This window comes from Magnolia sinica, chromosome 6, assembly GCF_029962835.1.
Source record: "Magnolia sinica isolate HGM2019 chromosome 6, MsV1, whole genome shotgun sequence".
Taxonomy (NCBI): domain Eukaryota; kingdom Viridiplantae; phylum Streptophyta; class Magnoliopsida; order Magnoliales; family Magnoliaceae; genus Magnolia; species Magnolia sinica.
In genome coordinates this window covers 98,216,560-98,342,279 of record NC_080578.1, presented here as the reverse complement: position 1 = coordinate 98,342,279, position 125,720 = coordinate 98,216,560, and the positions used below count along the sequence as shown (strand labels likewise).

The 125,720-nt window shown below is 39.1% G+C and overlaps 5 protein-coding genes across 7 annotated transcripts; 3 read left to right on the top strand and 2 right to left on the bottom strand.

The window, feature by feature from the left end:
• Positions 1–24,090: 24,090 nt before the first annotated feature.
• LOC131249210 (probable zinc metalloprotease EGY1, chloroplastic) lies at positions 24,091–39,774 on the top strand. Of its 2 annotated transcripts, XM_058249835.1 has the most exons (10): positions 24,092–24,615; positions 28,316–28,780; positions 29,184–29,324; positions 30,789–30,890; positions 32,981–33,192; positions 33,786–33,836; positions 33,912–33,981; positions 37,252–37,320; positions 38,263–38,313; positions 39,497–39,774. In XM_058249835.1, the coding sequence occupies exons 1-10, from the start codon at positions 24,277–24,279 to the stop codon at positions 39,653–39,655; spliced, it is 1,659 nt and encodes a 552-aa protein (XP_058105818.1). In that variant the 5' UTR covers positions 24,092–24,276; the 3' UTR covers positions 39,656–39,774. The 2 variants fall into 2 exon arrangements, with proteins under 2 accessions (XP_058105819.1, XP_058105818.1); XM_058249836.1 differs by lacking the exon at positions 37,252–37,320 and having other exon boundaries at positions 24,091–24,615.
• Positions 39,775–43,342: 3,568 nt separating this feature from the next.
• Positions 43,343–48,503, top strand: LOC131249209 (histone-lysine N-methyltransferase SUVR3). Its single transcript, XM_058249834.1, has 2 exons — positions 43,343–44,044; positions 48,066–48,503. The coding sequence occupies exons 1-2, from the start codon at positions 43,393–43,395 to the stop codon at positions 48,452–48,454; spliced, it is 1,041 nt and encodes a 346-aa protein (XP_058105817.1). The 5' UTR covers positions 43,343–43,392; the 3' UTR covers positions 48,455–48,503.
• Positions 48,504–65,805: 17,302 nt separating this feature from the next.
• LOC131249208 (ubiquitin-conjugating enzyme E2 2-like) lies at positions 65,806–80,308 on the top strand. The gene is made up of 5 exons (XM_058249833.1): positions 65,806–66,158; positions 66,254–66,279; positions 73,618–73,707; positions 74,036–74,124; positions 79,916–80,308. The coding sequence occupies exons 1-5, from the start codon at positions 66,034–66,036 to the stop codon at positions 80,042–80,044; spliced, it is 459 nt and encodes a 152-aa protein (XP_058105816.1). The 5' UTR covers positions 65,806–66,033; the 3' UTR covers positions 80,045–80,308.
• A 1,886-nt stretch (positions 80,309–82,194) lies between these two features.
• Positions 82,195–100,797, bottom strand: LOC131249207 (chlorophyll(ide) b reductase NOL, chloroplastic). Its single transcript, XM_058249832.1, has 13 exons — positions 100,444–100,797; positions 95,600–95,668; positions 94,089–94,150; positions 93,903–93,989; positions 92,585–92,652; positions 92,442–92,490; positions 91,852–91,937; positions 89,489–89,546; positions 86,256–86,306; positions 85,324–85,374; positions 85,202–85,243; positions 83,492–83,602; positions 82,195–82,461 (listed from the first exon to the last, which is right to left on the bottom strand). Exons 1-13 carry the CDS (start codon positions 100,736–100,738, stop codon positions 82,414–82,416), a joined length of 1,077 nt encoding a protein of 358 aa, XP_058105815.1. The 5' UTR covers positions 100,739–100,797; the 3' UTR covers positions 82,195–82,413.
• Positions 100,798–106,289: 5,492 nt separating this feature from the next.
• Positions 106,290–116,003, bottom strand: LOC131249206 (plant cysteine oxidase 2-like). Of its 2 annotated transcripts, XM_058249831.1 has the most exons (6): positions 115,499–116,003; positions 114,762–115,330; positions 110,634–110,755; positions 109,393–109,549; positions 107,583–107,786; positions 106,290–106,548 (listed from the first exon to the last, which is right to left on the bottom strand). In XM_058249831.1, exons 2-6 carry the CDS (start codon positions 114,994–114,996, stop codon positions 106,427–106,429), a joined length of 840 nt encoding a protein of 279 aa, XP_058105814.1. In that variant the 5' UTR covers positions 114,997–115,330; positions 115,499–116,003; the 3' UTR covers positions 106,290–106,426. The 2 variants fall into 2 exon arrangements, with proteins under 2 accessions (XP_058105814.1, XP_058105813.1); XM_058249830.1 differs by having other exon boundaries at positions 114,762–116,003.
• Positions 116,004–125,720: the final 9,717 nt, after the last annotated feature.

Below are 125,720 nucleotides of genomic sequence, written 5' to 3'. Positions count from 1 at the left end.
TACAATAACAACCTGTGCTATGTATTAGTTTTTTTCCTGTCTTCCTGTAATATATCCTTTAATAGCTCTGATAGAAAACAATGGGAATTAGATACCAATCATATATTTGTGTGTGGACACACTTTGATGTATATCTTTCATCAAAATTGTTAGTTAATTGTAAATCACCCAGACTAATTACCTCAGTAGAGTCTTCCACTCATTAAATGAGCTGGTGAAAACCAGGGTTCAGAAACAACCTAATCAACTCAATCCAAAACCTAGGTACAACACATAGCTTGAAGTTAAGAAGTTTCCCAAGTATTTTTACACTGTTTACATTGGTGAGGCTTATGGGAGTTCTCTATTCAATTTTGTACATATAGTTCTGCTTGTATATGTGTTCCGTGTATTTGCTAACAATAATTAATTATGAACTTAGTAAGAAATGGAGAAATGAGGATAGTCAATAATTTTTTTATAAAAAAAAGGTGCATGGACACTTACTATTTGTATGAATAAATGTTGTCACGTGAGTACTGAACTTCCACCATTAAAAACTTCTTGGGAGATGGAGAAAAGTTTCGAATGAAGCTGATATTTGTGCTTTCACTTCATCCATATCTACACGACCTTATGAATAGGTTGGATGTAAAAAAAACATCACGGTGGCCCTTAGAAAGGTTTCAACGATGGGTGTCATTATCACTCTGGCTTCCTTTGGTGTGGACTACTAGAGATCTGGACCTACTTCATTTTTAGGTTCAAACCTTAAAATGATTTTAGAAAAGCGATGAACGGCTTGGATAAAACACATACATCACGGTGTGTCTCAAAGAGACCTGCCCAGATGGATTACCATCTGGACATGGGTAAGACGCAATCCGATACGTATATTAGAGGAGCCACTCATCAAAGTAGTCACTATCTTTTTAGATGCTTAGCCTTATAAGTCGTGTAAATTACGGGAGTCACTCATAGTAGTTACCATTTTTCCATATGTCTTGTATCACAAGTCAAGTTAACATAGTAACCACCATGTTGTAGATGCCTTGCCTCACAAGCAATAAGTCCCGTCTAACCAATTATTCACATGAAAATGAAAGACTGATAAAATTAATTGCGAGATGGGCCCGATTCTATAAGGCAGGGTATCTACACAGTCAAGATTACCTGATTAGTGACTTAATCTCACCAAATAGATGTTATCATAATGGTGTCTATATTCTACCATGACCTGAGGGCTTTAAATCACGACATCCACTTGCTTCAAATCCTATTGTAAATAAGTTGATTGAACCAGATCCAAAGCTCAAGTGGACCATACCACATAAGTAGTGAGGACAATGATGTTTATTCACCATCCAACTTGTTCATAAGGTCACACAGACCTAGATGAAGTAAACTAAAAAATTAGCTTGATCTAAAACTTGTGGCCTCAGTAAGTTTTTAAGGGCAAGCGTTCAATTCTAACTGTTTTTAGTGGTGTGGTCCATTGGAGCTTTGAATCACCCTCATGTTTTGGCCCATGACCTAAATTGATCTCGTAAAATGTATTGATGGTATAGATATAACATATAAATCATACTAGGACTCATAGAACTTGGTGACGTCAACATTGCACTCAGGTTGGCTGTGCATGCACACCAGGCAATCCTCTTTGAATCAACGTAGAATTATTTAATTTGGACCGCCTATCTCACTTAGAAATCTCCATCATTATTGTATCCTAACCATCCATTGAGACAACCAACATTGTTAGATCCAGGTTATCTATCTAGGCACCATAACCACGTGACCCAAGCAAATAATTTAGACTTCACAATGACCACAAAGGATATTTGAGCTGCTGGATGTAATCTATCTATTTGAATGACATAAACACTAGTTCGTTGCCTTTGGGTGATCACATTGGATTAAGTCATTAGTCATAGTTGTTTTGTACAGGACCCTCGAGACCCCAATCCATTTACATGACTAAAAGGGCAATCTCTTTCAGTCAAGGCATCTTTTTTAAAAAAATAAATAAATAATAAAAAATAAAAAACCATCTTATAATATATATATGAAACTTTACAAAAAGAACGTTTTAAGGCGTCTTCACCATGAAGATTACATAGCAAGTGGCTCCGATCTCACATGTGTAACTTTTTTTGTGCGTATGTAGAGTGTAGAAAGAAAGTGCACTGAACAAATGCATGCGTGCATGCACAAAGATAATCTTATGTCATACATCTGATTTATGCACCTATCTTACCTAAGAAGTTTACTGCATAATCTTTCTTCTTCTTTTTTTCTAGCCAAGGTATTTATGCAGTGGGGCACATTGATCTACCGTTCGTAAATTCCCCATTATGATCATGTGGAGGCATGTACATGCACGATAGAGTGGGGCCCACTCACCTTGTATCCATGATGTAATGCGGAAGTTCGGCTTAGGCCTTTTAGATTGACGGGATGAACTTTGCTCTTTTTCCAAACACCCTCAATCAACTAACTACATGAATAAGTATCATTGGTGGCGTTCAAAGAATCTGCTTTCCGAAGTGTACCCCTTGTCTCCTTTCGGGTTGAGGCACTCACGGCATCCGTGATCATTCAAGAGAGGTGGCATCAAGTGTCTCACTTCCCATCTCTATCTTATAAATACCATCAATCCATTTTTCTTTAAATGGAACACTTCCACATGTAACACATATACATGCAACGAATTTGACATTGGCCACTAGATGCGGGGCTCAACGTGCTTTAATTTCCAGCTGCTCTTGGAATTCCTAACCCAACAATCTCACCGGGTTAAGCAAGCCGTGATCATAAGCAGGTCAATCACGTGACACCATTTATTCATACAAATAGCAAAAGTGTTTGTGCACCTTTTAAAAAAAAAAAACTATAGACTATCCTCATTTCTCCATTTCTTACTAAGTTTATAATTAATTATAGTTAGTAAACATACGCAACACATATATAAGCAGAGTTGTATATACAAAACTGGATGAAGACCTCCCATAAGCCTCGCTAATATAAACAATGTAAAAATGCTTGGGAAACTTCTTGAGTTCAAACCATGTGTTGTGCCTAGGTTTTGGATTAGGTTGTTTCTGAACCCTGGTTTTCACCGGCTCATTTAATGAGCAGAAGACTCTAGTGGGGTAATTGGTTTGGGTGATTTACAATTGACTAACAACTTTGATAAAAGATATACATCAAAGTGTCTCCACACACAAACCTATGGTTGGTATATAATTCCCCTTGTTTCCTGTGATATGGTCCACTTAAGTTATGAATATAGTTGGTTTTTACTTTGGGGGACCTAAATCCAACACATTAATTGATTGATAGAGTGGATGTTACATATATAATATTATGGCCCACATAACTCTAGGAGTCACACGTGTAAATTACAGACACGGATTGCGTCCTACCCCGCCCGAACGTTAATTCGTCTAGGCAGAGCTCTATGGGCCCAAACGGATTACAGGAAGACAGTAGAAAATATCCATTGTGTAGAATGTAGGAATCGGTATCTGCTAAAATAAACTCATAATATTTTTTATTTTACTTTCTATAGTTGCTGGCCAATGCCAATTTGAAGAAAAATATTGCTGGATGATGAGAGGAATAAGCTTATTTTTGAATTCTGATTCTATGAGTATTATTAGATGGACTTCAGTCTTGTAGACATACTGTAGTTTTAAATTAAAGATGTTTGTGAGAAATGAAGGAGAGTGAGGAATAAGTTGGAAAGAATGATTATCTTACAGTTCTGAATTGGTATCAATTAATCTACTTGTAAATGTTTGAGGGGTACAAGAGGAAGAAGAGGCTAAAGAAACTAATAAACTAAAATGATTTGGAAAAAAATGAAATATTAGGTCTTAATCTTGTTCCTATTGTAGATCGTAATTGTCCTCCAAAAAGACTCCCTAATTTTGTTCTTGCTGGAGAAGGTGTTGTTGGAGAAGGAGAAACTGGTTTTGAATTTATTGGTGATGGCATAATATAATCTTATTTACTTGTAGGCTTTGATTTTTCAGCCATTGTTGCCTTTTAAATATTCACTAGATAAGAAATCTGGTAAAGATTTGGAATCTTCTTTAATAAATTTAATTTGATAAAATATTTTGTCATCTACCAAAAAACTTGATAAAATATTTTGTCATCTACCAAAAATCTGTTCATAGGCTAAATTTTTAACATTTTTTTTTTAAATATATTTTGCGCTTTTACAATATATTCAAAGAAGAAAATACTAATTTAAAAGATCACTTTGAAATTTTGAAATAGATAATACAATAGGTATTTTTTTAATAGTATTATAATTCTTTTGAGTTTCATTCCATAATATAGAAGTGAATCTTATTAATTGTTCTAAGTAATTTTTCTTTTGTTTTATAATTTTTTTCGTATCCTAAATCTGATACATTTGTTTTTACAATTTTAGGGGCCAATGGGTCACTTATATGTAATAGTGGTAATTGTTTGATTTTGAGTTTTACTAATTTTAATACATCCGTGTATTGTTGAGTCCATGAGGGTGGATTCTTCTTTAATCTATTATATAATGGTTTACATATTTTATGTAAGTCTTGATAAAAATCTCCTATATAGTTTAATCTTCCTAAGAATTTTTATAATTGTGTTTTATTTTTAATTTTATTAAAAAATTTATCAGCAAATTTTGAACTTCTTTTTATAGATATAATTGTACCTTGTGATATATGATGCCCTAAAAATCTAATTTTGGTTTGAAATAATTTGATTTTTGTTGTTGAAACAATTAGTCCGTTTGTTTTTATTATATTTAAAAATATTCTTAAATGTTTCTAATGTTGTTTTAAAAATTCTTAAAATATTAGGACGTCATCTATATATATTATTGTGAAATTAATATAGGAACTAAAAATATCATTAATAATGTTTTGAAATTTTGATGGTGTATTTTTTAATCATAATGGCATAACATTCTAGTTATATTGTTCAAAAGGTACATTAAAAGTGATTTTATATCTATTTTCTTCTACTATCTGTATTTGCGAAAATTCTGATTTCATATTAAATTTTGAGAATATCTTTGCTGAATGTAGTCTTCCTAATAAGTTATTTTTATTTAGTATTAGAGATCTTATCCATTGTAATACTTTATTTAATGGTTTGTTTTTTATTACTAATCTTAAGACTCCTCGTTCTATTTCTGCTGATTTGTTAACATAAAATGTTGAACAGCTCTAAGGTGATTTACTATGTCTAATTAAACTCTTTTGTAATTGTTCTTCCATCTCTTTTTTTTATAATTTTTAGTAATGCTTTTAGCATTTGGATTGATCTGGCTTTTGTGGGTATTTCTTATTCATGAAAATCTATTTCATATAGTAATCTAATAATGTGTCTTTTTCTATAAAAAAATGATATGCGTAGATCGGAAGATATTTATTTCTTTAGTAATTCTTCAAAATTTTTAATTCAATTTTCTGTATCTATTAATTCTAAGTTTTGGCTGATTTTAATATATTGAATTTATTTTTTAACTTACTTGATGTATTCTTTTTTATATGTAATTAGATTTATTGATTTTGTTATTAAGACTGATTTTAATTGATTTATATTTCTAATTTTGGGAGGACTGATAAATTCAAAAGTTAGATTCTAATCTATTAAATTAGTTTTAATTCTAAGGTTGTTTACGCTAAATGATTTGATTAATTTTAAAAATAGCGTGCCTAATATGATAGATTGTATTAAATATTTGATTAATAAAAAAAAGTTATTTTTAAACATATACTTTGGTTGCATACTTCTTCTATTGATAATTTATAATTTATTATAAATTTCCATCCACTAGCAGTTGTTAATTTTTATAAAAAAATTTAAAATATTTACTTGATACTAGTCCTTATTGGATGCAGTTCATATCTGCTCCAGTATTTATTGGGGCAATTGTACGAATATGAAATTCTTTGTTTATAATAATATTTAGGTTTACATGCTATTTTTGATAGTCCATATTTGTAATTATATTTAATGCATTTAGTTGATTATCAATTTTTTAGATATTATTTTTTATATGGTATTTTTTATTGGATTTTAAGAAATATACTAGTTCTTTTAAACTATTATGATTTTCTAATAAGTATTTAACTTGTCTTTTTAAATTCTGTATTTTTTTTTATTTTTTAACTTATAAATATAAATTATTAAAATTTAATATTTTCTCTTGGGTTGGTTGGAATTTATTTAAAATCTCTATTATACTATATTGATTTAATTGGTTATTTATTTTTAGTAGTTTGGATATTGATTTTTATATATTTTGTAAATATATTTGTTTTAAATCTGGATCTACCATATGTTCTGCAAAGTCTAATAAAATTATTTGTTCTTTTGTTAATGTACATATATATTTTGTTGAACATTTTAAACATGTGTCAATTTTTTCTTATTGGTCTATTTTATCTAATGCTTCTGAATTAGAATCCGCTTCTTGTTATGAGTCTGTTATTTTTATGTTACTAGTATTTTTATTAATATTTTGTATGTTATTTTTTATTTTTTATGAGTCCGTTTGGCTAGATTCTATCAAGTTAGAGGATGGATGTTCTTTTAAAATGTTGTATAATACTTATTTTAGTTTTTCATTTATTTATAATTTTTTGATTTTATTTTTTAAGCTGTAATTTTTTTCAAAATAGTTTATCTTACCGCATTTATCATGTTGATTTTTTCTGTAAATAAGGTTGAAATTGTTTTTTCTTATTAAAGTTAGGATAATAGACTTCTTAATTTTTATATATTTTTCTTTTAGGACTTTGATATTTTTATTTCCAATGGTATAATTTATTTTTTTTTAATTTTTTCTTTCTAAAATAATTTTTTTAGTCCTCTTCTTCTATCAGAAGAAGTTACAATTTTTTGGTATCCGAACTGTTCACACAAATTTTCTAATTAATGTCTAATTAGTTTTCTATCTTTTTTTATTTTAGCTTTAAGCCTAATATTTATACATAAGGCTAGTCCTTCATTTGTAATAAAAGCTATTAAGTTTACATATGTTATCTTATCATAAAGTATGTTACCATTATAAAGTTGTCTTAATTTTCGTCGAATTGTTTCTATAAATAATTTTGGTAATCTTACAATAAAACATTCTTTCCAATAGGACATATTACAATTTTGTCGTATCATAACTTTACTAATAAAAATATCTTTATACCATCGAAAATCATCTAATTTTAGGCATCGAAGATTATTTAATATTTCACTGGTTCTTTATCTAATATTATTTGGATCTCTAACAAAATGTTTAATAATTGTATATAAGAGGGTATTAACTGCATTTTGAGGATTGTCCATGATATAAAATATGTTATCTAGTTGTTTTTAATTTAGTAGTAGATAATAAAGATTTTCTATCTTGTAATGACATATAGTTATCCCACCAGCCATCAAGTTGGTCAGTAAAACCTGAGACCATTAATTGAGCAGCGGTAAAATCATCGATGCTTCTATTTCGTTCGTAAACGGTAGCTAACATGGTCATTTCATGAATTAAGTTACTAATATTATATTTAAACATATCATCATTATTCCACTCATATATGGAGCCAATAGAATAAACAATTTGAATTATTTGGTTACATTCTTCAAATTGTATATCAATTGGAGTGGGTCTGAAATAATAATTTATAGTTGTAGGGAAATGAGTGATATATTTAATTTCATTAAATTTTATATAATAGTGATTTCTTTACAAATGAGATATATGTTTATCAGTATTGTTGATTGATTAAGAAATAGATATATTAGCTAATTTCTTTATGATATCCTATAGCATTTATTCTGTTGAGTTTTTAAGAGCAAATTGTGTGGTTTTAAGAAATTCATATGGTTTAAATAAAGCTGTTTGATTATTAATGTCAGATGAAAATTGCATGATAGTAGAGTCTAATGGAGCATTGAATAATTTTTCAGTTAAGTGTTCTATCTTATTTGTAACATTTTCGATTCTATTTGTTTGGTCTACTATTATTTACAAGTATTTATTGATTTAATTATTTTGGTCTATTATAATTTTTATTCATTTTATAATAGTAAAGTTAGTTAGACTAATTAATTCACTATTTGTATATTTTTAAAGGGTGTAGCTTGAATTTTAGTATTTTTTATATTTAATTGAATTGCATTTGGAGGCGGATGTGTGGAAGTAGTCGTTTTTTTCTGTCTTCCATTCTTGAGTTGTTTTTGTATTTACATTTATTTGTTTCTTTAATTGTATAGAATATGAGTTATTGTGCAAATTATTAAACCATTGGAAGAATGAGATATTTTCTTTATATTATCTACAATATTTAAAATATAATTCTTTCATATAATCTTGTTTACATTATTGTGGGAATATTGTATAAAATTTTTCTCTATTTTGTTTATTATAGTCCTAGTTAAACTCATTACTTATCAATTGCTTATATAAAATAATTTTTTTCTATTATAAATATTCTTGGATCCATTTGTGATTATTTTAGTGATAAAGTATCTTGATCTTCTTGTTGTATTGTATAATATGGTTGAGCGATGTTATATTGTGTTCTAGTCTCTTGTATTTTAGGTCCTTTTATAATATTAGTTCTTGTTTCATCATCTAATTGTCTACTTCTTATTATGATTTCTAGTTAAATTCATGGTATTTCTATTCTAGAAAATGATGATTGTCTACTGTTGTCAATATCTTGTATGTTTAATATAACATATCTAATAGGGTTAAATCTGATTTCTTCTTATCTATATGAATGTTCGATTATTTGTTCTAAATTTTTATTTTATACTTATTGGGAATGTTGTAATTGTGTTAAATTCCAACTCTTTAGTAGTTGAATTTGATTACATGTTCTTGCTTTTAGGATTACTGTATTGGCTTTATTTATACCTATTTGTAATAATATAATCTGACCTTTATGACTTCCTTTAATACTTCTTGGTACCATATTGGTATTCATAACTTTATACTGAATTCGATATACCAATGCTAACGGTAGACTTCCATCTATTAATAGATATCTGCTTGTTTTAATATTAAGTGTTAGTGCATGTAATATATTGGGATTTCTTAAACTTAAAGAAAATTTTGGATAACAGTTGAAATAAATTGGTTCATTACATAAACTAGATTCTATAATTTATAATATAAAGTTATAAAAATTTAAATGTATACAGTCTCTTTAACATATTAAAGTACTAGCATTTAATCATTATTTAGTTAATAGTTTAACTGCTACTTATACTAATCAAAAATGGAAATAACTATATTTCTTTTTTATATCTTATATGATTACTTATTCAGAAAATAATCTTATTATTTTATATTTATTATTAAATTATATAGTTTGTTCTCTAGTTTTAATAGCATAATCGAACATAAATTCAAATGTTCTTATCATGTATATTTTTTGTTTGGTATTTTTGGTAGTTTCCAATTTGTCAAAATTTTATCTATATTTTTATAATTTATTTGATAACTATTTATTATATTATCATCTAATATAGAGGAAAAAATTATATGTCTTTTGTATCCTATATGTTTTATGATTTATTTGTTTTTATGTTAGAAGTGTTTTTCATGCTTTAAATATTTTATATTGTTAATTCAATTGATTTGCACCTAAAAGGAAAATGTGTGTAGTTTCTCAACAATGTAAACTATACAAAACAGTGAGAACAAGAACTTCCGTCATTGAAACCTTTTTAAAGCCGACCATAATATTTATATGATATCCAAACCATTTATAGGGTTATTACCATTTAGATAAATTGTAGACACAAATATCATCCCGATAGAAAACTTTTATGGCCCAACACAAAGCGTCTAGCGATGACCATTCGATCCCCACTCTTTTATGTGGTATGGTCCATATACGCTTTGTATTTGCTCAATTTTTAGATTATTATCCTATTATTGTCTTGTAAAATTGATCGACGGAGTGTATTTATGATATGAATCTTCGTGGATCTCATACAACTTTTGACTAAGGAACTTCCTATGCTCCTCTAGCACAGGCAATCCACATCCAACTGGGATAGGGTGTGTTATGGTCAATTCAATCAAACAAGGTCACATGTGTGAATAAGGGCCTGTATTTGTTTGTTTTTTTGGATATGATGTGCGGGCATGACATAGTTTACTCAACTCAAAGTTTGATTGAACTCATAGTATTCTCTCACATTGAGACAAACATATCAGAGAATAGACATATGATCTAGTTATCCTTTCAACCACCGGCTGTAGTCAACGTTCAAGCGATTTGTGAAAGGGCAGGGGTTAATCCATCCGAATGGATTTTTTACCATGTGACAATAGACGTAAGTATATGTACTTAAGAAATTTCTTTTAGCGTGATCTACTACCGTAGTTCAACAATAAAAATAGAAAAAAAAATATAAGCCAGAAGTGTTTTTCTGTTAATGATTTTATAATAAAGTCATTTATGATCGCGGGGAGGGGGGGACAATCCGTTCGTTGCCCAATCGGGGCTAAGCTTCGTAGTGTGATGGTCGTTGATTCATTGTTTGTCACTCTATTAGAAATCGGGCCTCGTGGCAAGACAACTAATAGCAGGTAGATCTTCGACAATATGTTTGTTGTTCGGTTAGAACTGGACTCCATGGCGAGATGGCTGGTGAGGTGACAACTTATTTGTGGACTTTAAGGAAACTAAGCACGTAGCGAAACAGTTGTGAATCAACTATCCATTCGTCGTTTGGCGTGAACCAAACTCCGTGGTGAGATGGTCGACGAAATTACCTAGCACGTAGCAAGAAAAGGCCGACAACTTTTTGTTTGGAACTAAGCGATCCTCCTTAGATCCAATGGAATATTGTTGATGAAAGATAGAAAGATAAACTAAGAATTGAAAACTAAGTCCCTATGGTATGAGCATTGGTGGGACTAAAACTAAAATTTTATATATATATATATATATATATATATATATATATATATATATATATATATATATATATATGTACATCGTGGGCAGATAAATAGAGATGTGTTTTGTTGTGTTGTCATGAGGCCTAAAGCTCTTTGTGGAGTATTGTTGTAACACCCCGTACTTTCAGTACTCGAGTGTTACGGTGTAACCAAATTTGGCATAAATACAAACCTAGCTTAAGTAAGCATTCATGTTCATTCTAGTCTAAATCCAACCATTGGAAGCAATCCCCACCCGTACATTAAACTATTCATCCGCCGATTTCCAAGATGGATCACCATATCACCAGAAAATACTTATTTTTAGGATAAGGATAATTTTTATTATAACTACGAACGATGACCCTTAAATGGCTAATCATTCGGTAGCTTACTTAAATACATACCGTATGAGCAATTTGATCGTTGGTTGGTCTTAGAAGTAATTAGACTATTTGGTTAGCTCTCTTAAACACATGCCTTAGAATTGATTATAATGCTCGATTAGTTGGAAGACTTGATTATTTATTTAAACAAACGTCTTAGAGTTATTGAGAATACTCGAATAGTTTACATAATAAATATCTTAGAATGGGTTGGAATATTTGATAGTTAACTTAAACCAACGCCTTATAAGCAATTAGAATACCTGATAGGCTGACTCAAATACATGTTTTAGATGGATTAAAATATTGGATTAGTTTGCTTAAGTACATGTTCTATGGCTAGTTACTCTAAACACATACCAGGTCATCTATTCCCTAACTCGGCCACTGATTCTTAGCTAAACGATTCCTAAGACCATCTTAACCATTGATATTCAAATTCAAGATGATCTGATCAACAGATCAACAACAAACCATAATTAAAACTGAGAATCAATTGGTAAGGCCTACCTGAGCTTTGGATCTGCCCCATCGTGGGCTGAATATCCTAATAGGACTCGTACGATTAGGTGAATGGGTTAGATCCACCAAAACCACTACAGTGGACCCCACACATGAGTGGTGTGCACACTAGAGGCGTGCACCGGCCATGCACAGGAGTTACAAGCTCGGTCAAACTGGGTATGATTGAGCATTCTCTAAAAAGGGAAAGCCTCTCCCTCTTTTCCTCCTTCCGTCAAATCCATTAAACTAACGGTTTGAGCATGAGTTGTGGCCCACCTACACTGACCCTGTAGACAATCCAAGCCATCCAACGTGTTTACGGCTTGAGCCCCACCAAAACCTAGCTCATCTCGCATGTTGGAGTGCACATGCATGAACACAACCTCTAGCGCAAACGAGTCCTATAAACACAACCTTTCAAAAATAGAAACCTGCTGCTGTTGCCAGCTAAACAATCCGTGTGAACGTGTTTTCGAATCTCGGTCGTCCATTCGGTGAGATCTCGACCGTCCGATCCCCGGTTTAGGGCTCCCTCAACACCAGAAGAGAGAAACCACGGCTAGTTTTTCCTAACCACCATATTTGATGGTGGTTTTGAGCAGGCTAAATCCCTAAAAAGGCCTAGCTATATGTCCTGAGGGGGGTGAATATGACTATGCCAAAATAAAACTTTAACAGTGGATTTTAAATGAATAAAGTAAAGATAGCACTATAAACCAATCACTGTATGAAAATGTAAAGCAACCTTCAAATGCTAGAACAGTGAGGTTGATACCACTGTTGCTCTAAGGACAACCTTGCACCATAAAACCAAGGGTTTATGGCAGGACAACCTTACTAGAATAATTTGAATATCAAAAACTCAAACTGAAAGGAAATAAAAGAAATACCAAGAAATAAATTCTAAACTATTACAACATTCCTCACAATGCTTGAAATGTAAATATTACAACATTCACATCCACACATACATCCTACAAACTTGAATGATAAAAGATATAGAAAATAAATTACACATTCATAAAACACAATGAGTTATAGTGGTTCGCCTCTGTGTACACCAATTGTAAAATAACAGCCACACAGCTTGCTACTCCACTCCTAATATCCTCATACAGGGGATATCAGCATTCACTATGAAAATAAGTTTCACAGGTTCACCTAAAACCTTCACAATTGTGTCTTTCAAATGGGCTTATACAATTAAAAAAAAAACCCCCACTTCTGAGTTTTCTGGCTCTCCTCAGATAACCAACAAATTGAGATTTTTCTGGCCTAATCTCAAATAAAATCAAAAGAAGGAAATTTACTATAAAGTAAAATACCTGAATTTCTCCTTATGTGTAGCCCAGAAGAACCAATCAGAGTAGAAGTTCGAATATAGAAGTTCAATGTCCAATACTCACTTTGAAATGGTTTTAAATTCTAATTGATTTTAAATTAAACCAGATGGGCTAGCTATATTTGATTTTGATTCTAAGAAGAAGGAATACAACAATTCCTCTTTTCAATTCAGATTGGAATATGAAAACAAAATCAAATCAATAAAGCTAACAAAAGAGAATTTTAAATATGCACTAAGTAGCTTAAAATGAATATAAACTTATCTCAGAGTGAAGCCTTGATTTTTCTTGAATTCGATATGAAACTCTAAAATTCATGTTCTATTTATAGTTGCAGAAATCGCATCTACGACTGGTCCTGAGGACACTACAACTGGTCGTAGAAAAAATAAAATTTTGAAATTTTAAGTGCGATCAGATGAAATCGTTGCACGACTGGTCGTAGGCTGTTCACGATTGGTTGTGAACCTTCCACGACTGGTCGTGACAAACCCACGACTGGTCGTGTGATACTAGGTTTAGTCGCTGTAGATTGAGTCGTAAGTGCATGACTGGTCCTGGATCGAGTCGTCACTGTTCCTACGACCGGTCGAGTAAACTCCAAGACTAGTCGTAGCTTAACTAAAAAATTCTGAAAAATTGCAACAAACCTATGACAGGTCTTGAAATTTCTTGGATTGGTCGAGCCAGTTCTAGGACTACTCGAACAAGGTCCAGGACTAGTCTTAGAACAAACCAAATACATATAAAAAGATTTAACTTGAATTATGTATACAAAATGACTTACCCTAAGGTCAATCTAACGTCATTCATATCTTAAATGTGAAGTATGAACATTGACACTTCATTTATTTAGATGATCGTTGACAATTGAAGATTGTGAAGCTTGAGATCTCTATACTTGATGTAGCATTGAACTTGAGATCTTCTAGAGCTTGAATTATACTTCATATTGAGTTGTACACTAACTTGAGTCTTTGAACAAGATCACTTCTTTCGTTGTAGCTTGTACTTGTATTTCTTGAAATGGTTTGAAGTAGTTCTTCGTTCTTGACTTGAAGCAAAGTATTTAGAGAGGTGATGCGATGTCTTGAACATATATACCAATGAGCTACATAAGACATAGATTGAGGTTTTGGCACCACAAAATTTGACAACCAAAGGAGCATAAAACCATAGCACTTACAATCCCCACCGTTGGCTCTCATCCAACGGTTCTGGGATGTCTGGGTAGACTGTAAAAAGGGGAATGGATAGAGCAAATGCTTCTCCTCTCCCAGTTTTAAGAAGAACAGCCGTTTCTCCCAACGCCGAACCCACCGCCAAATCCTCCGTGAAGCTTCAAAAAACCACCTCCTTGAGCTCCTATGGACCAGTCCGACCCTCCTGAAGACCACGTTTTGGAGGAACAAGCAATGAAGGTGGGTCTGCCATTAAAGCTTGGAGCATCTTCCTCGCATGCTCGTGCCGCATTGAACCACTATCAAGCCCCTATGTCGACTCAGCTCATCGTGCTGCTGAGCTTGTTTCTGTTCGAGTCATCCTAGGAAAAAGAGACAGGAGAAGAAACAAAGAGAGGAGGAGGAGAGTCAGTTCAAGCCGGGCCGCACTACAACCCTGCATCGAGCGGACCAAACCGAACTAAGTCGGGACCGAGTTAGGACTGAGTTGGGCTGGTTCTAGTCAGGTGGGGCCTAGTTCGAGTATTGTTGGGATTTTCTAGCAGCAAAAGAAAATAAATGAAGAAGGAAAGAGAGGGGAAAAGGAATAAAGAGAGGGTGCAGTTGGGCGTTGCACCAGCTCGACCCGAGCTAAGCCAGCTGGGTCAGGTTGTGAGTGTCGGACATGGTTTGGTCCGAGTTGGGCGTCAGTCTGGTCCAGTCCAGACGTTGTTGGATTTTCCAGCATATGGAAAACAGAGAGAAAGGAGAAGAAAGGAGAGAGGAAGGGGAGTGGGTGTTATCCATTGCACCAACTCAGCCCTACTGAGTCACTGGGCCCATTCATGGGCTGCTGTTGAGTCCAGATCGAGTTGGGCCTGCACTAAGTCAGCTGGATGTGTTGGCAAAATGAGAAAGATAGAAGAAGGGAGAAGGCAAGGACGGAGCTATGGGCCTTGACTAGCCGAATCAACTCGGTTTGAGACCGAGTTAGATCGCTGACCGATTGGCTGGTCGAGTCTAACAACTCCGCTAGATATGGGATCTTGAGTGAGGAGAAAAGAAGAAGAGAAGGAGATAGAGAAAGGTGGGCGGTTAGGTGGAGCCGAGTCAACATAAGTGAGGTTTTTCATCTCTTTTCATCAATCAAGTTACGTTGGTTATCAAGAACATTGTTATTATTCCTATCTGTGATGGCGATTAAGGTTATTTTAATGTCATTGACTATAAGCTATAATTAATATTATAATGAAATAATTAGTGTTGTTGTTGTTTAGCCATTGTTAGATTATTATTTTTAGTCAATAATATAATAAATATCATTGCTACATCAATTAGAAATTGAATCCAAGATCTAAACCATAGGCCAATACTCAAAATGTAGATAGTAAGTTAGGTTGGATCTAATGGTAAAATTTCACAAATTGTGGTAGGATCAAAGTCCACTATATAACCTAGTTATAGTAAACGAAATTGTAGTTATTAAATAATGGTATTTTATTTAATGGTAGGTCATAATATTTATTACCAAGACTAGATTCATTATTTACCGTTATGATTATTATCATTAGGAAATATTATCATTTTTTTAATGGAATTTGTGTATTTCCTGTAATATGATTATTATCATTAGTCATTTTATTATTAGTAAATATCCTATTTTTAGTACCTCTATTATTTAATGAATTATTAGTCATCATAAGAACACTTGATAATGTCGGTACATTTAAATAGGAACTTAAGAACCCTCATCATTAATATGAATGGATTAATACCCTTGTCATGAATATTATTTGACCATTGTACGATAATGATATCAATGATAACTTAATTCAAATCCTAGAATCTAGTATAACTAAACCCTAGGATGAAGCCCTAACTCAATACCAAAACCCTAAAAGTAATCCAAACCCTAGGTAGTGCGTAGAGCTTGGATCTAATTGTACAAGTTCCTAATTTATGATAGGGATTGATTCTAAGAAAACATGCACTCTTTGGCAACACTGGCAGGCGGTTCAAAGTATAAGGTGATGATTCTTCCCCTTGAGTTTTCCATCTTCTCATTAGCTTATATTTTAATTTATAATTGATATCTTCCTTTTATAATCACATGTGCTAGCTAGTGGAAATTGAATTACTGTATTACATGCTTAATGTTTACCCTGCATGTTTATTCATGTTTGTGGATTGCTTATGGAACTTAAACCGGTACATCATTGGGAAACCCCCACCTATATATATACACCTATACTTGGGATGTAACCCGATTGGTTGTAATTGTAATGGACCTTCGGCTTAGTGGTTATTGAATGGTTTTTTAAATTAACCATTAATGTGGGCCTACCATCAAGGGTTGTTGTATTCAATGATTTTCAAGGATGGTCTTTTATCGCATGGTTTTGATACTTGCTCTATGTGGCCTATTTTGATAATGACTTTATGTGGCTTGTTTGATATCGCCCTATGTGGCTTTGTTCTCGTATTTTCTCTATATGGGTTTGATGTCTTATATCGTGCAACTATGCGATGGTAAGCCCTATATACTGTAACATGATTGGCTATTAGTCAGCGGGTTTCCATTAAACATCCTAAGGTGGTAATTTCATGAGCCGGGGATGATGGTCATGGGACACTATGCCCGAGCTGTCGGCCTACGCTGGGCTCTGAGCTCCCCATAGTGACCTTTGTACTTATTAAACCTGCTGGTTGTAAACGGATTAATAATGGTTTGGCTAATCATGCATTCATGGCACAGACCAGCATCTATTTCTATTGTACGTGATGTACGTATTTGTCTGTCTGGATGTTTTACCCGAGGCACAGACTGTTTGGATGTTTTACCCGAGTCGATGATTGCATGGGTAAAGAGCCCACTGTCCGCATAGATGAGCATCCCCGGGGCGATAATTGCATATTTCACGTATCCATGCATATAACAAGACCTGCATCATATATTGTTTTTTCCCTCATCGAGGCTTGTTTGACCCTATCAACAAATTGGATGACAAAAAAAATATATCACCGTGAGCCTTAGGGCTTGTCTGATTTTTCAAAGCTTTTGTAAATATCCTGCAAATGGGTAATTATTACCATTTCACCCCGTTTGAAAATCGATCGGAATTTCTGCCTTGAATCCAATTCAAAAGAGCTAGTTTAAATTTGTAGATCCTAAGGTGATGTGTATTGTATATCCATTATGTTCATCCGTTTTGCCACAATATTTTGAGGTATGATTCAAAATATGAGGCGAATCCAACACTCAAGTGGCCCACGCCAAAAGATACAGTGGCCCTAAAAGGTTTTTAACGGTAAGTTCGTTTTTCTTCTTCCCATGGTGTGGTCCACTTGAGCTTTGGATATGCCTCATTTTTTGGATAATGCCATAAATTCAGTTGGCATAATGGATGAACGGTGTGGATAAGAAACATGCATCATGGTGGGAGCCACAAATATTTTGTAGCATTTTCAATTTTTATGTCTATAGAGCAATTTGTCAATGAAGCACAGAAAAGAATGATATAAATAACAAATGAAATAATTATTACCCATTTACGGAATATTTACTGTTAAATTGAAAAATCAAACAAGCCCTTAGAAAACTTTCAATGGTGGGAATTTAATCTCTATTTATTTTTGTAACGTGGTTCATTTGAGCTTTGGATCTGCATCATTTTAAAGCTAAAGCCCAAAAATGAGCCTAAAAATAAATAAATATATTAGCAGTGGATAAAACACATACATCGGGTGAGCCCCGCATAACTTGGGTGACGTTGTGCCTGAGGAATTTTCCAGTGACGGGTGCTGCAGGCAATCCGCTTCCCGCCGAATCTACCCCCTTTTCGGCGGGCCCTTACCACGGGCCTTAGCATGTAACATGCACGTTGGCGTCACGTGATCATTAGAGGAAGCTGCTTGTGTCGTAGAAAACCGGATGGGTGGTGGACTCGGTGTGGCTGTATGGTCATACAGGCCACGTGTCCTACAAGAGGACTCAAATCCAGCTGGTGGGACGCCCATTGCCTACTTACTACTGACAGTGCTCTGTGGCTCACACCATGATACACGTGTTTTATCCACGTCCGTCCATCAATTTTTCTGGATCATTGTATGGTATGAGCACAAAAATGAGACAGCCAAATTTCATATGGACCACATCAAACAGTGGTGATTGAATAACTTTTTTTGGGTCAGAAAAGTTTTGGATGAAATTGGTATTTGTATTTCCTCTCATTCAAGTCCACGCGATTTAATCAACATGTTGGATGGAAAATAAACATTAAATGGTGGGAAGGATGCTGGTGAGTCCACTTAAGTTGATTCTTTTTTTTTTTTGGTTAGCATGTTAGTACACCCCACTGTCAGTATTAGGGATAGCTACCAAAGACCTCTAAGTGTTGAAACGACGTATCTTTCGCTATGTCTACCACTTGAGCTATGGATCAGGGTGCAACTTAAGTCAGTCTTCCTTTTGCCATCCCTGCTTCTGTACCCGTGGAATGTCGTTCCGATCTCGATCAACAGGCTTTGGTTCAACTGTCTCCACCTCCGCTACGTAGATCCTAGGAAGTTTCTAATGGTGAGTGTTCGATTGCTACTGTTTTATTTAGATCCTAGGAAGTTTCTAATGGTGAGTGTTTGATTGCTACCGTTTTATTGTGGTGTGGTTCACTAGAGATTTGGATCTAACTCATTTTAGGGCTCATAGATTATAATGATTTAGAAAAATAGATAGACAGGGTGGATAGAATATATCATGGTGGGTCCACTGAACACTGTCAGTAGCCACAGGCAATCCGTGGACTAGTTGGTAGACCTTACTGGATTACTTCCCGGCTTCCTCAGTGGGGCCCACCCACCATGATGTACGTTGTTGTTTTTTTTTTTTTAAAAAATTATTTATCCACACCGTATATTCCTTTTGCAAGCTTATTTCAGAGCATGAGCCTGGATTCAAAGCTCATGTGACCACATTGCAAAGCATTGCAGGTGGTGATGCGTGTTGTTGAAACCTTTTTAGGACCCAACTTGCTGTTTATTTGCCATCTAACATGTTCATAAAGTCATGCGAACCTGTATGAAGGCAAAACAAAAAAAAGAAAAGAAAAAAGGATTGATTCAAAACTTTTGTGGCCCACAAAAGTTTTCAAGAATAGGCCCCATTGTTTTTTGTAGTGTAGTTTACTTGAGATTACGATCTGCCTCATTTTTGAGATAATACCCTAACATGCACTCAAAAAATAAACAAACAACTTAGATAAAACACATACATCATGGTGGGGCCTACAAAGCTTCAGCTAGTGCAGACCAAGACTTAGCTTGTTATTGAGGGGGTCACTACGAATTTCCGGATTCTTCTAACCCATTAGGTGCTTGTGAAATCCAATCCTCGTGGTAGGTTGATCCAATTATAAAGATTATCTAGTGCAAAAATCAGTCTCATCTATTCATCAGGTGAACTCTACCGTATAAAAAAAAAAAAAAAAAAAAAGAACAATTATTGATAAATAGCAAAATACAAGTGTGGTCCACTTAACGAGTGGATAGGGCTATTTTCGGATAAAGCATTCCTTATGGTGGGGCCAATCTATCTGAAGGGTTAGATATCCAATACACTTGGGAGGGGTGTTCGGATGGTAAGTTATTTAAGCTACTTATGCGATAAGTAGCTTATCTTGATTTCTACTTAATAAACTGAAGTGATTAACTTTAAATAAAAGCACTACTTATAATTAATCATAAACCAAGTTTATTTATTTCAAATAAGCTACTTATTTACTACTATAAGTAAAAAGAAAAGAAAGTAACTTATTTGGTAGTATTCAAATGGGCCTTAATAACTTGGAACTCAACTGCTGGTAGTCAAAACCTATGGTCCAACTGGCTGGACTTCCACCTTCTAAATTTGCCCCAACCCACTCACATCAGGCATGAATACATGCAGAAGGGGATTGGGAGGTGACCCAGCTATGTAGAGCCCACCATTGTATCTGTGCTTTATACACAATAGCCAACTATTTTCTGATTCATTTTAGGATATGATCCAAAAAACAAAGCAGTTCAAAAGCTCAAGTAAACCACACCATAAGAAACTATGATGATTAAACACCCATTCTTAAAATCTACTTCCAAGCATAAAAAATTTAGATCAAAATGATATTTGTGTTTCTCATTTGTCAATGTCTACTTATTGTTATTAACAAATTAGATGGCAAATAAACCTCACGATGTGTCTTAAGGTCTCAATGGCAACTCCACTATTTCTTATGGTGTGGTTTTATTTTTTCTATCACGCCCTAAACTAACTAAATGGATGGAATATATGCATCATTGTGGGCCCCACAATGCTGTACTCTACTTAGGTCGTTGGTGTTGGGGTCACCACCCAATCTGCGTTCACAATTGATGGCCTTCGTGTATTAACATACTCCAATCCTCTTGTTTTTAGCACTGAGGTCTTGGTACCAGTCCCTAGTAGCTGACAATGAAGTGTGAACTGACAGTGGGGTGTACTAACAAGCTAACAAATATATATATATAGGGAAAAGGTACTATGCACTCGACCTCACGAGTTCGTCCCATGAGGTCGAGCTGTTTGGGCCCCACTATGATGCGTTTCGAACATCTACCCCATCAGTCAGATGCACCATTCCATCGTGGGCCTAGGTCTCAAAAATCAAGTCAATCCGTGACTTGTGTGGGCCACACCACATACAGAAGTGGGGAGGGGCCGTGCACCATTAAAACATTCATAATCATTTTTTGGGCCCACCGAGATGTGGTTTGCAAATCCAGCCCGTCCATTATGTGTGTCCCACTTGGATGAGGGTTCAGACCAAGTTTCAGCAGCATTCAAAACTCAGGTGGGCCCCACCAAGTGCTTTTTTATGTTTTAACGGTGTCTTCACATGATTTTAGATGGTATGGCCTACCTGAGTTCCGTATATGGCTGATTTTTGGGATATCCTATAATTTAAAGGGGACCCATCAAATGCACGGTATTGATGGTCGACACGCATCACGGTGGGGCCCACACGGCTCAACCTCATGGGAGCTTATCGTGAGGTCGAGCACATAGTACCTTTTCCCATATATATATATATATGGTAAAAGGTACTATACGCTCGACCATATTATACCTTCCTTAAGGTCGCACATTATTGGTCAGATGGTATAAGTTTTAAACAACAGAAGATGTTATAGGAAACTGAAGAAACACTGCGTGGATTAGATACTAAAATAACTATAAATGTTACTGAAGTGATGTCACCAAGTTCCATGGGCCCCACCATGATATATGTTTTATATCCACACCTTCCATCCATCTGGCAAGATCATTTTAGGGCAATATGCAAAGAAGGAGTTAATCCAAAGCTCCGGTAGACCCAACATAGAAAATAGTGGGGATAGTGAGGCCCACCATTGAAAACTTCTAAAGGCCACGAAAGTTTTAGATCAAGCTGATATTTGTTTTTTTCTCTTATTTCATGTCTTTTTAAACTTTTGAACAGGTTAGATTTCAAATAAACATTATGGTGGGCCTTCGGATAGTTTCAATGGTGGGAATCACTCTCCCCTCCATTTTCTGTGGTCGGTCCACTACAGATTTTTATCTGCCTCATTCTTGGATTCATGCCCTAAAATGATATATTCAAAATAGATGGACGGTGTGGATACAACACATACATCATAGTAGGGCTCACAGAACTTGGTGACGTAGCTTCAGTAGTGGACTCGCTACTCAACTGTTCATACATCTACTTCCAGATTAAAAAAGGGAAACTGGATTGGCTGGTGTACCTCACCTTGTATTGACGTTAACAAGTTTTTTCAGTCTAATCATGAGGTATGTGTTATATATATCCAAACCGTCCATCCATTTGGTAAGCTTGTTTTAAGGCTTTGGACGAAAAATAAGACAGATCTAACTATCAATTGGACCACACTATAAAAAGCAGTGTGAGATTGAGCGTCTACCATTGAAACCCTTTTTGGGTCACAGCAGTTTTGGATCAGTATTAAGAAAAAAAAAAATTCCTCTTCATTCAGCTCCTTTTGACCTTATAAACAGATTGGATAGAAAATAAATGTTATGGTAGGCCCTTTTTTCAATGGTGAAAATCATTATCTCCGCTGCTATTTGTGGTGTGGTCCAAATGATCTTTGGATATGATTCATTTTTTGAATAATGCTCTAAAATGATCTTTAAAAATAAATGAACCGTATAAATATAATAAATACATCAGTGTGGGCTATGTAACTTTGATCTCCTTTAAACCGTTCGTACAACTCCGAGCGGAGGAGCGTCAGTGCTCGTCTTGCACGACACATACCTACATGCTACAACAGCTATATGGCTGGTGTGAAGTAAACTAGCGAATCCCAATCCGCTTCCATTAGAACACGGATTGTGTCCTACCATCTTTCGGACGGTAATCCGTCTGGGCAGGGCTTTGTGGGGCCCACGTGAGATAATGTTTTATATCCACGCCGTTCAACAATTTTCTTAGATCATTTTAATTTATGAACCAAAAAATGAGCCAGGTACAAGGCTTAAGTGGACCACAAGGTGGGGATTGAACGTCCACCATTAAAAACTTCTTACGAGCTAGAGAAGTTTGGGTTCAAGCTGATATTTGTGTTTTCACTTCATCCACATATGCATGACCTTATGAATAGGTTGGATGGTAAAAATTCAATAACAACTTATTTTTCCCTACATAACCATTGCAGTGCGCCTTGGGAGTTTGTAACGGTAGAAATTCAATAACAACTGTTTTCCCATGGTGTGGTCCATCTGAGATTCAGATATAACTTATTTTTGGTAAAAATCCCTTAAATTATATTTCAAAATGGATGGACGGCATGGATAGAAAATATACATCATGGTGGGGTCCACATAGCACTAGTTTTGTTTCTCCAGATTTCCTATTAAATCCACGCCTTCTCTGGTTTCGTCTCTTCAGTTTCCTATAAAATCTCCCCGTTGTTTAAAACTTTTACCGTTCGACCAATAATATGCTGCCAACACTCGACCTTGTGGAAAGTATAATATGGTCGAGCGTATAGTACTTTTTCCCTACACACACACGGATATCCCCGGGTATATATATACATACACACACATACACATACACGCCTATCCCCAGGGCTGGGCTGTAAGTTATAGCACTCTTAGATGATTAGATGCATGGTCAAGTCAATAGATCTAAAATATTCACTAGGTTCATAACATATTTCATGAGATACTCGTTCAAGCAACTTACTTATTTCGACACCCTTTAATCAATGGGCCAGGCTCGGGCCTAAAAAATCATAATTTCGATCAGACCAGCCCCATGGCTTGCTGAAAATAATTCCCCAAGACTTAGCCAAGCCCGGCCCGTTAACAGCCCTAATGATCCTTACTTTAATATTCACGGTCAGTACTGTTTACACAAAAATAAGTGGGATAAACCATTTCATCCCTCTATTTGTTTGTTAGGGTCGTCGTAGATTCCTTCTCACTCTGATGGATGGCAATCTTTAACCATCCCATCCATGGTTTCAGAAAAGAACAGCTACAAACAATCTTAGTTCAAACCATTGATGGATTGGATCATCCGATCAATGTGATTTTTGAAAGGTGGCCATGAAATGTATTTTGGACCGAAATTGACTGTCCAACGGTCTACAATAACTGAAAATAATATGAGATTCCTAGAGTGTGGCAAACTCACACCCTAGACATCGCCGAGGCTTATGAAAGAGGAGTAGATAATTTCTCCGCCACCAGGACAGCTCTCAGCATCCATTCTCCTTGCCTTCTTCTACTAATAGAGAAATTTCAGTTCCCATTTTGCCCTTGGACTTCAGCTTCAAAATGACATTAATACCCTCATCATCTCCTTCAATCTCCAACTAATCCAAATCCCACTCCATCCCTTGTACAAAAGAATCAAATTCTTATGCCGATGGGAACTCTTCCAAGCTCCTCTGTTATATTCAATCCCAACCTCAGATTCCGTCTCTTTCCCGCCTCCGCCGTGTCGAAGATCCGGGCGCCATCCGAGCGTCGGATTCCAAAGAATATCTGCTTTTTGTGCAGAGAGATTGAAATATCAAGACGGTGGCGCAGGTCAGATAGATTTAGGTGCTTCAGTGTCGATGGAAATGACGGAAGAGATGATAAGGTAGCGGAGCAATCGAAAGCGACGGCGATGGTAACGGAAGAGAAGGAGCGGATGAACGGTGATGATTCTACGAAGCCGGAGCAGACGCCACCACCAGCTTCCTTCTCTAACAGGGTAATGTAGTTTTATTCTCTTATTTGAGAGATGCTCCATTGCTCTCAGAGCACTGTAATTTATATTGCTTCTAGTTAATTGGGACATTTAGACGGTCCAATCCATTGATCAAGACCGTTCATTAGGTCAAACACATATTTCATGGGCGACCATGCAAACATAATACCATTCTGACAAATATCAACCATTTGATCAATGGCCTTCCACATGGATGGTCAAGATTGTTTACACAAAAATAGGCCTAATCGACAATTTGATATATCTATTTGTTTGGGTCAATCATCAATTGCTTGTGATTCCAAAAGTCGCTTTGGTTGCGCAGCCATAACCATCCCATTAATGAGTTGGAGAAAGGGTTGCTATAGATAATATGGTCAAATCAAGGATGTTTGAACCATCCAGTCAGTCTGGCTTTTTCCTGGCATCCCAAGAAATGTTTGTTGTGGACTTAATAGACCGTTCAGATTGATTAATTGGACTGTTGAAGTGAACTGACGCAGCTAGGAGCACTATAACTTGTACTGCTCTGAGAGCACTGGAGTTCTCTTCTTTTGCTACTACTAATTCTAGTTAGTGTGGAAAAGATTGTGTGCACACAGTGTGCACTGAGAATTGGCGTGCAATTATCTCTGACCATCTAATAATGGTAGGTGGGTGTCTTAATGTGCATTTCAAAATGGGCTTTTGAAAATTCAGATTTTGAAATGCTTGCTAGATTGACTTTGTTCTAATGGTGGGAGATAATTGTGTGTTCTAACTCTCGGTGCTCACTATGTGCATTGAATTCTTGCTGCAGCTACAGTACTACTGGGAGTTGTGTTATACAAAAGCCGGACTAAAACAGCCGTATGCATTTTTCATTTTTGTGGGCATTCTTTATAGGTGCTTTGTACCCATTTGTTAGGATTGTAGACTGTTCATCTCCTTCATCAAGTGGTGGGTTTCTGTCTGTTGGGTGTGGTTGGCGGTACCCATCTGTTAACATTCAACAGCATTCGGATGGCTAGTGCTGTCATTGGATGTCCATATTGCAGCCAGTGCACCACATGAATAATCTGGATTGCTAAAGTCGGGCCCCACATATGTACAATGCTGAACCAAGTTAACCAATGGGGCCCACCACATGATCAGTTTGGATTGCTAGAGTCAGCCTCGCATGCGTTCAATGTTTAAAGAAACGAACTAAAGAATACTAGTTCCTCTCTTATTATTGTTGAAGGTTCAAGTTGTTTGGATGTATCATAGTGCTATGCAAATTTATCGCAAAGAATTATTAGTACGATGTGATTGTTATCATTGTCATCATAGCCTTGCCCCAACTATTTGGGGTAGGTTGATTTACAAGATTGTTTAGAGTTTGACGATCGGCTACCCACTTGACTAGGGGTGTCAAGGGGCTGGGTGTAGGGGTACCCATACCCATACCTAACCTACCAATGGGTACTGCACCTATACCCCTACCCCTACCCTTGTCGCGCACCCATACCCTCTAGAGGTGTTGGTGTACCCATTAGGGTATTGGGTAGCCATTTATGATTTAAGATTTTTTATTTTTTATTTTAAAAAAGACCATTAAACTTTATAGCAAAAAAAAAAAAAGAAAAGGAAAAAAAAAGGAAGAGAAAATGCTATGATAGCATGCATTGTTTTTTTTTTTTTTTTTTGGTGAAGATTGAACTTTATTAAAAGGGAGCCAAAGGCAACCCCAGTGCAAAAGAAAACAAGGCATACCAACTCGAAGCAAAGGCACAAAACAGAAGAAACAAAGACCACACAAAACCTAACTAACTGTACAACTCAAGACAGAAGAAACACACAAGACGGCAACAAGCCAGAACATTTGAAGCCAAGGAGAGAAGAAATAATAGATTGATCAGAAAGTTGAAGACAATGCTCCCAGTCACCCACTTCGCGAAGGATCAAGTCCAGTACTCTGGAGGAAGGAGCGGAGATCTCGAAAGCGGTGACTGTTCCTTTCTCTCCAAATAGCCCAAAGAGTTGCTAAGACAGCCAGGCGCCAAAAGAACTTGAAATCTCTTTCAACACCACCCAGTGCCAAGCGAACAACAGGCCGACCACTGCACTAGGCATGACCCAGGGAGTGTGAAATTTAGCCAGGATGGATGACCACACACCTCTAGCGAAGGGGTAGTGGAGGAAGAGATGGTTGATAGATTCCGCATTGCCAAACATAGAAGACATACATTGGGCAGAATTATACCATTCTTATTATGTCACAAAATTAAAAGCTTAAACTATCACAGAGAAATTGCATACTAGGTGTAAGAGTAATTAAAATATAAACCTTCAAAACTGTGGGCCTCAGATCAAATGTAAAATGAACTGAAAGCCTGTCTGATTATCTGTTTATCAGATTGGTGAATGTTTTTTGGAAGGTTAAAATTGAAAAAATATCCGCTGGTCCTATTTCAACAATGTGTATGAAGCGATGGTTAGGATTGTTCAACCAATCTGATTTTGGGACTGTTACATAGTAACAGTGATTTCCACAATCTACTTGGTTTGATTTGAGATATTGTTTGCTACATGTACAATCTTTGTATGCCTTTATATCAAGTGTCATGCATTGCCCACATATCAAATAATTTTCAATTTATTACTACTTTTGATTTGGTATGTAAATTCTACACAGAGACTTTTCATTTGATATATAAATTTTACATGGATTTGACATGTTGGCACTTACCACAGGCTGTTTTACATGTTAGGTGGGCCACATGTCCATGCCAAAATTGATAATTGGTAGGTTTGATCTGGACAATCCACTATTTTAAATTTTAATACATGGAAGATATATTATTTATTATTATTATTTGTTTATATATGGGTGGGGTTTGCGTATTGGTTGGGGCAATACCCACACCCAGCGCCCATTTATTATTCGGGCTAAAAAATATACCCAAACCCACACCCGCACCCATTTATCTACACTCATACCCCGCCCACGTCGGGCCAGGTTTGGGTATCCATTGGGTGCACCCGGCCTGTTGACACCCCTACACTTGACCTCAATCCTTCACTTTTACCCAGTCTTGGAACTTGCATCTAGTCCGAGTTTTTAACCCTCTTTCTGATACAATGCAACTTCTTCTGATATTACCGGTACTGAGATGATGCTGAATTCTATCAAAGTTATCGAGGAGGAATGCATTGACAATATGCTCCAATATGATAAATTTGTATGAGAATGTATGACTATTGCAAACCGCCATCATCACCATCATTATCATTGTTGACATCATCTTGATCGGTGACGCTTCCTCAAAGGAAGTCTATTCCAATTCTGCATCAAGAAATACTGATGCAACCACATGCTGTTTGACTTGATAACACATGTGGGTCCCATATTACCCACATGTGGGTCTGCATGAGTACACAAGTGGGATCTCATGGTCACGCACAAAATATCTTAAGTACTGGTCTTTATCTTGTTTTGTTTCATTTCCTTCAAGGGGATGTTTTAGTCCTGTTCAAAAAAAAAAAAAAAAAAAAAAAACAGAAGAAGAAGAAAGAAAAGAAAAGAAAAGAAAAGAAAAAAGAAAGAAAGAAAGAAAGAAAGTAGAAGGAGAGGAAGAAGAAGATGAAAGATTCCTCAGATTCACATTTGATTTGCATATTGCATTTTTTAATCTAATCGTATGGGTCACCAATGACACATGCAAAACCTTTTCTTTTTCAGCCATCAGGCATTTCCCCAGAGGGACCAGTTTATAGCAGTTTTCAAGTTGATTCTTTTAAATTGATGGAACTCCTTGGACCTGAGAAGGTAGATCCTGCAGATGTGAAGTTAATTAAGGAAAAGCTTTTTGGCTACTCATCTTTCTGGGTTACCAGAGAAGAGCCATTTGGAGACCTCGGTGAAGGCATCCTTTTCCTTGGAAACTTAAGGGGTAAGAGAGAAGAGGTTTTTGCCAAACTTCAGCGTCAGCTTCGTGAAATCACTGGCGACAAGTACAATCTGTTTATGGTCGAGGAACCCAACTCAGAAGAACCAGATCCACGTGGTGGGCCGCGTTTAAGCTTCGGTTTGCTGCGGAAAGAAGTCTCTGAACCAGGACCAACTACACTTTGGCAATATGTGATTGCTCTCCTGCTATTTGTTTTCACCATAGGCTCCTGTGTAGAGCTAGGAATTGCATCTCAGGTATAAGTAGACTTTTGCAGTTCTTTGGTATATGTTATTGGTCCCTCACCATCTGTGCACATCTCTCTCCTGCTCATTGCTTCTGGCATCCTTGATTCTTTTAGGGAGCATTTAGATGTACCCCAAATCGCTGGCTAAATGGATGTTTAGCGGAATGGATAGCCATCCTCTCCCAGCATTTGATGCACTGTATAAAGCTTTCTCTGCCTTCTATGCCCCAAAACCATATCAGGATGCATTTAAGCTCTTACATGAACACATTAGATATTAATTAGGTTGGAAAGCATCACACCCAACTAGCTTTCTGGGGACATCTACCTATAATCTTTTGCTACATATGAATGCAAGATTTCTTTATCCTTTGTTGCATATTAGATACTAATTACTTATATTCTTCATACAGTTAAATAGGCTCCCGCCGGAGTTAGTGAAGTACTTCACAGATCCAGACGCTACTGAAGCACCTGACATGCAACTGTTACTCCCATTCGTGGAGTCTGCTTTGCCGCTGGCATATGGTGTCTTGGGAGTCCAATTATTTCATGTAACACCCCATTTCTTATCTTTAATATTTTAAATTGAATGTTATCTTAGATAAGAAAATGATGGTGACCCAGTCTTTGTGAAATGGAAAAGTGCTAACCAGAGTATTAGTGCGTTTCACTATGATCTGTTTATACGTCATTATTACCTTATTTATTTTATTTTATTTTTTTTATTTTTTATGTTGACATGAATGATTTTCCCCAACTTTTGAAAGGGCGGCATCATATGTGAGAGAGTGAAAAATGTGAGAAAAATGTTTGTTTTTTCCTTTTGCTTTTGATTTCAAGGACTGAATGTTAGCTAAGACTATCTCCATCATTGCCAATTGCTATGTCATCCTCCACCTTTTATTGTAATGTTTGTAAAGTCCTAAAATAAAATCCAATCTAAAACAGAATAATATATTCAGTTTTATTAGAGGTGTTCTCATTGCCTATCTGGGCACCTGGAAGGAAGGGCTGTCGCATGGTGTATTTTGGAGCTCCTACAACAAAACCTGCGTAGGAGCTATCGCTTTTCTCTCCTAGGAGTTTATAGTGTCCTAGTGTGCCTAGCCTGTAAACTTGGTTCCCATGATTCAGTGATCCAGACCATTAATTTGTTAAACCACAACACCCTACTATGGATGCACGATGCCCCTAAAGTATCCCAAATTGGAAGATCCTGACCACGCAACCTTTGGAGTTTTTTCAAATGATTTCTTTTCGTCTTCTACTTTTTCCTCTTAACCATCCATATGTAACCCACTTTAGGATCTCCTAAGTTGGAAGATAATGGGGTATACCCCTTCCACAGCAGGACATCCCCCTACTTGGCCTTGGAAGATTTTGCATTTCCAGATCTGAATCCGACCTGTTGAGAGGGAATATCCCCAGACTGAAGCTGAGGGAAAGAGAGAGCATATGTACCACGAACAAAAATCAAATATCATATCATGCGCTGTTTCTCTGATGTTATGCATATTCTATTACATGACTACACACCGGTGGTTGTTGCTGATCTCAACCCAATCACATCCTGGACATGGAGCTGGGTCCACTTGGATGGACCTCAAATGTTTGTCCAAACCTGCATCTGAATTGGATCAGAGCCACTGCTTTGTTGAATTGATTCATTGGGCCTCCAGTTGTACTTGTATCAAATGGATGTATTCATGTCCTGATGCATCAATACCCTATAATTCCTTGTTTAACAATGCTTTATGTCTCTAATATCATGTTTGGTACAGTTTAGTCTCTGTCAAAATATCATCAATGTTCTTGTTAGTTACTATACCACTGAGTCCTGAAAAAGAAGATAGTTACATGAGGCACGAAATGTTCTATTTTTCAAATGAATTTTTTGTGTTCTTTTTGTTTCTGTTCTCCACTGTCGAGTAATGCTTGTCATGTGTGTCCTTAATCATGTTCTAAATGTTTTAGTCACATTAATGTGTTTTGCTTTGATCTATTGTGAGATGCAGGAGGTTGGACATTTTCTGGCTGCGTTTCCCAAGAAAGTGAAATTAGGGATTCCGTACTTCATTCCCAACATTACACTTGGCAGCTTTGGTGCAATCACTCAGGTGAACAATTGAAAATATCTTTGTTCGTAGGAAGAAGTAAATTGTACTTAATATAGATTGTTCATAATGAATTTGGATGTGTGAATGTTTGTTGTGCAAATGTGGTGGATTTTCTTTTTGGTCAGAGGTAGATGCCTGTTGAGGAAAAATGTGGAAAGAAAGGACAAGTCGGTTGATTGAATGTTTTTTGCTTAGACAAAGAATGATCTTGGCAGTTTAACACCTCTACTATTGTGGAAAAGCCAATTTTCTTAATGGTACAACTTTAGTGCTTGTGTGCACCAAGCGTTGTGGGCAGGGCATTTTTGTGCACACAATGTTTTCCCTTAAGGTTTTGTTTGGATTGAAAATGGAAATCTCATATTCCTCTCACAATGGTCACATTGTATTTTGTGTGTGAGAATTCTACCGTGGAAAAAATAATGATGCTATGTGTAATCTACTATTTCCCTTAGCTATCCAAACAACACAAAAGGACCAAACAGTGGAAAACCTTTTCCATCATTGAATAACCTTTACACTCTTTCTTTTCTTTTCCCACAATCCATGCATGCCCTGAAGGACTTTATGCCATACTTTTCAGTTAGGACTGTTTGAATGCAAGCAAAGTCGTGTACTGCACATGCTTTTGTGCATTGACAGAATGTGTGTTTGGGCAAGAATCTTTTTGCACAAAAAAGAAGAAGATGAAGAAGAAGAAGAGGAAAAAGAGGAAAATGCGGAATATGACCGTTACAACTTGCAAAAAGAAGAAGGAAGAAAAAAACACCGTTACTCAAGGATAGTCAATTTTGCTCAAAGGGTTGGATAGTCTATATATGCTAGTAGTTTTGTATGGTGTATGCAGTAACGTAATGTTCTGTGCACGTGTCACATGTGCCAAATGTTATACGTGTGGTCATCCATGTTTAAGCACCCCCATGTGCCACTATCAATCTTCAAGTGCTTCACACGTGCCAATCAATGTGCACATGCGACATAATGCTACATATACTACGAACCATTTTAAGCTCTGCATATGTTCCAACACTCCATGTCCAAAGTCTTGACAAATAGGATATGAACCATGTTAATGCATGGGCATTTTCATTGGCCTGTGGGATGCGGGAGCACACTTAGGGTGGGTGACCCGTGTGAGGCAGGCCCTACCCGTGTGAAGTGGGCGGCTCATGTGAAGCGGAACCCATGTGATGTGAGGCCCACAGTGGGGGTTCGGGCAAGGTCCTAACCCATGGGATGTGAGGCTTGGGCTATGAGATAAAGGGATTGATTCGCCATGCTCTATCAGTTCGAGCTTTTAGAGCAAGTGGTTAATTGTCCTGCATTGCCCTGCATTGCATGACCTGCATAGTATGTGCACTACACTACAGCATATGCAGGACAATATATGCGATACATGACTTTGCATGCATCCAAACAGCCCCTTATGATTCCCATACATCCAAAATTTTGTTAGCTGGTTTCTGCCATCATAGATGGACATGATATCTCTATGATGATCTATGGATTCAAACTGTTTGCAGAGGTGTTCTTGTTTTAATATTTGATTGATCCTTACCGCATTAATGTACCCATTATTTTAGAGGTTTGCTAAGTCTACATGCACCTTTACATGGTTGCTACACGTGAAAATTGACATGTGTAGGGGACATCTGAGCCAAAGATTAGTCAAACCCACTGGGTAGATGAGCTATCCTACAAAACAGGCCAGTCCACTCATCAGACTGGCCATGCTTTGATTTTGGACCATTGGGAATTTTTAAAACCCTCAATTGTTCCTGTACATGTGTGGTTCACTTGATGAGTTGACCGGTGTGATTTTTGGGCCATGTCATCCTCATGTTTGGGCCCACTTATGCACAGTTGGATGTCCTACACATGCTGGTTGGTAAATGTGGCCTTGTGTAGAGGTGCATGCTTTCTTAGGACAACTTACATTTTTAAATTTATTTTCTTTTGATCATTAAGGTTGTGTTAGTTTTGTTGAAAGGACGGATCATGGATGGTGTATCAAGTTTGAAATGTATAGCAGATATATTATTACATGTGTTGGCATTGTATTGCTCATTTTTGGCACTTAACTACTGTAGTTCAAATCTATTCTTCCTGATCGAAGGACAAAGGTCGACATCTCGGCTGCGGGTCCATTGGCTGGTGCTGCACTCTCCTTTTCAATGTTTTGTGTTGGTCTATTGCTCTCATCAAATCCAGATGCCGCGGGAGATTTGGTGCAGGTGCCTAGCTTGCTATTCCAGGGTTCCCTGCTTCTTGGGCTCATCAGCAGAGCTACTCTTGGCTACACGTATGCTTCCAGTTCTTGTTTTATGGAATATTCCTCTCAATTTATATGCTTGCTAGATCTCACTCAGACCCAACTAGTCTTCCAGGAGCCTGACTACCATGTATGTCTTCCACCATTTCTTAAATGCTGGCATCTCATTCATTGACACACAGCATCATATAAGTTAATCCAGATTGTCCAAATCCTGGCCCCCAATGTAAACTGGCCATATCCCAAAATAATGCATTTTTCGATTATCTAAACTATCCAATTGTTGGTCACCAATGTCTGGTTGAAAGAAAATGGCCAACCATCCGAAGTCAATGGCTGATGTCAGATGGTTATGATTGTCCAATCCAATCCCTGTGATTGTCAGGCTATGCTCCATCCACACTGGATCCCACAATTTGAATTCTCTCAATTGATTTACCTGTATGCAAGTGTGTGGTGGATGAGTCACTGCCGTTCAAGAAATGGTGGAAAACATTTCTCTGATGTCCTGTTACTCATGATTCTCTTAATAACAGCTCTTGGTATTTTTGAAGCTGGCTGGAGTTTTCTCTTCATCTAATATTCCAGTTTTTGCTTGACATTTTACTAATATCCGTGTGCAGTGCCATGCATGCTGCTTCTGTTTCAATACATCCGCTTGTGATTGCAGGCTGGTGAAGTACACTCCCTTTCTTTATTTTAGTACCAGTGGCTGGGTGAATTGCTCACTCTGTATGCTTCTATTTCAGGTGCGGTTTAACCACATCAGCTTTTAACATGCTTCCTGTAGGATGCCTTGACGGTGGAAGAGCTATACAGGTATGCTTGAGTTTTTTCCCCTTGAAACTTTAAAGTGTTAACAGTAATGAGCAGATTGTGGTATGAAGGCCCAAGAATAAACAAGTAATACCAAACACAATTCCACACACATGGACAGTGAAGCTCATGAAATGTTGACAAGTTCCTAAAGAAAGTTTATAGCAGTTTAACTCTGTACATTTCATATATTGAATTGGAGCTGAAAGGTTGGTTTGGTGTGAAGCTGATGAAATGTTGACAAGTTCCTAAGGGCCTGTTTGGTGCTCTGGATTAGATGGGATTGAATTGGGAAAATCACTTTCTCAAACCTAGCCGCTGTTTGGTTATTACCTTTGTTGGTGTTGGTTTCATGCTTTGGAAACCACGCGGGACAGAAATTTGAATTCAGGGGATTCTCCCAATCCCGCTGGATTTACGACTGCTGGAGTGAATCGCTCGAGGGATTTGAGAGGGAGAAAAAATTGGAAGCTAATTGCGTGGTGATGTATTGACGTCACCAAGTTCCGTGGGCCCCACCATGATATATGTATTATATCCATACTGTCCATCCATTTTTCGAGATCATATTAGGCCACGAGCCCAAAAATGAGACAGATCCAAAGCTCAAGTGGACCACACCACAGAAAGCAGTGAGGTGAATGGTTCCCACAGTTGAAACCCTCCTAGGGCCCATCCAGACCTGGATGAAGGGAAAAAACAAATATCAGATTGATCCAAAACTTCTGTGGCCCCTCAAGAAGTTTTCAATGGCAGACATTAAATCCCCACTGCTTTATGCGGTGTGGCCCACTTGAGATTCAGATATAGCTCATTTTTGGGCCCATGCCCTAAAATGATCTCGTAACATAGCTAGACAGTGTGGATATAATACATATATAATTTTGGGGCCCACAAAAGTTGGTGACGTAAACACACAATCCCTGATTGCCCGTAATGATTGCTTTCAAACAATTCCATCCCACTTAATCCCGCCTAATCCCATGCACCAAACAGGCCCTAAAGAAATCTTATCGTCATCTAATTCACTACACTTAATATAGTGAGTTGGAGCTATAAGATTTGGTTGACGATTGTGAATATAATGCAGAATGAGCCCTTACGAGTGTCATTATTCTTTGATTTAAGAGAGTCTCCGATGTATATGAATGCATGATTCACTTATGGACTGTATTTCCTGTTCTTCCAACCTATGCTGCTGCTGCTGCTCCTAAAACGTATTGTTTTGCTTCCTTTAGTTTGAAAATTAGGAGAAAGAACCATTTCCCTAAACCTAATCATCCTCTCTAGCACCCCCCTCAAACTAAAGTTGCATTGAGACTTGAGAGGCACTCGACGGTTTTCTGATGAAGTGCTAAAAGCAGGCAACAGCGTACAACTTTGAAAACGTAGTGTACCTATCATATAACTGATCCTGATCCACTTCTTTGTCTGTTGATCCAAAGTGTTAGCCAGGGAAGAGCTTGATGATGCCAATGCAACCATGGAAGGCTGAAATTACTTATGCGGCTCTCCTAGAGATGGTAGTCATTAGATGTTAATTGCATTTTCATTGCCTCAACGAGTGCCGGATGTTAATAGGGAAAAGGGTGGACATGTGAAGGCTCTCAAAATCAAGCCCTAGAACATGATTGCATGTAGACGTACGTACACACCACAGATAGTCCTCATCTCACTGAACACCATTGATAGGGTCCAACGGAAATCAAAGATCATTAATCATTGACCACCAAGCCACAAATGGGGCCCCACTCTCAATCGCACATCTTTGATGAGGTTGCCCCTAACAATATCATTAATTATCAATCACCCAACATTGATTAAAAAAAAAAAAAACCCACCATCTAGCATTTCAGCTCTGTGAAAAGCGTAAAAGCTGCTATCCTACTGGAGATTCATGCTTTAAAGCCAAAGGAAGAATTTAATGGTTTATCAGTGGAGGACAATGGCAAAAGAGAAGCCCTTGAATGTCAATACAAAAAAAAAGTGCATGAAGAAGAAATTATGTGGAGGCAATAATCAGTGTTCCCACTAGCTTAAGGAGGGAAACAAAGATGCTAGATTCTTCCATGGGATCACCAGCTCTAGGAACAATTGATGTGAATTGGAGAAGGGTGGAGGAAAACAATGAGTTATGCAACAACTTGGTGGATTTCTTTTCTTTGCCACTTGCTGTTGATGGGTGGCATCACCCCACCTTGGATAACCTGGAGTTTGACTGGATAAACAATGAGGATGCAGATTGGGTGGAATGTCCAACTTGTGGACTGATAAGATCCCTAGGCCTGATGGTTTCCCAATCATGCAGATTTTGAATTTTTCACGATATTATCACTATAATATCATTTGATTAAAATTTTGTGATAATATCACGAGACCTACAAAATCTCGGGCGATATTCACACTGCTAATGGGTAGTAACCTCAGCTTTATTTATGATTATGTCACACTATTGGCAATGCTTATCTCAATATAACCAATAGCTGAACCAACAAACACTCTAGAATAAGGGTCTAAAGATCTCTTAATTGCGTTTGTTTCTTCATTCATTTCCATAGAAATCCAGTTGGTATAGATGTAACTTCTTTGATTGGCAAACTCATTATTTAATTTTGCTGATAGTTTCCTCCTCTTCCCTCAAATGCTTTTTATAACATGATGCAATTGTACTTGCACGCAACTTGTACATATGTGTGCATGTATTTTTCTTCTTGGTGAAGGATGTGCATGCTAAGTAGTTTATGGACTGTTCAGATGTTCCTGTCTATGACAGTGGATGGGATGTGGTCAGCCCAAATTAACCCATCTGCCCAAATTGCATCTGAATAACCTTCACCTTGAAGTTTTGTATGGAATTTGGGATGGATGCACCCATGGTTAAAGGACTCAGTGAGACTCGGACCGACTCGTTCAGGGCTGACTCTCCCTACTCTAGTCCCATGACTCGGTGGGGGGAGGGTGACTTGTGGTATAGAACTGGATTGGATGTTACTGATCTGAGTCGACTTGGTCAAGTTGTATAAAATGCGTCCAAGTCTTAAAACCATGTATGCACCTTGTCTTAATGCACTTTCTGGAAAAGTTGACTGGTGGCTGGCCCAAAATGGCAGTCAAATGGATGTTTAACCATTTCATCACGGATTTCCGGCCCTGTGGTGATTTAGGATACGTACAATTGGGCCCTTGAGAAGATGCATTTGATTGCCTTTATGTTCTTATACTTACTGAATTTCATATAGCTTTCACTATATTAATTCAGCTGTGTTTGGGCAGGGTGCCTTCGGGAAAAATGCACTGATTGGATTTGGTTTGACAACATACTCACTGCTGGGATTAGGAGTGGTATGCCTGGATCACACTTTATATAATTCAGTTGCACTGTTTTTGGTCTCTATCGTTCAATAACATTGCAACTTCACGGTTTTATGGTTCTTGACGCATTAATTTTGCTTCTTTTGCTCTATTGTACTTCTTGGAAGCATAGTTTGCAAGTTGGTTTTGGTGTACCATATTGGGCACCACCGATATGGGTCGTACTGCCCCATATCATCCCTGCATTGGGCTCTTTTGGGCCGCCCATACAGCTGTGCCATTCATGGGGTATACCTGTACATATCGGGCAATATCTACTGGTTTCTGATGACACGTCATGGCATGGGTTTAATCCAGGTTGGGGTCAGCCTGTCAACCTGATCCCAGCCATTTTATTTATTTAGCGTGATGCAGGTACTGGCCCAGCCCCAGCCCCGGTCCATCACCAGCATGAGTGGGCTACGAACCAGGCTTGGGCCCAGCCTGTAATATTTTCGGGCCAAGGTATTCAATAACAGTAACGGGGGCCATAACAGTCACCGTAATTGATGTTACGATATGGGCCATAGCGGCCGTTATGGCCCGTTCAAATATTTTTTAAAGAAATAAACTGTATCAGCCCTGTAATGGCCATTACAGGCCATGATTTTCAGAATGTGCGTTACAGCCCGTAACACATTATGTTTCCCCCTGTTACGGCCATTATGTAACCATTTTTTAATACCTTGCTTTGGGCCTAAAATTCAGGCCTAACCAGTTTGATCTTTTCGCCAGCCCATCTGGATGGGAGGCCGTAGGTGTGACCTGATTAGCGGCTTGGATCTTGCATATGTGCCATGTCGGCTCTTGAGGAGCCCCATTTGTTTGTTTGTTTTTGTTTTTGTTTTTAATCTTTAGATTCTTTTTCAGCTTATTTCATTTCTCCCTTGAATTCTACTTTACAAAAATCTAATGGTCTCCTCTCATCTCCAGCTTGGCGGACCACTGTCTCTTCCTTGGGGACTGTATGTGCTAATATGCCAGGTACACCGTTACTGCAAAAGAATAGAAATGGATAGCAGAAGCTAAGGATATTCATATTTTCCTCAGGTTTTTAAGTTTATACTAATGGGCCCATTGTTTAGTGATCCAAACTGCTGATCCGATGGATACCACTGTTGCTTGACCTTGCCTCTAAAGCATCACAGGTCATAAGATCATATCCATCCAAGTTTTGGACTTTTTTGAGTTGAATGTGGACTGCTGCTGTATTTCTTTACACAACCATCTATATGCAGGCTTCCTATCAAGGGGTTGGGATTGTCCCATCAAAATGTTCAGGGGCAGGGTCCATCCATGTTAGATCAGTCAAAAGCGTGCATAGTTGATTAGATATTTGGAACTCCTTAGTTTAAAGATTGGTTAAAGAAGAAGAAACATAGATTTCAGAGGATAGGCTAAAAAACTCTTCTTCTTCTTCTTCTTCTTTTTTACCAAAATCAACCTGTTGAAAGTTTTTATTTTTTCTCTCTGTTATATATATATATATATATATATATATATATATATATATATATATATATATATATATATATATATATATATATTATAACTTCTCAATAAAACACATTTTATCAACAAAAAAAAAAAACTTTTGGAGGCAAATTAAAAAATAGAGATTGGTTGTCACCACCCATTTATAAAATTTTATAGAAGGTGAAAGTTTTTATTAGGCACAAAGTGAATACTGAAAAGGAAGGATTTGAGAGAAGCAAAAACACCATGTGACTATCATTATGCATTGTTTTTCATGAATATATAAAATTTAATTATTTGAAATAAAAATTCCCATTTTAACCTTATTTATATATAATATATGGGCACTTATATGTATGTACATAGAGGTTTTTTCACTCCATTTTTTAGTCCAAACCATATTAAACCCAAACTTCTCGTTCTCTGAAATTTTGGCATTTCCTTTTTTTTTTTTAAAAAAAAAAAAAACCTAATTTTTTTATATTGTAACTTAATCTTTGAGACCGAATTAAATATGATCATTTCCCGTTACCTTTTTTGCCATATACCGTTTTGCTGATTATGGTCTGGATCACTGAACCATGGGCCCAACTTTTATAAAGTCTACGGCTTGACTCGAGGATTCTATGATTTCTCATGAGGAGAAACACATTCCTTTTTATTGTATTTCTTGGAAAATCTCTGCATGCAGCGTACGCCGGAGAAACCATGCCTGAACGATGTCTCTGAGGTCGGGACATGGAGGAGAACAGCTCTGGTGGTAGCCATATTCCTTGTTGTATCGATACTCCTTCCTTTATGGGATGAACTAGCAGAAGAGCTAGGTATAGGACTTGTAACCACATTTTGATGTAATTATCTCAATAAATACATGTAAAATCCACTTCTAGTTTTGATTTTCTAGCGAATAAACGGGCCACTGATTGGCGTTGTATTCAGTCAATGCAAGAGGTGATTATTTTTTGCCAAGTCTTTTTGCCATTGTTGTATATTTCTAGATAAATTCAGTGTTCTTGTTTCCAACATAGTTCTAAAACTTGGCGACTCCAATCAAGACTCGGCCAAGTCAACTCAATGAGTTTGCTGATGAGCGAGTCTTGGTGAGTCGGCTCGCCAACTTGGTGAGACTTGAACTGAATCACTTGCCAAATGATTGCCTGAAAATCAAAGTGGGATGTGACACTCAAACATACAACCTCGTGGGGAAATGCATGTGGCATTACCAACTCGCAGTATGCTTCTTCTTCTTCTTCTTCTTCTTTTATTTTTAGGTTTATTTTTATTTTTTATTTTTTATTTTTCTATTTTATGTATCAACTATTAACCTAAACTCTTGTTAATGTAATTATCAAAGATCAAATCTGTGTACTTGGGCCTGCCGGAATATTGAGTAGAGTTTTAGTTTTAAATATCTTTTCTGGTAACTTAAATGAGAGGAAATCCAGACCACACCCTCCATTTTTAGGTCATATGCAGATCTGTTTAGAATGATCTCAACTTTTCATTCACTGGGGGTTAACCATAGATGGGTTATAGACAGAAAATGGCAGGAATTGAATGATACTAACTATTGCAAAAATGGTGCAACCGTTGTGAGTTTTTGGGTCTATGCATTGTACTCATGCCATTTGGAGGCCTGGATCTCAAGTTAGAGAGAGAGAGAGAGAGAGAGAGAGAGAGAGAGAGTGTGTCCAACATATTAACTATGGCATCATAACCTATCCGTCTTGGACTCATGATCATCACAATCAATGGCCTATATCATAAATATCATTGGTTACCATTTGTGTCATCAATCGATAAGATTGACATCTCTCTAATTGATCGAAGGCTTTTAATAGGCCTGATTTTAGATTTTTTAGAATATCTTACAGCCACAATAAATCTTATGTATAAATGGTTTGGATCATTAAAACATGACAGAGCATCCAAGGATCATATTTAACCAGGGAGCCAGCCCTAATTAATCGGGATGTGGCCTCGATGATGATGATTTGATTGGGGAATTGTTAACAATTATCTTTAAACCATTATAATGGTGGTCCACTTAATGATTTGATCGACTCAACGGGCAAGGCTGGGCCATTCATCGTTAGCGTTGGCAAAGGGTGCCGCATCATGTGTACCGTTCAGATTCTATGCCCATGACATATGTGCAAAGGTGCACACATGTGCTCACGTAAGCAGGTGCGCTGGAGAGCTCTCTCTCTCTGTTATATATATATATATATATATATATATATATATATATATATATATATATATATATATATATATATATATATATATAGGCATGCTCACATGCACCTACGCACGTGTGCACCTTTGCACACGTGTCATGGGTGTCTAATCCGAACGGTCCATGTGATGCGGCATCCCATGAAACCCCAAGGAACCAATTTTCACCTACATCTAAAACTCTAGTGGGCCATAGAAAAGAGAGATGCAAATCAAGGGAGGAAACTGTTTTCTTTTTTCATGACCCACCAAAGTTTTGGATCAAAGTAAAAGTTGAGCCTTGGGGTTTCGTGGAGTGCTGCATCAAGTGGACCGTTCAGATTTTGGACTCACATCACAATATGATGAGTTGCCAAAAAGTTTGCACGAGTTCCGTGCAAACTAGTGCATAGTTGGGCATTCAGCTATATATATGTGTGCGTGTGGATTCTTCCTGTTCTAGCATTGTGGTATGGACAAATTCTCGAAAATAAAGAGATGTCTCAAATATTCTTAGAGTAGTCATCTAATAGACCTTGAAAATATTTTTTAACTAAATAGATTAGGTTGTACGGATTTTGATTGGAGAAGACATTACGTGGTATCTAATTATGAGGAATTGACATTGACAGGATTGGTTATTGGGTATACTGGAACTTACATAAAACATGTTCATTTTTTTGGTAGTCCTCTATTTATATGGGAAGATGTTAGTTTCTCGCTAACATGATCTCTGTGTGGCCCACAAAGCTTAACAACTCATAACGATGTTCGTTCGATACGAACTATTTTCTTGTGATATGGTCAATGTGATCGGCGGATGTTAATTATGCTTCCAATCATAACCTTCCATAAAATTCTGAAGTTAATCAATTGAGTGGATTCTATACATATGCAATGGTGGACCCCACAGATGATATATGAACGCCCTTATAAGTTTTTTTTATGACATTAAATTAAATTCTGAATAGATCTTTGGTACATATCCCATGGTGGGCCCACAACCTGTAACATATGACAACTTAGACCCTTAACACATAGTTGATAGTGGGCCCCACATACGACGTCCTTATAGTATTAGGGTTCGGGGTCAAGGTTGTCATGTATTAAGTGTCGAGGTTGTCAATGTTAAGGTTATCATGCATTAAGGGTCAAGTTAGTGTGTAGCCATTGGTATGAGAAAAGGCTACGGATCCACAATACCAAATACTACGGATTAGATCCATAGTGAAAGAGCTTTGATTCGTAGCTATTGGTAGCATAGGTCGAGGTTGATAAAAAACTATGGATATCTGGCATAATAATTTACGGATTATATCCGTAGTTAAATGTTTTTGTCCGTAGCTCTTATCACCGTCGTTATTACTTCTCAAAGATCAATCCTATCATATGTTAATGGACTAGGTTGCTATTTGTCAACCTCAACCCTTCACGCGTTACGACCTCAACCTGTAATATATGACAACCAATACCTTTAACACATGATAATGTAAACCTCTAATACTTGACGACCATGAATCAATTCCTTAATATTTGTTAACCTATACTCTTAACACATGATAATTACAACCTAAACCCTTAACATACAACCACAACCTAAACCCTTAACACATCTTTAACACATAATAACCTAGACTCATAACACATGACAACCTAAACTTTAGGAAAATGTTATTATACAAAAATAAAATAAAATTTATATTTAAAGCATCTTTTACGTATCAGTGGTTTCTATTTATAAGAAATATAATTGTCACAGTAAAAACAACACTTTTGTAAGACTTCAGAAATTGTTGGTGGTGCCCATATATCGGAGAAATTGATGATAGTGAATGTATGCCAAAAAATGCAAAAGGTGGTGGTAATTCATTGGAATACATGTTTAAAAAGGAAGATAAAGCTCAAGAAAAACAATAAAAAGAAAAGAAAAAAACTCCGAAAGAATGTCAAGTTCTAAAGCAAGGGTAATTTCGTATAAAAATATTTTCAAGACCCGTCAAACAATTACTTTTATAATATTTGAAACTTTCTTTCGATTATGAGAATTCAACTGTACCACAATACTAATGAGGTCAAAATCCTCTCTATTAACGTGTGCTCACACACACACACACACACACGTGGTGAGAGAGAGAGTTGAGGTAAACTGAGTTGAGTTTGGGCGAGTTTCAAGTTGAGCCGAGTCGAGTTTAAGATCTAAATTAAACAGCTCGGCTTGGCCGAACCCAGCTTTTGAGCTAAGCCGAGTCGAGCTTATCCGAGCCAAGTTGAGCGAGTTAACCGAGCCAGCTCGGTTCGTGTCCTGCTCGCAGCACAAATCAAAATTCTTCCCTGTCGAATATCAGCGCTGGTTGTAATGACGCTGCGAGAATGGAGAATGAGAAGAGCTGCAAACCAGAGCAGCAGCAGCAGCTGCTCTATCAAAGCGCAGAGCTGTTTCTCGCCTATCTTTCTCCGTCGGATCTAGCCTTCGTTTCTTCAGCCTCGAAATCCCTCTACCGTGTATCAAAATCCATCACCGCCCGAAGATCCTCAGATGCTTCTAGACGCTTAGAGAAGCATCCCATCCCCTTTCAAAACACAATCGACAAGCACCCATATTCCTACTTCATCTACACCCCATTCTCAATCCTCAGCCGTCCATCTGATCCGATCCCTTTCCTTCAGCCATGGGGCCGGAAACCTGAAGAATCCCCAAAACCCATATCGGATTCTTTCGGTCCGATCAGCGGTTGTGGGTGTTCTTGCGGTGAGGATTGCTGTGAGAAGAGGGATGGGGAAGAAGGATTGGAGGAGTGCCCGTGTTCGAGCCTGGGCCGTCGATTTCCAGGTTTTTCTTCAGGCGAGGAGGGGGTGATGACGGAATGCGGGGCGGGATGTGTCTGCGGGCCGGGGTGCGGGAACCGGTCGACGCAAGGAGGGGTTGCGGTGAAATTGACGATTGTTAGGGATTCGAGAAAAGGGTGGGGCTTGCATTCAGGCCAGTTCATCCCGAGCGGGGAATTCGTATGCGAATATGCAGGTGTGTACTGAGTGCTTGCCAAAAATCTCATCTTTCTTTTTTTATTGAGACATTATAGAATTCTTGAATCCTGATGCATTAGAACTTGAAGTTGGGTCCATGGTTCGTCGATCTGATTGGTGCCATCTAAGATGGAGAATGACCGGAAAGTGTTCCTGACGAAAGATCCTCACCGTCTGATACATGGCCTTCTTTGTGGATTGTGTGATTTAGTTTTCCCTTATCTGTCTATTTATTGGGAAATATATCGATGGGTTAGGAATGCCTAATCTAGGAAGTCTATGGGGATGCCCCCTTCCACAGCAGGTCTGATCAGATGAATGTTTCGCATTTCCAAGCCCTACATTATAAGACTGCCCTCATATCTTGATTTTGATGCTGCTCGCCAAGTGTTTGATGAAATACCTGTAAAGTGTTGTTACTGTTTTGTATTCTGTGAGAAATTGAAGATGCATTCTATGTGTTTGAGAAAACGTCGCACAGGTTGGAACTGGGTTGGGCTGCTGACCGAACCCAGCCGAGCCGAGCCGAGCTGGCCAGTCAGCTCGAGGATGGAGCCAAGCCGAGCTGAGTTCAAACTGGGGTTAGCTACTGACTGAGCCGAGCCAAGCTGTGCCAAGCTCGACTCGGTTCGACTTGTGTACAACTCTACTTTTCATTACTAATTTTTGGTTACTTGTGGCAAAGTTTAGGGCTTAAATGTCTGAGTTCACATTTGTCATTTGTGGAAGATAGGAGGGTTGATGTGGAAGATATGGTTGAAATTTTTGGAGGTATTTAGTATCTTTGCTTTTGCTATTTTAGGCAAAATCTTTGTTGGCGAGATTTTGATTATCTTAAATAAATCATAAATTGATTTGAAATCAGCATAATTGTTGGGGGATTTTCATTAGAGATTCATAGGATTGTTTTTAGGGCCTATTAAAAAGGTGTTGTAGGAGATCGGCATTCCACAGTTTCTGAGTTTGTGAGTTTCGTCAAGTATTTGTAAGAAAAAGAGTTTGATATCAATGAAGTTATTCTCCTTGTCTACTCAAATATTCTTATAGGCGTACTCTTATCTTTTTTTTTTTCTTTTTTTTGGCAATTTGTGTATCGGTATCTCATTGACTTGGCATTTGGATTGCATCATTTTGGTATTAGAGCGAGTGATAGTCGGGGATTTTCAACCCTACATCATCTCCTAATGGCTTCGAAGGAGGTGACACAGAAAGAGCTTGCGTTAGTAACCAAATTGATATATGCACTCAGAGTAGATTGACTCAAAGATACGATAGGGAATCTTATTAATCAAGTGGGAGAGCTTTAAAATGGAGAGAATCTGGAGACCTAAGTTAGAGGATAGTAGAAGGGTCCACACCAACAACAGGTGGCCTTAGCTTGTGAAGACACCATGATCAAATCCTTTTGTTATTGGACGTGGCACCAAGCTCGGAATTAATGTAAATATTCTAGAATTCCATTGTCGTTTACATGTCGACGGCTTCATCGATTGGCTCAGCAACGTACAAAAAGTTTTTGAGTGCAAGGAAATCACGGACAATCAAAAGGTTAAGTTAGTAGCTATGAAGTCTTCCTGTTGCATGTTAGCTTGGTGGGTAGATCTCCAAGCCGAGCAAATCCGCCAAGGTAAGGTGGAAGTAAATTCTTGGAAAAAGAGGAAATAACTTATGCACATAACCTTATCAAAGACGTCGCAATCTGAGTAAAGGTGACAAAATCAGTAAATGAACACACCAAGGAGTTCTAAACCTTGACATCATGGGCAAGTTCTTGTGAATATGAAGACTTAAAGATTCCGAGATATCTTAATGGTCTACTCGAATGTAAGAAACGAGTTGGCTTTGAAAGATTTATTTACAATGTCCGAAGCATTGAACACTTTTATTAAAATATGAGAAGAAAATTAATTGGGGATTTGGGAGACGATTTGGTGCCCCACAAGGAACGTCATCAACGATGGCCAGCATGCTAACTTCCCACGTAAGGTGACCACAGGATCTCCCATAGGTCGAGGGATGATGGGCCAATGCCCAACAACAAAATCAAACCCCAAACCGGGAGGAGGTGGTGATGAAAAAGGGGCTAGTGCACCCAAGATCGAGCAAAACAACAATCCTTTCTCATGCTTTTAAATATGAGCAGTTGGGGCATAGCTTTGCTTAATGTTTTGAACATTGATCATTAGCTAAAGTGAATTTGGCTAAGGAGGATATGTTGAAGACCCTCCTGACCGCATGAAAATTGAAGATAACATAAAATATGAAGAACATGTATATGATGAGGATGGTATGCATGTTGAAGAAGATTTAGCAGATGTGTATGGTGATAGGGACCAATGTTTTAAATATTGACGATATCAGCCAATATATCCCACGATATATCTTGTATCCCACTTGTGCAATACGAAACCCACAGGTAGTGCTGATATATCTCACATGTTCAATCCGGTGACCATTTTCAATTTCTAATAATTTTTTTATTTTTATTTTTGTTGAAATTATGTTAAGTCAGTGTCAAATGGTTATAAATCCATTAGTTCTTCATGTTTTGCCTGAAAAATCATGGAGTTGGAGCTTTGATTTCGATATCCATTGGTTCTTCATGTTCTCCATGTTTTTTCCTGAAATTTTCCTTCAACCAATTATCAATTGAGAAAATTTTCGAAATATTTAGGAGTATCTGATGAAATGATCATTGCAATTTCAAAATTTGAGTTTAGGTAGTTTGATTTGGGGAAGATTGGGGAAAATTCAAAATTTTCTCAATTTCTCCCAAGTTGCTTGCAATGTTGCACTCCAAACATGAAATCAAGCATGCATGAGGGCTGGTCTATTGATTTGTTTAGTCCTTGTCAATTTTCGAAAAATAAAAATCATTTTTTAATTAAAAATTAAATTTTTTTTTTTTTTTTGAAATTTCCCTTCAACCAGTTGTCAATTGAGACTAATTTCGAAGTATGTAGGAGTGTTTGATGAAATGATCACATACAATCTAAATGTTATGCATTCAATTTGAATATAGTCGCATTAGTTTAGTTAGATAGTGCATAACTTAGGACCCTATACAAATGAAACCTATCATGTGCACTTCTTTATTGGGATATTATGATTTAAAAGTGTGTATTAAGGTCTTTTTTAACAATCCTTGAAGTTCTGTTGAAAAATTCTATCATTTTCCTAATGTTTCCCCATGTTTCTCAAAAAGTGTGATAAATTATCCGATACAAACGATATATCCCATGTGGTAACCGATATGTACTTGTATCCCAAGGACGCAATACGTAACACGATACCGATATTTCAAACACTGATAGGGACGAGGTGTTCGTCATCCAACGGGCTATGCTATCGACGCTTTGGTTGATTGATGAGGCGTGATGGCATCCGCAGGTTTTAGTGCTTCAACTTAGTCATCCCAATGAACAAATATGAAAATAAGAAGCAATTTCCATGGAAAACTACAAAACAAATGGCAGAATTACTGTAAGAATCTACACCTTTCCTTTTCCTGAGGATTCCGTGTTAATTCTCCATGTCCAAGTTTTAGTTTTCAAACACAACCTGGGAGAAATTATGGAATCCTGGTGTGATAGTCCACGAACAGTGTCTTGCTTCACCAGTCTGTACAGATAGGGTGCATGGTTTAATAATCCAGACCATTGATCTAATGAACCCTTCCATGGATGGGGGATATGTAAAAATTTCCCAAATAAAATGTTCCCAACCCTTGGATCAGTTGCTTATGAATAAACAGTCAAGAAAACAGGAAAGGTTGGATGTCTAGAATCTTCTACTTTGGAAAAGTTTTGGACCATCCCTCATCTACGATGGGTACCATAAATCAATGCTCTAGATCACCAAACCATGTGTCCCACTTGTAGGGAATGAGTGCATCATGGGTCTGTAATTCTTCCTATTCTACATATGTTCATTCAGCATTCCAACTGCTTTCATTTGCGAGACGGCATGCTATTAGTGCTTGATGAGCAATGAATGACATATGACTGTGGCCTGCTTAGGTGAACTTCTGATGACTGAAGAAGCCCGAAGGCGTCAAAGAAAATATGATGAACTCACATCCCACGGTCGGTTTTCTTCCGCGCTCTTGGTCGTGCGAGAGCATCTACCTTCTGGGAAAGCATGCTTGAGGGTGAACATTGACGCAACAAGGGTAGGAAATGTTGCCCGCTTTATCAACCATTCATGCGACGGAGGCAATCTGTCGACTGTCTTGGTAAGGAATTCTGGTGCGTTGCTCCCTCGCCTTTGCTTCTTTGCTGCAAGAGATATAGCGGAAGGCGAAGAACTTTCATTTAGTTATGGTGATGATAGGGTCAGGCCTGAGGGGTTGCCTTGTTTTTGTGGTAGCTCTTGTTGCTTGGGAACCCTGCCTTCAGAACATACTTGAGGTTTTAATGATCATTATGGAAATAAGAGGTGGAAAGTTGTTTGATAGCCGTTGGTCAACTTACTGGTGTGGGGCCCACCTGATTGGCCCCATCATATATGGGGTGGATTGTTTTTTACTCAGCTTATTGAATGTGGGTCACGATGGATGGGGAATGCTCAGAAAGGCATCCAAGATTTGAAGGACCTAATAAGTTGGGTGGTGGCTCACATAGGAAGTTAAGGTTGACGGTTTAGGATCTACCAACATGAAGTTTTGGGTGGTGGGACCCATCAGATAAAAGGCTTTCATCACCGGATGTGGTTTGGGTGCTGCTTCCACCCCTAGCTAGGTACGGACAGGGGCTCGGAGGAGCCACCGTGATGTATAGGTATCCACACTGTCCACCATTTTGCTATCATTTTAGGGTACAATCCAAAAAATGAGGCAGATCCAAGGCTCAAGTGGACCACACAACAGGAACTAATGGTGATAATGACAACCACTGTTGAAACCTTCGTAGGGCCCACAGTGATGGTTAATTTCCACACAACCAGTTCATAAGGTCACAGAGACCTGAATGAAAGGAAAACACAAATATCAGCTTGATCCAAAACATTTGGCCCCCCCAGAAGTTTTCAACCATGGGTGTTTAATCCCACTGAGTGGTCCCACTTGAGCCTTGGACTGCCTCATTTTTGGTCTTCTACCCTAATAAAATGATATGGCAAAATAGATGGACATTGCAGATAAAATCCATACATAACAGCAGCCCCTAAGAGCCCCTGCCTGTTCCTAGTGAGGGATGGGTGAAGGTAGTACCCAATCCACATCCCGAATCATGCCACCCCGACACAAGTCGTGTCTCGACTCGAGACTGAACAAGTTAATCCAAGTCCCTGAGTTTTTAACCTATGATATGGGCACATCGGTTGGGTTGAACCTCTTCAAACTGAGCTCGACCCATTTACCTTCCTTTGTTATGGCCTGAGCTTGCTGCTACCCATTTAGTGTGGCCCAGACATGGCTCATAAATGGGTAAAGCTAGTTAATCCATGGTTCGGAAGACCGAAAACTCAACTTGGCTCAATGTCCAGTTGCATCAAGTTGACGCAAAGATTAAATTGACTGGATCCAATATTATAACATATAAATGAAGTGTGAGCTGATATTTAAAATAATTAGAATGTATTCATATATAAAACATCTAAAGTAAAGCACTACTTCAGCAGTGTCGTGGTTGAATTTTGTCAGCCACATTTTGTTTTTTTTATATATTACCAATGGCTACTGACCAGGCAACTGATGCTGTTCAAATCACCCCGAGTCATATGAGTCTGCTGAGTTTTTGAGCCGATTTGATGATTCTTGTTGAGTTTGGATCAAGTGAAACTCGTGACTGAGTTTTCTTGAGATGGCTCCAAAAGCTGGTTGAGTCGAGTTGACTCTGACGAGTTGAGTTATTGAACTATGGGTGACCTGCGTACCAACTCAATCCATTATCACCCCTGTTGTTGCTAGAATCTGTATGGGTGGGCCCTACACCTGCCAGCGTACAAGTACTTGCACCAATAATATGTAAAGGACAGGGGGGGCTGGGATCTTCTGATGCTTGAGTAAGGACAGTTGAATTAAAGCGGAAATGGGACTCGAGTCAGATTTTTTGTGCTCACCCCCTTACTTTGGCAGTAGGTGTATTTATATGATGATTGGACAAATTCTAAACCACCATAACTTAGTGAGATATGGTAATCTTGTGTATCTTTCTAGGATATGCTAGATATGCTAAATGGCCTTTATTTGAATGGGTATATGCTTTTGAAGGTAGAGCCTATCTCGGTCGGTGTGATCTTCGGCTAGAATCTTGATAGATATTTCCTTTCTCTGTAGGAGGTGAGATTCTTTCCGAGAATCCCACCTATTAGGTCAATGTTGGTTTGATCAGCTCGGGAGGTGAGTCATGTTGCCGAGCTCGGCCCTCAAGCAGTTTTGCTCGGTGTCAATCCTTCAAAGTCAGCTTATTTCATATTTGATGCCTTAATAGCGTAGAGAGTTCGTTCAGGTATCCTTAGTCGGCACAACTCCAAGATACATTTTCTACTATCGGTCGCATACATCGAACAGCAAGTCAGTTCGGTTTTCCCAGTAACAACTCCTTATTACATGGATCTTCCGAAAGAGGTTTATTTTTATTTTTTTTATTTTTTATTTTTGGTTCGTGGGCATGGTGGGTCCCTCATATAAATGGTTCAGATGATTGACGTATAGGCTAAGCATAATATGGTATAGGGTCTATTTTGTGGGATGTGATGTATGTATGGATGGTAGAACGGCAAGATAGTATAGCCATCTCACCTCAGTACACGTGGCAGGGTGATGGTTAAATCGTGACGGTCCATTTACTGAGCATTGCATTGGACCGGAGTATCTTTAGCCATCTATCTAATCACTGGCCTTTCAAAGACTCGGTACCAAACAAAAATGGCCAGCTGTAGCAATTCATCCAGCAAAAGTGAATAAAAAGTGATGGATGGGATTGACTGATCAGTGCTATTTCTGAAACATGAGCTGTCCATGATAGGGCCCAATATGGATGGATGGAGGGCTATGCGGAGCACTTTCAGGTAGGGCACCCCGCAAGGTGTTGGGCGCTGTAGGGCCCACTGTCATTGTGTGTTTTATTGGCCGCGTCTATCCGTTTTGCAAGCTCATTTTAGGCTTAAAAATTACGTAGATCAAAAGATCAAGTTTTGTGGGTAATAAATTGTGTAGGCAAAAAGTTGATATTTTTCTATATAAATAGATGACTACAAAGAAAATAAACGGATTGAATTTTCATTAGGCACATAACAAATCTTTTGTCGACATCACTTTCCTGGAATAATTGGATACTATGAAGGTTTTGCTTCACTCAAAATTCAAAGAAGGGCAATTTAATATGAAAAACTTTAAAAACCCTGCCGGCGGACCATCCTCAAAATATTTGAAACTTCTCTTTCTTTTTTAGATTTTAACCATATCATAATGCTAGTAGGGTCAAAATCCCTTATTTCAACACGTAATAATTTAGTTCTTTTGCTTTGAACATGCACGGCCAATGATAACCTTGTATAATCAAAGGGTTGAAATATCCAATATTATATATATATATATATATATATATATATAGAGAGAGAGAGAGAGAGAGAGAGAGAGAGAGAGAGAGAGAGAGAGAGAGAGAGAGAGAGAGAGAGCTTCCCATGAGGTCGAGTTGTGTGGGCCCCATTGTGATGCTTGTCGAAAATCAACTCTGTGCATTTGATGGGTTCCCTTTAAATTATGGGATATCCCAAAAATCAGCCGTATACGGAACTCAGGTGGGCCATACCAAATCAACTCCGTGCATTTGATGAGTTCCCTTTAAATTATGGGATATCCAATAAATCAGCCATATACGGAACTCAGGTGGGCCATACCATCTAAAATCATGTGAAGACATGCCTAAAGCATATAAAAGCACTTGGTGGAGCCAACCTGAAATTTGGATGCGTCTGAAACTTGGTCTGACCCCTCATCCAAGTGGGACACACATAATGAATGGGCTGGATTTATGAACTATATCTTGGTGGGCCCAACAAATGATTATGAATGTTTTAATGGACGGTAACTCCTTTCAACTTTTGCATGTGGTGTGGCCTACACAAGTCACGGATTGACTTCATTTTTAAGCCCTAGCCCACTATGGAATGGTGCATCTGACTGATGGGGTAGATGTTCGACACGCATCATGATGGGGCCCACACAACTCGACCTCACAGGAAGTTCCCATGAGCTTGACGCATAGAACCTTCTCCGACCCCCCAAAAATATATATATATTTGGTCTAATTAGCTATGCATTAAATAGCAAAAAATTCTTTTTCTATCACATGTAATACACCACTTGAAGATTCAAGATTAGTAACATTAGGGGGTGTTGGGGGGGTTTAAGTGGGATTTGGTGGAAGTGGGTTTCAAGATCCCACGAATCATTGCAAGGTGTGTTTGGGAATCACATAAGGTATGGGTTGTGAAGCCCTTCTTGGAATCAACGCCGGAGCAAGAGTTTCTACCATCGTGTAGCTAGTGGTCGGTGCTATGTGGACCCACCATGATGTATGTGTTTTATCTATGCGGTCCATCTATTTTGAAATATAATTTTTGGGCTTCATCCCAAAAATGAGGTAGATATAAATCTAAGGTGGACCACACCATGGGAAAACAGTAGTAATTGAATTACACCATTAAAAATCTCATAGGGCTAACTGTGCGGTCCACTTGAGGTTTGGATTAAACTTATTTTTGGGCTCATACCATAAAATGACTTGGAAGAATGGGTGGATGGCACAGATGAAACACATACATCATGGTAGGGCCCACAGCACCGACCGGTATTAGCAAGATGAGATGCCAATACGTTTCCAAACATGGAGTGGGATGGCCTCAATCCATGGGATTATGAGACAATCCCTTACACAATGTAATCATTACATTTCGGTAATTCTATCCTACTTAAACCCATCTAATCCCATAATCCAAACACCCCCTTAAGCTTTATATAAGTACGATGGGAATTACATGTCAAAGGATCAACCTGGACATCAAATAGGGCCCAATGATATATATACACACACTTGGAGTGGAGCCCTATGAAAAAGAAAAAGATTAGAAAAAAAAAATAAAAAAAATAAAAAAACACCCAGTTTGGGTTATTAAAAGAAATCAAAATCCAACGTTAGAATCCTGACATATCTTATAAGCAATGCATGGGGATGTATTTGCGCAGATCCGCTGTAAAAGAGGCCAAATATCGGCAGCAAAATTAGTCTCACTGCACTTAGGATGCATGGACCACCATCTGCCGGCTCTTTCCAGCCATGTCTGCCGTTCGTTGAGAATCATTCCTACCTAGTCAATTCGGCAATTCCTACATGAAGGAGTCGCCTTCTATCTCAAGTATTCAACATTCAGTTTCCCAGCCAGCTCAATGCCTAGAGCTGTCAATGGTCTGGGCTGGCCTGTCAGGATTTTAGACCTGACCTGCATGGGGCAATGTAATATACACCTTTGATTCCTATAATCCCTCTTAAATGTTACTTTGATTAGATTATCCTATCTATTAGATTGATGTCTAAGAAAATGGATGGTTCATATTAATTATATTTAAGAAAGTCTAATATTGATACCAACCATCTATCATGTGGGCCCACTTTTAATCGCATGTCCTCGCCCAAATCACTTGGATCAAATGATCCTAGTTATCCAGTAAATAATAGGAAAACTGATGGTCATTGCTTTGATCGAATGATTCTAATTACCCGATCAATGGAGAATGTTTATTCATTTATTTGGATTGTAATAATGTAAAGCTAGCTCCTCTTAAAGATGGGATGGTCATTTGATTAATGACTATGATAAAGGATAATCTAATGCGGGGGCATTTTCACACACGGGCTCAAGTGAGTTGGCCTGTGGGATATAGGGACACACTCGGGGTGAATGGCTTATAGAACCCATGAATTTGGGGCCATGTGAGATGGGTGACTCGTTTGAGGCTGAATCCATAGATTTGAAGGTCACGAGGGGTTGAAACCTATGAATTCGGGGCTCACGAGGAAGGTTCGTCCGAAGACCTATACATGGATTTAGGGCCTTGGCTATAAGACAGGGGATTAATTCGTCACACTTTATCAGTTTGAACTTTTAGAGCAAGTGGTTGATTGTCTTGCACTACAACCAGATAACCATAATAAAGGTTTGTTCTTTGATTGGACGACTCATCATGTACGGCCCACCTTTCATTGACCATCCCTCTTAAAAGATCACATTGATTGGAAGAACCTACCAGTCCAATCAATGGCTGATGAATGAATGATCCATATCTGCTATAATAGAGAATGTCCATCATGAATAACCCACCTTTGATTGCCCATCCCTTTTAAAAGTCACTTCAATTGGATGAACCCCAGTTACTTGATCAATAACTAGGGAAATGAATGGACTATATTAGTTATAAGTAGATCCAATTATTGATTTTTTGACCATCCATCACATGGGCCCTGACTTTAATTGCCCATCACTTTTAAAAGGTCAAAAGTGAAATTATTTCATGCACCCGACCCTCTTTTGAAACGTCCAAAGCCAAACCCTGTATGATGAGTGAGTGATTATCTATGTACGGTGAGATGCAGTTTCATGATATGTCCGACAGGACACACAAAGGTCGAGACGGGTTCAATCAATCCCAACTTGCTACGAATCAAAGCTTTTGCATGATAAAAGAGGTTTGCTTTGGAAGACTCTGTCCATGCACTTGGCATGCATCTAGGCCAATCTGAACCGTTTATCTGATTAACCATTATGAAAAGAGACTAGATTGCTTGTTTACCATTTATCATGATAAGTTGTGGTAAATGGATAATTATTACTTACCATGATAGATTTATATAAGTTGACATCTTCGCTAATACCGAAGACGAAATGAAAAAATATATATAAATTTTGTGGGGACCACCATGATGTGTGTGTCTGATTCATGATGTCCATTCTGTTTTATTAGCTCTTAGGTAATGAGCCAAAAATATGAGTCACATCTAAAGCACCTGTGGACCACACCACAAGCCATAACGGGAATTGAACCCCTGTCGTTGAAAACTTTAGAAGGCCACATAAGTTTTGGATCAAACTAATATTTATATTTTTGGTTCATTCATGTTTTTCTGACCTTATAAAATGAGATAGATGAAAGATATACATCACTATAGACTCCACACAATTTTTTACTATTAACATAGATGCCATTATCCCATGTATCTTGCGGTGTTGTCCACATGAGCTTATAAACTGCCTTATTTCTTCGGCTCATACCTTAACATGAGCTAGTTAAACGGATGAATGGTATGGATCCGACACTATATGACGGTGGGATCCACGAATTTTTTACGTAGGCAATTATAAGTTGAATGGAATCTCGATATGGTTGAGTCACATTTACTTTTTATAATTCAAACAACTATTAAAAGTAATTATTAATTATTACTATCATTTACTGTGGTAAATGCTAAAATAAACAACCCTTAGAGGGTCTGTTCGGTTGGATATATTTCAGAAAAATTACAGTGTATTTTATATTTTTTAAAGCATTAATCACATGCTACAGTAAGGGCGTGTTTGGGCAGTGGGATTAGAAGGGATTAGGTGGGATGGGATTCATCTGGTCCTGTGCCAATTCCACTCTATGTTTGGGAAGAATGAAAAAGGTTGGAATTAGATTAGATGGAATTGCACTGGGTCCCATGCCAATTTCACTCAATGTTAGCAAGTTGTGTATGTCCCACCATGATGTGGGGGATATATCCACACCGTCCACCCTTTTTTTGAGATTATTTTAGCACATGGACCAAAAAATCAGGTAAATCTAAAGCTCAACTGAACCCCACCATAGAAAGCAACGGGGATTGAATACTTACCGTTGAAAACTTCTCTGGGGCCATGTAAGTTTTGGATCTATCTCATTTTTAGGCCCCATGCCATAAAATGAAGTTACAAAAACAAATGAACGGTTATGATATAACACATGTGTGTTATTCTCAATAATTTCAAATGATGGTGGGTATATCCATTCAATGTACTACCGTATTACCAACAAAGCATGGAATTAATCTTATACCATGGCAACCGGGGACAATCCCTGCCATAGTTAATAATTATATTTTTTGAATCCCATACTACCTAATCCCTTCTAATCCCACCGCCCAAACACGCCCTAATTTGTGATGGAATGGATGTTATATTACATTGACAGCAACAACTCTTACATTGGGAAAATGAGATGAGCTTTATAGGTCCCACCATGATGTATATGTTTTATCGACGCAGTCTATTTATTTGGCCAAATCATTCTAGGGCATGCCTCTAAAAATGAGATAGATCCAAAGCTCAAGTCGACGGCACTATGGGAAGAACATTTAAATGGTTAGTGTTCAATCTCCAATATTTTATGTAGTGTGGCCCACTTGATATTTGAATTTGCCTCATTTTTATGCCCCATCCTCTAAAATGATCTGCACTAACAAATGGATGGAGTTGACATAACACATATATCATGGTAGGGCCCACCAAGCTCTGGCTTCTAATTATCATGAAATCTTAAATGAGCAACTCTTCAATTTCAAACAAACATGGTGTTATCTGATGTATGCATTTGATGCTGAGTAAAGAGAGATTGCATAAAAATACATGCAATTACATCAAACCAAACCAGCCTTAAAGGTGAAAAACCCTTGAGATCAGTAGGCATCAATTTAATGGCTTTTTAATCAACAATGGAGAGAAGGAAAAAAAAAAAGTTTAATGAGAAGGTTTCCTTTCCCAATTGATCTTTATTGTGTAACCCATTTTTGAACGGACTGGATGTTCCACACAAATGACACTTGGGCTGAAAAAAAAAAGTGTTGTATGTGAAAGTTCATGTACAATGTTGTAGGTGAACATTTTACTGTCAAATTCCAAAAGAGAAAGGTAGTCAGCAAGTGGGGGCATTGGAATTTGAAGACTTTGGAAAGCATTTCACTTTACAAAGGCAAACCCAAAAAAGAAAAAAGAAAAAAGAAAAAAAGCTGTCTTGGACCAGATCTGTCCATAGTGGGAATCCCACCTAAAGATGATTTTTACAAGTGGGGCCCATGGTTTTGTGATCCAACACGTTGATATTGTGGGACTCTATGAATGTTCCATGACCAAAATTCCTTAAGTATACAATGTTTGGCCTTGGTGGAGTGCGGATTTTTTTTATTTCATTTTTAACCGTTTCTTTGTTGGCCTCAAATTCAAAGGACCAGGATTTTCCATATGAGAAAATTTTGGCTTATGGACCATTGACAGTGGAACCTACAATATCAACTCTTTTTTTTTTTTTTTGTCATTGAAAGGTGGGTCCCACATTGGTTATCTCTAGAAATATCAAAGTTATATCCTTTGTCTTTGTTTATTTATCCTCCCCCTCTCTCCACACAATGTGGGACATCAAAGCGACCCAATAGTTGGGTGCCACCATGTGATGACTTAGCCTAAAAATCATGTTAGGTCTGTAATAGTGTTATGTGCCCTAAAAAGTTTATGTATGTGATAATCACAACCTTTGAATTGATGACCTTTTACATAGATCATGATGACTATGTGTCCTATATAAATATATCTATAAATCTTAATCATATATGTATGAGTGTTAAAGGAGAAGACTTTGTCTATTATCCTTGAGAACTCGAGTTTTAATATACGACTATTGGTTGTATACCATAAATCTTAATACTTGTTATGTAATCACCTAGCAAGTTTTAAGACATGTAATTATACTTTTATAATTATTACTTATGAGGATAGTGGAGATGGAAAGTCTTCACCACCATAAATCTTAATACTTGTTATGTAATCACCTAGCAAGTTTTAAGACATGTAATTATACTTTTATAATTATTACTTATGAGGATAGTGGAGACGGAAAGTCTTCACCATCGGGTTCAATAACAAGTCAAATCCTTATGTTACCTCACTTAGGGCCTGTTTGGCCGGACGGATCCCATAGCATTAGGAGGGATGGGATGGATTTTAAGGTAATGATGGTGGTGTCAGTGGATTGGTTTAAGATCCATGGGATTGCTATATTCCGGGACAAGTTCACCAAGTTTGTTTGGCACGCCTAGCATATCCCGGGATTTTACCTTCCAATCCGTCCAACCAAACACGGTCAGGCACGATTGAGCGGGATTATGAGGGATGGGATCAAAATTAAGGTAATGATGGTGATGTCAGTGGATTGGCTTAAGATCCATGGGTTTGCTATATCCCGGGACAAGTTCATCAGGTCTGTTTGTCTCGTTTGTCATATCCCAAGATTTTACCATCTCATCCCTCCGAATTTCTCTTAATCTGCCCGGCCAAACATGCCCTTAGGAGTGTTAATATTCATTGATATGAAATCTTAATATTAGACCCATTGGATACTTATATTAGAAGATTACTTTAGTTCTCTTGATAATGAGACACATCATATTTAGTCTATATTAACTTATGTGTACTAGCTTTAATTAATCTTTAGACCTGGAAAACATATGGAAGGTTTTCACGTTCTGGATATAATGTGTTTTTAGTTTACATTATAGCATCAATTACAATGATTTATATATGAATGTTGCGAAATTCATACATTATAATACAATTGAGATCTATATAATCCAACATGAGATTTATTAGTTACCTAAGAGCATTATGGTGATTGAGATCCGTACCATCCATCAAATGATTTTTTGTTGGCCCTAGTACTTAAAATGTCTTAAATGGTTTTACAAACATTTTCTAGTTAAATTCTTTGTTTTAAAAACGGAAATTCTCAGGACTAATACATTAGAATTCTTCTATGTTTCTTCTCACTTCTCTCCTCGTTATGATGTCCAATGCTCTCTCTCTCAATGCCACACCTAGCAAACATGTCTCACATCCAAATTCTATATCATGGAGGTCAAACTGTCATGTACCTAAGAAATGAAAAAACGGCTAATAATTTTAAATTTTCATTTGCATTTGCACCATGATAAAATTGAATGTTGCAAAAAATCAATCCCATAATAAATATGTGCACTATAGCAAAATTGACAATTACAAAAAATAAGAATTTTATTCATTTATAAAATAGCAAACCAAATATTTCTTGAAATTATCTTAATTTTAGGCCAAGGCTATCTTACAACAACTCAGCATAATAATTTTCTTAGATTTTTTTTTTTTTTCCACCACACACTCACACTGTTGTGGGATTTCACCACCTATGGGTACTCAAGACCCTTGACCAGGTGTTGAAACTCCTAAGAGTCTACCACTGGAGCAAGAGCAGGGACCCATTTTCTTAGATTTTATGTACTAAAGATAATTATAAAATTTTCTCATTATGCTCATTAATTTATGTATTTACACAAATTAATTACAGAAATCCTTCAAAATTAATATTCAAGCTGCCAAACACAATAAAAATTCAAAATTAAAATATATTAGAACTTGAAATAAAGGAATTCAAATCCACGTTACCAACCGAACCATATATTAAGACATCCCCCAACGTGTCCGGTAATGCCCGTGTCATTACCTTTGCGAAGATGACAGATAAGTGTAATATCCAAGTCATTCATTGAAAGGATGACACTATCTAGAATCCATTTCTCATGAACCAGGGGTTGTTTGGCATCGTTGATTAGAGGGGATTGGAGGGAGTTTCCAATCCCATAGTTGTTTGGCAGCATAAAGAAATTGGGGGTTTTAAATCGAGAGGTTTCAAATTCCCTTTTTGAGGGGTTTGCAGTATACAATGAGAGCTTGGATTACACTTAAAATCATTTCAATAGTTGCAGGTGTAACATATGTGCCACTATACATTATCATTCTATTGAGAACATGGCCCACTAATGATGATCAGCACCATCCAAACATTGTTTATGTAAATCAACATCGTTTAAACATTGTTCAGCACCATCCAAACATTATTCATATAAATCAACGGTTAAAAAACATTGGTTAGTCACTCAAACATGATCTTGTGCTTGTGGCCCATCCGAGACCTGGAATTTCATCATTTTCGGACAAAGCATATATTCCAGTGGGCTGATCACAACTGTTGTATCAAAAATTATATATTTCACTAATTAGAAATGTTAAAGTTGATTTAGTAAACAAGTCCGACCCTCGAGCAAGTGAGGCATTTTTAAATGAACAAATGCACGGTTGCCAAAAAATCTGCCGAAAGCCTTTTAAGCCGTTCACTTATTTTGGAAGTCACGTCCCACTGATTGGCACACCTTTGCGGATTGTAAATAATTAAATTGGGGCTAGATGAGGACGACTGATTGGACCACCTTTCTCTTTGGGCAGCAACGAACATGCGGTGGGGTCCACCTCGTTCGTGGCTCAGATATTTTACTTGTCTTCTACGCCAGCAGTGGCGCGCGCGTTTGCTGACTTCTACGGAAGCGGATTGCGTCCTACCCCCGTCCGTCTTGGAAGCGGATTGGCTGGTGTACCTCACACCAGCTATACAGCGGCTGTAGGTACGTGTCGTGCGAAGACGAGCACGGACGCTCCTCGAGCTACGAGTTGTAGGAACGGTTCAAAGGAGATTAAAGTTACAAGGGCCTACAGTGATGTATTTATTATACCTATACTTTTCACCTATTTTTAGATATCATTTTAGGGCATTACCAAAAAGATGAATCATATCCTAATATAATGTGTACCATGCCATAAATAGCAGCCAGCAGAGGAGATAATGATTTTCACTGTTAAAAAATTTGTAGGGCTCACTGTAATGTTTATTTTACATACAATCTGTCCATAAAGTCACAAATACCTGAATGAAGAGAAAAAACAAATTTAATACCAATCCAAAGCTTCTATGACCCGAAAAATGGTTTTAATGGTAGACATTCAATCTCTCACTGATTTTTGCAGTGTGGTGTACTTGATAGTTAAATCTGTCTTATTTTTTGTCTCAAGCGTTAATATGGGCTTGCCAAATGGATGGACGGTTTGGATATTTCACATATCTCATAATCAGACCCACAAAACTTGCTAACATCAATGCATCAGCTGTATAGCCAATGTGAGGTACACTGCCCAATCCACTTCCGTCTTTGCAGGAGCTTTGAGTGGCCACCGTGATGCATAGGTATTACCCACACCGATTCTTATCATTTTAGGAGATAAGCCAGATCCAAGACAGATGTGGACTACACAATGAATATTAAATTCTTACCGTTGAAAATTACAAGAGGGCCAAAGAAGCTGATATTTGTGTTTTATCTTCATCCAGGTTTATGTAACTTTATGAACAGGTTGGATGCAAAATAAACATTGCGGGTGGGCCTTGAAAATTTTCAACGGTGTTAATCATTATATCACCGATGCTTCCTGTGGTGTGGTCCACTTAATCCTGGGATCTGAATCTTTTTTGGTCTCATCCCATAATGATACTAAAAAATGAATGCACGGTGTAGATAAGACCCATACATCATGGTAGACACTCAAAGCCCCTGCCCGTTCCCAGCGGGAGATGGGAGGGGTAGGACGCAATCCGCGTCCGACTTCTACACGCGTGTTAACTTAGGAAAGCAGTACAGGATTTGGTGCCGCCTAGCCTCACCCAAGACGGTGCGGCCCTGACGGTGGGGTCCACCTTGATGTATGTATTGTATATCCACGCCGTCCATCCGTTATTTTAGCTTATGTTAGGAAATAACACAAAAAATAAAGAAGATCCATGTCTCAGGTGGACCACGCTATAGGAAACAGCAGTGATTGACCGTTTAAAACTTGCCGTGTGCCACAAAAGTTTAAAGCTGATGTTTGTGTTTTTACCTCCCTATGAAAGCTCCTCGAATCAGGACGCGGATTGCGTCCTACCATGTGATGTAAGTGTTTATCACGCCGTTTATCATTTTTATTATATCATTTTAAGTTATGATCCAAAAAATTAGACATGTAAGGGTCTTAAGTGAACCACAAACTTGGGATTAAATGTCCACCGTTAAAAACTTCTTGAGAGCTGGAGAAGTTTCGGATCAAGCTGATTTTTGTCTTTTCACTATATCCACGCCTACATGACCTAATGAACAGGTTATGGTAAAAAAACATCACGGTAACCGTTATAAAGGTTTCAAATGGTGGTTGTCGTTATCAAAACAGCTTCCTTTGATGTGGTTAACAGGAGATGTGGACCTGCTTCATTTTTAGAATATCATCTTAAAATGACATGAGAAAAGGGATTAGCAGCGTGCACTTACATCATGGTGGGCCCCACAGAGCGTCCCTCGAATCAAAGTTCCCACTCATTAGATGTGCCCCACAGCCCCACTCATGGACACCCGCATCTTTGTATAGTCACACGTGTTTTCAGTTCCGACAGGTGGGGCCCACTGTTCAAAATCCAGACCATTGATATGTTGACTGTCACCGTGGATGAAGCGTGCCATAAAAATATATCAGATTGGGTGATCCCAGTGGCCACGGTCAGGACCCTTTTCAGTTGAATTTGACCATCAGCCATTTTCATTTTCTACCCTCGCTTTGAGGACCACTGATCAGATATCTAGATTAATCTGATCCATGTATATATTGAAGAATTTTCCATCCATGGTAAGGATAACTAGATAGATGGTCTAAAATGATAAATCACTTTTCCACGTGCCATTTTCCGGTGGCTTGCGTGGTGACCACGATGATGTATGTGTTTTATCCACGCCGTCCATTCGTTTTTTCCAGCTCATTTGAGGCAGATCCAAAGCTCGAGTGGGCCAAACCATAGAAAAAAGTGGAGATGCTGATGCTAACCGTTGAAACCTTCCTAGGTTGGCTGTGATGTTTACTGGCTATCCAACCTGTTCATAAGTTCACACGGGCCTGGATGATGGGAAAACGTGGATATTTCAACGGTAGGCATTCAATCCCCACTCTTTCCTATGGTGTGGTCCACTTGAGATTTGAATCCACCTCTTTTTCTAGCTATTATTATAAATTGAGATGGAAAAACGAATGGACGAAGTGGATAAAGCACATACATCACGGTGGACCTCACAGAGTTTGAACGGGTCACCAGGCAATTCGCGTCCGGTTACTCCGGCTTTACCGTACCATTTCCCATAAAATTCCTCTTTTTCGCCTACGCAAAATAGACCTGCGTCAACGTGGATAGAGCCCCGATGCACTGGGAGTCAATGGTTCCGTCATCCAAACCGTTGATCTTTTGGCTAGAACTCTTGATTGAAAATTTCGAAAATAATTCTTTGATTAAGTTGCTATATTTGAAGCAAAAAATAAAAATTAAAGCGCATTACAATGTTGCTATCTTTAATGCAATATTCACACCCTATTCGCAAGAGTGTTACAACAAATCTACGTAGAAGATACAACAAGTCTCTTTCCAAATGCTAAAACTATTATAGGTTTCATCCTACAAAATTAAAAAACTGAATATAAATAAATCAAAATTGAAATAGAATTCACAGTGACTATAGTCTTAAATTAAGTATTTTATATAACACAACGGACAACCTAATATAAATGGCCACAAATAGATGGTTAATAAAAAAGAGAAATCATCCAACATACAGATCATATATTTGATGGATGAGATCTTTTAATTTGGAAAACGTTTGGATTCTATCCATCTTCATTAGGCCACACAACATCAACGGTCTGGATCAATGAAACATGGTCCCACTTTGTATGAAATAACCGCATCAGGATAGTACAAACTTACTAATGTTGATGAATTGTCCTGATGCTTGGTAGCCGGGGCCCTTGGTTTGGGAATCCACGCCGTTCATCCGTAGAACCCATAACGGTAGGTAATATAGTTAAGATCTATTTCGATAAATATTTGTTTCCTTACGACTGCAAGGTGGGTCCCACTGTATCAAGCGGTCTGGATCACAAAGGCGTGGCCCCCACTTTCACAGAACAGACGTATCAGGACAGTATTCATCCCAAGCATCATTAGGACCTTTATGTTCCCACCTTTGCATTAAATGAAGTTTTGCTAACCCCACGCGCGCTTGTACGAGTCTCTCCACCCACACGCAGGTAGGCATGCCAAAATGATATAAAGTACGTCATCGTATCTTTCCATCACGTGGGACCCACTGTCTAGGTGTTTGGCCCCGAAGAAGTTTTCAACAGTAAGTATTCAATCCCTGTTGCTTTCTATGGTGGGGTCCACTTAAGCTTTAGATTTACTTAATTTTTTAGCCCATGCTCTAAAATAATCTCCAAAAATGGGTGGACGGTGTGGATATAACCCACACATCATGGTGGGGCCTACACAACTTGCTAACATTGAGTGAAATTGGCACGGGACCCAATGCAACTCCATCCAATCAAATTCCAAGCTTTTCCATTCTTCCCAAACATGGAGTGGAATTAGCACAGGACCAGATGTATCCCATCCCACCTAATCCCTTCTAATCCCACTGCCCAAACACGCCCTCAGGATTCTGCTGTTTCACTCATCGGACGGGCTACAGCTTACGGAAGAAATGGACGGTTAACAGGATGTGTTTCATCCATTCTTTTATTTTGCCCATTTTAGACGACCCGAGGTCTGAGACGGCCTGATTTCTCTGCAAGAAGATCTAATCATGGTGTCCCACCAGATGGAAAGCTCTGATCACCCACACCTGTTCTATTTTGCACGTGTGCCTACTAAAGGGGACGGTGACATGTGGAGGATTGCGAATTCCACGCGCGCGTGGAGGCACGCCCGGAGCGTGTTGGGAACTTTGCTCAGATCAGGCAGTTCATGCCTCAGGTGGGCCCCAAGGTATAAAGATGCTATAACAAATCTTTCTAGCCGTCCAATTGTTTCGTGTGCTCCCGCCCACGTGATTCGAGGGCCGAAATATCTAAGCAGTGTCGCCTACCTGATGTAACAAAGGCCTCCATATTGTCACGCGTGCCCGCGTGTGGCTGGATTGCCACACGCGTGCGGAATTGGCGAACCTTAGCTGGCCATCCCTTTCAAGTTGAGTTCGTTTTGCCTCTGTCGCGACTGAGGATCTGGACTGCGTCCTCTCCCACTGGGCCCCGGACGCTGACATGGTCCGACGATTTTAACCGTTTATATTCATTCTTTTCATTGATGATTCTAACCTTTGAATTCTATATTCGAACGCAAGCCATTGAAAAATCTACTTTCATTGTTCTTAATTTATATTTAAAAATTGACGGTTAAAATAATAATTTCAGTTTAATTTTCCTCACTTGTACTTTACAGCATAGTTTCCATGACGTGAACGGTTCAGACCATTAGCCACTAGTCACGCGGGGCCCAATTTGTGGCGACATACGCTAAACCATATATCGCGATGGATGAAAAGGGAACTATTCCTTTTTCGTCTTCTCTCCTTTTCTCTCTCTTTGAGAAATACTCTGGCAGAGTTCTATGAATGATACGCAGGCATTTAGGAAATTGCATATAATTCATATGATAAATTCAAAATAAATATCAAAATAATGGAAAAATATTCAGATTTATCATAAACGTAATCTTATCTTTACCTGACAGTCTTATTATTTCCAACATCAAAGTGTCCATGAATCAAAGGCCAGGATCGTTAAAAAATAATTATTTTTTTAAATTTAATTTAAATATAGTATTTTAATAAATTTAGTCGGTTTAATTTGAATTAATATATGTTACATGTATCTTTTCTACGTGACTGTGTATGAAGAGCGATTTGAGCCGGAGTATCAAATAACTCCCCCATTTTTCTTTAGAAGATTCTCTCTCTTCTCTCTATTTTTCTACCCTTGCTTTGAAGAAGAATTACAGAAGAAGGGGAGAGAAAGGTCGGAAGCTCTCTCTCTTTTTCCTCCGTCTTTTCTTTTTTCTCTTCTTTCTTCTCCTCCTCTTATTGCTTTTGGAATCTGGACAGAGTTTTCATTGAATTTACAGGCAGGACCACCACTGACTCGGAAAGCGCTGAGATTTCTATATACACACACACACAGAGAGAGAGAGAGAGAGAGAGAGAGAGAGAGAGAGAGATGTCGACACCGGCAAGGAAGAGGCTGATGAGGGATTTCAAGAGGCTTCAACAAGATCCACCGGCCGGGATCAGCGGCGCTCCGCAGGACAATAACATCATGCTCTGGAACGCAGTCATCTTTGGGTAATTCGGTCTCTCTCCGTCTCAATTTAATTCAATTCAATTTTCCTTTTTTTTAGGTCATTGGGTTTTTAGATTTCTTTTTTCTTTTTTTGCAGTCCTGATGATACCCCTTGGGATGGAGGTGAGTAGATTTGTCTGTTCTTATTAAAAAAATAATTATTTGATTGGATTTTGTTCTTGTAGTTCATGGATTTAGGTTTTGTTAATTGCAAATGCATGTATGGGGCCTGGTCGGCATGGCTTGATCCCATGTATGCCTTATCAGAAGACAGCATGGCACAGATAAGCCGTCCATCTGATGTGTGGAGATGCGATGCACTGGATATTTGGATCTGCCAGTCTAAGATATGAGAAGAGAGAAAAGGAAGTGAACTTGCCAAAGAACTCATATAAAGTAAGGGAGAGAGGCAAGCAATAAAATAAGGGGTTTTGCCTCTAAATAACTTAAGATTACTAGAAAGGATGCTTTTATGCTAAAATCTATTCCCTAGAATCTCAACTGCTGATTTTCTTTTGATTGGCACAAGAGAACTTATTCAAGAAACCAAAAGGAAGAAAAGATACAAAGATCCGTTATGGCAATGAATAAGAGTTTCCTATGGGAAGAGAAGATCTATGGGCTCCATACTTAGGAAGGGAGGTAGAGATACTATTGGCCTTAGTGCTGATGGTAATTAATTTCCATGGAGTGGAAGTGCATCCTTGTGTCATTTAAATTAAAGGCTAGAGCCTAGGATGGAGAGCATTTCTGGAAAGCCAAAGTGATTACTTTGCGTGAATTTCCCTCCGCCACTGAAGGCCCGCCCGCCCAACTAGCAAAAATATCCATGCCAGCTTTAATAGCCAACATCTCCGCCCTCTTTGATTTTCCTCTCCCTGTCGGCCTGGAAAAATTGAACTTTCTTCTTCTTCTCTTCTTCTTCTTCTTCTTCTTCTCTGAAGAACATCCCCAATTAACCAAGTACATCTTAATTTTGGCTAAAACTTAGGCTTTTCCCAAGAACTCTTTTCTTACGTTCTTTGTATATTCCCAACGTGATCTCATGCGATGACATTCTCCATTTAATCTTGCAACTAGGCTTGAATGGCTCTCTATTCCCTCTGCCCTCAAGACACACAATTGAGCTTGGAAGGACCCAGTCAATCTCGAAGAGGCAAAAGAAGTTGGACCGAATAGACCAAGCCATAGCACACACCTAATAAAGGGATGAATGGGATTAGTTGTTTTTTCTTCCTTTCTGACACATGAAGCAAATGTTAGTAAGAGACCCTTTTTTTTTTTTTTTTCCTTTTTTTCCTGTTGAGCGCAGGAATGCAATTGACAGTGGCCACTCAACAAAACACCTGGACTTGGGGTTTGGGGGTTGTTCACGACACATTGCTTTTAGGAAGTTTTTGGAAGAAAAATGACTATTGGAGCATGGGGCCCACGTATGCTCATCCTCTGCATAAGGGCAGACTGTGGAGTGTGCATCCATTAAGAAGATCAACCATCATGTCAATCTTGTAATTCCACGATTTTCTTCGAGATTTATAATGATCACATGTCGCTACCACCCACAAACTCGTAGGAATCTTTGACAAGGTTGTTTTGCCAAGGAGTAGAGTCTAGCGAATCCATCATCAAGGGTATATTCCGTAAGCCAAAGGACTTCCTAGAAACAACCCTTTCTTTGCATTCCTCATTAAATCTCATTCCCCTCAGCAGGACAAATTGCTTTTAGGAAGTTCTTGGAAGAAAAATAACAATTGGAGATTGGGGCCCACATACACTCGTCCTCTTCATAAGGGCAGAGGATGCATCCATTAAGAAGATCAACCATCATGTCAATCTTGTAATTCCATGAATTTCTTCGAGATTTATAACGATCAAATGATTTTACCACCCACAAGCTTGTAGGAATCTTTGACAGGGTTGTTTCGCTAACTAGTAGAGTTCAGGGAATCCATAGCAAGGGAATGTTCCTTAAGCCAAAGGTCTTCCCAGAAACAACCCTCTTACCGAATTCCTCCATAAATCTCATTCCCCTCATGAAAGGTTTAATCCGCCCTTTGTTCGCATCTTCAAACTTCTAGATGGATTTCCAAATGAAAGACATGTTGTCCCTTGCCATCACACATGTCGATCAACCTCTTTCATTGTTCTCATATTTACTAGCAATATTCTTTCTCTGAAGAGACTCTCACTCTTTGCCAAACATCCACCACCACTTTCCTAAAAGCACCCAATCCCACCCCCTTTTGGCTTTTGGACATTTTCCCATCTAAATGGATGAAAAAATTGTTGAGTTTAGCTGCCCCTTTGGCTTAAATCTTGAAAAGGGAGAGGTAGTAAGCAGGGAGATTGGAAATGGTGGATTTAATAAGAGTAATATGACACAATGTAGTTTATAGCGGGTAAGGCCGATGGTGGATTTAATAAGAGTAATATGACACAATGATTAGTTTATAGTGAGTAAGGTACTCTTGCTAAATTAATCTGGAGTTTCAAGGCTTGCTTGAAAACATCTTAAGATGGCTTTGATTATTCCTAAGAGTTGGAAGGCTTCGTGGAAGACAATGGCATCACTGCAAATTGTAATGAGGAACACCTGGTTTGAAGGATTTTGCAAATAAGATTCACCCTATCATATGCTTTTTTGATATTAACTATGCAGGCGATGCTTGATTATTCTTCTTCTTTTTTGAGTCAACGCTCTCATTAGCAATGGGGAACTAAGGATTCCATGCATAATCCATGTGCCCATCACAATACTCATTGGAATGGGCAAATGGTAAAGCCCATTACTTCTTTATAAGGATGCTAGCCAATATTTCATATAAGCTTCCCATCAAGCCAATCAGATGAAAATCTTGTACTCCCATTGTGCCTTTGATGCAGGACATGGAAAATTAAACATAATATGCTAGATTTCAGGCTTAGATCACACCAATTCAGAAACAATCACACAAATTCCACATCCCACATGAAAATCCAAACATTCAATTAAAGGGGAATCTATGCGGGTCCAAGCCGACACAGGCTAGGACTGGACCAATAAAAATTAGAAACCAAACGATGTCAAAGGGAAATAAAATCAACTACTCATGCATAAAAAAAATCAGTCCCTAATCCAAGGGATTCCCTAATTTCAATTCAAGGAACCCTAAGGTGATAGAAATGGGCAAATCAATTAGGGATCATGTAATCTAGGGTTATGATTCATGAAAAACGGCTATGAGAGGATAAAAGAGGATAAAAACCTGACCCAAAAGATGATCCCGCGTGTGGACAGCAACAATGGACCAGACGGACTTGCGCGTGATCCCGGCCGCACGTGTGTGGGGCCCACTATTCAGAAAAAGGCCACCTTGGCCCTGGTCGGCCAGGGATGGACTCCAAAACCTCCAAATCTCAGCTCGATCCGATGTAGGTTTGTGCGTGGTGCTCCGCCGAAGTTTCAGCTCCCCTGCGGGCCGAAATCTGGAAACCTGCTTCAATGAAGAAATCTGATGCAACAAAAGGACAATTTCGAAGTATGGATGGTGGGGGAAGATGGAAAAAAAAATGATGGAAGATGGGGGTGAATTGGGATCGATGTGGCTTCGCACCACGGTAGTTAGCCCTTCGAAAAGGGAGGGCTTCGCACCCACTTTTGAATTCTTCCACAACTCACGAAGAGAGCAGAAAAATAAAGGAGGAATTTTTTTATTAACTTTTTTTGAATGAAAAGAACTACAAGGGATGCCTATTTATAGGGAGAACCCTATACCCAAAAACTCGCACCATGTGCGACACCTATTACTTGGCGATGAAGTAAACTAAAATAAAAACCAAACAAGGAAATCTAAAGCATTCACGATGTTCTAAATAATAACAATAAGTAAAACCTAAAATATAAAACTAATCCGACGAGTGGGCCACGATCATGAGATCCCATGGTGGGCTTTTCTTGACTATCGGGCCACTTTTCTGAACCAAAACTTGACTTCTAGCTAAGAGGCCCTCCCTGGACGTCGTCATCGAGCCAAATCGATGGTGGGGTCCTCCTTCTACGTACGTACGTACGTAGGGGGGCAGCGTGAGTGCGCGTGATGTCCCCATCAGCCTTGTTATGAATAAGCGTGATAGAAGTAGAATAATCTTCTTTGTGAATATGACTGACAGCATAGAACTTGTTAAACTTCATCATAAGATGATCTTTTATCACCTCCCAACATTTATGATAAGCCATAGTGAGCCCGTTTGGACCCATCTAGACTTGTACGATTATCTCCTTTCATAGCCAACTGGCCAAGACCACTTCTTTGACATTTGCCTGTCCAATCCATTTATCCAACCAAGCTGCTTTATCTATGGGGATGGTATCAAGGATGATGTCATCAAGCGTGGGCCTTATTCTGGATGAAGGATTTGAATCAACAATTGTATGCCCAATTTCGCTCTTCTTCAATAAAGCTATCCCTTCACCCATAGCTTGGAGTGCAATTTATCCTTCTTCTCGCATTTGGAAACCAAATTGAGGTGTTTCTTGTCCCTCATTTTGGGCCCATATAGCTCTAGAATTTTGTCTTTAAGAGAATTTTTTTTTTTTTTTTAACATCCAAAGCTATGAGGATATTGTTAAACTTAAGCCATTCCCTCAAGTTCCAAAGTGGGTAATGACCTTGAAACTTCCTTAAATCAATATTTGCAATATCATCAAGAATCTTCAGTTCCCTTTCCTCAAGATTTCAAGAAGTGTGTTTATTCCAATGCCTGGTCTTGTTTTTCACAATCTGAAGCTTCTTCATAGATTTGAAACTGACATATCCCTCAAAATCAGCTTCATTTCACCAATCTTCAACAAGCTTCATATTTACCAGAATTCAAGTCACATGTTTCAAACTTGGAGGGAGATGGCTCCATCAAAGTACAATCTGATTCCAATAAAATTGGATGATGACTATAGGTGGGGATAGGGAAGATGACACTTGACAGATTTGGGTCGTGTTCTTTCAAATGTTTCAGTGTAAGAAAGTGGTCAAGTGTACATTTTAGTAATGTTCTTGTTTGTTCAACCAAGTGACATATATTCTATCTGGAGGGAGCATCAATAAGCTCATTTCCATGGACAAAATTAGAAAATCTTCTCATGCTTGTCATCACCTGTTTGCTTCCCAGATTATCCGAGGAGAAACCTATCATATCAACATCACCCCATCAATGCCACGGGCAATCCCATACCGCTGGGATGTCGCTCAATTCAGTCCAAAACTCTCCCTCTTTGGTTGGGTCAATGGGGCCATAAACATTTGTAAGTGTAGGTTAAAAGATTTGATGACTCGGATCACAACACAGATGACCCTGAGTCAAGTTGGGGCTGAATTGGCTTTGTTGACTTCCCGTCCAACCTTCCAGAGTTTGGGACAAACTTTTGAGGTCATCAACATGTCTGTAGTAGGACAAACTCAATTGAGCCTCCTAAAATCAGGGCTGCCTCCATTGTCTTACTGTTTAACCTGAGGATTAACGAAACATGTCAAATTCAAGACTATAAGGGGCTTTCTAGATTACCTCCTTGCTTCTGTAGAGTCACAAAGAATGGTTCTAAAATGAATGATTATATTGCCAGCATATCACTATTGCTGCCAGCAGTATCAGTGGTGATGATGGTTGCATTGCATCAAAGATCTGATTGAGAGGTTTTATTCCTTTCTCCCCATCGACTTGGAGCGCTTGTTAGGCTGGATAGAGAGGGCATGTTTTTCCTGGCAATTGTTCATTGCTCGACACTTCTTAGACCCACATTCTAATTTTCGAACTCTTATGGATTTGGTCCACCCTTGCTTGGTCATAGGTGAAGAACAATATCGAATGTCATGACATTTGGATTTTGGACCTACCTTACCAAGATGGTAGATTTCCGAGATAGCATGCACATATTTCAAAATCTCGTGAAAAAAGAAAGGTTTGGCAATACTTATTTGAAAGTAGAACCTGACAATGATTTTGGCACTACACAAAAACTTCACCCATGGGAGTTTTGTGCTCTCATTGTCTGTCCCAAGTCTAGGTAAAGGAGGGTTGCATTAGGCTAGCTGCCAGTGTAATTTTGGCCACATCTTATTCTAATGAATTTTAACAAGCTAAAATTACAATCCTTGATAGAGTTGAATGGGAGAGCAGTATTCATGTAGCAGACCCCAATTAGTTGGTATAAGCCCTAGATGATGGTGATGATGAAGAATGATTTTGGCACCATGGTTTGGAGCTATCCACAATTCAATGCGTATCCCCGCCTTTTCAGTGGTGTTTGCCAAGCCTTCTCCACCTGTTGCTCCCCTCACGCTACGTGCCTGACAAACCAATGAAGGGAGCCTCTCCCAAACAGCCACCCAGTCATAGCATGCCATCATGTCAATATCATTCTGTACTTCCTGCTCGTACTCTCAACCTGACTGATTCATGACCTCTGTCGGAGGTTTTCCTTTGTTCTGCAACATCGGCTTAACAGGGGATAGGAATAACCTTGTACCCCACCTTTTTGCATAGGCATTGTCAACAACAGGGATTGAGGAAACAACTCTTCTGATTTCCTGTAGAGAGACTTTGGCATTGTACACAACCTATGTCTGAATCTGAACAAGCATTCTATTGCTTACCTATAGAGAGGTTACAGGTTATCACCTAGGGATTGGGCCTCAACGTTAGATACTCTTTGAGCAGAATGCCCCCACAGAAAGAGGGGTAATCCAACTCCACCTTTCCAACACAGGCCCCTAGATAGACTGTGGAATGTGTCCTCTCCCCAAACATGCATGGGGATGCTGTTGATGGAAACACACTGACTCGTGAGGCAACTAGGGATGTAAGGGGGGCTGTGGAGAAACAATTGTGAGAACATTATAATGGCAACTTCATAGGCTGTGAACAGTGTTTTAAGGACATTATTGCAATTCAAAATGGTTAACTAGCACGTTCAACCCATCTCCTCTCCATATTATGTGTCTATTCTCTTTAAAATGGTATGGAACTGTTTATAGAGAATGGGGGTATATTATGTCTCTGTTGTCTAGAAAGTCGAAGGAAATTGTTCATCTAGTTTTTGGAAGTGTGAAGAAAGCCAGCCTATTCATGAATTAAATAGTTTAAACTCGACATGATATGCTTGACTTTATGTCAATGCTCAACACTTCTATTGAGAGTAAAAAAATTTCTCAAACAAGCTCGTCAATTGCGGTCAAATTTTTGTCTAAGAGCTATGTTGCTTTGTCTGGAAGGATCCATTGTAGCAAATAGAAATCTAATCTAAAGGAATAGTTAGAACTTAGAAATTTAACGGAATAGTTGGATTTCACTTAAAACAGCATCTATGATAGGCTTCAAGGCTTATAATGTTTTACTTTTCTTTTGATTGATTGGTTGGAAGTTTCCTTTGTTATCTAGGTTGTGATATTTTGTTTGAAAAGTATCTAATCTTTCTTTTGGGATTCTTAGGTACGTTTAAGTTGACACTGCAGTTTACGGAGGATTATCCAAATAAGCCTCCAACAGTTCGATTTGTCTCACGGATGTTCCACCCAAACAGTATGTTGAAACCTTAAACCATAAACTTTTCTTTGCTTTGCATGTAGATGGTTCTACTGGGGTGTATAAGGTTTTTTTTTTTTTTTTGGAAAGGTGAATACACACACACTCTTACACCCACTCACACAGTGCGCACACACACCACGTAGGTTCTCGAATCCATGACCTCAGAGTTGAAACACACTGTCTACCACTGATCCATGAGTAGAGACCCCATGGGGTGTATAAGTTTGATGACGTATTTTCACTGTTTTAGGCATTTAAACGAGTCCTCTGAATTCTAAATGTTTTGTGCAATCTCTAACCTTCCTGTTATGGATTTGATCAGTCTATGCAGATGGAAGCATTTGCCTGGATATCTTACAGAATCAGTGGAGTCCTATTTATGATGTGGCAGCTATATTAACGTCTATTCAGGTTTGGCCTTTTTGCAAATTTTGTAGATTGTCTAGATTTTTATTTTTTTTATTTTTAAATGATATTTCCATGTTTCTCAAGTTTAGAACCTTCAACTGTTATCATTTGAATAAGTGTAAATAGTAGTATAAAAGGATAATGTTAAAGCAAGTCAGTCCCCCAGGCATATGATCCCAAGATATAAGTCACTTCATGCGACATCGAAGTTTGCTAGTCAATTGGCAAAGGAATTGCCTATATAGCTACGTTGGCTCGGATCCAATACTGCTAGTTGATCCCTCAGTAGAGTATGAGCTGGAGTAGGAGTAAATTTGTTATAGGAGTGGGGAAGTGGCAGTTCTGGAAATTTCACAAAGTGCTAATGCCTAGGAAGCAGGAGTTGGGGAGACATATGGTAAAAAGGTTTTTCCAATTTGGATTCATTCTTTCTTGGAAATGAAATGGTAATCTCTAATGGGCAGGGAGAGGAAGCTTCCTTGAACCACTGTTATAAATGGATGGCCGTCATTCTAATTAGAAGGCCATATCTTAGAAACAAATGTGACACTATTTAGGGGTGCAACTCAGGCAGGTTGGGTTGGGTTATCTCCTACTTTGTTTGAACTTTTACTCATTCTAACCTTTAGCTTGCCAATGACTTAGTTGAACTTTGAAGGCACCTTCATTTGGGCCTTCAGTACGAGGGATAGATTTACTCTAGGGTGACTGATAAAAGAATTTGAGGCCCAGAATTTCAACACGAGTTCCTTAAAAGTATGTCTCTTGTAAAATGAATGAATGGTCCGATATCTCTGTGGTGAGAATCTGAGTGAGAGATTTACGAAATTTCTCCATCGGAAAATAAGGAATATATCTGAGGTAACATTGGGATGTTGTACCACAGAAGTTGGTGGGGCTTTTGAGCCAACAAGGTGCTAATTGTGTTCAGGGTGGTGCAGTCCTGAAGATATCTCACTTGGGTTGTGGTGCTAGTGAATTGTGTTAACCCTTTGACCTGGGGAGCTTCCAAATGAAGCTGATGAACCCTGAATCTACATAAACCACGATATTTTTACCATTGCATACTATGTTTTAGAGCCCTTTGAAGGAAAGGTCGACTGATTCCACTTACCGAGAATAATTTAGAGAACCAAATGCTGGATTTATTTGGCACTACCATGCTCCTCCTGAGGTGGCTGCTTTTGTGTGGCTTGCCAATAGAAATATGATCCTCATGGTGGATAATCTCTGCAAGAGAGGGATGATCCTCCCCAATATCTGCCTCTTGTGCAAAAAAAGATGAGGAATCCGTGGCACATATATTTCTTAGCTGCCTTTTTTATCTAGGCGTGTAGGACCACAACTTGGCTTCTTTCAAAGTGCCCTGGGCAATGCCAATATCCATGGAGGACCTCTACTTGGGGTGGCATGTGGGGGGGCCTTCTTCCAAAGAGAGAAGGCATTTGCGGCTTGCCCTATTGGCTGTTCTCTGGTGCATCTGGTTGGAAAGAAATAGTAGATGCTTTATGGACGGGTGGGACCGTAGGTGCACACACCTCCCCCCCCCCCCACTCTTTTTTGAAAGATGACACTAATTTTATTAGCTAGGGCCTGAATAGGTGACACAGAATACAAGAGTGAAAGCCCCATACAACCAAACAGGCCCCTAAGCAACAACCCCCCAGAAGCAAACACCAAGAAAACAGTACCCAACTAACAACACATCCTAAACAGAACACATCAACCCCTCCCGAATAAATCCCCAAACCTTACCAACAATCCAATCAAAGCTATAGCTCACATCGTGGAAACATCTTCCGTTCCTCTCTTCCCAGATCACACAGAGAGTTGCCACGATACCTTGTCTTTTTTCAGAATAACCCCGTGCCATGCCATAAACAACTCAACTAACAGAAGTTGAAATTGGACCAGCATGGCATACCACACTTTGGATGAGAGTGGATAGTTGGTGAATAGATGATTGACCGTTTCCGAATTCCTCCCACAAAGCAAGCAGATATTGGGCAGTACCATCTCCCTTTCTGAAGATTGTCCACAATTAAGACCATTTCAACAAAAAGCAACAACTTTTGGTGGACCCGCATAGGAATAGACATGCTTGGTATACAAAGCGTCTCCAATCATAGAAGACTTAGATAACATATCATAAAAGGTTCTAACTGAAGAATGCCCCAACGGCTCCTTTTCCACAATATACGGTCCTTTTCCACGGTGGACGAGTGGTATGGCTGAATGAGAATGAGAAGTGCTGACAACTTGCGTTCCTCAACTTCAGAAAGAAATAATTGAGGAGTTCACGCTGTCGAAGATCCACTAATTGAAGCACATTGTGCCACAAGGATATCTTGGGAGAAAGGGGTATCACCTGCCCATGCATCTTCCCAAAAGCGGATCCTTTCCCCATCTCCAAGAGTAAAGCCAACCCTTTCCTCATACTCAGCTTGTGTAGACATATTCCCATCCAAACCGCTGAAGATCTATACAAGGAAGATTTCTTGGTGCCCCACTCATCCACTTCGCACCCATGCTTGGAGGCAATCATGGCCCTCCATAGGCTCTTTCACACCAAACCTCCACAACCATTTACCCAAAAGAGCTACATTCATTGCCACTAGACCTTTAATACCAGCCCCACCCTCAACATAAGACTTGCAAACTTCCCTCAACTAAGAAGGTGAAACTTGTGAGCACCTTCCGCACCTTGCCAAAGAAAATTCCGTGGCAGTCTTATCCAATTTAGATGATACTGACTTTGGGCATCTAAAAAGAGACATGAAATGAATAGGAGGTTGGAAATAGCCGCTTTAATGAGGGTAATGCAACCTCTTAAGAAAAAGATAACGACTCTTCCATCTTGCTAACATTCTTTCAATTCTCTCCACAATCTTATCCCATAAATGCTTAGTTGGTTTGCCAATACACATCGGTATGAGGACGGAAATGAGCCCGCCTCACACCCAAACACCCCCGCAAGCCTCAAAAGATCTTCTCTCGGCAGATGGATCTCCCCAACATAACACGTTTCTCGATATTCACCTTCAAACCCGAGATGACTTCTAACCACTGAATAATTGTTCTTAGATTCTCTCTTCCTCAGCCTTGCAAAATAAAAGCGTATCATCCACAAACTAAAGATGGGATAAGGGAGGGCCCGCCCTAACCACACAAAAGCCCTGAAAGAGATCAACTTGTTGCCCCCTCTCTAACATCCTTCCAAGTGCTTCCGCTACGACCACAAAAAGGAGAGGAGAAAGCGGTTCCCCTTTTCTAAGACCCCTTGAACTCTGAAAAAAGCCTTTGGGCAAGCCATTGATGAGAACTGAAATTTAGCCGAACTCGGACTCTCTTATGTCTTATCCATCTTTGCCACTTCAAGCCGCAACCAAGTCTACCCAATATATAGTCCAGGAAGCCCTAGTCAGCATGGTTGTAAGCCTTTCAATGCCCAACTTACACACCACACTGCTTAATCTAGTCTTGTGTCCAAGATTTGCCGGCCCTCCATTTGGGAATTAGAGATAACACGAGCCAGCTTACCTTTGAACCTAATTGCCAGAACCTTGGTGAGAATTTTGTAGACGCTACCTATGAGACTAATGGGTCTATAGTCCTTCAAGTTTTCCGCCCCCAACACCTTACCGATCAACCCAACGAATGAGGCCCCTAATTCTCGCGAGAGTTCCCCCCTACAATGGAATTCTCTCACAAAATTCATAATATCCCCTTTGATGATTTCCCAGAATATCTGAAAGAAGGCCAACGGGAATCCATCTGGACCTGGTGCTTTATCTCTACCTTAAAGACTCCACTGCTATCTTAACCTCTTCTTCCAAAAATTCCCCCTCAAGGGCTTGGGCCTCCTCACTAGGGGAGGTGAATGGTATTCTACCTAGGTGGTTACCACCAAGGCCCCCCGACAGTGCAAGGCATATTGCATGAGCTCAACCTTGCCCCCCTGCCAGGCCGGAGTTGCCACCTTCACCCTCGTCTGACCTCCTCCAGTTCTCTGCTTGTCATTTAAGACAGCCCAGGCCTTTGAAGGTAGTTCAGCCATTAGGGCGCTAATGGTGCGTCGGAGGAGAGCCATTTAAGGCAGCCTTTGAGGGTACCTCAGCCATCTTGGGCTTCCTCACCAGACATACTCTCGAACTGTAAACTTCCGAATGAGTAGGTGCCACTGTTAGGAGAGTGTTTTCTTTCATCAGGGATTTGGGATTGTAATTTTGGCATTTTGTTTTCTTTTCCTTGTTTTTCCGTTTCCGGTTGCTGCAATAAAATCTTCATTTCTCAAAAAAAAAAAAAAAAAAAAAACTAGAAAGTATAGTGTGGCATGGGGTTAGCAGCTTAACAGAAACCAGACTTGGAGATTATTGATGTCTACTGCTCTCTTCTATAAACAATTGTCATTAACCAGGTAGGCACATGATCTATAGAAACACTACAATGCACTTATTATTCCCATACAGGCTAAGGACAAGCCTTTCAGATAACAGGACACCGAATAGAAAAGGGCCTGAAGAGCACTGCTCCAAAATGTCATCGATTGAACCTGGAAGAACCCCAGCAACCCCAATATTGTCCAAATGGACCTTTCAAAATGATAATAATAATGTCCAAATGGGATTCCCATGCCATAATAGCGAATTTTCTAAGAAGGATTTCTTGCTTCTCCATCATATTTCATGGTAAATTGCTAAAAATGTCCTAGAACCATTTCTATCATCACACGGGCTGTTACAAGTTGTTACAAGTGGCAACTGTTTTCTGTTCAGCAAGATTCATGTAGACTTGGTTTCTCATGAAAATGGAAGCAACATTCGTTCATCTTACATCAGTTCAGAGGTTTGGCAATCAGTGACATAATCGCAATGTTATTGCAAGACCTTGTGGGAATGATATTTTTCTTGGAGGGATGCTACTGTGATGTGAGCCTCATAGAATTTCATGATGCAGAGACTGAAGCATCTTCACTGTACATGTGGCACTTGTGCACAGCAATTGGGACCATTTATTTAGTCCATTGACACCTGAATAAAAAACATTGGCCTTGGTCATTGCTTGACAGCCCTTATGATGCTCTATTCATTTTGGAAGAATCATAAGATCATGATTTTCAGCTAATCCATTCATGCAGATCCTGTGTTTAGGTGATCCAGATTGTTGATCTGATGGGCCTGCTGTGGATGGAGAAGCCTCAAAATCCTCCCAGAAAGGAAGATATCAACCATTCGATCATTGGAATTCCCTTTCTGTTGAATGGGGACCATTGCTGTACTTTCTTCCTAACCATCTATATGTTTATCCTCCAGTCTGGGAGATGGGTTATATCCCTCATTCATGGTCGGGCTCTTCAACAAGGATCACCAAAACATTTATGGAAACCCTGCACCTCAGCATGTGATGCCTATATGGTTTATAAACTTATCGTTCCTCTTAATTCAGAGGCTTTTCCACAACTGAGGAATCATATGATTCTGGAGCTTTGCTAACCCACACGCATGTGCAATAAGGCTCATGCACATGGCACATGTACCAGCATGCATGATAGGACCGAGATCCAACCCATCCATCGACACGCTATATTGACGCCCCAGCCCAATAATTAGGTGATCCACAGCAGGATCCATCGCATCGACAATCTGGCATGTCGAGCCATACATAAGTATCATGCACATCAGCATTCAGCACCTCATGTCTCCTGAGGCTTAGGACTATAACCCCTCTTCAGGATCTGGGTTTCCCTTATTTTTCTGTAGTTGTGGCTAACCACTGCTCTTTTTGTTCTTTTCAGTCCTTGCTGTGTGACCCAAATCCAAACTCCCCTGCAAATTCTGAGGCTGCCCGCATGTTCAGTGAGAACAAGCGCGACTACAACCGCAGAGTACGGGAGGTGGTGGAGCAGAGCTGGACGGCAGACTGAGGCAAGATCCATGTCCTTCTCCTTGCACAGAGAAAAATTGTTGGAAAATGTAGTTGCGAGTGGGAATATATTCTGTTTACCGACTTTAAAGGCTATGCATGCACGCCTTGTTGTGGAGGATTTAATTCTGGGTTCTGCCTCTGTTTAAACTGCTTAAAACTGAATGTCATTCAGTTTCTTTTCTTTTCTTTTCTTTTTCTCTTTGTTATTTTTCATGTAATACTACTTTTATATGGATGTGAATAGGATTGCAGCTGTTATGTCTGTGGCTCTTCCAGTGCACTAGCCCTTATGAAATGAGGGTTGCTGTCCCGATTCTATATTGATATAGGAGATGTTGGGATTTATAGCCATTGGACGTAGGGGGCATGGTCCAGTGATCCAAACCATTGATTTGCGAGATACGCAGATGAAGGTGTCTGCCTCGAAAATCATCAAGATTGGAACATTCTAAGCTTTTGATCAATGAGTCTTAACAATGTCATGGTGAGTGAAAGTATAAAAGGGTTGAAATATTCTGATCCGAGGTTTTTTTTTTTGTAATAAATTTGTTGGTATTCCCACGTCCACAGCTAGGTCCATTGTGTAGATGCTTCTGATCATTGAACCATGTCAGGGTACAGCATTTATAGTCCTATCTTATGACAATTCATTTTGTGAATATCATAGCAAACCTCTTCTGAGATTTCTAGACATCGAGAAGGCTGTTTATTGTTTAGCCCCTGTTTGGGATCTGGGAAATGACTGAATTTGGAATTTTAGCGTCTCCTGAAGTTTTTACTGAAAATTTCTACTGTTTTTTCATGTTTCCCTAGTGTTTCCTTGCATTTCCAATTATCATTGATATTATCAGAGATATCAATATTGTTTTCATATCCCCAACCAGCGAAACTTGTAGCGTTACCGATACTTAGAACACTGGTTGTGTCATGAAACAAGGGTATTTGGTCCTTAACCCCTCTCTCTCTCTCTCTCTCTCTCTCTCTCTCTCTCTCTGTGGTGTGGTCCAGTCCACCTGCGAAGGGACGTGACAAGGGAAGTCGGTAACTCAGGATTCGTGAATTATCAGGGGCCACTTGTCATGAGAGAAGTGTCGGATCATACATCTTGTAATTCCTTCTAACTGAAGCGTGCATATATTTTCTTCTTCTGATTGAAGTTTTGCATATTTTGAACCATGTGATCTAGAAGCTAACATAGAAGGTCAAGATCATCTATATAAAAATAGGGCAACCGATAATTTGATCCATCTATTCTTTGGGTCGCATCATGAATTGCTTATGATTATGAAAAAACACTTTTATCAGGCAAATACCATGGGTTTGGAGACAGGTGGCTATAAAAAGTAAGACCAGAATGGATTATTGAATTGTAATTTTTATTATTTATTATTTATTTATTTTTGTGCATAATAGCCCATGAAATGTGTTGTTGTGTTAACAAACGGTTCTGATCGAATCATTTGACCTATCAAAAGTGTCCCAATGTAAACAAGATGGCAATAACTTAAAATTGGATTTTTATTTTTTTAATTATTATTATTATTGTTATTATTTTAACACATGCACTCACACCACAATGGATTTTCAGCACAATGGATCGAATTATTGAAACTCTCCTGAGTCTACCACTCAGGCATGAGTAAGGACCCTGACACTGGTAAACTGGTTTGACAATGGGCCAGGCTGGCCAGGTCTTTAAATCATGTCCAGTGCCCAAGCTAGGCACTAAGACATGGTGCAGTGCACAAGTGTGAGATCCAATCAACCCATCTTGGGGGTCCCACCATGTAGATGCCTTAGCCACAGATATGGTGGAGCCCAACAGGTGGATGATCCAGGACTTCCATGTTTGCAGGAACTTTGTAATGTAAACGGAGGTTTGCTCAAATACATCCTGACTTATGATACTTGGGGACTCCTTTGAATCCAAGTTGTCTTCCAATGATCCAAACCGTTTACATGATGAATCCTGCCTTCAATGATGGATAGATAACTAATAAAAATCTTTAAATTGAATTATTTTAAACCGATGAAAATCCGCCCTTTTGGTTTGAAAATGGATGGTCATCATAAAATTTGTATAATCAATGGGTTGAATGATTCAATCTGACAGACTTTTCAGGCATACCCCATTCCAGAGAATCCCTATCACATAAAGCATTTGCGTATTGAAAAGTACCCAATTCCAATGTCTAAGGCCCCAACATATCATATTGTAATACGATGGGATGTATTTGAGAAAAAATCATGTCAATATACCAAAATTGCTATTAAAAAATAAAAAATTCTTACAAGGAAAAAAGAAGAAGAAGAATAATACAAATAATTACCTAATATCATAAGAAAAAGAGAATGGAACAAGGCTTTTCAATCTTCAATCAGGTATCTGTTTCTCCTGGCCCCAAAAGCAAATCTCTGGACACACATGAAGGAACAAGTTACATATCATCCTCCATACTTTTACCATAAACAACTTACTTCAGATAAAACAAGGGTTCATTTCAATGGGTGGAACTCTAACATGGATGGGTTTTCTATGGACGAGGGTTCCATGAATAAGAGATCTTTGCTCTGTTTTGTTAAGGTGAGTTCCATGAGACCAAGATCATGGGCCTGTTTGGATACAGAACAATAAGATTTTGGTATTGGCAGAAATCCAGGATCTATGATTACAAAATCGATTTTATTTATTTATTTGAATGACATTGAAAGGGTTCTGAATTTGGAATTCCAATACTGGGTGGAATAGAATTTCTGGAATCCACCCATACTAATATATCACACATGCTACATTGATTAGATTTTCTATCTAAAATATCAGGCCATTTCACTCCTTGAGTAGCTCGAAAAATGGCCGGCATTATTGATTGCAAAAGAAAAGCTCTGATATTGATCTAGACCATCCATCATATCTCAGAAAGATCACTTCTGTTGGATAATCCCGACTGTCCAATGGGTAGAGAAATGGATGATGTTATATCCAATAGACTAGAAAGGCCCAATCATTGATCTAGGTCATCCATCATGTGTTCTGTATTTGGTCAAACAACTAGGATGACCAGTGAGATTTTTAGTGCAGGACTGTTCATGAGCCATCTGATGAGTGGTGAAGAAGTCGACCATGTATCTCATGTATTAGGGAATAGGCGTTGCCGGAGGAAGGAAAGATGGACATAAGCTCTTGGAATGGAAATGACATGTTTTTCCTGGAAGTTGTTGAAGTTTAAAGAACTTTCACATGTGAAAGACTGGATCTTCAAGAACTCCAAGATCTTAAGTTCCTAGAAGGGAATATGCTGGATACCAAATGAAGCCTAAGTGAACTAGGGCATTGAAACATGAGAACTCTAAATTTTCATGGAAAAATGTTCCAATTCCATGCATCAAAATGATCTCGAGGGGAATTTCCACTAAAAACTAGAAAATAAGAATTTCTTTCCTTAACTGAAAAGATCTGGGAGTATGCTTTCAGGCCGGTTAGGAAACGAATGTAAGTGGGTTTCATGGATCCATTGGTGGGGATGGATCTGATGGAAGGTACAAGATATTCTGCAACCTACAAAAACAACAATTACAAATATAATATCAGAATAGGAAAAATTGTAAACACTTTTTTTTTTTTTTTAAACACACGCACACACACCCCCACACACTCACGCTGTAGTGGGATTTCACCACCTATGGATACTCGAACCCTTGACTGGGTGTTGAAACTCCTGAGAGTCTACCACCAGAGCAAGAGTAAGGATCCTCTTGCACATGTATGTGGGCAACCAATTATTTATTTATTTATTGGAGAGCACTCCATTGGTACCAATACCAGTGTTTGAAATATTGGTATCGCGTTGCGTATCACACCCTTGGGATACTGATACGTATCGGTTATCACATGGGATATATCGGTTGTCTCGCGTAATGTATCATTGTTGTTGGAAACATGGGGAAACATTGGGAAATTGGTCGAATTTTTAAATGAAACTTCAATGATTGTTAAAAAAGACATCAATACACTTATAAATCAAAACATTACAAAAAATAAGTGCATATAATAAGTTTTCTTTGTATGGGATACTTATCTATGCGTTGTCTAACTGAATTGATGCAAGCATATTCAAAGTCTGTTCATATAATTTATAAATGTAAGAATAAGTGTGGGAACACAAGAAATACATTCAAAAGCAAAAGAAGAATCACTAGATCAGTTTACAAACATGTTTGATTTTATGTTTGGACACAGATTGCAACTGATTTGCAAGAAATTGATTTTATTTTTTTTTCAATTTTCCACAACCCGGCCCATCTCCTCCAAATCTCGAAATTGAAGCTCCCAATCCATGATTTTTCATGCAAAATATGAAAAATCATGGATTTGTAACAATTTGACACTAATTTAACATGATTTACAGAAGAAAAAGAAAGGGTCGAAAATTGAAAATTCTCACTGGATCAAACATGTGATATATCGCACTCATTTCGTATCGCACAGGTGGGATACAAGAAATATCGTAGGATATATCGGTTGATATCGTCGATATTTAAAACACTACCATAAGCAATGGTGGTACTGGACAAAAGTAAGGCCCAAGTGATGTATTCATGATATCCACACGTTCATCAGATGCGTGACATCAATTTACCACTGGTACCTAAAATCTGCCCGATCCAAAACTCAGGTGGGCCACACCACACGAAACAAGTTGAGAGTGGATGTCCACTGTTGATTGAATAGGGGGCTCATCATGTAGTGCATCTGCAATCCAGACCATGCAGAACCTTCATCTAGCATGGATGAAGAGTCAAGCTCACAATCAGGCTACTTTACAACTCAGGTGGGCCTTGATGCTCACAATCTGTTGGATGCCTTGGATCTTTTTCTTTTGTTTTTTTACACACCACATGCGTACTCGAACCCATGACTTTAGTGTTGAAACTCACTAGAGTCTACCACTGAGCCATGAGTAGGGACCCAGGATGGCTTGGATCTCACACCTGTGGCTTAGCGAAGCTCTATGCAGATCATCTCTCAGTTATGCATGCATGTACATGTCATTTCTCATGGTAGAGTTTTACCATGGATCATAGGGGGGATATGAGTTAATGCAAGCAGTTACAAACATGAGAACCCATTGATCATTTTAGTGCTTCAACTTCTTACCACTTCAGCAGGTTCGGCTAAAACATTGATGAAGAACTTCGCCTGTAATTCAAGCAACCAATCAGTGGATGCTCAAAAGCTTACTTGACAGAAGAAAACAAGGAGTACAATCCCTATAGCACCTGCTTTGTGAGCGCCCCAGACATGAGAAGGTCCGTCGTGACCATTCCTGGCTGAAAATAATAAAATAACGCATCACTAAAATGAAAGAATGTTACTGATACAGATTCTCCAAATACTTCAACCAGATGAATAGAAACTCCTAACACACCTGAGAGCAGGAAAAAAATTCCCATCAATTGCTACAAACGGACAAACAACGATACATTATGTTCTCCTAGTGGGGCACTGGGCAATACGTGGACACAAATGAAGAAACCACGTGCCCAGTCTAGTGCAAAAACCACGTTCTCTTAGTGCATAAGATTCTCATGCTTTGGGACTACCTCAAAAGTTTCCTAATTTGCAGGGGACTCAACTTGCTCAATCCAGTTAGAAGACGGCCTGTCCCACTTGCAATTTGTAGTGGAGAAGGCAGTGAAACGGGAGCCCATCTAATGCAGCTACCTTTTCCTGTGCCCCAAATGCAAGGAGAATGAGTTCCTCTGGACAAATGGAACCAATCCCAATTTTGGCAAACTCCCAAACAGAACCCTCATACAGTCTCCATCTAGAACTTATTCCACCAGCCTTGCCATGCATCTTTTGATCATTTACTAGGCTTAACTATTTGAGAAGTAGCTAATTCATTGCCAGAAGGAATTGATCCGGCTGATATATTCACATAGGCCTGCCAAAATTATGACTCTCAAAAAGCCACATTTCGATCTGAGTTTAAACAGTACCTAACAGATAAATAAAATGCATCATTGTTTTCTATTAATCCATTATTTTATATATTATTTCGAATATTTTCAAAAAACTTACCAGTTACCAAAGTATATAAGTTTCAAAATATTGGTGGAAAGGCAGCATATACACTTAACATCAAGAATTATTAAGACAGAGAATCCCATCTTAGTGGAAAAGAAAAGGTTCAAAAGGCACAACATACCGAGAGGTTATGCACCATAACGTTTTTAACTTCTTGCATCTGTAATTCAGCCTGAAACACACATGAGAACCTCATTTAAACATACCAATATAATTGCACTTGTAGCTTGCTATACTTTTGCACCATTCCTGTGCTTGAAAGTGATTCTCAACATTTTGAGCCATTGGGACTCATTTGCTTCTGACACAACTGATGAGTTAATTGATAAGCTTAACTGCTAAAATAAACACTCTTTGCTTATTTAGAAAGAGAAGCCAACATAATCCCAACATTATAGTCAAATTCTCATGCACACAATTGAGGCGACTATTGTGAGATCTTTATTTTGATTTCCACTTGTTACCCAAACAAGACCCTCAAAATGGAATCGATGGGAATCCATGCTCATATAAAATTTTGAGAAATAATCATTGGATAACCATTGTAGTTTTCTTTTCTTTTCCCACAATCCAAACTGGCCCTTAGGGTGCAAGACACCCAAAGACTCTTCCTTATCTCTCGAGGATAGGTGGCAATTAGTCACCTAAACTGATGGGGACATCACGCGCACACGCACGCCCCCTATACGCACGTAAGCAAAGAGGAGGGCCCCACCATCGATCTGGATCGATGACGACGTCCAGGGAGGGCCTCCTAGTTAAAAGACTGTGTTTTGGTTCATTGGAGTGGACTCGATAGCCATATAAAGCCCACCATGGGTTATCATGATCGTGGCCCGCTAGTCTAATTAATCTCATATTTTAGGTTTTGCTTATTATTGTTATTACAAGTGTCATGGACGGTTTAGATTACTTTAATTAGTTGTTATTTTTTATTACTTTATCGCCAAGTAATACGTTGCACATATGACGCAAGTTTTGGGGTATATGGTTTTATTATAAATAGGCACCCCTTGTAGTCTTTTTAATTCATTGAAGATTAATAAAAAATTCTGTGTTTTTCTACTCCTCTGAGCTTCTGAGTTGTGAAAATCCAATTGGGTGTGAAACCCTCCCTTTCTCGAAGGGCTGACTACCGTGGTGCGAAGCCACATCTATCCCAATTCGCCCCCACCTTCTTCCATCCATATTTCTCTTCTCCTACAATCATCTACGCTTCAAATCCATATTCTATTACAGCCGTTTTTCTCTCTATACAGCAGATTTCCAGAATCTGCCACTGCAGGAGGGCTGAAATTTCGGCGGAGCACCACGCACAAACCGTGCATCGGATCGAACTAAAATTTGGAGGTTTTGGAGTCCACCTTTGGCCGACCAGGGCCAAGCTGGCCCTTTTCTGAATAGTGGGCTCTACACATGTGCGGCCGGGATCGCACGCACGTGCGTCTGGGCCATTACTATTGTCCACACGTGCGATACTTCTCTGGTTCGTCTCTCTCCTCTCTTTTACTCCTCTTTCACCCAAAATCCCTAAACCTAACCCTAAATTATTCAAATCTCCACTTTTATGCCCTTTCTTCAACATTAGGGTTCCCTAAATTGAAATTTCTAAATCCCTTGGATTGGGGGAATTATTTCTGTGCATGTGTGAATGAATTTACCCTCCTTTGATTCTTGTTTGGTCTATAATTTTAATTGATCCGGCCTTAGCATGTGTAGGCCTAGACCCGCATAGATTCCCCTTGCTTGAATGTTTGAACTTTTGTGTGGAATGTGGAATTTTTATGTGATTGTTTCTGAATTAGTATGATCTAAAGCCTGAGATCTTGCATATCATATTTAATTTTCATGTCCTGCATCATAAACTCCTTGATTCCACTCTCAGACAGGCAGGATATGTAATAGCCTTTTAAGAAATCAAAAGCATCTAATGAGTACGAGCATCCATTTACTCCATGCAGTTTTCAGTTTGTTCTATTTTGTTGGAAACGTTTTTGGCACTTCTAGTTGAAGAATAAAATTGAAAATTCTTCTGGAGCTATCTGAATATGTCAACTTCCTCTTTGTAAATTTCATGACATCCTGATGAGTGGAAAAAAGTGGGGTTCGTAGTTTTGGTAATCCAGGACCCTCAATCAGTTGCAGCAAACCATGGATGGACCATGTCCCAAAAATCTCTCATATTAGAAGATCCACATGACCAAGTTTGGAACATTTTCCAGTTGAATGTGGACAATTGTTGTTATCTCTTCTTGGCCATCTATCTTTAGTCCAGGAGTTGAAAGGTTTCAAGATTGTTAGATCGAGAATATTTTGGGGTATAGTCCATCCATGGTGGAAACAACAGACCAATGGTCTGGATTACTGAACCATGAGCATCAGTTATCAGCAATGAAAACCCCTGTATTCTGTGCCAAAAAAAAAAACATCTATTCCTCTGATGGTCACTATTTATAACACACATGTGAGTAAAACAAATATCTTAAGTTGGGCTAGCATATGTAAATGTTAAACTCTATCTATTCTTTAGTTGGAATTGAGCTAAAACTATTTAAGATCTACCCAACAAATAAAAAATTAAAAAAGACAAATCTTGAATGGCTTGGGTTTAACTCTGCCTGGTAGCAACATAGCTGGATCCAAGCCCAGGTAAAGGAGTAGGGCCGTTGTCAGGTGGGGAACAGGCCATCAAACCTTTATCAAGTAAAACATGAGAAGTCTTGTTTTGAACTTGATGATTGGTCAAATAGGATTCATAAAATGGACCTCAGATAATTGCAATAAGGCTATGATGATGATGAATGGTTTTGGTTTAAGAGTTCTCGAACAAGGAATATCAGAAAACCACCTCAAAAAAAAGCCTTTAGTTCTATTTCAAAAATTTTGCTATAAAAACCTTGCTTTTTTAATCAATGATGATATTTGAATTGAATTACAGTTCCTTTTTATTTTGTTTTGGAGGAATCATATAAAACCACCTCGAAAAGAGAAAAAGAAAGGAAAAACGATATATGAAGTCTTTCAGTTTCCTACTCAACCCTTCCCTAAAAAAACTTAAGAGAAACAACAAGAAAGACCAGCATACAGATTGCATAGAATTTGTTATCGTGTTAGACTTCAAAAAAAGGAGTAGGGTCATGTTGTTTCTAGTGCAAGGTTAGAGGAACAACAAATAGGTTCTTTTATCAGAGATATCTGATCGAACAAACTAAAATATTATTAAAGAGATAACTAGTGAAATATCGAAATCAAGCAAAGAAAAAGGGCACAAGGATTCTACTAAGTGAGGATCGGACACATTTCAGCATTTAGAGACCTACATACACTTGTATATAGAAGAGAAATCTAGCATACCTGTAAGGATTTTGTTAGATGCACCACACTCCGCTTTGTTGCACCATAAGCTGCAAATCTAGAAAAGAAAAGGATGGGAATTATCCAACTAAGTTTGACCTGGCAAAAGAACTCATGGGGGCGGGCGGGTGAGATGACATATTCACTTCCATCTATACTTCTCTAAAAGAAATTAATATTTGGGCATTTATATTGTTCAAGTTGACTATTAGTGTGCTACAGGGACAGCTTCTACTTTCAAGCTTCCAGATAACATAGACAACATGATGCATTTCAGTCGAGCAGTTCACGAGCACAAATAGGGGATATGCTGCCATACCATTTAATCTGAGTTAAGCAACATAATCAATGAATTATCTCCATGAACCTCAGACAACCATATATTCGTAATACGTTCAGCATATTTGCATCAGATATGACGGCAAAATACACATTCTAGTATCAGATGCTCCTGGGATGCTATAGATACTTTCAATATCTGTCAAATATATTCATATTTGATGGAAGGGGCACGCTCCATTGGTACTGGGCAGATGTGGGGCTCACGTGATGTGCTTGCAGAATCCAACCCATGCATAAGATGTCTCACCTCAGAAAACCTTTATGACCCAAAAATCAGCACGATCCAAACGTAAGGTGGGCTACAGCAAAGGGAACGAGCTTCATCATGATTGATGTTCACTTTGCTGTGGCTAAGGACTTGATGAACGGTCTGAATGGACTTGAATATATACACAGCACAGCAGGCCCCCCAGGCGAATCAATGCCGATCACTCTCCCAATATGCTCCCTGTGCTGTGGCTTGTTTGAGTTTTGGATTGGGCCATTTTCGGGCTCTGAGGGTTTTTTGAGCTGATGTGTCATGAATACATCGCTGGGCCCCACATCTACCCAGTACTACCATAAGCTTACGGTGGTGCCTGTACCACTCGAGCGCGCCCCTTGATACATAACCAAAGGCTTATTTAAAGAACAAAATCAAAATTCAATGAAGCTAGAAAATCATAACAATTTTCTTATCTTCTTATCACACAAACACAAACGTGGGATCTGAAACATCTTGCCCACCAATATGTTCAAATTGTACCATTTGAATCATAAATTTTGGATTTTAACAGTAAGGGCTAACCTATAGATTTCAGCCAACTAGCAACTTTTTCATTTTGTAGGCTATCATAACTTTGATATGCTAATTACCAATCTTCTCATGCATCCCATACGCCAAACTATCAGACCCCTTGTAATCGTCAGAATGCCCTAGGCTTATGGAGTCTGCTTTCAGATAAGATCCATTTTTCGAGATGATTCACGGAATTGATGGAGAACGAACAAAGACAAAATACTTAAAATTAACTACACATCATAATGGTTGATATAGTATTTTATAAGTTTATGAAATTCAATTGCCGGTGTTATTCATAGAAGGAATTAAGTCCCACATGCTGCATATCTTTGTCAATTGAGCAGAACAGGCAACCATCTTCTTGTCCTAGAACTAAATATATTCTGTCAATTCTATGTCTAGTAGGGCACTGTTTGCCTATGATTCAAATTACTGGGATTGTATTGGAAGAATAAGATAAGGATGTGGACCCACTAGGATAACCTTGTAAGATAGAGACATAGAGTACATGAAGATCTTTCACTAATGTATTACTTTCTCCGCAAGAATCATGAAGGTGGCTACCTCAAATGCGCACATTCTCAAAAGTCTTATTCATAGGTTTAGGGCCCATTTGGATGCACCTTCCAATGAGGGTGTTTGAGGCGTAAGACCCTTGTGAGCCAAATCAGAGTTTTTGACATGCATTTGGATGCACTTTGCAAACCCCCATTTCACCATCCACTCAACAAAATGGGCACTAAGGAGAGGCGTTTGGATCGTAAGTAACTTAAGATACTTATGCCTTAAGTAGCTTATCTTGATTTCTAGGTATTAAATTGAAGTGATTAAGTAACTTTAAATAAAAACAGCTACTTATAATTAATTGATAATAACCCAAATTTAATTATCTCAAATAAGTTACTTATGTACTGCTGAAGTTGAAAAAGTAACTTATTTGGTGGTATCCAAACGGGCCCTAAAATACCACTCAATGAAGACCAATCAAATTGGTTTTCGTTGGGTTCACTGAAAAAGCAGGCTTGAAACCCTCTTTTGCAAAAACCTCCTTTTGCGTAAGTGCGTCCAAATGGGCTCTTATGCATAATTTACAAGAAATGGAAGCAATTTTAGTGCCCTTTTCCTTCTCAATAGATAGGTAGAAGAAATGCACAAGGAAAATGCAACATATGAGCTGCATCATCATCAATATAACTCTTTTTATGCGAAGAAATCTGAAGTAAACTGAACCACATGATACCGAGGGGTTGGCCTTCCATCTGAACCAGCTCCATCAATGTTGAAAATATGACCCCCTCGAGGCTGATTCGACATCATCTTTATTGCCTAGAGACACACAATTCTTGCATGTGATTAAAAAGGAAGATGCATCAGGTCTGTCAAAGTGGAGGAATTATAAAATCCTTAGGCAACAGGCCATCTATGGCATCCAGATGCCTGCAGCCCATGCAAGTGAGGTCCATGGACAGTGATCCAGACCACTGATTTGATAGACCCCATTGGGGAAGGGGAATGCCCCAAAAATCTCCAATATATGAAGATCATACCACTTTGATCAGTGGCAACAATGGTTAAGGGAAAAAACAGCAAAGGTACAGACTACAGAGAAACAACCAGCAATTGGATGAGTGGGACCCTACAGTCTTAAGTATTCCTAGGGTCCACCATGCACAGTGAGCCACATCTGATCAATGGTCTTGATCACTGGAAACTGTCCTACTTGTACGGACTGGGTGCAATAGGACACTGTACGCATCTGGATGCATCAGGATCCTATAACTCTTAATTATGTGATTATTTAAGAAAAATATATATGGAAAGCACTTTAACCTCTCGGCAACAGATCATCAAACCAAGGGTGTTTGTTGTGACAACTTCTCTGCAAAAACAAGATACTTCAAAGCCATGAATGATTGAAAGGACTGCAAGGTGTAATGTGGAAGACAAATAATATAGGAATGTCAGAATCTTACATAAGATCTTCATCAGAAGCTTCAGCCAACGGTTTATGGCTGTAGGCATTTGATCCAGCATTGTTAATCTGTACCCTTTCTCGAAACACAGTAAATTCAAGATTTCCAATGTCAAAAGCTGCTTTCAATTCATTGAATCATCCAACTCTTTCAAGAAGGGGGGAAATTGAACTTATAAAGAAACGAAGTAGACAATGGCATATTACTGGGGTTATGATGTGCAGTTAAAGTGAAAGCGAGCAGTGGTGTATAGCAAAGCTGGTAGGTATTGGCAAGCTTGTGCCGCACTCACCTTTACACATGATTGATGGGTATTTAGACCTAATGTCTGCATCAGGTGGACTTCACCATGTAAATGACCTTCCAAAAAGATCACATCGGTCCACTCATCAGATAGGCCACACATTTATATTGAATGTGGATCATTAGAAATATTTTAAACGATTCTAATGTGTGGCCCACCTGATGAGTTGATTAATTTGTGGTCAGTTAATCTACGTGAGGGGTTAACAGTCAACCTGATGAACAGATCCGATGTCTGGCACATGTGGCTGGGTGTAGAGATGCATGTGGAGAGGTGCTTGTGAAGCTCTAAGATAATGAACCTCACGATGAGCAATATGCAGTAAACAAGTCTTCCAACTGATAAAACATGCTTCTTCTTCTTTTCAGCACAATAGTTTAACAAGACAAAATAGGTCTACTTGAACCGAACAAAGTGCCACAGTACCACATAAAGAGATAAAAATATTCTCACTCGCAAACTCACCCACACCTGTTTCTAAACACCAAAGCTGGTTGTCCTAATATCAAGTTGGCTTTGTTTTAATGTTATTTCAATACAGTAAATAAATTAGGACCGACAAGGCGGGCCAGTTGGGCTTCAGGGCCTAGCTCACCATGGGCATTGGGCTCAGGCGAAGGCTTTATTTTCTACCCTGCAAAATGAACGGAAATGGGGCAGAGCCTGGCCCACGTGTTAAAAATTTTCCCATTGAAGTCTGGCCTGATCCTGGGTCTAGCTCTTTTTATGGTTTATCATGGACCTGATAGATTACCGAATTTCCAACCTGATAAATCAATGGGCTGTGCTCGGCATCCCCAACTGGGCCTAGAACTGGCCACTGCCATCCCCATGACCATAATTTGGGCATTGAAAATTCTACTAATTACCATGGCTGTAAGTTATTATGAAATTTGTATTGAATAGGTCTCTAGACCTGCCAATCAGGTACAACTAGCATAAACTTCTGAAGTGGTGAAGATAGTATCAATATGGACAAATAAAACAGTAAAGTTGTCCAGTTCAGCCATGTACCCATATATCTATGTATTTGAGCTTCTCACGGGCAAATATAACGAGAGCCTTGACATCATTCCCATTTCTAACATCGCAGACAGTACCCTACAACAATAAGAAAAGCTTCACAAGAAGGAATCCCTACAGCAAGTAAATAAGTATATTCAACTACTTCAAGAGGGAAAAAAGCTATGTAGTAGGTACCCACACATGCTGCTCCCCAAATTCCTCTCTTAAATTTTGAACAGCAGATTCTACCCGTTCAGCTGCATATGATGGTGAAGAAGTGCATGACTTTTTCTTCTTTTTTTTGGGTTCAGAATAAGTATGTGAATAGAGAATACATGCAGGGAAGCATCTCCAGCAAAAAGAAAGAAAAGAGAAGGAACATAGAAACTTTCACAACCAATTTATACATGTGTGTGTGTAGCAAAGCAAGCAATTATTGACAAAGAGACACTCTACTAACATTAAAATTCCCCTTTATGGTAGAGAGCAAGGTTTTAAAATTCAATATTGGTGGCCAATTTGGTCATGATTGAAAAAGACTAATGTAATTGGCTGCCAACTCGGATATGAATCAGCTTAGTTGTGTTGGGTCACTTCTCATTTTATTTCAATTTGCAATGGAAAATCGGAAGTTTGGGAGAATAACCCAAGAGCTATCAATTGTGTGAGTGGACTTTCCACGGTGACTACAATTAGGATGATTCCAGGCTCTATTCTTGCTTCTCTTCTACAACAAATAGTCAACAAGAATCAATGGGAAAAAAGTTGTGATGCTCTAATCCTAGGTACAAAAGCATGTGAATAAGAACCTTGCCCAGTTTAAATCTTGATACAGTTGTTAAACTGGTCATGTCTGCAACTGCCCTGGACCTGATCAGACCCAACCCATTTGGTCATGTAGCCTGGTCATTTGTTGTGATATGTATTGAAGAAATGGAGTTTGTAGGATGAAACTGGGCAAGGTTCTTGGGTTTTACACTATTCACATGCTTTTGTACAGGGCATTAGACCCATAAGAATCATGGTGTGCTGTAACGGTCGATGTAACAATAACTGTGGCAACCGTTATGTATTATGGGGTTGTAACGGCCATTACAGTAAAATAAAAATAAAAAAAATGACCCGTAACGGCTTTTATGGCCCATATCATAGAGGTAACAATGGTGCCCATTATCACTACCGTTACCATTGCTGAATACCTTGATAAGAATAAGGGTCAGGTCTCGGTTGGGTTCAAGTCCAAATAAGTTGGGACCGGATCAAGTCTATCTTGGGTTGATATGTTAAGCACCCAAGTACATGTTTTCATTGGGCAAATTTTTACATGTTAAGCACCCAACTACATGATTATGTAGAGTTGATATGTTAAGCTGGGACAAGGTCAGGTGTGTGGGAATTTTATGATCTCATTGTCAGTCCCTAGCCCAGATAAAGGAGGATTGCATCAAGTTGGCAACCGCATCCAACTTATGCCATAACTTCCAACATGAATCTGAACAATATGACATGTTCTTACTGAAGTTATGGCCCTTGATATAGTGGAATGGCGGAAAATTATTCATGTAGCCGACCCCAATTAGTTGGGAGAAGGCTTAGATAATTATGATTTCCATTAAATTGTCCATATGGTATTTTGTGCCTCAAATTGGCAATGAGAAATTCCAATTACAATGAATGTTGTGTGTGTTGAGAAGTCCAATTCATACCTGATCGTGAGCATATTACAACATTATCACCTGCTTTTAGGAATTCTTTAGCAAGTGCATACCCAATTCCTGCAAAGAAAAGACAAATCACAGAACGGTGAGGAGCTAGTAGTAAGATAGAATTAACAAATGGGATAAAAGCGGTAAGATAACAAATAGTAATGTAGAGAACTACATTGACCAACCTTAAAATAGTAATGCGGGATTAACAAAGATGTTGAATGCCTTTATGTAGAGAACTACATTGACCAACTTAACAAAAAAAAAATAAGAGTCGAAAATCCCTATGTTAGCTTTACTATTGAAAAACAAGGATGAAGTTAACTCGCATAATCTATATGTTGAAGTACAAGCATAAAGTTAACTATATATCAAGGAATTAGCTGAAATTCCTTAAGGGCCTATTTATTTCACCATTACCACAGTAATGTAAAGGAAATGTGTAATGATTACAAATTACTTTACCGGTTTCCTGACAACATCTGCATTTGACCACCCATTCCCGTGTTTGGTTTATTGGTAGTAAAATCGTAATGATGCCAATTTTACATTACTTTAATATCAAATCATCACCAAAATACACCGAAGTCGCTGTTTGGATTCGAGATTTTCGAGGTAACGCCATAAAAAAGTGCAATGATTACAAATTCTTTTACATGTCTCCTGAATACAAATTGATGGGGACATCTCGCGCACATGCACGCCCCCCTACGCATGTACGCAAGGAGGAGGGCCCCACCATCGATTTGGATCGATGACGACATCCAGGGAGGGCCTCCTACTTAGAGGGCTGCGTTTTGGTTTGTTGGAGTAGACCCGATAGTCATGTAAATCCCACCATGGGTTCTCATGATTGTGGCCCACTATTCTAATTAATCTAGTACTTTGTGTTTTGCTTATTATTCTTATTAAGAATGTCATGGACGGTTTAGATTGCTTTGATTAGTTGTTATTTTTTATCACTTCGTCACAAAGTAATAGGTTACACACTTGGCACGAGTTTTGGGGTATAGGGTTTTATTATAAATAGGCACCCCTTGTAGTCTTTTTCATTCAATGAAGATTAATAAAATTGCTGTGTTTTTCTGCTCCTCTAAATTTGAGTAGTGGAGATTCAATTGGGTGCAAAACCCTCCCTTCCTCGAAGGGCTGACTACTGTGGTGCAAAGCCACACCTATCCCAATTCGCCCCCACCTTCTACCATCCATATTTCTCTTTTCCTACAAGCATTGCATCTGCAAATCCATCAATATTTGCAAGCGTTTCCCCATCTACAGCAGATTTCTAGAATCTGGCCTTGCAGGAGGGCTGAAATTTCGGCGGAGCACCACGCACAAACCATGCATCGAATCGAGCTGAGATTTGGGAGTTTTGAAGCCCATCCCTGGCCGACTAGGGTCAAGGTGGCCTTTTTCTAAATAGTGAGCCCCACACACTTGCAGCCAGGATCACATGCACGTGCGTCTGGGCCATTACTGTTGTCCACACGTGCGGTACTTCTCTGGTTCGTCTCTCTCCTCTCTCACTCCTCTTCTACCCAAAATCCCTAGACCTAACCCTAAATTATTCAAATACCCAATTTTATGCCCTTTCTTCAACCTTAGGGTTCCCCGAATTGAAATTTCTGAATCCCTTGGATTGGGGGAATTATTTTTGTGCATGTGTGGATAAATTTACCCTCCTTTGATTCTTGTTTGGTCTATAATTTTAATTGATCTAGCCCTAGCATGTGTAGGCCTAGATCCGCGTAAGATTCCCCTTGATTGAGTGTTTGAACTTTTGTTGCTGGATGTGGAATTTTGTGTAATTGTTTCTGAACTAGTGTGATCTAAAGCCTGACAATCTTGCACATTATACTTGAATTTCATGTCCTGCATCACATATGCATTTAATTGACGATTCTCGTATTTGGTTTGGCAATGGTAAAATCGTATTGATGACACTTTCCCTTTACATTATTGGGTAATTAGCAAATAGAGCCTAAATATAGCATGATAGGATAATTAATGCACTCTTTTCATGGGGTTGATCTCAAAGCTCAAGTGCTTTGGTGATCGGCCATCAAATATTGGATGGGACCCAATTGCACATGTGTGTATCTACTCAAGATGCAAGGTTGGAGAACCCCAAGTTGTATTCAAATTTGATATGGAAAGGTTTATGACTACAAATCGGTATTTTGTGAATTATATGCCAAATCTAGTTTTTGTGTTAAGATGAAAAATTTGGATGATGTAGTGCATGAGTTATGCTTCTCAACACTGGCTACTAGCTCCCCTCAAGGTTTCTTTAGAGCTAATGGGGTAATTCATCAAGGGGGTCCTCTTTCACCTTAGTCCACTGACCCAATTAGTTAGGATAAGGCTTAAATGATGGGGCTCTAAGTCCAATGCTAGACCTGGCTAAATAAGAAGGTTTGATTAACAAATTCTTGGTGGAAAATGTAGATTTTCATATTCCCACAATTAGTTCGTTGATCATGTGATTCTAATCTATGACCCCATCCAGGTCCAAGTGAATAATTTGTGGAAGACTCTTTAGTTCTTTGAGGCAATTTCAAGGCAAAAGATCAACATTTGGAAAAGCAAATTGATGGGAATAAGGTTGAGTGGAGAGGCAAAATTGTCCTAGCAATCGTTTTTGGGTGGAGCCAATAAAACTACCATCTTCTTATTTGGGCCTTCCCCTTTACATCGGTAAACTGATGAAGTATCTTTGGAACAGGGTGGTGGAAAGGGTAGAGTGGAAATATTTGGGATGGAAAAGCCAATGTTTGTTCTTTGGTGGATGAATTACACTAATAAAGACAACTTTAGCTCATATGCCGGTTCATTTCATGTTATCATCATCTAAGCTTATGCCAACTAATTGGGTCAGCTACATGAATCATGTTCCACCATTGCACTCTATCAAGGAACATATCCTCAGTTTCAGTTATACCATAGGTTATCTAGTCTTTTCTTACTACCTCCACTCGAGTCCTTTTAGGCCTTCCCCTTGCCCTTTTAGAGCCTTCAACTTAAACTAGCTTGCTCCTTATAACCAGTGCAGTTACCAGTCTCACCATCTAAATCTACTTTCCCTTCTCTTATTACTTATTGGTGTTACTCCTAAGTTCCCTTGAATGCATTCATTTCTAATTATGTCATCCATCTCAACATCCTCATTTTAGTTTCGTTCATCTGATAAACATGTTGTTCCCTGACTGCCTAACATTTTACATTTTATTCCATATGTTAAACTAAAAGAGACTGCATCGTGGAAACTTTAACTTGTTTATTTAAAAAATAATAATAATAACAGGAATATATAGAAGAGATGAGAGATATGTGGAAATCTAGATACATCTTAACGGATACATCTTAACAAATAAGGAAATATCCTAATTTACTCTAAGTCTCTAACGTCCCCTCTTAAATTCAAGGTACTCAAAGAGGAGTAATTTGAGTTTGTAAGGTACAATCAACATTTACTCAAAAGCAAAAGAAAAATGTAACTGTAGGATGAGATGAGTATGAGGTGATGAAACAATGAGTAGCATTAGGCAAGCAGGCACTGTTGATGACTTCTGGGATGTGAACCATTGACACTTCCAACTACTGACAAATGATCTAACAACACTTTCAATGGCGGAAATTTCACCCATTGATCTTTTGGTGGATACACACTTCCAATGGCTAAGAGTTCAACTGTTGCTCTTTCGGTGACTCTAGATGTTTCGATAGCAAATAAAGAAACAGATTCAGTCCATATGCCCAGCACAATAATGTGGTCCAAACGGCTGACACAAACAAGTCCAGTCCAAAAGTCCTGCACAAAAATGAGTCTGGTTTATACACCCGACAAAAATGAGTTCGGTCCAAAAGCCCGGCACAATAACAAGTCCAGTTCAAAATGCCCCACACAAAAACAAGCCTGGTCCAAAAGGCCCAATGCAACAATGAAAAACACAGCTTAAAAGGCCTGGTGCGAAGAAGATACATCGTCGAAGGTGTAAGGAGACAGCTCGTCACTTCTACTGGGTTGTCGTCGTGGTGATGGGTGGTCCGGCAAGTTGCAACAATCGGAGAGAACAATGAATGGACGGTTAGGATCATCCAGTCAGTCTGGTTTTTCGGTTAGGCCCCATCCAGAGTGGGGACCATGTTTTGGACAGTTCGAATTGAGCTACACACATGCCATGTTTGCATTATTTGGGTGCACGCGTAGTATATGCTTCTCCAGCATAGCATGGTATAAATACTCCTAATCTCAATCTCACATCTTTCATTACTGCTATTGTTCACAAATAATCAAAACCAGGATTCTCAGATCAAAAAAATTATATACAAGAATCAAGACAGTAGCATTGTTGGAATTGAAAATTCTATAATTCTAATTCTAATATTTCTTCATTGAATTTCGAAATTCCACATTTATCCAAGACAATTTCAGGATTAAGAAAAGCAAAAAAAATAAAAAAAATTTAAAAAAAATTTAAAAAAAAATTCTAATTCACCATTGAAATTCAAAGAACTGAAACATCCACCACTTGAAAACATCAGCAGACCACCTGAATTGTAGACATACAAGCAATCTCCACCTTACAAAGTGTTATGATGGGTCCCACCAATGACAGGCACAAGCTTAAAATGCACATGGGTTGGCCATTGGCCCACATCCCATTGATCAGATAGTTAGGATCTCCCCGCCAGGGTATTGCCTATCCAAGGTGGGCTCCACATCAATGACGGTCCCGATCAAACTATACCGCCCACGAGTTCGATGGAGACTGGTGCGATGCACCCAATGAAATGGTCCCGCAGGGCGGCAATCTATAATAATCCAACGGTCTGGAGCTGACCTTTGGTTGATCCGGTGATGAGAACGTTGTAGGGAGGGAGCATGGGTTCTCTCTTCCCATCGGAAGATTCGGAGTCGGACTCGGATTCGGATCCTGCAGCGGATATTCTCAAGAGATTCCGATTCCCTTCCGTACGGAGATGTGGGGAATTGTGGCGGGAGGCAACGGTCGAGAAACCGAGACGGCTTCCCGAAACGGGCGTTTCGGAGAGGGGAGAAGCGAAAGAGACGGATCTGTTTCGGAAGGAGGAGTGAGGAGAAGCAACGAAGATGGCGGGAAAATGGAGGGAAGACATTGATTCGGTGCACTCGCGGAGAGAGAAATAGTGAGAAAGGATAAGACCGCTAAGAGAGGAGGGAAGGGAGATGATATATATTGTAGATAAGAGCCAGCGTTTCAGCGTCCACGTGGCAGGTAAATGGTAGATCATGACCGTACAACTAGTGTAGTATACTGTGGATGGCCCATGTTTTAAATTCCAGCTAAAATGGATGGTTCTAAACATTCCGTTCAGGGACTTGAAGTGGACGGTGAAATTCAGAAAGTCTAAACGGTTACTTACAATTCAGGAAGAGGTCAGGTGGACAGTCCTGATCAGAGGCAGATTGATTGCGACATGTGGAGGGCCATCGTGATGTTTGTGAGAAATCCATCCCCACCATCCATTTTTCCATTTCAAGGTAGGACATGAGCCCAAAACTGAGATATTTTCAAAATTCAAGTGTACCACACGACAGGAAAAGGTGGGGAGGGAAATGCCTACCGTTGAAACCTTTCTGAGGTCCACTTTGATGTTTATATTCCATCCAAACCGTTCGTGAGGTCATTTCCACTCGCATGAGCTGAAAACACAAAAATATTAGTGTGATCCAAAACCTCTCTGGCCCCACAAATGTTACAACGGTGGATGTTCAATCTCCACTGTTTCCTGTCTTGTAGCTAACTTGAGCTCTAGATCTGCCTCATTCTTGGGCTCATGTACTAACATGAGCTAACAAAACGGATGGATAGGATGGATTTCACGAAAACATCGTGATGGGCCCACCTAGCTTCCGACTGTACAAACTTCCTACAACAGGGGTCACAGGCCATCCCAAACCGTCCTGATGACTGCTGAGGTTTGGATATTGACAAGGTCAGTAGCCAAATCGCTACTGAAGTCACTTCACCCAGCTCTGTGGACCCAACCATGATGTATGTGTTGTATCCATACTGTCCAACCATTTTCAGAGATTGTTTTATGGCATTGCAAAGAGAATGAGAAAAAAGTGGGGACAGTGGCATCCACCGGTCAAAACTTCTTAGGAGCTACAGTTGTTTCCAATCAAGCTGATATTTTTTTTTTCACTTCATCTATATCTGTGTTAACTTATGCATAGGTTGGATCTCAAAAATACATCACGGTGGGCCCTATAAATGTTTCAACGGTGGGTGTGGCTGCTCCCACGGTTTTCTGTGGTGGGCCACTTGAAATTTAGATCTATTTCATTCTCTTTTTAATGTCATAAAACCACCTCTAAAAATGGTTGGACAGTATGGATACAACACATGCATCATGGTGAGGTCCACAGAGCTTGGTGACCTCACTTCAGTAGGGATTTGGCTACTGACCTTGTCAGTATCCAATCCGCGCCCGCTCATAGCACGGTTGAGACGCAGATTACTCGGTGATCAGGGGGACGGATTAGCTGGTATCCGGGCAACAGCTGAGTGGGTGTTACCGTTAACATGTCGGGCCCACCTTGATAAATATGTTTCATATCCACGCCGCCAATCTTTTTTCCGCAGCTCATTTAAGGTCGTTATCCCAGAAATTAAGCCGATAAAAATCTATAGTGGACCACACCACTGGAAAAAGTGGTGAATAACCATTAAAAGCTTTTCGTAGGCCATAAAATTTTTGGATAAAGATAATCTCTTTTATTTTCCCTTTATGCAGATCTGTTTGACCTTATCAACAGGTTGGATGATAAATAAACATTACGGATCTTCTTACAGTGGGCCTTGGGAAATTTTTAATGGTAAACATTGAATCATCACTGTTTCTTGTGGTGTGGTCCAGGTAAGATTTGGACATGATTAATTTTTGGGTCCATGTCCTAAAATAGGATGAAAAAAACAGATGGACGGAGTGGATATGCAACATATCATCAAGGCGGCCCTATGGTAAGGGTAACACTCTCGAACTAAGGTGTTATGCAGGCAACACCTAATCCGCAGCCTTGATGGGACACATTCTCAAAACTAAAGATGGGCCACGAAAAATGGACGCTGTTAGTAGCCCAGTAATTACTGAACGTTGCTATGTCGGCCCACCATAATGTATCTGTTCTATCCACACTGTCTATCCATTTTTCCAGATTATTTCAAGGTATAAGCCCAAGATTGAGGTAGATCGAGATATCAAGTGCACCACACCACAAGAAACACCGGTGATTAAATGCCCATCAATACAAACTTTTTGAAGGCCAGAAAAGTTTTGGATGAAGCTAATATTTGCGTCTCCCTTCATCCAGGTCCGTGTGACTTAATCAACGGGCTGGATGTCCAATAAACATTACAGTGGACTCTAAGATATTTTAAATAGTGGTTGTTCAATCACCATTGTTTTCTTATGGTGTGGTCCACTCGAGATTTGGATCTGTCTCAATTTCCCCTAAAATAATATGAAAAAATTGATAGACATGGTAGATAAAACACACTTATCATGGTGGGGCCATAGATCACTATCTAATAACCACCTCACAGTAGCTAGTGGCAGCTTAAGTAGGCAATCTGTGTTCATGTTGAAAGTTCTCGAGTCCAGAATGTATTTGACTGGACCCATCTATGATAGCAGCATGTGGCCCATAAAATTCCACCTAAGGATACTTCTTATGTCAAAATTTAGAGTGATTTTTACAGTAAAGCAACTAAGAATTTGTAGTTTTGCCAAAAAAAAACTCCGTATGTTTTGAAAATCTAGATTCTCAGCTTACCATAAGCAGGCATTTCTTGGTTATTGTGATGTGATTGGTTCACATCATCAATGATGTTGTAAACAGTAAACACTATTGTATTAAATACAGTTAGCGGCGATGTGCAATCACATTGTAGCAAGCAATAAATTCTACTTGCTGCAAGCATCCATACTCATGTTTTGAAACTACATGCCATGCTTTTTTGAGAGGGTAAAATGACCAAAATGTCTTCATCTACCTTTCCTTAAAAAGGAAACATGCCTTGTGTGGTCATGACCCCTTATAAGTTCACGTATTAGAAAATCATCTAATAAATGGGTAGGTGATCTAATGGGCACCACATAATGATAGCCTATATCAAGGTGGCACCACATGATGGACAATCCATATTAAAGGCATGCCCCTGATAATGAATGGCCCACAAATAAGGTAAGCCTGCATGATGGGCAACCCACATTGAAAGTGGGGCCCACATGATGGGTAACTCACATCAAAGGTGGGCTCCACAAGATGGGCAATTAATAATGGTGGGCCCCATATGATGGACAGTCCACATCAAAGGTCGGCCTAATAGTGAGTGGCTCATATCCAAGGCAGGTCCCGCATGATAAATGGCCCACATTAGAGGTGGGCCCACATGACGGATGGTTCACATCAAAGGTGGGCTTCACATGATTGCCAATAGATATTGAAGATGGGCCCCATATGATGGATGACTAACATTAAAGGTGGGCCCTACCTAATGAACTATGCACATTAAAGGTCTGTCCCTAATGATGAATGGCCCACAATCAAAGTGGACACTGCATGATGGACAACCCCCATCAAAGGTAGGGCCACACAATGAATGATCCACATCAAAGGCATGATGGGCAATGGATGTGAGGGGAACCAAACAAACTTTTGGAATAATTTCTCATGATGTTGAAAACCAAATATACTTTTCTATTTTTTGGATAATCATAATGTTTTTTTGTCAAACATTCTTATTTGATTAAGTAGAAATCAAGATAAGTCACTTATGGCATAAGTAATTTATTTAATGTAACTTAAATATATCCATGCTCAACATGTACCCATAATTTATCAGCCCAAGTGAAATTAGTGCTAATTTATAGTTAAAATTAGGAAATTTTAACTTGATAAGATTTTATTAAGGATTGAAATCTTGGTTGGTTCGCTTGACCCAATGAAACTTAGAAGTTCAATTATTTTTATTTTATAATAAATAACTAGCTTCAACAAGATTTTAAGATTTAAAAAAATATCAAACTATAGAGAAAAACTATTTTGGTACCTATTTACAATAATACATAAAACACATAAAGTCATGCCAACTATCATGGGATTAAACTTATGAACCTACAATAAAACTTTGGAAGAGTGTAATTAAGCATAGTTCAAATGTATCTGAAACCGGTTTGGATTTATGGTAGGAAAGTCAGCCATTAAAGTTATTTTTCCACTGGCACGAGTAATGTAGGAAGAAATTTTTTCACAATCTTTATGGACTTAGAGAAAGCATTCCATGATGTCTTCAGAGAATTAATCTGATAGGTGTTGAAAAAAGAATCTCAAGATGATGTATTTATTAGTCATACCACAATCTGTTCTTACCCCTTTGAAATAAGAAGAGAATTATCTAAGGGAGTTAATCTCTCTCTTTTACATAGATAATAAGTTGGTCTCCCATATTAGATGAATGTTGAGAGATCTTAAGTTAGTGGATTGTGAGTTAGCTAATAATATTAACATGATTAAAGACATATATTTAAAAATAATAATAATAAATGTAACAAATGTTAGAACAATTAATGAAGAATGTGTTAATCAGTGACATTTCTCACCATGTTCAACGATTTATTCTTCAAAACTATTACCACAGTGCATGACTTTCTTAGTTTTGTATCTATTTTTTGTTATTTCATTATTTCATTATACCGATAGAATTTTCTCAATCCATGGGGTCAAATCTGACGGCGTTACGGCACATGTAGAAGCGCAAAGGCTATCATTTTTAAAGAGAAATTCCAAGGTACAGTGGCCACATTATAACCAACATGTCACATGGGTAATATATCCAACCAGAGAAAATGTGAGCCACACCATGATGACTGCCTGACTTGAAAATGAAGCCTGTCTAGACCAGGATGATCGTCCAACATGCTGGGCTTAAGAATGCCCATGCCCGATACGTGAGTCACCCTAAAATTCAAACATGAACTGAGGAATTGTGTTGTGGGGTCCAATGTGATGTTTGTGATAAATCAACCCCATCCATATGTTTTCCGAGATAATTTCAGGACATGTGACCAAAAATAATGTGGATCCAAAACTCAAGTGGGCCATACAAGAGACAGAACTGAAGAAATAGTTTTCTACCGTTGAAACCTTCCTCTCTTCCTTATTTTTATATGCCATCCAAACGGTTTATAAGGTCATTGCCATTAGGATGAAGTGACAACATGAAAAACTTAGGACCTTGATTTTTATATGCCATCCAAACGGTTTATAAGGTCATTCCCACTGGGATGAAGTGACATCAGGTAAAACTTAGCCTGATAGGAAACTTTTATGGCCTTAAAAATGATTCAACGGTGGTGACTGAATCACCACTGTTTCCTCACGTGCGGCCCACTTGGGTTTTGTATCCACCTAATTTTCCACAGCATGTCCTAAATTGAACTCAGAAAACGGATGGACGGGATGGATTTAAGACAAACATCAAGGTGGGCCCCACCTAGCATCCTAGCGGAGGAACTTCCTGCCAAAGGCTTTCAGGAAATCCGAGTCCCGTGAAAAAGTTACCGGACAAGATGGTACAGTGCTAAAAAGTAGCGGTACCTTGCCTGTCCGTGATTAGTTCTCTAAATGGCATGCTCGTAATACCAAAAGAACAAAAAAAAAAATGACGAATTGAAAAAGGTAAAAACAAATCTACACTGAATCTGAGAATATAAACAACACATCAAAAAGCAAAAAATAAAAAATAAAAACATATTTCCTGTTGGCCGCTGCTTCAATCAACTCTCCACGATCTGTGGGCCCCTGTATTCTACCGGGTCCATTTTCAAGTCCTTCGGCATCACAATCTCCTCCAACAATGCATATGAGCCGCTGCCTTCTTTTGCTTCATGGGCACCATCTGAGGAAAGAAGAAATTTAAAAAAATATATATTAATAAAATTAGAAATTATTTAAAAGCAACTTGGGTGAGTACTGCACAATATCTTCTACCAGTGATCACCTTGTTTGCCAATCTTTCCTGCAAAGATATCACTTGCATAGCACATCAGGGCCATGCAATTAACGAAAAATCAGGCAGGTTCACTCATCAGGTGGGCCACACAGATGAAGTTAATCAATAGCCAACAGCCCAATTCAACATGTGCAACATACATCATCCATGGATTGACATTATTTTCTTGGACACGGCCCATTCCCAGGCAAGGCACACTGGACGCCAATGCTCTTAAGAGTGGGGGGCCCACATACAATCTGGTAGGTTTTCAATGGTGTGGCCCACCTGAGTTTCGGATCTGCCAGATTTTTGGGTGATGAAGATAATAGGTGGTGCCCACCTGATGGATGGTTGGATGCCATTAAAACATCATAGTAATGCCACGTGTTGATTTGTACATCAAAGGTTTAAATTGGATCCAGCCTCAGTTGCTTCTCAAGGAGCAGGAATTGCTTGCTGCAGGAGATTTTGGTCCATCACCTATCCACTGGGATGGTAGGGTCCCACTTGTAAGGAATGCTAGGCCGAACCAGCACCGTACCACACTTCATTGTAGAATGTGCTAGCAAAGGAATGTCCTCTGGCTAGCATCGACGGAGGTGGGGCCCACATTTTCATTAATAGAATGACTCCTATCATGGATGGGCCTAACCAAATCTCCTCAGTCTGATAATCCTAACCGCCAATCAGTGGCCCCTGAAAATGGACAGCTAAAAGAATAGATCCAACAGTTTGCATCCAAAGTTAGGGTCATCCAATTGGAGATATCATCAGGGCATGGTCCTTCCCTGGTGGGGCCGCCAGATTGCTAAAACACACCACATGGGTGCAGGCATTTTCCAAGCATGGCATCTATCATGCATGTGTGTGTAGTAGGCATGATAGATTCGATGTTAGATGCAATTTAATTAAAACAGCATTGGATGGCATTTACTTACCCAAAGAGCCAGAGCATGGCAAATCTCTGTAGTAGGTGCAGTCGCGGCCATCATCCTTCGAGTAAGGCGGTCCAAACACATCGAGCACCGCACATGGTGTCACAGCTGTGAAGGCATGGATGTTGCCTCCTGCAGACGGATAGAGTATGGAAGCATTGCAAGGGGCCGTGAAGACTTGGTCCATTTCCAACCTTGCCAATCTCACTGCCACACCGTATAATTCTATCAAATATAAGACCAAAATTCCATAATGGTTATGTTATAAGATCTACATAAATGTATTCTTAAAAAATTCTCCCACACAACTGGTTGGACTGCTAAGTTACCAGCCAAACTAGCATATAATTGCCAACATGTCATGTGCGTATGTCATCTAACCCATCCAACATGTTGGGCACACAATGAGAATAGCACGGGAGCAAATTCTAGCCCATACACTCATAAGTTGGCCACAAGTGTACTTTGGATCAGATCTGTGGTAGGCCCACCTGATGAATGGATTGCCCAGATTTCTGTATAGGATGTTCATGGTGGGGCCAGCCTTCTGGCCAGGTTGGACACTGTACACACTTGACACGTGCCAACATGTCATGTGTGTATGACATCAAACCTGTCCAACAGGTTGGGTCCACCACAAGAATCACCTAGGGCAAAAATCTAGCTTATGCACTCACAGGTGGGATGCAAGTGTCATGCTAGGTGGTTCGGTGCTAAATCTACCTGCAAAATATCAGCTGCCGTGTATTTCCCAACTAGTTCTTGAGGGGCCCACAAGGTGTGTATCTGTCTAACAGATTCACCTTACCATGATGCATTTCAATGTGAAGAGGTATGCCAATCAAATTAGCAGGTGCATGACACCACAAAGAACAATGGGCATGGGCCCCACATTGTATACCTATGCCAACCTAACCATCCCGTAGTGTAGTCCCACCATATTGATGGGATGGCCCAAAAACCAAGCCGATCCAACCATCAAGTGCCCCACCACTTGAATTTGTAGATTTTCTGGGCATTTTTTCATTGTTTACAAAGGTGTGGCCCACATGATGGTTTGATTGATTTGAATTTTGGGATGTCTTATTTTTACAGTAGGGCAACCCTTTTTTACAAAAAAGATGCCATGCACACCAGTGGACCCCAAACCAACTCAAGACCATGGGATCATTTCCATGCGCGTGTCTGGGTGATGTTTATGACAAACTGGTTGGATGATAAATTACCACCCAACAAGTGGATATGTCCAACTCGTTCAATAGGTTGGCCCCACCATGAAGATAGCCTATAATTAAAATCAACTCGATCCACTCATCAAGTGGGCCACGCCTTGTAATAATGGATAGCAGTGATATTTCTTTAAAGGAAAAAAAAAAAACAGTTGTGGCCCACCAAGTGGATCAGGCTGATAGTGCACAAGCCACAAGGTGATCCTAATGCTAGAGCCAATCCTTTGGATGGGTAGGATGTCGCACACACATGACTAGCTGGATAGCGGTTGGATGATAAAGTAGTGATCCAACAAGTCAGACATGAGCATTTCTTTTCCTCTTTTTTTTTTTTTTTTTTTTGAAAGGATGAGATGAGTATTTCCCTATATATATATATATATATATATATGAGATGAGTATTTCCCTATATATATATATATATATATATATTCATTACTCTATAAATAGATACACGATAGCTCTTAGACCACCTTGGGATTGGGCCCCAGCTATTATGACTTGTGAACCATTGTATCAGGACCTCAAACCTTCAAGGAAAAGGGGAAAAAAGAAATGTTAAAAGGATTGCATGAAGTGCTCACATTGAGATGATGGCGCGGAGTTGTCTGATTCAGCCAGATCAACCCAATCATATGCTTTGATGTGCATTGATCCTAGAAGCAGCTTGCTGAAAACAGTCATCCCTGGGTGGTTATGGAGAGGGATGACGCCTGATGACGGCAGGAAGAATATACACAGCTGCAATAGTTGGTAGAAAGAGATGTAAAAATTTTCAGTTGGTCAGAGTCATAAGGAATAGTTGGTCAGAGTCATAAGGAATGAGAAAACAACCAATCCTCACACACACGCACAAAAATAAAATAAAATAAAAAAGATGGTAGCTTATCTATTGCTACTAAGCTTTAAATGAATGCCATCTATATAGCAAAGCTCTGCCTATTAATTTGCTTCTTTTTTTTCTAGGTGTTATGGTTTTTTGAATCAATATTTGAATACTTATATTTTTTTATATCATTTTTCATATCATGGCACTGGTGAGGCGATCACCAGACTGCCTTCTAGTGCAGGTATGCAGTAACAAACTCGAGTCTCAAGCTAGACGCATATTTGAATACTTATCTAGCTTTAAGTTTCAGCATAGATATGTGGGTATGAAACTCTCCTATAAGAAACAAAGACGTTGAGTGATTACAAGACTTTTCAAACCCCAAAACAGCTAAAATTGGCAGAACTTACTAAAAATAGTAAATGTTGACTAAAACTCAAATATGACCCTTAAAACGATCGAATTTTGTGAAACTATTCTGGGCCAGGATGTAGAGCTTGTCAATAGCTTTCCAACGACATATTATATGCACAAAACAAATAACTGGTCACAAAGTTGCGATTGTCAGAAGCTATAGTGTACGCTAGACCCTGGATTGAACTTTCTTGCACTGTTTCTTTCAATCTTGACCGTCCATGAGATTGTCCTTGACTTTCCTACACAGGATGTTAATTTCTTTTACAGTCATTGTGCCAAACACCTTGTGTTCAGATCAAATGCACTTAGTCATTGAGCCAAGATGAAAACACAGGCTGGTCTGACCATTTATACAAAGATTTGGATGTTTATTCTCCTCCCTGAGGAAACATCAGGGCCATTTTAGTGTCATGTGGTTTTTAAGCTCAACCAAGGGAATTCCAAGCTTAAAATGATGAAGTTAATTTCCATGACTCTATGATGGTATATGAGGAAGCATTGTCTTGAATGAAATGCATTATTTAATTTTGTAAATAAAATAAAGCTAAAGGATGGCAAACAAGTAGTTGCAAATCTTACTGAAAAGTCCTCGCACTTGTATATTGTTGTGCATGTGATTCTTGGAGTTCCTTTGGCAACGCTTTTAGCCTTGAAGAAAAGCAGATCGCTGCTTAGTCCAACATCTTCTGGTTTCATTTTATCTGCATTGAACAATGTATATGTCAGCCACCCAGATTGCAGCTGAATGCACGAAAGACAGCAACAGTCTTCAAATAGATTGCCTCTACTGGTTGCATTTTATCCACAAACAAAGAAAAAAGAAAAGGGAGACACTATTTACACTGTAATACAAGAGAAATATTCATATACGATGTTTATATCCTGCAAAATTTCCCAAAATGCCACTTGGGAAGAACATCTGAACTGCAACAAAGGTCAGGTGGACCATAAAGATCAGTTGGAGTGAAAACCAGGATGGTCCACTTGTCATCAAGGCTACGCTATCAAAATCAATGGACAGCTAATAGTCTGACTCGTTGCATGGATGTGGCCTCTCTAATGAGTGGATTTGTCCATTTTTTTCCCAAAATCATTTTGTAGGCTGTGGCCTACCTTTAGCACAGTACGGATGTTATACATTATGTGACACATTGGCAGGAAAGGAAGTTTTGTGTGTGAAAGTTCTCAAACAATGTTGCACATGAACATCTCTCATAATGCAATTTTGTACTGTTGCCTTACCATTACCAGTAAATAAAGGGTGTGTTTAGCAGTGGGGTGGGTGTGGATATCAATTCCTCCAAAAAATTATATTTACATGAAAGGCAACAACAGTCTTTAATAGATCGCAAGATGAAGACATGGCACTGTGGGCCCCACATGCTAAAGGCATCAATTGAGCTGTGAGAAAGAGATGACAGAAGGGATTTCATGGCTTTAAAACACGTTCTACACCTAATTGCTTCAATCCATTACCATCGAATAAAAAACCACTTGAATTGAACACATTTCGTTGGTTGATGCACAGCAAGGGATTGTTGGATGCCTATAAGTTGGATTAGTGAGAAGTGACGTACTTGTTACTCACTTACAGGTGGTATTTGGATATGATACCCAGAATACAAACAGCATTGTATATTGTGTAATTAGTCTGAAATGCAGCCAAAAGAATATACATGTATCATTCAACAGGCATGGCAAGATGGCAGGCTTGTGTTCAAACTGATCCTTCCTGAAGTTGTGGAGGCATGCCTTGGCAACTAAATATGGCCCATCCACTAATCGCCATTATTTTAAATCTGTGGGCCCACTTTTGTGACCCATGTAGTTATTGGTTTAGCCTAAGAATCGACCTAAAGATTCATCTCGATGGGCTCAACCTAAAGGCGTATCTTATGCTAAGATTTTTTTATGTAATTTGAGAATTTTTGAGTGATTCCCTACTGCAAGCTCTGTTTGATGTTGAATATACAACTACCTGCCTATAATTCACTTACAGGTCACAAAAACTATTAACATGCAAGTGACTTACAACTTACATCCAAACAGGCAACATGTAAGTGACTTTCTTCAAGTGAAAGTCACTTAAAAACTTACAGGCATCCAAATGGCCCCTAAAGGGTCCAAATCCAAGTTACTATCTTGTTGACCACAGGCAGATGAATGGGCATCAGAGCTTGTCTAGAGACCTGTTTACTAAAACTTGTCCCTACAACACAATTATGTAATTCTGAAGAAAAATAATCATTTCAGGAAAATGGGAGGGGTATTGTCATGCTAAGACAAACTAGTATCAGACAAAACTATTACATCATTCAGAACTTTTCTGGAAAAAGACAAGGAACATCCATAAGAGGAACTTTGTCCACAGGAGCATCTTTTATCAAAGACATTATAGGATAGGCTTTGGATATTGTACTCAGTTTTCAGTTACAAGAAATTTGACAAACAAGTCAGTAATCGAGACCATTATTCTCTTGCATCCAACTGTGGACAGATCATGCCCAAAGCTCTCCCCGATTGGAAGATCCTAGCCACCAATATCAGGCTTCTTTTCTAGTCAACTGTGGATCATCTCTGTATTTCTCTTCTGAACCATCTATTTGCATGCCCAATATTGAAATTTAGGATTGTCTTGTTAAGGAGATCTTTGAAGTGCATACAATCCAAAGTCAGACATAAGCGATCAATGGCATAGATCACTGAAACATGGGCCAAACTCATCAGAACTGAACCAGAGTATACTGTGCAAATCCTTATGTCCAGATCCAATAGTTCCTTTTTGTCGTTTGGAAGGGAAGTACAGACCCTTTTTGGGAGTGACTTTTTTATTTATTGATCCTTTTAAATCAGAGCTTCTCCACTAAAAAAAATTTCACCATGTTTTGGAGGTTTCTCAGAAACAGACATTTGACATTCTTATCAAATGATGCCCAAACTGCCAAAAGCATCACAGTTCTCAAAACATGACAAAACAATGTGATTTTCATAAATAGTACGAAAGAGGAATTTCACCAATTACAGGATGATCACAAGTTGGACACTACTTCAACGTGAACAGTGAGCACCGAGAGTTAGTGCAGACATAATCACCCAACATTAGAAGATCGCTAGCAGGAATCTATCAAACATTTCGCAAACCTGAATACTCATTTGAAATGCATCTTAATACTCCTATACATCATATTGGATTGTGGGAAACACGTTCACATAGAATCTCAGTGCACACCAAGTGCACACAGCAGCTGTATCATAAGCTACAATACCGCCATTGTTTTACCAAAAAAGCATCAAACATATAAAATATCCTATCAGTAAAAAAGATGGGCCACACCATCATGATCACCTGGTATAAAAGACGGGCCGATCCATTCATTGGGTGGACTGCACCAGTACATTAAATAATACCATCGGCAGCCCATTGAAATTGACATTGTATCCGCTGTATGTCTGGATCAGTCTGATTCTCACATCACGGATCATCATGGTCTGGCCCACACCCACCTTTTGTACAGACAGGATATTCTACATATTTGACAGCTTTGGCAGGAAAATAGGGGCTGTATTATACCACTGTATCTGATCATTTCTCCCTCATAAACAACAGTAAGAGAAAAAAATGAAACATCTCTGAAAGCAAGTTGAAAGTAGCCATCTCCAAAGATCTGTGCACATGGCATACAAATGTGTCAATCCACATAATCTAAATCATGGTGGCCCATTCTAGATGGGGCACAAACTCAATCACACTGATTGAACAATCCTAACCATCCAATTGGTTGCAGCCAATGGATGGCTAAAAGTAAAATGATCTTTGGTCCCAATTCAGGAAGCAAAATCAGAGGGTTATGCTCATCCAATCCAATATGATTTTCAGGCTACAGCACATGCAGTGGATAATATGCCACCATTTTGAAATGGTGGTGAACTTTCACTGTAGCCAAGCCCTTCAAAGATTCTATAAACATTATCATTATTTGAAACCATAGTACTGCTGTCCTCTGAAAGTAGAAAGGAGATTAGATTACCAGGTGCACGACATGTGACCAGAATCGTCTACAACAGCTGCTTCATGCAGTGTGTAAAACACCAAAGCTCTGCAGGTACTCTCATTCTGTACATGTAAACTCCAATCCGTTCATCATGTGAGAAGCATTATGTTCACATTACATACAGACAGTTGGCCCAATAAAAAATTCAGATGGGTCAGATCAATGAGTTATGTAGAATTGCTCCTAAAACCTTGAAGCACCCATCGTGTGACCCATATGATTTTTGGATCAGGCTGATTTTTGTATGTTCTCTTCATCCTAGTGGGCTACACCTGATTAACGGATTTGATGGAAGATACAGACCATGGTAGCCCCACAAACAAACCTATGGTTGGCATCGCATCCCCATTGTTCCCTGCAGTGTGGCCCACCTGAGTTGGGTATCTGGCTGATTTTTGGCCCCAGGGCATAGCATTGAGGATAGCACATGATGGACAGCGGATTTTAGACGTACAGCAAGACGGATGTCACAGATTTGGGCCCATGACATGCACATGCTGCAAATGTGCCTCCATCAAACAATCTGAACCAATGTAAGGGGTGCCACCTGATTAGTGGATTGCACCCACTGTGACATTTGGATGCTGAATGCTGTATATGATCATTCCACAAACAAAAATGCAAAGCAGAATTTATCAAAATCTCAAAGACTTACCGAGAATAAGCTGCAGCTTCTGCACATCTTCAGGCGGAGGAACAGTCCCAGGCCCTTTGAATACCTGCCTACACACATTGTAAAGCTTCTGAACTACCGTCAATGGAACATGACGCTTCGCCCTTTTTCTGCAACGTTTCTTCCTTTTTCTGCAACATTTCTTCCTAATGATCTTCTCCACATGTCTAAGTGTATCTCTCTCCTCATCAACAAAGCTCGATTCGGCTTTCGTCATTGAAACAAACAAAGAAGAGGTGCACCAAGAAAATGCAAATTCCCGTCGATTCCAACTTCAGATTTACTGGAATCTGACAATCGGCAAGGATTTCACAAGATAAAAGGCCTCAAAACCTTACTTCCGCTCAGAAGCAGCTGATCATGAATCTAAACCTCGCAATCGGATGAATCTCGGGTTTCAACTGCAGAAAACCTCCGGTCTAAGAAATATTCAGACCATGTAGGTTAAAAAACGATAAAGATTTTCTGTTCCTGATACAGAAATCTTCGTCAGAACCGCAAGCTTCAAAACCCCGCCAGAAAATCCACGACTAGGATAGAACCAACCGTCTCTGTATATCAAAAGAATCAAATATTAAATCCGAGGCTAAATCCCTCAGATTTCATCAGAATCAGCAAAACAAACACCTCCAAATCTCCATTTCACGCCAGTATAAGCCACCAGATCTTGAATCCGAAGCTTAAAATCCCAAGATTTCACCAAAAACCAGCAAAAATACCTGAAATTTTCCTTTATCACCAGAACAAGCCTCTGGATCTCGAATCCGAAGTTAAAATCCTCAAATTCCACCAGAAATCAGCAAAAACCCACCTTCAATTCCCCATTTCTGACCAAAAAAAAACCCTAGATCTCGAATTCAGCAGCCAGAAAACGAGAAAACCAGCAACCAAACCGGGAAAAAAAAAACGAGCAAAAAAACAAAAATCTTCGTAATGCACAGATCTCGACCATCAATCGAGATGTGTGTGTATGTACAGACAAGCTTCGCTTCGATCTTCTAGTTAGAAGAATCTTCAAAAGGAGATGAGAATCGGTGGTTTTTGGTGGAAGACAAAGGGAAGAAAGGAGAGAGGTTATATATAAGGAGAGGAGGAAAGGAAAACCAGGGGCCATGAGATATCTCTATGGGAAAACAAAAAATAAAGGAGTCTTTGCTTCGTTGAAATCTTTGAAAGCCCTCTGGAAAGAAAAAAGCCGATTCCCTCTCTCTCTCTCCCGCCCCCAAGATTCTGAAAACTACCAGGAAAACAGTACCCGGTTTTGAGCCTTATATCCAGCCCGTTGGCAAGGTAAATTACCAGAATACCCTCGGTGGTTTGTTTTAGGGAAGTGCGGCGCGGGAACTGGTCTTTGGATACGGAGTAGGAGATGCTAACTTGCGCGTGGTGCGTTTCGCGTGAATAGCTATTACAGCGTATCGTGTGCCGTTTTGCCAGGACACGGATTAGGTAGGGGCGTGGATTAGTTGTTTACCCTTACTGTGGGACCTACATTAATTCTTTTATGTATATCCACGCCGTCCATCCTTTTTTCCATATCATTTTATGATGTAATCCCAAAAATTAAATACATTCAAATCTCAGGTAGACCACGTCACAAGAAACCTTGGTGATTAAAAGCAAACCATTAAAAACTTCCTAAGACCCACTGTAAAAAAAAAATTTCCATCCAGATTTTTGATAATGTCAAACAGACCTGAATGAAGGGGAAATATAAAGATCATCTTGATAGAAATCTTTTGTGGCACACAAAAAGCTTTTAATGGTCACTTACCACTGTTTCTAATGGTGTGATCCATATAAGATTTAGATCTGCTTAGGTTTTGGGATCAAACGCTAAAATGAGCCCAAAAAACTGAATGGACGGCATCGATGTACAAAAAATTCTACAAGGTGGGGCCCACACGGTAAAGTTAACATCCACTTAGTGTTATCCGAAAACGCCTGATCCGCTTTGGATTGGGCTGTACGGGTCGGTGCTGGAAAAACTCAGTGCATCATGATGTATGTGTTTTATCCACACGGACTGAGGAACATCCAGAATGATGGTGGTGGGCCACATCATAGGAAACAGTAGTAATCCAACGCTCACCGTTGAAAACTTCACGGGGGACACGGAAGCTTTGAATAAGCTGATTTTTGTGTTTTTCATCAAGCAGGTCTACATGGCCTAATTAACAGGTTGAATGGTGAATAAACATTATAGTGGGCCCTATGAAGCTTCCATTGGAGGGAGTTTAATGACCGTTGTTTTCTATGACGTGGTCCATGGGACTTTTGGATTGTCTTGCATTTGGGCATATGCTTTAAAATAAATTGGAGAAATTAAATATTATGGATAAAACACATACATCATGGTAGGGTTGACAGGGGCTATTATAGTACTCACAGAAGTGAGGGGAAACGGATTGGCTACTCCCTCGCTGGTGGTCAGTGCTGTATGGGCCCCACCATGATGTATGTGTTTCGTCCATTCTGTTCATACATTTTTACAGGTCATTTTAGTGGTTGATCCCCGAAATGAGAAGGAAACAAATCTCAGGTGTACCACACCACATGAAAACAGTAGTTATTAGATATTCACCATTAAAATCCCCCTAAGGCCCACTGTGCTGTTTATTTGACATTTAATCTATTGATTAGGTCATACAGGCCCAGGTAAATGGAAAAGACAAAAATCAGCTTGATCCAAAACTTCTATGGCTCCCAAAATGTTTTTAATGTTCAACACTCATTCAACACGGTTTCCTATAATGTGGTCCATTTGAGCTTAGAATATACCTCATTTTTATACTCATACGACCTATAAAAATAAATAGACGATATCGATGAAACACATACATCATGGTGGGGCCCACAAAGTACCGACCACCAACCATTGGCTGGTACCAAACAGATTGGCTACTCCCCCACTACCACCCAATGGCTGGTGGTCATTGTTCTATAGGCCCTATCATGATGTACGTGTTTCATCCATGTTGTCCGTATATTTTTCTATATCATTTTATGATATTAGACAAAAAAGTGAGGTATATCCCAATCTCAAGTGGACTGCATTACAGGAGACGGCTGAATGAACGTTAACCATTAAAAACTTTTTAGGGGCCATGCAAGTTTTGGATCAAGATGATTTTTGTTTTTTTTCCCTTACCTCATCTGTGTGTGTATGACCTAATCAATAGATTGGACGTCAAATAAACAGTACAATGGGCCTGAGGAGGATTTTAACAGTAGGTATCCAATCACTATTGTTTTCCTGTGGTGTGGTCCACCTGAGATTTATACGCCTCTCATTTTTGGGGTCAAGCTCTAAAATGATCTGTAAAAATGGATGAATGGAATGGATGAAACAAATAAATCATGGTGGAGCCCACCGAGCACCGACCATCAGCCACCAGACGGTGGCAGTGGGAGTAACCAATCCGTTTCCGGTGCTTGAGGGGGCAAAGTTTTTAATGGTAGATGTTCAATCACTATTATTTCCTATGGTGTGGTCCACGCAATGGTGTGGCCCACTTCAGCTTCAGATCTCTATTATTTTTATTTTATGTCCGGAATAATTTAAAAATGGATGGACGATAGGGATATAAAACAAGTACATCATGATGGGCCCACAACTCCAACACATCGCCACACCATCTCCATAATTTTTTGTTTTATATCCTAAAATGATTAGAAAAATGGACGGACAGCATCGATATAAAACACACGCATCATGGTGGCCCCACCGTGCCCAACTCATCACGACATAATCTCCATCATTGTATTTTTTTTTCATTTCATGGGTAAAATGATCTGAAAAACAAATGGACAGCGGATATGAAACACATACATCATGGTGGCCCACAGTACCCAAAACGTATTTCCATCATTTTTTGTTTTACGCACTTAAATGATTTGAAAAATGGATAGACAGTATGAATCTAAAACACGTACATCATGGTGGGCCCCACAGCGCCCAACGCATCACCACACCATCTCCTTAGTTTTTGATATAAAACACATACATCATGATGGGCCCCACATCACCACACCGCCCCTGGGGCCGGTGTGGGACATACCACCTGATCCGCGCGTAGGTTTGGAAAAGTACCACGCTAGCCTGACCACAGCGTTTACAACTAACGGAGCACCATGTGAGGAAGAATCTCAATCAGATCCACTCCATCCATCAGGTGCGGCGACTTATTTTAACCGTTAATTCAGAAATTTAATTCATTCTGAGACTTAGGTGGGCCTAATCATAGGGAACGGTGTGAAATCGTGGATTAAATACTAAACTCACGTGGTATGGCCCACATGAGTCTTGTAATGTGCTGATTCTCAGGGATTTTATTCGCCTTGATTTGATTGGATTGCCCATGCCACAACTTAGGAAAATTTCAATGTTTGGATTTTCTATATCTGATTGATCCCCTTTGTAGCTCATCAGAGTCTTGAATCAACCTGATATTTTTGACCCGATCCAAAGACAAGGTGGTCAACCTCACGGACGGTTGGATCTCATCTACATGAAGTCCTCCGTCCACGTCAGTTAATAGTCACGCCTCGCGTGACTAGCATTTTCACGCAAGCGTTTTCGTTTGGTAAAAGTAATTACGGATTTATTACTTTTATCGTGCAACGCATGCTCTTATGATCTGTTGCTTTTTTACTTTATGAGGAAAAATCCTACCCGTGAAAATGACAGATCAAACCATGGAAATTATCTGAAGGAAAAACTGGAACTATCCAGTTATTAGGTGGCCCACATAAAAGTTGAGATGGGCCAACGGCCGTTCATTGATTTCGACTATGTAGCTGCCTAATGCATTTTAACATGATTTTTGCATGTCTCCTCGTTATGAAGGGTCGGATGTTATAAAAAGCCACGCGTTGGCACTGTAGATATGTACACGGTCGATCTAAGTGGATCTTCGCATGGCTTGGTTTGGCTCGGCCTGAAGGTAACCCCAGCCCGAATTGCCTCGGCTCAGTCGTCATGTATGTCTGGCAAGCTCCGTTCAATTCAGTCAGCAGCTCGGGTTAATTTGAGCTGAGTTCAAGCCTATACAACATTTTATCAACCATCTAAAATATATCTTAAATTTTTCATAGAATGCAAAACATTAACAACACCTTATAAGTATTTCATCAAACACCCGCCATTTGGCATTAAAATCAAATAAACTCAAACACTCATCTTGTGGCAACAAGATCAAACACCTAACAAGCAGCATTAAAATTAAACACCTTACATATCCATTCTTACACTCATCAAGCAACATTAAAATTAAACACATAGTATATCCATTCTTTCCTCACCAGCACTTCACTGAGTCATTTCATCAAACATGTGGCGAACAACATCCCTATTAAAATAATGAGGCACCAATCTGATTCGATTCAAGTTGGTACGAGTTGAGGTTTGATCCAAGTCAAGTCAAGTTCAAGCAAGCTCAAACTCAACTTAAAAGTTTTTTGAGCCAAGGCAAGTTGAACTTTTTCGAGCTGAACCGAGCCAGTTGACCGAACTAACTCACTCGTGTACAACTCTAATTGCCATTAAAAAACATATTAGGTGAGCCCATGACCATGGGACAACCTTGATTGAATTATGTGTTTTATATCCACACTGTTCATCCATTTTTCTAGATCATTTTTGAGCTTAGTTCTAAAAATTAAGCCCAACGAAATCTCAGGTGGACCACTCCAAAAGAAACGGTGGCGATTGAATGCCCACCATTAAAAAAATCTTGTGGGCCATGAAAGTTTTGGAGTAAGATGATATTTATGTTTTCCCATCGTCCAGGTCTATTTGACGTCACTAACAGGTTGAATCGAAAATAAACATTACAGTGGACCCTAGGAAGTTTTTACCAATGCGCATTCATTTGCTACTATTTCCTTTGATGTGGTCCTCATATTTATCTGCTTCATTTTTTGGACATTTCCCTAAAATGATCTCGAAAATGGATGGACGGATGGATATATGAGACATACATCAAGGTGGGCCCCACTGTTCCGGCCTCCCCAAAATCTGCGTTCGGTAAGAGAGTATCGCGTGGTGAAGTTTCTTATCTGAATTCCGAAAATGGGGCCCATGTTTTCTTAATCTAAGACCACTTGTTCTATTGCAACGTGCTGTTGATGGACGGTCAAAGAAGATTCTCCTTGTGTGAGAATACCATCCTTTAAATCTGTGGGTTAGAATAGAAATAAGGCAAGGGTCCGCGTTAAACTGCAAAATGGAGCTGATATCGGTCGATGGGATCCAGCATACTAATAGTCTGGATTGTCGAAAGGCCCACTTCAATATCTAAAACTCATTAGAAATAAAATTAGCGGTCCACATTCAATTGGAGATCGCATTCTGTTCGGATGATGAGGATCGTCGGATCAATGTAGTTTTCAAGATCTAGACTGTCCGATGTAGATCTTACCTGATGAACCGTCCAGATCTCGTCATGAGTCATGCATGTGTATCGTACTGCTTTCGTTGATGCTCGGCCTTGCTCACCAACATCCCATCCATCCATTGGCAGCAGGCACGAAGCCAATCTGGATATCAGAATGGGAGTCTGTAGGTCGGATGAAACGGTAAAAGTGTATCCTTGATCGGGAAATGTCAGCCGTCCAATTTGTGGTACAGACGTCTCAGGTAAGATTTTTCGAAAGAGGGATGGACGGCGTGGATTTCTCGCAAACATCACCATGGCCCCACCCAGCTTGCGACGTAGGAACTTTGTGCGTCGCAGGCAATCCACGTGCATGCTTGCGGCAGGGGAGTTTCATGCACGTGGCGCCGCATGTATGTACAACAAGGACGCGGATTAGGTGGCTTTGGGATGCGGATTTCCTGCCAAAGCCTTCAACAAGGAAGTTCTGCCTGGGAGCCTAGGTGGGGCTAACTGTGATGTTTGTGATAAATCCACTCCATCCATCCGTTTTTCTAGTTCATTTTAGGACATGAAGCCAAAAATGAGACGGATCCAATGCTAAAGTGGGCCGAAAACGGGAGGATTGAATGTCCACAGTTGAAATACACGTGGGGTTTCAAAAGCTTTGAATCGTGCTGATATTTTTAGTTTCAGTTCATCTCAGTAGGAATGACGTTGTGAACGGTATAGATGACATGTAAACATCACTGTCAACCCAGGGAGGTTTCAACGGTAGAGATTTTCCTAACCACATTTTCCTTTGATGCGACCACTTGAGTCTTGTATCCTACTCGCTTTTTATCAAACGTACTTAAATAATCTCATGAAACGGATGGACGGTATGGATTTCTCGATCACATCACGGTGCACCCCACAAGGGTTTCCAGCGCAGGAACTTCCTGCCAAGGCTTTAGCCGGAAATCCGCGTCCGTGGCGTTGCCAACGTCAGCACCAGCGGCGCTGTGTTGATGGGTTGGGTGGAGTGGGGCCAACGCAATGTCTGTCTTTTACATCCACGCCGTTCATCTGGTTTTTCAAGATCTGTTTAGGGCATCAACCCAAAAGTTAAGATGTACGAACCTAAAGTGTGCAACACACCACATAAAAAGTGTGAATAATGATGGGGTAATTTTTTATTATGGCGTGAATTTCATGGGCCTTCTTTTTCGACCTTGATAAGACCTATCTTACCATTCTATGCTACTACTTATATAGTCATAATAAAAATAAAAATATTCCTATTTTTTTCAGCTGATCTTACCCAAGACTATATATATTAACATTAGTTTTAGGCTATTCAAAAAAATAAAAAAGCATTAAAGGTAAGTGCCTATAATCGTAATTTTTATCAATGACACCTATCATTGAAGCCTTTTTAAGGCCCACCGTAATTTTTATTTGCCATCCAACCAGTTGATAAGGTGTCTTAGACTTTAATGAAAAAAAAAAACATGAATACCAATATGATCCAAATTTTTTATGGGACCAAAAAGTTTTAAATGGTAAGTGTTGAATCACTAGTGTTACCTATTGTGTGGCCCACTTGAGGGGACACAATCGAGGGATGAATGGAGTGGATATAAAACCATCACATTGGGCCCACAGCAACCGATGCAACGACATACCACGTTTTGGGAGTGGCGTTGCAACGCCACCTGATCCGCGTCCCAATGCCAACGTCTTTTCAGTTGGAAGAAGTGGGGTCCATGGTTCGGTAGACCAAACCGGAAGTGGATAGGCTGGCGTATACGAGCGCCGACGCTACTCCAGCTTGGAACGTTTCAAATGAGATCAAACTTACATGGCTCACACTGATGTATTTATTATATCCATACCGATGCTACCATTTTTTGAGATTATTTTAGAGCATCAGACAAATAAATGAATCATATCTAAGGTTGAAATAGGCCACACCAAAAATAGCAGCAAGGATAATGATTTTCACTGTTAAAAAATTTGTAGGCCCACCATAACATTTATTTTCCGTGAAATCTATTAATAAGGTAAAAAAAATATATTGATGAAGAAGAAAAACAAATTTCATATTGGTCATAAACTTCCGTGACTCTCAAAAGGATTTTAATGGCAGACGTTAAATCCCCTGCTGTTCTTTTCAGTGTGGTTTGCTTGACATTTAGATTAGGGTTTTTTTTTTTTCAGTTCAAGCGTTAAGACGAGCTTGCCAAATGGATGTGCGGTTTTGATACAACACATACCTCATGATTGGACCCACATAAACCAGCTACATTGCTGGTGTGTGGTACACCAACCAATCCACTTCCCACCAAACCACTCGTCGGTTGATTCCTACCGCGTACGGAGAGTATCCAAAAAGCCCATGTATTGAAAGGGAGCAGATTAGGTGAGGCTGAGGCCCAGACTCTCACAGACGGCGCGGCCGTTACATGGGCCACCTTGATGTATGTAGTAAGTATCCATGCCGTTCATCCGTTTTTTCAAATCATTTTAGGTATTATCCCCAAAAAAAATGAAGCAGATCTAATTGATAGGTGAGCCATTCCATTGGATCACACCAACGGATTGGATCTGCTTCATTTTTTACGATAATACCGTAAAATGATCTCAAAAAACGATAGACAGGGTGGATACAAAATACATACATCAAGGCCCACGGTATGCGCTGCACTGTCTTGAGTGAGGATGGTTTCTCACCTAATCCGCTCACGGTTAGGCTTAAAAAATAAAAACCCGAAATATTAAGAAAAATGCGGACGGTTTGTCGTATTTTCATTCTCAGCCGTCTATCTACTGCTCAAAAATTGACGGGTCAAGATGGCTTTATTAAAAAGGTTTTTAAGGTATAGACCGTCCACGATGGGACATGAGAGTTGGATGATCTGGATTACAAAAACACGAGCTATCTTGTCCGTATTAAAAACTCGTGTATAGCAACGTTTCGTATCATTTTTAAATTCGTTACTCGGCGTGGACGCGGATTTCATGCGAAAGCCTTTCGCACGAAGTTCCTACGCAAGGATTCTGGGTGGGACCCACTAGAATGTTTGTGAGAAATCCAACCTGTTCATCCGTTTTTCAGTCACAGGCCATACAGGATGAAACAGTGGGAAAAGGATTTCCTACCCTTTGAAACCTTCTCATGCTCCTTCTTGATGTTTATATGCCCTACAAATCGTTTATGAGGTCATTTTTAGTGGGATGAATTGAAAAAATCAAAAACTTTTACCCATGCAAATCTTTGGTCGCCATATAAATATTTCAACGGTGGTCACATAGTCCCAAATGTTTTCCCTTGTGTGGACCATTTTAGTTTTAGATCCTCTTTATTTTTGGTAAGTTATCTTAAAATGTGATTGAAAAACGCGTGAACGGGTTGGATTTCTCACAAACAGCGTATCAGGCCTCACCCGAAATCCTTGCGCAGGAGCTTCCTGCGAAAGGCTTTCACAGGAAATCCGCGTCCACTCGGCGGGAAACGGATTGGCTACTCCCCTTCACACCAGCCAATGGCTGGTATTCGGTTCTCTATGGGCCCCACCATGATGTATGTGTTTCATCCATGCCATCCATCTATTTTTATAGGTCATTTTATAGTATTATAGGAAAAAAGGTTCTAGCCCAATCTCAAGTGGACCACATTACAGGAAACAGTGTTTAATGAATGTTGACCATTAAAAACCTTTTGGGGGCCATATAAGTATTGGATCAAGCTGATATTTGTTTTTTACTTTCATCTGGGTCTTTGGGACCTAATCAACAGATTGGATGTCAAATAAACAGTACATATGGCCTTAGGACGATTTAAATGATGGATATCCAATCACTATTGTTTTCCTATGGTGTGGTCCACCTAAGATTTATATCCCTCTTATTTTTGTTTCAAAGCCCTAAAATGATCTTTAAAAATGGATGAACGGAATGGATGAGACACGTACATCATGGTGGGGCCCACAGTGCACCGACCACCAGCCACGGGGCTGGTGTCAGGTGGTGTAGCCAATCCGTTTCCCGCCACTCGGCGATGGTGAAGTTCCAGACATTTCCCCAGATTTACGCAATCTAAGGATTTATGTTCGCCCCGCTTCATCCAAAACGGTGCGGTCCTGATCGTGGGGCCCACCTTGATGTATTTTAGTATATCCATGCTGTCTATCAATTTTGATAGATGATTTTAAGGGATGAGACCAAAAAATAAGTAGATCAAAGGCTCATGTGGACCACACTATAGCAAAAGTGGCAATTGATCGTTAAAAACTTGCCTTAGACTACCAAAGTTTTGAATCAAGCTGTATCTTTTTTCCTTTCATATGTATGAACTCATCAACAGGTTGGATAGAAAATAAACATTACAGTTGGCTTTATATAAAGACTTTAATGGTGGGCGTTCAATCACTACTTTCTCCTGTAGTGTGGTCCAGTTGAGATTTGGATCTGCATAATTTTTTATCTCATGCCTAATTTAATCCGTCAAAAACGGATGGACGGTGTGGATACACTAAAAATACATCAAGGGTCCCACAATCAGTGCCTTGCCATGTTTGGA

Bases quoted from the DNA above. Each gene is read 5' to 3' on its own strand.
- LOC131249210 (XM_058249835.1), top strand. From the start codon at position 24,277: ATGCCGATGGGAACTCTTCCAAGCTCCTCTGTTATATTCAATCCCAAC. The intron at 29,325-30,788 runs GTAACACCCCAT...TGTGAGATGCAG, and splicing joins TGGGAGTCCAATTATTTCAT to GAGGTTGGACATTTTCTGGC. The intron at 33,193-33,785 runs GTATGCTTCCAG...ATCCGTGTGCAG, and splicing joins AGAGCTACTCTTGGCTACAC to TGCCATGCATGCTGCTTCTG.
- LOC131249209 (XM_058249834.1), top strand. From the start codon at position 43,393: ATGGAGAATGAGAAGAGCTGCAAACCAGAGCAGCAGCAGCAGCTGCTC. The intron at 44,045-48,065 runs GTGTGTACTGAG...TGGCCTGCTTAG, and splicing joins ATTCGTATGCGAATATGCAG to GTGAACTTCTGATGACTGAA.
- LOC131249208 (XM_058249833.1), top strand. From the start codon at position 66,034: ATGTCGACACCGGCAAGGAAGAGGCTGATGAGGGATTTCAAGAGGCTT. The intron at 66,159-66,253 runs GTAATTCGGTCT...CTTTTTTTGCAG, and splicing joins TGGAACGCAGTCATCTTTGG to TCCTGATGATACCCCTTGGG. The intron at 73,708-74,035 runs GTATGTTGAAAC...GGATTTGATCAG, and splicing joins ACGGATGTTCCACCCAAACA to TCTATGCAGATGGAAGCATT.
- LOC131249207 (XM_058249832.1), bottom strand. From the start codon at position 100,738: ATGTCTTCCCTCCATTTTCCCGCCATCTTCGTTGCTTCTCCTCACTCC. The intron at 91,938-92,441 runs GTTAAAGTGCTT...GTGTGTCTCTAG, and splicing joins TGATGATCTGTTGCCGAGAG to GCAATAAAGATGATGTCGAA. The intron at 86,307-89,488 runs GTATGCTAGATT...TGTGTGTTTCAG, and splicing joins ATCTAACAAAATCCTTACAG to GCTGAATTACAGATGCAAGA.
- LOC131249206 (XM_058249830.1), bottom strand. From the start codon at position 114,996: ATGACGAAAGCCGAATCGAGCTTTGTTGATGAGGAGAGAGATACACTT. The intron at 109,550-110,633 runs GTAAGATTTGCA...CAACTATTGCAG, and splicing joins ACAAGTGCGAGGACTTTTCA to CTGTGTATATTCTTCCTGCC. The intron at 107,787-109,392 runs GTGAGCACTTCA...ACGGTGTGGCAG, and splicing joins CTCCGCGCCATCATCTCAAT to TGAGATTGGCAAGGTTGGAA.